Consider the following 134436-nt stretch of genomic DNA (forward strand, 5'->3'; position numbering starts at 1 on the left):
GAAAACCTAAATCTTTTTACAAAAGAGGGTTTGGCTGCATGTGGGGTCGTTGAATGCGACTTCCATGTAACCGGGGTGGGGAAGGGGTGGGGGATAGTGGGTCCTTCCCCTAAAACATGAAAAAGTGAAGACGTAAAATAAAATAATATTTTGAAATAGAGCCCCGACTAAACAATGTTTCCACGGACTCACCGACAGAGGTTGGGGCTTGCCCCACAAACCATATATAACTCGCAATGCACACTAATTCTTAGCTTTTATATTCAAAGACTTACCAGACACACAGCAACGGATTTGTTACTCCTATTAATTAACAGCAATGCTAATTACCAGCTCATTACAGTTCCTACTGAGAAAGAGCTTTTATGCATTGTAGGGTACTTCTATAAGACAAATATCACCTAAGAAAGAGCCTGAGCACGAAGAAAAAGAAAACGAAAAAAATATTTCAACCGTCTCCCTTAAATCGTGCATGTATCATGAGTTGACGGTGTTACATTACGTCAAACTAAATTTTTAGAAAACATAATCAGCTGCTTTAACTCAACAAATCCAATCAATTGCTCTATTTATTATGATAAAAGACCTTGATTGCAAACATTTGCTGCAGCGAGTCTGTATGCATGTAACAATTTTACGACTTCCTCTTTGCTTGTATAAATAATACAACGTAGCGGGGGATGTGGTATTTTCATGGTCAACTTAACACAAAGTTGTAAATGAGGCAATATATAGTGTTTAATGCAAGCAAACTATACCGACCGCAGTTACTAATAAGTCAAAAGTTCAATTTCAAATAGTGAAATAAAAGTTACGTTTACCGATACATTTCATGCATGCATGCATATGTGATGAATGCGAAAAATGACAAATTGTCATGGCAACGAAACTAAGAGAATGAAATGAAATTCAATGATTATATAGAATTTCACTTTGAGAAGAAGAAAAACAAATGGAAGACGTCACAAAGGGGGTACAAACCCAGTTATTCATCTTATTCATATAGGACAGGAATCTTTGTAAAGGACACCCCTCACCCCCACCCCCACCAACCCACCAACCCATCCCCCAAAACAGCTAAGTGAAAACTTTTGCTCCGTGTTTTTTTGGTTAACATCTATTCGGACTGCATATTGCTGATATTTCATAACCAAGAAATATAATAATATAACCATAATTTGTCAAACTATTGATTGATGCTCTGTAGTTCCGGAACTGAAGACATCCTGTTGTGTATGTATGTATATATTAGATCCTCCTGCAAGCAGCCAACTCGCGTTGTGTATTGAGCAATTATTGTTGTTTGTATACATAAGGTTAACATATTTCGTTCCATGTAGACTGTCACATCCTAGATGATGTTTCAAAACAATTATTGACTTTAACTGCATCAATTCTTGTGTTTGTAACATGTTAGGAGTAGAAAGAAAGCCTTGACCAATAATGATATAGCGTTTGCGGTGTTATCCGCATGCAAGTGCGGGAACGAAGATGTGTTTGCGCCACAACTATAAGGTGGCATGCATACTCCATGTAGATCCCGTTACTAATCAAACCAAATGGCCTCCGTCATGAAAAAGCGCCGAATAACACCATGCAGGAGAATATCTCAAGTTTTCGATACGTCATGAAATATTATAATTTTTGGTGGCTTCTAAATGAAAGTAAACAGATTGATATTCAGTACGTGTGGTGTGAAAATTATGGGAATTGAGGAAAATGTTAGGCGACTTTAGCCCTTCGAAGAGTAGCATAGCAAAGTTGTTTACTGGTGAGTAGATAAAGAGGCTTGTTTACAAGTAATTATGATCAAAGATAATTTTTATAAAAACCTATATATAATGCAAAACTATTTTAGTTTTTTTCAAGATATTCATTGTAAAATTATTGTAAGTCTAGAAGGCTCCTTTAACTTTAAGGCACGCATGCTTGTATGTCGATTAAAAGCCAGCCTTAAGTTATCAAGAAAAATACGTACTATTGACGAAGAATAAATGCCCAGTTACAAGCGTTTGTAATTTCACCCCCCCCCCCCTCTCTTGTTTCCTATCTATTAAAATATATCTTTGTTATTCTTACGCTTGATTACATATAGTGCTATAATTAGGCAATTTGTCAATGTACTCGTTTTTATACTATCCGGATATTGTGATTCTATATCATCTTCTATCTAATAGTTGTATTTTATTTGTGATTTGATGATGCACACATCCCAAATCAATACAAACATGCTTGTAACAAATGTTTACTATCGGTAATGCACAATACAATAACCCCGGATCCCATAATCAACAACGGGAACTGGGGTTCCCATGGACAATGAGAATACGCGGTCTTCGTTTGGGAACCTTTTCTGAATCATGGCGTTAAAAAAAAAAAAAACAAGGGTAGCTACGGATGCCTATACAAGTCGTAATTCTTCATTTATTTAAAAAAAAAACTTTATTTGCCGTTATCTTTGTCAAAATAATAAAACCTTCCTCATAACAGTGTTTTCTAGAGCCCTCCTTTACCGAATACCTGTATGAAGTAAATTCTTGGTGTGTTACGTTTGAGAATTCAGAATTTACAAGGTGTTGCAATGGTCGAGAAGTCGATTATTTTCCAACGCAGATATATCAATATTTGCGTATATGTTTAAGATATGTCATAGGAGATACACCTACACCTCTGCTTCCTTCCTCGCCCACCCCAGAGCCGTATATACGGCTCTGGCCCACCTCAGAGCCGTATATTATAAGGCTCTGGCCCACCCGAACCACCCACGCTGGCCCACCCCAACCACCCACGCCCTCCATTTAGGACGTCTACGAACCGGAGCAGGGAAAGTGTTATTTTCGTACTGAAGTTTGTTGTACCCAAGTAGAACCAATTTGGTAGTAGTTCTACCCACAGCCGGCCTATACATGATAAAGACAAAATAAATCAAAAACATGAACACGTACTGTACTATACCTATACTATGCAGGTCACATATGTACTAACATAAACCAGTCTTGATGTTTATGTGTGACATTATCGGTAATATACGACATGATTTGCGTAGGAAATTGTTACAAGTTATTATACTACAGAATACAAGGGCGCCGGGTATAAAGATCACACTGAATAAATGATCAAATGTATTTGCCTCACCAATCTGAAACTCTTGCATGCGGCTCTGGTGTATGGGTATATATTGAGTTATCAATATATTGTTTTACAATATTGTTGTATATTTATTAGCACAGTGTTACATATGAGTATGTGAATTGGGTGTTACTACTCGGCATTCACAGAGATCAGTGAATTATTGGTGTAATGGGTCACTGAAACAACACACCGTGCCATCAGGGGCGTCGATATATAGCCAAGCCGAGCTTTATATCACTGTGCTCCCTATTGAACTCTTCATTTCCCTAAAGTATGCATAGAAAATGAGAATATATTATTCCCGTCTCATATTTCTTCGCCCCCCCCCCTCCAAAAAATATTATACGGTTTCGATGCTTTTTCCGGACAGGTCCCACCACCCCACCCCCCCCCCCGACTAAATATCGTCAAAAGAAACACTCTATTTAATGACGTCAATTAATATCCTGCATTAGTTACACATTGTGCACAGCGACCGGAATTTGGTAGACTTATTGCAAACACGAACGTAAACTGCTGCTTCCCATAAATATGACGTCATCATGATAATCAACTAACCTTAACACATTGTTCAGTATATAAACATGAGTATATATACATAATGTAGTAAATTGCTATAAACATGAACAGATATGATCATGAATTATTCTCGTTAGTTCCTTAATTCTTCATATTTGACATGTCATAATTTTAGTAATATTTTCATTCCTCCACTAGGATATTTCTCCTCCCTTCTGCTTCCTCTACATTAGTTTACAGTTACAGCGATTGTACTATATAATGACCCGGGTCATCACATCACCTTGTCTGACATTTCCATCTTAAACCTTTCTTCAACAGACATGAAATATACACAGTTTACCTGTTATCAAAATAGAAACCAGCATCAAGATCATAGCAATGAGGAAATTGCACCGTTAAGCAACTACAGATGCGTCAGTTTGTTGATTTGTTATGTTTCTTTATACAGTCATTAATCACAGGGGTACCATGAATATGTAAAGAAGTTTTCACTGACTACATATGTTGTCATGTTAGAAGTTGGATGTTGGATTTTGAGAGCCTCGGGTTGGTCCCGAGGGCAATTATATTGACGGGTCCCCTTAAAGATGTCTTCCCCCCTTTCCTAAAATATTTGATGAAAACTGAGAATAGACCTTAATTAATTATCTATCCCGTTTTCGCCCCTCCCCCATTTGACACCGGTGAGTATAGATTCTTACCCTCATCATCCTCTTTTCAGGCCTGTGCAGAAACCATAGTTTTGGTTCAAAGGCGCACCATACTGTTAGTGAATGGTGGTTTCCATAACGAGTTTATAGTCTTTATGGAAAATCCCCTTATACGATGCCCAAACCCCCCAAATGAATATTAACTACGGATACCTTTACAAGTCATCTAATTTCACATAATTCATCCCGTTCTTCATATACAACAGAACACTATATGACGATTGCTGCATATCTTTACTAGATCCACATGCTTACACCATTATAATGTTTGCCTAAGCTAATGAAGTTACATTAGTGACATCAGAATAGATACAATGCCTAGTGGGACGAGAACTGTCCCAAAGAAATCTAACAACACTTGGCATGTACGTGAGACATACCGTAGCATTTGGGATATCCGTATGTCTGGGCCTTCACTTAGGGCACTTTAGGGTAGAGAAAGTGTTATCAAATGCAGTGATACGCTTCAATAAGAATCAGTTAACTGAAACTAACTGAACCAGTAAAATATGCTACTAAACGGTATCCGTAGATGACAACGCACCAGTGGTTTAAAGGGTCGAACAATGGCTTCTACGGATGTTTCTTGCCCCATATATATTCTTATAAACTTTGCTTATCGGTTTACAATGTGTGTACAATGTTTACACCATCCCATCAGAAATAACATTTAGAGGCCAATTAACCCACTCCAATCGCCCAATCCACTCCCCTCTCCCATTCCACTCCCCCTTCCAATCTACTCCCCTCTCCAACCCCAAAGTCTTCCAACCAACTCCTCTCACCCAATCCACTCCCCTCTCTCAACCCACTCCAATCTCCCAAAAAGCTTCCAGCCTCCACGGGATTCGAACCCGGGCCACCCGCTTTATATGCGGACACCCTAACGACTAGGCTTTGGACGCTGATTGTAAGTCCAGAGATTCGAAACCGGTAAGGAAGGTCGTAATTCCACTGTATTGTAGGCGATAGTCACCTGTATCGAACAATACTAGTTCTGTTTTGGTGACATATTTGCCCTACTCTAGAGATCAACATGATGCTAACTAACTCGAAATCATTTGTGATTCCTAAAGCCGGATCTCGAAAGAGACACTTTGAACAGACTTTATGTTAATGAAATGGAGGTAAACGACAAAGGCAAATATATATCTAAAATTGAAAACGTAATGAGTTGGAAAATCCAGAACAGTGAAAAAACTTCCAGCCTCCACCGGGATTCGAACCCGGGCCTCCCGCTTTATATGCGGACATCATAACCACTAGGCTATGAACGCTGATTGTATGTCCAGAGGTTCGAAACCGGTAAGGAAGGTCGTTATTCACCTGTATCGAACAATACTAGTTCTGTTTTGGTGACATATTGCCCTACTCTGGAGTATATATATATATATACATACATACATATATACATACATACATATATATATACACATATATACATCATACATATATATATATACACATATATATACATACATATATATATATATATACATATATATATATAGCCTACATATATATACACATACATACATATACATATATACATACACACACATATATATATATATACATACATACATACATATATATATATATATATACATATATATATATATATACATATATATACACATACATACATATACATATATACATACACACACATATATATATATATATACATACATACATATATACATACATACATACATATATATATATATATATATATATATATATATATATATATATATATATATATATATATATATGTATATATATGACAACCCCCTTACCAGTAAACTATTATGATTTTACATTACCTTGGTGATGTCATATACCTATAAAAGTAATAGACGTTTCGATATGACTCTATAGGTATTTTTTGATACATACCACAATTACACGACAGCGTTTGTTCTACTCACCTAATTTTATCAAATTACGTTACCTGACTTCTCAACAAGAGTAACAATATTGTCCTCTGATCAAACACAGGAAGTACAGATACAACCTGTTACACCATCAAACAAATGTAGGTCATATTGCCTGTAAAAGGAAATGGCACCACCGTTATGATATTATGGTAAAAAATGCAAACAATCGCAGCAAAGGTCTTGTGTACACAATTCACGTGCATTGGCAATCGTCTGTTTAGTTGAGAATTCAACGCGTGAGCGACCGGTCATGACAGAATAAATCATTTTTTTTTTAACCGTTGTTGTCATTAATGGCAATTTTTTACGGAAGCTTACATTTGGACAACCGGCGTGGACTTCATTTAGAGAATAACGTAACCGGAAAGTCGAACGGGCACATGTTTGTGTGATAAAGGGGGTGGTAGAGACTGGTATAGGTTGACTGTGATCAGAAAAGACCTGAACCGATCAAAATAAATTGTGGCTTAAAATTACCAGCAGGCAAGCAAATTTGCTAAAACTAAAAAGCCAGTAAAGTTGAAAATGATCTTTTCGAGAGAAAAAAAGAGGTAAATAGGGTCTACACTAAATTATTTGTTAAATCTCGTGCAGATATATAAAGTACCCAACTTGCTTTTTTTTATTTTTATATATATATTATCTCTGTTTGATCCCTGTTTAGAAATGAATTTAAAAAAGGGCGAGGCTAGGTGAAGTTGGGCATTCACCCTAGGCTATTGATATTCACCCTAGCCTATGATATTAATAACCTATACCATAGCCTGTTTTTTTCACAGATTCATTTTCATATGATGCTACCTGCAACACACACATACGCAAACTTGTTGTGTATTTTATTAGCTACAACCGATGGCATTTCCCTTTATTCTAACCCTTTGCCTGGACAACCGATGACTAATATTCTCTATTGTCGACAACTGGTGACAGGAATTTCTGTTGTCCCATGGCACCAGTTGTGAGGCCTAGACATGTACATGTGCACCCACACACAAACAACCACTACGTAATGGTGATATTCACAAACACCCTATACTGACAAGACGCAATTTACCAAATTGCCTGGAGATTTTAATCGTCTTTTGCAATCCGAATAGTGACGTATAACAAGCATATGAAGCGCTTCCACCGCTTACTGCGTAATTCTATTTATATATCATTTTCAACGTATTGATATTTATATATCGAGGATTCCCCTTGGCACTGTCTAACAAATTCGCGCAGAACATACTACGGATGCTTTTACAGATCATGACGAAGTGCAGGGTTGTATAAGTTTATGCATGTATCTAGTAGGATGGTTTTGCAATAGTTGGGTCAATGTTCCTGAAGAGTAAAGTTACTACTACATTCGGCAGGTTCATGCAAGGCGCACCTTAATCGTCTTATGCAATCCGAATAGTGACGTAATAATCATAATGAAGTTTCCACGATAGCCTACTGCATTGATAACTTATATAACGCAATTCTATTTCAATATCATTTTCAACGTATTTTATATTTATATATCAAGGATTCCCCTTTTCATTGTCGGACAAATTCACGCAGAACATACTACGGATGCTTTTACAGATCATGACGAAGTGTAGGGCTATGTAGGCTAATGAATGTATGGAGTAGGATGGTCTTGCCAGTTGGCTTAATGATGCAAGTTCATGTATGGCGCACAATTCTACCACCCTCCGCCCTCCCACCCGGGCCCCTCCACTTTTTGTGACCTCGCTATGGCGTATACCACCGTAAACATACACACTTTGCTATAATGGCATATAGGTGTTTCAATTAGTATGTAAAGTGTCCACCATCGTTTTGAGTTTGGCTCCAAATATATACCGTGGGAATTATTTACCCCTTTTCTGACCAATGAGCTTCCACTCTGATATGACGTATGTGCAGCCCCGTAGCCTGCCCCTCCCCACCTGGAGACTCTAGTATCCACGCCCCCCCCCCCCCCGTTTGTGCCAACACCATATGTACAAAAACTTCACAACTTACAGGACAAAAATATTGCCCCCTCCTTGAATTGTTGGTGACTCAAATTCAGAATTCCTGTCTAAAGAACCTGCACGGGTAGATTATGTGCCAAGTCCAAGTTTATAATTCGTTGGGTTACCAAGTACGCGTCCCGTTACTTTTCAAAGTCCTAATCCTTGGTGAAGTCCTCGATGGCCGAGTCAAAGTTTCCGCGTTGTTCTTGATTGTTGCCCAATAACATTGACAAAGAGCCATTAATTGTATCATAATTAAATTAAGGCGAAATCTGAGAAAACACTACTGAAAATTAAAAACGAAAAATATGTGTTGTTCATGTGCTTGCACAGTTTCTATTTTTGGTAGGTCCGCTAACCCCCTTAAGATCAATTATTTTACTTGCGACTTTCGGATGCCACAGGGCAAATTCCCCATGGGAAAAGTAAATGTATTTTGAAGTGATGAATGGGCAAACTTAAATTGACATCAACCTCCCCCCCCCCCCGCCCTCTCATCCTCCGTTGACTATGATAATTACTCTCACTATGCCGCTCAAGTTATCTTAAAGCTGCAATTTGCGTTTTGCTACAATTTGGTGGTACCAAAAAAAAAAAACAATCACTTACTCCAAAATCAAACGAAGGTAAACTTTCAATGTTTGCGAATGGAACAATATTAAAATTAGAGGGACGCAGAATGGTTGCTTTTTAACTAATTCATGAAGAGCGGTGAAATGGCTGTAATCGTACATACCTGTGGATATATCAGTGTGGATGAAGGTGGCAGTGGGGAGGCTGGGGGGGGGGGGTGAAGGGGTGGTAATATTTGGTGAATATAAAATGGCTTCGTCAGAGTGAGTTGCAATCAAACGCAAGATGAACTCGTACTCACATACGATTGTCTTCCAACTTCACATGCTTCTTTAAGAGTGTGTTTTGCTTAAAAATAAACATGAGACTTGAACAAGTATACTCTTAAGACTAGTTTGATTATTCAACCAACAAGTACCAAAAATGTGTACTTTCTGGGAGGAATTTGACGAATATTTCTCTTTGCGTGTTCTGTAAAATGAATCTATTAGAAGAGACTATTATTAAACTTTTATTTCGAGATTGCAAACCCCCAAAAAATTAATCATTTTCATCGTGGAATAATATATAATAATATGTTAGCTCAACTTATTTTTTTTTTTCATTCTCAGGGTTATTGCTATATCATTTGGTTACAATCTGTATTTTTTAACACGTGTACAATTTGTTAATTTTCCATTTTTTTGTGACGAATTTGCAAGAAAAAGTTATTTCTCTGAATATTTTATTAAAACTCAATTTATGTTAGAAAAATGACAAATGTCTTCTGACGGGAAAGTTCTTGTCCCGATAGCGTATGGATGATTAGAAACTGTATTAAACAATTACAACATTATTAATTCCACTGGTTCGAGCTAATCTTTATACTTTACTTCTTGTTTTTAAGGATTTAGGGATTTCTGATGTTTGTAAATGACCTATGTTGATCAAAGACAAAGAAATGAAATAAAATATGGATGAAAAATCAGAAATAATTAAGGTTTCTATCAAATATAGTATGGGATGGTATAATGGTACAAATAATGGAAAAGACACAATGAAACACAAACCGTTCAATATTGCAAGAATGTTTAAATAATTAAAATATTGTTGTGGTTTAGTCAAGTTTAATTTGAAATGAAATTATGATATTCCACATTATGACAATGCCAGACAGAGTATGGAGAATGTAGATAAATAGTTTTATCCCTGAAAAACTCATTAATTTCATTACAATTATTCTTATTACTTATTCTCATTACTTATTCACTGAGTTGTAAGAAAAAGTTCAGTAGAAGAGATACAGATTAGTTCACGTAATACAGAAATTGTTATGAACCTCAACCTGTGAGTTTATTTATATTATTTCATGAATCAAATGAGCTCACTAAATAATCGATATAATCCTTAAATTGTTTAAAACTTGATTTCAATTTTTTTTTGAAAAAACCAACGGTTACCTCTAAATCTCTTTGATAACCAGAAACCGCAAAAATAAATTGCTTTTCACTGCTTATACCAGTGGAGATATTTATATTCATGGAGATATAAAGCCAAACAATTTTTATCTTGTATGATTCCAATGATATCGCATGAATAACAAGAACAACCTACCCCCACCCCCCTCCCCGCCTCCAATCCCCAGCTGTTCCTTCCCTACCCTAAAATCAAACTCATAAACAAAAATTGAAGATATTAAAAAGGACATCAAACTTTTCAAAGTGAGGTTAAAAGTATATGGACACCTATGGAAAACATCATCATAATCACTCTAATAGGCATTAGAAATCTTGAAAATAGCTGCAACTCCCATCAAAATCCATCACAGATTGACCATTTTATAATTCTTCCCTTAACTCTAGTTTCATTTATGAATAAACATTAGCTAATTATAGACATTGATGATGTAAATGGAGTGACCGCTTAATTTTATGTTATGTTATCCCTTTGTTCTCACAACCTTGTTTCAAGGACACTGAACACAAGTTTGTGGCCTAAGGGGTTGTTATGAAATACTTTGTCTTCTTTGAAAAGAGGAACATCACATTATTCAAATGATATATGTCGGCTTGTAATTTTAGGGGTAAACTTATTCAGGGCAAAAAATAAGGAATTCTGACGAACGCTACACTCCACGTCATAGATTTGCACATATTTAATGCATTTCCGAGATTCATCAAAACGAAAAGAGTTCTCCAAAAAATTTCAACAGAGTTTGAATGAGAATATCACACACAGCAAATGTACTGAATATTGGGCAAATTGGCTAGGTGTCTGCATTACTAGTAACTGACCCATTGAGGTAATCAGAGGAAAGCCTTTCAGATGAAACGGAAATGGACAAGGCTTTGATCTTGTAATTGTTATTCAAGGCCACACTCCCTCTTAACATGCTATATTGTATGCATAAACTCGCTGCTATTTATTGAGAACCAAATCTCCTAGGCTGGTCGTTAAAGGGATACTCAAGTGGCTCAATTTGATTGCTTGAAACAAACTTGCTGGAAATGTTTGGTTTTTGCACCACCTGGAGGTCAATACTTCATCCTCATTAGGCAATTTTGTACATGGTAGAAACATGATTTTTTTTTCCAATTTGTTGAATTCTTTTTGCAAATGGCAACAGCAGAACGAATGTGGTTATCATGGCTGAAAATGCTTTTCATTTCCCCTTGTAATATTTAAAATAATTTATCCACAGAGGTAAATGTTTTCTACAAAAATATGCAATTGGAATGAAATGTTAAATACTGAGCACATAGACAGCTATTAGTAAATCTACCACCATGTCTAGGACAAATCAACTGGAAAATTGTAATAGGAAAGAAAGAAATGTGTATGTAAGAACACTTAGCGTAAATGATATTACATATCACCTGTCTTAACGTGATGTTTTGGCCTGTCAAAATTAGCTTACATCTACCATAATGACATTACATACCACCTACTGAGATCCACTTCCTGTCTTAAAGGGATGTATCAGCCAGACAAACTAGGTAATACATTCAATAAACCATAATTTCAAGTTTAAAGTGACATGATATGGAGATGGTTTACAAGATGAAGATGGTTTTCAAGTAAGTTTTTAAGCAGAATATTTTTGTCTTTCTGTCATAAAAGTGTTTTCATAGGCTGCCATCACTTGCTTGCACAAGCACCTGAGTTCATATGTGGTGACCACAGCCAAGACTGATTGGTATGATGTCTTTTCACATCTTGATTGGTACGATGTCTTACCACATCTTGATTGGTATGTCTTACCACATCTTGATTGGTATGATGTCTTACCACATCATGATTGGTATGTCTTACCACATCCTGATTGGTATGTCTTACCACATCTTGATTGGTACGATGTCTTACCACATCTTGATTGGTATGATGTCTTTCCACATCATGATTGGTATGTCTTACCACATCCTGATTGGTATGTCTTACCACATCTTGATTGGTACAATGTCTTACCACATCTTGATTGGTATGTCTTACCACATCCTGATTGGTATGTCTTACCACATCTTGATTGGTACAATGTCTTACCACATCTTGATTGGTATGATGTCTTACCACATCATGATTGGTATGATGTCTTACCACATCTTGATTGGTATGTCTTACCACATCTTGATTGGTATGATATCTTACCACATCTTGATTGGTATGTCTTACCACATCTTATCATAACACTGCTGGAATAGCTTTGAGGGCGTAGGTCATTGCATCCTCCCCCATCCAACTACCGTTGAATGTATCCTCCTCACAAATGGACATAAATATCCTCAGCAGCGTCTCCCCATTAACATCTCCGGAGCGGGTCTTCTTCGATAAACCCATCTCTGTAACGATATGAGAGCACCCAGGGGCCCACTTTCTACATGACAAAGAGAACAAAAAAATACATATAAACTAAATACTAAAGAAATAAAAACTGGTCTTGCAATACACAGTTAGAAATGACTATGATAGAGAGGAATGCGTGTGCAGGTATTTTGCTCAACACCTTGTAAAATTGCTGAAATTTCTGAAAATTTGCAAATATTTTCTAGCTTTACCCAGCAACTTTGAAAGGCACCTCAATAACACAACTGTTGAAACTTCTATTTTGAATAAACTGTAGAAATTTTGGAAAAACAGGGTGTTTGAGGGTGGTGAATATTAGCCAACAAAGTCAGTTGTGTGTGTCGGTGGGGCGGGGGGGAGGGTACCTTTTTTCCCTTCAGCCATTCCTTTTAATTAATTTAAATTCCGTTAATTCTTTTTCTCTCTAAATCTAATAAAGATCTTCTTTACACATTTTTTCAAACAAATTTGTAATTTATTCTCTCATTCAACTCTTTTTACATTTAAACAGAGGTTATCAAGACTAGTGATTACCAGAAACAAAAACTTCAAGTAATATTAAGGACATATCGAATATTTCAACCCTCCATCAAAACACTTTCCCTAACAGGCTGCTACTAATACTTTCAATAAATTCCACTCTCAGTAGGTTTTAAGAAATCTAAAACCGACAGTTTAAGAATAAGGAGATATATTTAGATGCAAAAACCTCCCATATTGGCAAATCAATTCCCTTTGCCTCAATCTCACTTCTGCGAATTCAAATTTCTTGGAATTAGCTAAATATGTCAACGGGTAAGTTATCAATGAAACTAAAACAAAAGCCTCTAGCCAGACAATAAAATCCTGGGAATTCCCTTTCACTTTCCCGTTACAGTTTAACAGCAGTTCAATTTCTGACATGTTTGGTCGCATATTTTTTTGGCATTGTTTATCCAGAGAAAGTTTGCCTGTGTTCATTTTGCTTTATACAGAAAAAAAGGCAAGGTTGTCTTAACGTTTTGTGAGATTTGACACCTCCAGATGACATGATATCGCTCTCTCAGGCTTTTTCTGGGTGAGGACAGGATTTCACATGAATTTGTCCCCATGGGGTATCAGGAGAGAAGTTATTAAGAAATGTAATAATATCAACTATCAATGGGACATCAAGAGTACATGGGGCCATATGCGTAGGAGGCAGGGGGCTGGGGGGGGGTCTGCTCCTACGCCAAATGCATGGGGCCCATCTAGTTTGCTGACTGCACATTTCATATCAATTATAACCTCTTTGTTGGCCTACTGCCGGCGAACATCTTTAACAAATGGGTCATCATTTCTTCCAAGTTCTAGTGTTTGTCACCAGGCCCCCACGAGGGTGGGGTGTGGGCCCTGGTGCTACCACAACTGGATTCAATCCTCCTAAGAAATGCTATTACTCTGACATTTTTATTTTCAAACTATTCTCAATCACATGCAAAGAGAAAATCATAAAATGTCTCTCATTTAAATTTTCAGTTTATTAGAGTAGTTCAAGGAAGATTGATCACTCAGGCTAATTGTGAAATGATTGTCATGGGAATTTACACTAGAAAAATATCAAAACCTCACCAAAAAGACTGCTTTACCATGATATATTATAAATTACATGTTCCTTTGTTGCATATCGATATTGTGTTCCAAACTGTAATCTTCAGACCAAAGCAGAGTCTCATTTAAAAGGAGCTATTCTATAGTTGTGAATATTCTTGACAAGTTCAAAACTTTTGCATATGGTGTAAACTTATGGTGGTATGCTTCATGAGCTCGGAAAATGAGCATTTTCATTTAAATTAGTTTACAGCAAATTTGATGATCGGTAGACATATCTCACTTGTGCTGACATATTCCAACTTTTATAGCTTTTGGGGTTACCATTATCATGGCGCCATACAGAAATATAGCTGGATAACTTTTGACCTTTGGCCTTCACTTGTTGCACATTAGATGATCATACAAAAGACTATTCTTTTGACAGAATCTGCAATGAGGGCTGCCGAGAATATAATGTATGGAGAATCTGAATATGTAAGGAATATAAACAAATATAAGGAGGAATATGAGAAATACCAAAAATATAAAGTGTGGAAAATCTCAGAAAGGAAAGGCTTTAACAAAGCAAATGTACCACTTACACAAAGAAATATGGCAAAGAATGAAACAGAAAAAGAGGCAGATGGAGAGAAAGAGGGGAGAGAGAGGGAGAGGAGAGAGAGTTAACCAGAGATACATAAAATATTGGAATCAAGACCATGCCTTCCTCACTTCAGTTCTGTACTTACTCAATTATCTCCGTTAATTTTGCGCTTCTCTTCGATAAAGACTGACGCATGAAGTAGACAAAGACAAAGGCCTGTTGTTGTGAGAGTTTGTGTCTCAAGAAGAGGTCTTGCTTGGGTGTCATCTGGGTCAAATAGAGATAAGCAGGATCCTGGAAGAGAGAATCATGTGTTTGTTTATTTCAGACTGCTAGATATGTAAAAAGATAAGTGCTTTTGTAAGTTACTTCGTGTTTATCAATTTGTATGTTAATTTTACACTTAATACAAAAAACACTTTAACATTGCTGTAAGTAAATTTGTGGAGTTTGCGGGCTATACGTAAATTGAGTTTGAGTTTATTTCCCCAATATGAATAGTACATTGCTTTACATTTCTTAACCCATGAAGGTGGAGGAGGACTGAAGAAGCGAACATTTCTTTTTAATAGTAGTCCAACTTGAATAAGGCAAGAAATAGCTAGAAAACAACAACAGCTTGCTATTATGCAGAATGCCATGAAACTCATGATTACAGAGTGACTTTTCCTACTTGATGCATTACAAAACATGTGATTCCTAGAGTAGTGGTAACTGTTGCAAAATATGTGATTACAAAAGTAGAGTTAGAGATAAAAACTATGTGTTTACAATAGTTACAAAATATGTGATTACTTGAAGTAAAGTTAGAGTTACATATTATCTGTTTACCATTATAGAGTCACTGCTGCAGAATGTGTGATTACTTCAGTAGAGTTATAATTTACAAAATAGGTTCTTACCGTAGAGTTAGAGCTCCTAACTGTTGATGGGGAGGAAAATGAACTTAACGGCTCCTGCAAGAAACAAAAAGAAAATCTGCTCATATTTTATGATTACTTCTCTGAGAGTCTGGCTTTATACCATCTGCAGTAACACATTTACTAGAAACTTATCTTCATTTATGACATGTGGGCATAAAGATTTAAGTGTCACTTAAATCGTTGGCAATATGTAAGTGAAATGTGAAGTTGAGCAAATTTAAATTGTTGTAGGTTTTTATATCCCGGGGAAACTGATATCAACTTGGGTGACTTTTGTTCTAGCAGAGAAACTTGTTAGCTTAGTTTAAGCACCGCCAAAGGATAAAAAGCCTTGTAGTGGCTTGTTTCAATCGCATAGTTGTGTTTACTCCTACTCGCCCTCATGAGTCCATATTCGTATGCTAGCATAGTTGTTTACTCGTAATCACGAGTCAGTACTTGTATGCTAGCATAGTTGTTTACTCATAATCACAAGTCAGTACTTGTATGCTTGCATAGTTGTTTACAAGTACTCATGAGTCAGTACTCGTATGCTAGCAGTTGTGCATACTCTTACTTATGAGTCAGTACTTGTATTCTAGCATAGTTGTGTTGACTGGTACTCATGAGTCCGTACTCATATTCTAGCATAGTTTTGTCACGAGTCAGTACTCGTATTCTAGCATAGTTGTGTTTACTGGTACTCATGAGTCAGTACTTGTATATGCTAGCATAGTTGTGTTGACTGGTACTCATGAGTCCGTACTCATATTCTAGCATAGTTTTGTCACGAGTCAGTACTCGTATTCTAGCATAGTTGTGTTTACTGGTACTCATGAGTCCGTGCTCATATTCTAGCATAATTTTGTTTACTCTTACTCATGAGTCAGTACTCCGATGATAGCATAGTTGTGTTTACTCGTACTCGCCCTCATGGGTTCGCACTCCTACTCTGGCAATCTACTAGTGTATAGATGAGGCACAGTATTTGCATTCAAATACAAGTACAATGTACTCGCAACTCATAACAAGTGCAACTCTATTTGTACTGGTACTCATGATGTTACCCTTGTACCACACCGCACGTCTGTACCACGCTGCACCATGCTTTCACAGTTGATATAAATGATTTCATTTCAGCATTAAATGAATTTGTCACTGACTTCTTTAGCCGAAAGGGTGTGGTTTTTATCAAGCTGGTTCATTTCTGTGTATGTAACACTGCTCAAGGAAACTCAAGGGATTTTGATTGGTAATATTACAATCAACAAAATTATTGCTTCTTCATAAAAAAAAATCTGACAACAACAACAAAAACAACAACACGAGACTGGGCACTTGCAGACTCACTTTCCCTCGATTAAACAAAATTTAAAAATATTAAAATTCAATATGGCAAGCTATCTTCAGCTGCTGTTATGAAGTTATGAATATATACGGATGGTTTATACCTTATGTAACAATTTGATGTCAAAACCCAGTTGATAAAATGCGGAAAGAGCTCTGTATTTAAAGTAAGATCCAGGTGGCTGTGTTAACGTCTGCAAAACAGAGAGAACCAAAATAGTCACATTTTTGGCAATAAATTTAACAAGTGCATGCCATTTTGTTTTCTCACAAAAGGCACCATTGTCAACATATATGTGTAGAATGTATGTGAAGTTTTAGAATGACTTTGAACTGGATCCATATATTCAAAAACAATCAAAGGAATATACTGACTACATAGTAACATTAACAATAATGAGTGGACATTTTGCAAACGTTAAGGGATACAAAGATTTCAAGTATTCTACTCTTACAAAAACTGATCAACGGATTAAGTTATTTTAAATCTCCAAACTTTTACTGGGGCATAAATTGCTATGGGCTGGGTCATTGAAATAAGAGGTGCACTTGATGCCTGGGACTAGTACCTACAGTAATGTGACCTAGCCTATCATTCCTGAGATCAAGAGGAAATTGGTGCCTTGGACATGTTCACCTGTTGGACCCAGCAGTTCAACGAGGCCAACTTGCCCATGTGTCTCAGATACCTTCAAAGGGCCTTTAATCTCTACTAGCATCTCCTAATGCATCACACATAACAAACAAGAGCATCAATGACGCAGTATCTCAATACTGGAAGTTCTAATTTCGAATCCTAGTTTCATATCTTTGCTCTGTCTCTACAATAATCAATATCAATATATATAATATTTTTGGTCATATAGTTTGACGTCAATGACAACAGTCAAATAAGAAGAGGCGAACAACTCGACCATATTCTTGATGCCCGCCTTGAGAAAGCTAGGCCTATCGACCTACTGTACGTTACTGTAGACTGTAGTGGTGACTACCATCAAAACTGTGTACACTTCCAAGTATCAAAACAACCCACGTTTTTCCATCTCAATAATTTTGACATGAAGATTTCGTGGATGTATGACTTGGAATAAATAGATTACAAGTAGATTACAAGTTTTTAATTGAAAGTGATGGGTGGCCTCCTCCCCTAATAGCCACCCCAGTTCCTCTCCATTTTAGTATTTTCTTTGAATTCTTTGTATATTTGATGTCAAACATCACAGGTTCAAAATAAAGCTAAACATACTTCTTATAACCTTATAGTTATACATCTTATATCCTTATAAATAAAACATAACCTTATCCAATTTTTATAGTCTTATAAAAGTTGTGATGCTATGGCCGGCTCCTCCTTTATACATACTCCAGTGAAAATTAAATGTGACAGATTATAATTTTTGTTTTTAATTCTTTTTTTTGGGGGGGGGGGGTTAAAGAAATATACCAAACAAGCTGTTAATTCATAATGATGCTTCATTCTAGAAATGCACAGTATACACTCTATTCCAAATGAACAGTTGTTGTATTATCCCATTAACATTAAATTAAATTTATGGAGTCACAGTTAATATATAAGTTGGAAACAACTTAAAATTAAAACACACTGTAAGGCAATCAAACAAACTTACTGTACCCTGGCCCAAAACTGCCTGAACACCACCAGTACAATGCTAATGTGGCTATTACTAAATGAAGGCCTAATATAGGATGCACTAGGCCTAGCCTAAACTTGTAGCCTTCAGGCTTCAGCAGCACAACAATGTGTATACGTAATTATACAAAAATACCTGATGGGCAATCAAACAAACTTATCATGACTCTTGCTCTGAAAAACTACCTGAACACCAGTACAATTCTTAAATTGATATTACAAAAACCATGGAGCTATAAACAGACAAAGTCCTAATATCAATTAAATGCAGTACAACAATGTGTATATGGAATTAGTGTGCAATACACTACCAGTACCAGCAGCGTATCTCACAACAGTACAGAAAATTGGTCGCGAGGGTGGCCATTTTCGTATATCTAACATGTAGCTGCCATGAGACATAGCCAATCTGCTACAAACCAGACTTGGAGGCGGGGCTTGAGTCATAGCCAATCTGCTACAAACCAGACTTGGAGGCGGGGCTTAATCATCAAAAACAAGGAAACAAACAAGTTTTGGAGCGTGTGCAAAAATGGCTTGTTTCAACTGTTTTTCAGGGTGATTTGGCCAAATTTGGACATAAATCGGTGAAAAAGTCATAGAATGAGATACAATTCTGGAATAAAAAATAGTAACTTTTGTTGGCCTATATGATATATGCTTGCTCTGGAAATTCCAGAGAAAAAGAACTTTGTATGAAGACGCTAAAAAATGTTTAAGAGAAGAGAGAGTCCCACTTACTGTTACAATATCTCTATACATGTAATGTATTGAGATAAAAATCTGAATTTGTAAATAATGTTTATGCACCATTCCAAACAACAGTGCCTGTTTCCAGATGCCTTCCTTTTTTGGTTTGGCCAAATTCCAAAAAATGAGAGATATCGTTTTTATTACCTCGTAACAATTCTCGCTGAGGAAAAAGTTGAACTGAGCTCTTCCATAGCTATAGATAGATAATCTCTCCAACATAAGACTGGCAAAGAGATAAGCCTGTGTCTTCTCCTTCCGATGAGGAAAACATCCAATTACCTTAATTGGAACATCTGCAACAGAAGTACAAAATAGTATCAAATATCACATATGACAATATTTCACTATCCTCTCTTGGTATTCAAAGAAAAACTCTACGGGAGAATTCGATTATCCTTTAAGTTGTTGATGATGGATCATGTGGATGATAAAACATCCTTATTTATTTTTGCTGAAGGCACAGGATTTAGTTCTTTATTGCAAAAACTTTTCATGTACAACTATAAACTTTACACTGTTTTAATGTGATTTTGTTAATTAATTACTCAAAGGAAAGTGGAGCTAATACCTCATGACTATCAAGACACAGTGTGAAATGAATGTTACAGACAACACGACATCGAAGGTCATCAGGTTTGTTTTAGTAATTTAGCAAGCTAAAATTTGTTTCAGTGTTTTCTTCAAAAGTACTCTGCCAAAGGTTCTGGCTCTTCAACTGATTCCCGGACATAGAGGATGATTCACTTCGACAAGCAAATGCCCAAGAGGGTGTCCCTTTAAAAATTGTTCGTTCAATTTTTAAAATTAGTGACCAAAATTTGACTTTCTAGCTTGTTTGAGACAATACTAAAGGACAATTACTGTTTGTACACAGACGGAATTTGCCAAGGGAGGGGCGAAGCCTGTAGGTAAACTATCTAAGCGTAGCGCCACCATGGGTTTGCATGAGGCGTATAAGAAAATTTTGAACTCTGGAAATGGCACTTCCCAGGATCATGGATTGGCGCGAAGTGTACAAGAAAATTTTGGCCGAAAATTCCTCCCAGATCGCTGGAAATAACACTTCCCAGGCCTTGTAAGTTGCATCTATGCATTTTCTTATTTAAACTACTGGCGATATCATATTAAAAAAAAAAAAAAAAAATGCTCAAGAGGGGGGCGGTTGCCCCCTTTGCCCCCCCCCTTGGCTACGCGCCTGTTTGTAAATGCTCTTAAGAAAAAAATAACACAGTCTCAGGAGTATTACCTGATTCCCAGCTGACAGGAGAAATATCCTGAAACAGTTCCTTGATTCTGATAACAGGCCGTGCATACGGTGTGTCGCCATGGTACTGCATTTTATAAAAGTCGGCGTGTAGTGCCTGCAGGAGTCGGCCGTCTGAATCGTTCTGCAGTTCCTTCAGTCGAGGTAGAAACTCGCTATTCCTTTCAATACTGATAAGCCTCTGAGCACCTGCATTCAACAGTTCTTTAGAGAGAATACCAGGACCTAAACGAAAAGAATAAGCGAAAAGAGGTATCTGTGACATATTCAACACAGGGAAACTTTTAAAATGTTTATTAAGTCGTTCCAAACAAATACAGTGAGGGCTAAGGATGAAATTTGAATATTTTCTGAACCCTGAACAACTGAAAGCAATACTACCAGTTTGTAAGTGACAATGAGTCATTGAACATACATGCATGTCAACATGTAAAGTTAGTCCTTAAAAGAAACAGTGGTAACAATGGTTGAGTGCACAAGAGGGTAAAAAAATAAAAAAAGAACTTGAAAGAGAGTTATTGAAGTGTAAATTTAGTTGTGGTTCTGACTACATCAAATAAAGATATTCCTTGGAAAGAGTGAATTGCAAAGTGTTGTACACCGTATGTGTGTTTCCAGCAGTGAATTGTCACGGCACCGATTAGCGATAGACGCACAGCTCCGAAATGACTCGTGGTGACTAATAGCTTGAGTTGGCTCGAGCAGAAAATTTTGATCTATCTTTCATCAATACGTCTTGGACTTGACTTGCTCACAGTTGACTGGATTTCAGACTCGACTCATGGTCGACTTGTTAAGACGATGTAACTCTATGAATTTATGACAGTCTGCCCCCGCCCCCCGCCCCCCTCCCCCCTCCCCAGTCTTGGCACAGAGGCGATTGTTTATATCACTGCTTATCCAATTCTTTTTGCAAAAGAAATGCTATCAGTTCACTTTCAATATTTGTCTTTGAATTAAAATTTTTAACGAAATTTTTTAACAATTGTTACTTTTTATTAAGTAATGAAACTATAAGGCACAACAACAACCTACTGGTAATATTTGATGACGATAATAATTGATCTTATATTGATAATAATTAATACAGTCCTGTGTGATAATACTATCTCTGAGTAAAACACTAGATAACTAGATTACATTTTTGTATTCCCTGATAATTTATTCATGCTATACATATTAAAAACATAAAACCAAATTTAAAATTTTTCTCCCAGAGTGCTTTTTCTTCTCTTAAATCCTCTTTGATACAGGTAGGCTACACATATATCCATGTTCTGAAGCACACAAACGATGTTAACATGATTTACCTGCATTACAATCTACCACCAATGCTTTCTCTTTCTCCAAGCTGCCATCGGGCCAAATTTTACTTCTGATCAATTTGGCAAGATCCGGGTTCCAAACATAGCATAATTTAGGGTTCTGATAGACTTTCTTCTTTTCGGGAGGTATTCTGGTGCTGTATGACTTATGGCACATGGTGGTAACACCTCCAAAAGGAATGGCCTTCTCTCTCTCGCGGTATCCTCCATGGCCCGTGGAACTACATCCTGTGATGGAAAACCCTCTTGTTGATCTGACCGAGGTAGTGTTCTGTGACTTTTTATAAATGGATCGCAAATAGCTATAGGTCACCGTCCGCTCACTGCAAAGTTTGCACCTCGCTGAGAGAAGGTGCACGAGTGGGCTCATTTCGTAATTCTTATTTATGTGCTCACTTCATATGAGATGGATTAGGAGAATGGCGAGACTGCCTGTGGTATCTGTAAAAACAAAGGAAATAATGAAAGGGATTTTAGAGGGTGATTTTAGGCAAAACTTTGGTTTTGATAAATTTGTAGATCAAGACAAAAGCACAACAATTTTGGGTGAGCTAGTAATGTTTCTATAAGCTATTGAGATTTTTCAAGATATTCACTGTTAAAATATACCTAGAACTTTGGAAAAATCCTTTTAAGGCTTCAGAGATGATGACATCTCTGCCGTCCTCGCAGGTGGATCACTAAATTCTATGGAGACAGGTGTTTCAGCTCTGCCGCTCCCGAAGTCTGGAACAATTTGCCAACAAACATCCGTAGAACACCTAATCTTATTCAGATTTGCAGATGTACCTTTTTAGCTGTTTTTAATTTCTTATTATACTTCTTAGCCTGGTTTAACTGTTTATGTTCCTTTCTACTTATTTTTTATTGTACAGTGGTTCCAGATTTCTGGGCGGCACTATATGTATTACCTATTATTATTATTATCTGCTCCTCGGTGGAGGCCTTAGTGTTAACGTTAATTCATAATCCATTGTTTTAAAACTTCACACTAACAACAAGAATATCCTTGGATGACATTTAATACTGTTTTTCATTGACAAAATTTGTAACCACCACTTGCAATCATGTCAGTCCAGGTTGTACTTCTATTACACTTTTAGTGTTTGAGAAATGACCCTATAAACAGCTGAAGTATCACCAAGTAAAGTGACTGGACTATAAAGTCTAATACACAGACCATTAGGTCAGTTCCTCAAATGCAACACAAAACACATTCGGAAAACCTAAAGAGTTTTATGGCCCCACATGACATGTACTTTACAATGTGTCAGAAAATTGTCAACCTTGGACAAATGGTGTTGAATGCCAGTCAAATGAGCTCTGTTGTTACATGAAGTTGAAAGATTGATTTGAGTTATTAGAAAATATAAAACAATGAATTAACATATACATTGATCATCTTCAATTTAGCTTTAAAGGAGTATTCCAGGGATTGAACATATTTCAAAGTGAATTATCTTGAAACCAGAATAACTATAGAACATTATCACCACCCAAATTTAAATATTTTACTTGGACTAGATTACACATCAAGACTGCAATCTTGCCTATACTCATCCTTTAAATAAAATGAAGAATATCCAAAAATAGTGACAAGAGTGTGTTAATCAAGCCATCAGAAAATTCACTCTGCATTACTATGAGCAAAAAGTTCTCTAACTTTCACAAATGACCATGAAATCCATTTTTCTAAAAAGATATAAATGTACCACAAAAACCAAGATACAGCAAAGACAGCTAAAAAGTATTATGGCCTCGTTGAACATACTGTATGAAGATTTAGGTTAGGCCTCTACAAACCAGAATATGACCACAATTCTTATTGTTTAGTATTATAGGTGTAAAATGATCATGTTGTTTTCACCTGACTTAACATTATTAAACAAAATTCCAGACCTTTTTAAGTCATCTCATGGAAGCCTATGAAGATTTAAGATGAAAAGGGACCAAAAAAATATTTAGGTGCTTCCTATACCCAGCAATTAATACTAATCATGTGGAACATTACTGGTGCTAGGAATAAGTGATATGTCAGGACATTGTACTTATCAGTCTGTTTTGAGGTGGTAGGCTTAGAAAAACTGACTTTCATCTACGAGTAAAACTCACAATATTGCCATGCACAGTCTCAGGATGGCAGTGTTTCATAATGTAGACAGTTTCTTCATACAGACACTGCCCCGGCCCTTCACCAACCATTAAGTAGGCCTAAGTTTTATGGTTATACTGATAGGGCAATTCATGTTTGTGCACCATGACTATGAACCACCCTGCCACTGGCAATTCTTCTTTTACCCACATTTGATTGTTTTAAGTCCCAACTTATTTTGTTCTTATATGCCCCAATCTTGTTTAATATTATTTTCATCAAGTTATTTTTTCTGATTTTTTTTTATTCCTTTTAATAATAATGTAGCATATATTTGTTGTAGCCTACTGTATGTTTGAAGAGTTTAATTAACTCCCATGTAAAGTGCTTGGAGATATTCTTTTATGTAAAGCGAATTATAAATATATATTATAATTATTATTGTTAATGTTAGGGCCAAGCCTAGGTCCCCCTTTATTCCTGTCTTATTCTATCCTACCATGTCTAATTTATACTAACTTAGTATTTACTGCCAGACCTAATACTGCCTGCAGCCTAGGCTATGTCTAGCCTGGTTACACTTACACTGTAGTCGGTAGCCTAGACCCAAGGTAACTTTTTATGCCTAACTTACGAGTCTTAACCTACCTTATCAACAGATGTCAACTGAATTGTATTCTTGCCAAATCTTTGAACCGTTCTTAGGCTTATTTGCTTAATTTATATGTTTGTGCATGATTAAGAAACATCACGCAGCATCCAACAGCGCTTGTGTTACATTTCTTGTGTGTTACATCACCGTGTTGGTCGGTATCTTGTGAGTAATTTTTTATCATGATATATATAAGGTACACTGAGACACTATATTGCGCCCTTTTATAAAACACATTTAAAATATGTACCCTAAATGAGTCCATGTGTGATTACCGACAGAAGTAGATTCGCGCAACAATCACTATTAAACTTCATGTGAAACACGATGGATGAATCAAGCATTCGAGAAATCACAAGTGAACAAACCTTGCTATCACAACCTGATGGTTCATCCAATTATTCTCAAGGTGTGTTATATTGAGCGTAATAAAATCTAGTCGTGTTTGTATCCCATTACAGTATCACGCGTACTGGTTACGCGACATGTAACAGTTAAGTCTCCTGTATACTACAGGTAACATGTACTGCGTCTGTAGCTTACATTCGCCATATTGTTTAGTTGTACAATTCTGGAGCTTGTCAACCCCTTACATATTTGCCACACAAAGATGGTTCAGATTTATTTCATATTTATTTTTCACTTTTGAATTAACATTTTGTGGAATACATGCTTAGAAACAACAGTGATAGCTTCTCGTCCTATGATAGCGAGACATCCACAATTCCTCTGTACTGTATTCTGTTCCCAAAATAACTACTGAAACACTGTGGGAACCAACCATTAACCCCCTGGCTGTTGGCATAATAGAGAATCCCTTACAATTTTGTCTTTCAGCACAGTGAGTCGTATGCGATTGTACTGTTGACAAAATGTTGCTTCGTGAGTGCATGTATCCCTGAGGAATAGGAGATTGTGTTGCATATGACATGGACATTCACCATCATAGGCAATGAGATCCCGGTTGGCCCCTTGGACAGTCATGCCACCAGATTCCCTTATCTTCCCGTCGCCTCCATGTTTTTTGGGTCTCCAAATTGACTCTGGGTCCCTGCCCCCCTCTCATATGGGAGTATGTCCCCCATTCCCCTAATGCCCTACAAAGAAAAAGTTAATGTCATCCTTCTTATGTATCAGATAAACATTCTGTCTGTTCTTTTCAATACAGAAATGGAATTCTGCCTTTATTTTGTCTCACTTTTGATGAGTAAGGTGTTTCTTTCTCATTTTATCACATTATTCATTTAGGTGATTCAACTGTCATGGTGGGAATCTATGGACCTGCAGATATTAAACAAAGCAAAGAGCAAATGGATAGAGCTACTGTAGAAGTGATATTTAAGCCTAAAATTGGTTTAGCAGGTTGGTAGTTATTTGTGTCAGTGTGTGTATGTGTGTGCATGGACATGTTTTTTCTTTTCTTTTATTATTCCAATTCTTATCAATTTCTTGAATACTTTGATTTTTTTTTTTAAATTTTGGGACTTTTGAGGCACCAGTATAAACTTAGTCACATTTAATTGTGAAGCATATCTTCATTTGTTTGCCAGTCTATTGTTCTGTTTTACAGTTGTCGTTTCTTTGTTTGTATGTCTTTGTCACATAAGATGTGTACCAGTCAGAAAGAAATAATATTTTCATGGAACGAAAAATACTTTCATTAAATGATGTGAAATAAAAATGCAAAAAAACTTCATATCTGCCCAATCCCCTTTTTTCCACACTCTCTTGTGATGAGAATATTTCAATTCCTTTTTGGCAGGTGTACGTGAAAAGGCGATGGAGACGATGATAAGCAACACTTGCCAGGCCATCGTTATTACTACCATGCACCCTCGTTCTTCCATCACTATTGTTGTTCAAGTTATTCAAGATGCTGGTTCTGTATCCTTTTACATTCCATTGCTTCATAATGTCAAACTGTGGACATTTATATCAACGAGAGGACAGAGAGACATTGAGATTATCCAATAGTTTTTGCTTTGAGATTGAAGATGTTTTTAGTGCATCTGTCGTTTCAAACATCTGGGTATTTGGTGACAGCTGGCTGAATGGCTCAAACAGTGGAGATTAACACAAATAAGTGGACAGCTTTGTCCATAGGCTCCTTGATGTTTTTGCTCATTATCCCATCACTTTGGATGCACAATTCAGTCGTTCTTATTCATGAACGTTATTAACATATCTACTGTAAACCTTTTAAAGACATGTTAGCAATGTTGTCAAATCTCTAGCTATACCAAACACACATCATGATGTCCCAGGGGAGGGGGGAGTAAGGGTGAAGGGGCAAGTGATGAGGGGGATAGGGTATGGTCTACCACTCTGTCAGTAATTATTTTACTTTCTTCAGAAAAGTTCGATTCTAACCCTTGATTGTCATGGCAATGGATACTTTTCTTGTACATTAAATCCTCACCACCACCCCACCCCCACCCCCTCTTCTCCCTCCCATTGATATTATGTACCAGCAATATTTACAATCAAGACATTGATTTACAATTCAGTCACAATTTGACAAATTACTGTAGAATGATATCCAATACTCAGAACATATCTACAAATGAAAATTGAAGGGAAGTTGATGATAGAGTTGTTATGAAATTAAAATAATGCACAAAATATTTGAATTTCTATCTTGATTTACTGTCTCTTAGTTGATATTTGCTTAACAGTCTCATATTTCAGTTGCTTTCGTGCTGTATCAATGCGGTGTGTATGGCTCTAATGGATGCAGGTATATCTATGAAATGCTTGGTAGCTGCTGTCTCTTGTGCCATCACTGATGAGGGCGCTGTCATCGTGGATCCCACTCTCAAAGTTACTGAAGTGAGTGTAGCAATGAATTTTCTCCTCTTATATATGTATTTGTATGTATTTTAGATCCTCCTGCAAGCAGGAACTTGCGAAGTCGCCTCATTGGCTTATCAAAACCGTAAGCTGACCGAAGTCAGTCTCTTACATCATATTTAACGTCCATGATTATGAATTGTCAATTGTCAATAGGTACAAAATTAATTTTCATAATTGTTAGAGACCATCAAAGAAATATACTATCAGTCCAGGTTGTGTTTTTATAGCATTTTTAATTTTTGAAAAGTGATCCGTTAAACATCTGAAGTTCTTCAAATAAAACGGCTGGAATACAGAGACTATCAGGTCAGTTACTCTGATGCAACACAAAAACTGAATAGGGTGGTGAACAGAAGACTTTTATTGCCTCGAATAACATGTTGACAATGCATTACAAACAAGTATGTCAACTCAAAGACAAATTTGTTGTTGAAAGTCACCAAAGGCTGAGTTGCTCATATGAAGTAAAACAAACATGTTTTTGGTGAGTTATTAGAATTGATAGAAAAATGGATTAACATTAACATTTAGGGCTACACCTAGGAAGTAGACATCATTTCCAATTCAGTTTTGTCTAGAGATGTACAATATTTTAAAGGTGAATAATTTAAAAACTGAGAAAAGTTATAGAAACAAACTTAGTGACCAAGTGCTTCATTTTCTTGAAGTATGATATATTAAAATTAAAATTCTGCCTAAAGTCACCTTTTAAAAGTTTTATAAAAGCTCTGAACAGGATTACAGGTTGTCGAGGGAAGTGATGAGAGAGGTGAAGTTTCTTAACTACCTTTCTTTCAGTTGAAGAACAGTTTATCAGCTGGTAAACCTTCTCATTTATCAGTGAAGTGAATTGGTGGTTTTACTCTTCTCAGGCTTTTATAAATCTTGTAGACCTTGCTGCTGGTCTGGGCTTCTGGAATGCAGAAAGAGGAATACACAAGAGGGGAGATTGATGTTGTTGTATTTTTTAAGGAGAGAACTCAGATGTGGGAATGGTGGGTGGGGGAGGGGAAGGGGGCATGAGCTAGTTGGGGAAAAGTGTTCCTTTGTTGCACCTCATTGGGTTCACCACTGCGTCACAAATAATCGGTTTTTGCTTTGTTTTTCTGTTATGTAGGATGCATCAGCTGTATTGCACTTTGCATTTGACAGCACAGAGAAACATTTGGTGCTTTCCAGCACACATGGATCATGTACAACAGACCAGGTTGGTAATACTGAATGTAATCCCCCCCCAAATAAAAAATAAAATTAGACAGTAATCTTTCAAATATAATCGTGGCAACATAGCACTCCTGTCACACAGATACATCATGAATAAAAGCATTGTTGATTTTTTTTTTTTGGCAACATAATATAATACAAAAATATAATATCTCAAGAATAGTGTGTTACGTTTTTAAAATCAAGCTTTAACACTTAAGGTGATGTTTTAAAACCAAGTGTTGCCCACAAGTAGCCTATCTTTCATATCACATTTCCGAGTTTCTGAGAGAAAGCTTTCCAATTGTGTAAACATTTCATAGGGATGAATTGCTGAGGATTGTGAACAAAGTATGGAATTTGATCGAGGTATTTTCAAAACAGATAACTCTTTGAGTCGAGAGGCAAAAAGAATAAAATAATCCATACTGTTCAAGTTACTCAAACTCTTTACTTTTCATTGATAGTCTTGTGGTTATTTATAGACATTTCAAATCTGATAGATTTGGAACTTTTGCTGATACCAACTATTGAACTCAGTGTTTTCATGATGCAAATTGTTTGTTAAAATGCTATTTTCTTTAATGAATAATTGGTTAGTACACAAAATAAAAAAAGGGGGGTGGAGGGGTGGGGTGAGGGTTGAACCTATTTGTGTGAGGACAACCCCCACCCCAACATTGCTAAATACCTTCATAAAATGTCACTAGCAAAGTTTTCAATTGCTGTTTTTGTGATGACACATGCTACTAGGAGTTTGTTTCCACCTGGTGGTGCGGAAAATTGGGACTACGAAAGCATTCAACTTTCATCATCAGAATATCGCTGTAAGCATTTGTTCTTTAATGTTTCATACATAACATGCATACAAAACTCTATTTCTATTTTCAGTTTTGTTTTCCTTTCTTGTTTTTTCTCTCTCAGTATATGTCATGCCTGAAAAGCTGCCAAGATGCTTGCGATAAACTGTTCGAGTTCTATCGAACATCTGCCGAGAGACGCTTTTCTAAGACGTGATTTACGATGTTCGTTCTTTCTCGAGGGGTGTAATTATTGTGAAACCGCGGCGTACATTTCGCGGTTAATCCATGCATGCGATGGAACTGATCTCGACTCCGGTGGTCATGTAACAGAGGGCGCTCTCCGTCATGTATTGTGAGGGCAGATGTCTAATGGCCTTTATCTGTAACGAGATTACTTTCAAGAGTCTGTTATTGTACAAGAAATGCTTGGAGAAGTTTTTGTATTTAACTAAGATGTGTCATTTACAAATGTTGCATTTCTGATACTCTATGTTGTCATGATGAATTTTGATTGACAGTACTGGGCAAAATATTAGATTTATATTAGGAGTACTAGCTCGGTGGTTAACGCCGGTGCCTTTCAATCATAAGGTCCCGAGTTCGAGTCACTCCAAGATTAATGTATATCGTCCAGTTACAGAGTTGTTGACAATTGACAATTCATAATCATGGACGTTAAATATGAATCTAAGAGACTGACTTCGGTCAGCTTGCGGCTTTGATAACCAATGATGACTTCTTCGCGGGTTCCTGCTCGCAGGAGGATCTAAAATACAAATACATATATATTTGTTCATGATACTGCACTAACAGACAAAAGCGCATGGGTTCATTCATATTTGTAGCAAAAATATGAGGAAATACAGTTATTGGGTTTTCGAATAATGATGTTTCATTGTTTTCTTTACAAGATTTTCAATCAATATCTTTACCATCATGCTGATGATGATGATCTGTGGAAGCATGCTAAAATGTCCCTATAGTGGGGGAGGGGGAGAGGGATGTGAGGGGGTGGGGGTAAGCTAAGGGATGTGTATAGTCACAAACCAAACTGTACTGTCCAGTTATAATGTCCCTTTAAGTCTTTAGTTACAGAATATACTATGATCCCCACATTATGGCATAGAAACGAGTACTGTGGATTTATCATTTTCATCATCCACTGTGTTTGTGACAAAGGAGAATTTACCCTCAAACAACATATCTAGAGTTAGGAAGAATCTGTTGAGATGATGAGTTAGCATGGTTAAAGATCTTTTCCTACCCAAAATATATCCCACGGTCTGCAGACTGGTACTGACATCCCTTTAGTGGGATATCCCTCCCTCGGTTATATCCCTTTATTCATTGTGCCTCTGACGTCAAAGACATAAGATGCGGGATTACCATAATAATGTCTCCCGGATCCACCCTATCCACATTAATTGCAGAAGAATAAAATTAGAGGAAACACACACCACATGTTATTCCATCAAACTGAGCAACAGTATGTGTACAGTACCACTCTGTAGAGAAGATTTTATTTGTTTGTCAATAGAATACCGATAAAAATTTACGACCTGTACACCATTTTGGGTTAGCATTTATTGGTACTCTGCAAACAGAATCTTGTTTCTAATTAGCGTTGTTAGGTTTATTACATGTTTTCGCATCCTATTTCTCAGTCAGCGGTTAATAGTCAAGTTAATAGAATTTCAGATAGCGAACATCTAAATATAGATTTACCAGTTACACTGGCGGATCCAGGGCCTTTGTTTGGGAGGGGCCAAAGTGGCGTTAGAGTGATATGGGGGAGGGGTCTAAGGGGAATGGGGGAGCGGTCTAAGGGGAGGGGTGGAAAATTTTCTATTGCTGAATGCCCTCAGATCAGAGGCGTAACGATGAGTCTGGGTCCAGGGAAGGAAGGGCCCCCCTGGCTGCTGCGGAGAATCAACCGATGTGCGCGGAGCGCACATTACGAGCGCGGAGCGCGAAGTCCCAAAGGCGTGGGTCCAGGGCCCGCCTTAGGGCCCTGGAAGCTCTGGGGCTCTACAAGCTCTCTGGTGCAATCTAAGCCGTATATGGAACATTTCGTGGTGATTATATCGACTGAGATTTGGGGGAAAATCTGCGTTCATATACACATTTTTGGTCCGCCTTGACTGTCATACTGGGAACATGAAAAAATGTGTTGCAAAGCTAGAATACATTAAGAGATTGAAAGGACAATAAGACCAAATGACCAATGTCCAATTAACATCAACATGTATATTTCCACCCGTGGCGTAACTCCTGTGGACAAATGGTATCCAAGTTCCCGAGAACTTGGAAAGGCTAGAGCTTGAATTTACTGAGCCTGGCCTTCTTGTCAGCAAACATATCGATTAGTCCATCTATATCAAGTGACCATGCCTCCTCGCTCTCGATGGAAAGGATAGCCAGCGAATCCAGCCGATCTTGAGAAATGGTTGAACGTAGGTAAGTCTTGATTAGCTTCAACTTGGAGAATGATCTTTCTGCGGTCGCCACTGTGACTGGAAGTGTAATAAATAGGACCACAGCCGATAACAGCTTTGAGTAGGTACTAAGGTCACACAGAAAAATATGTCCATTGTCCCGTTTATAGTTTCTTTTCCAACGAAAACGTGCCGTTTAAAAAGAAAAAAAAGAAAAAAAAAGGGTACCCCTCTTCTAGGTTCTGTACATCAGTGCAGCGGGGGCCCCCTTTGGTCGGGGGCCCCTGGGTTTGCCCCGTCCGAGCCCATAGGCGTTACGCCGCTGCCTCAGATGCAATTTGGTGCGACAAAAGTGTACAATGCTGATGTTAATTTACTTCTAAAAAAAATGTTTCCCAGGTGTAATTTTCTAAAATATTTATAAAACAAAGTTGGGATCATCTTTCTCAATTTTTTTTAATTTTTCATAGGTTATAAATTTCTTACAACCAGCCTGTAACTGCAAAATGGTGATAAACTGTAAATCCTCATGCTCATACATTTAATTTTAAACCAGAAAACGTAAAGGTTTAGACTAGTCTACCACTGCTATTCCTCTCGATTTTTTAATTTCCAATCATATGATTCAGCGGATGTTCGGAAACACTTTTTGGCTCACCTTTGGGGGGGGGGGGGCATGGCCCCCGTTGGCCCCCCCTTGGATCCGCCAGTGACCAGTTAGCGTGGTGTATTGAACAGACTGGGCGCTATGTAGAAAGGTAAGAGACACTATATGTTTTATTTTGGGCTACTTTGAATTGATCCGCCCATATATCAGTAATTTAACAACAATTTGAAACTTGTTGGCCAATTAAAAATCGGTAAAAGGCCGCATCACTCTCAGGGTGGGGAGGGGCAAATCTGCTACCTTATCATAACGCTCCCCCCCCCCCCCCAGCCGACTCCGGTAAAAAAAAAACAGCACACACGATTACTTATACGTCTAATAATAAGTCATGACTCATAAGTCGAAACCTTTAATTTAGAGAGGGGGAATGTAAACGAAAAGAGAGAGAGAGGCGGGCTAAAACTTTTTATTTCCCCTAAATATGCCCATGACTTGCATTTTATAAGGGTGAGTTTTTGAAATTACAAATGTTTACCCTCCCATCCCAGTAGAGACTGCTGGCACTCCACCACTTTCAGTGACACGTCATAGCTCTCTTATAGTCATAGTTAATTATAATTCATTCTATGGTTTGAACTTTAGTCCCGCTAAATTGTAATCGTTTACATATAAATACACCGTTAGTTTCAATTAATCTTTATTAGTACAAAGGTATAACGCAGCTGATGTTAGAAGAAAAGGCCTTAACCACCTCAACTTAAGGAAGTTAGCTATAAAAACTTGTCTTAATTCCTGATTTTATTTACAAGGTAAGTCTCTCAACGGTTGCTATTCTTGGTCGTAGGAATCACTAACAATAAATGAGGTTTTCAGCGTTAGAAACGTTCATACATATTGTTAAGTTATGATATTATTTCCACAACATGTTTTTCAAAGTATGTGTTTGAAGCAAGCAATTCAATTAACAGAATAGGTCTCGAGTCGCATTTCTCTGGTAACTTTATAATCGACTCGAGTCGGCAACCCCAGAATGGCATCACTTGACTCGAGTCAATGTTTTTTTGTCTTGTGAGCACTGTAGGTTCCTTTTAAGGAACAATAACATTATTCTTTACTTCTTACTTACACGTACTGACGAAAATTTCCTGACTTTACTCGGAATCGCCCTTTTGTCATATTCACATACGACCGGTACTAACGTCACAACACTTCAGAAAACCAGAGAAAGTAATAATATTAGAGAAGGTGGAAAAATTATTATGAATCTAACATTATGAAGTAAATTGTGATTTGACAATGAGGAAAAATGTTATATAAAACCAGAAATTAACGCGTTTCTATAATGATTCCAAAACACTATTATTTCAGAAGAAGTATATTCTCTCTTCAAAAAAGACATTTTTCTTTACGATATAAGCTAATAGGTATGTTTTTCGGCAATAGAAAGCATTTTCTATTTTGTGCCATTTCTGTAAATGCTTTGCAATTTGGTGTAGACAAATAATACGAATGATAGGCCTATTAATATAATATCGTCGAGCAAAAGTGATTAAACCTGTCCCGTAAGTTTGAGGAATATGTCAAAGATATAGGCCTACAGTTTCTGACACATTGTATAGGGCCAACGAAACGTTTATTAAGTTCGACTTAACTTGCTCTACTACGGATAACAAATTAGATACTGAATAACAAAAGTGACATAAAACAATAGTTCAATAAATTACTTCATTATTTAATAATAATTATTAGTTTCTTGTATAAATTATATACGTTTCGATTTAACATATCAAGAGGTGCAATGAATACCCCCCCAAAAAAACATTGTAAAATAGCTTCATTTGTTGTAGACCACTCCGAAAACCTATATTATTTTTTAGGGTCGTGTTTCTGTACAGCACTTGTGTAGTGTTTGAGAAATGAATGCTGAGGAGGTTCGTTAATGAAAGTGACTGGACTTTATAGTCTATCACACATAGGCTAACATTAGGTCAGTTCATCAGATGCAAATTAGAAGAAGACTGCAGAAATAGTTCAATGGGGGAAAACATGCGATTTCTAGTGTGACCTCAAATAATACGTTAACAATGTGTTACACAATATCTCGAGGTCAAATGGTTTTGCCATGTCGTGCAAGGATAACCCTGTTGCTTATATGAATTTAAAAGAACATGCTTTTTGACGAGTTTATTAGAACTTAAAACACAATGGATTAACATAATTGATCATGTAGTGCCATAGGCGTAGGAAGCGGGGGGGGGGGGGGGGGGCTGGGGGGGGCTGCAGCCCCCCAACCATATTTATTGATGAAAATTTGGGCAATATTCTGAGAATTTTTCGGGCACCTACTGGAAGAATAATAATTTGCAGTGTGTTTTTCGATTTTTTTGGTGAAAATTCGGGCAATATGCTGAGAATTTTTTCGGGCACCTACTGAAAGAATAATAAATTGCAGTGTGTTTTTCAATTTTTTTGGTGAAAATTTGGGCAATATGCTGAGAATTTTTTCGGGCACCTACTGAAAGAATAATAAATTGCAGTGTGTTTTTCAATTTTTTTGGTGAAAATTTGGGCAATATGCTGAGAATTTTTTGGGCACCTACCAGTGGCGGAGCGTCCATACAGTCAGAGGGGGCGAATGACCCCCTGACGGACTAAAATGGACTGCTGGCGCCCTTTTCAGCTTTTTTACCACTTTTTTACTTATTTTACTTATTCGCGATTATTGACTTTTTTATTGCGCTCTCAAATACCTATTGACATTTGTCACATTTTGTTGGTGCAATTTTCTGACAAAATTGGCGATGACACCTATTTATTCTTCGTTTATCTGATTAGCAAGGCCTGGAAAGGGTCATTTACGGCGATCTAGGGAGTATCTTTACTCAAAAAAAATTCTGTACGCTCCGCGCCAACCTGTGGTGGCGCTCCGCTTAGATAGTGTCGAATGGGCCCCTACAGACCATTCTCTCCTCCTGACCAATACCCCTAGCTCCGCCACTGGCACCTACTGAAAGAAGAAGAATTTGCAATGTATTTTTCAATGGTTAAACATATATTATTATTATTATCATTATTGTTGTAACGACTTCCCCAATAATTATAACCAATATGGAAGGGTAATAACACGGAAAATGATTGTACGTTATTGCATGTGATGTAATAACGGAAGAATACCTATATGATACGCACATTGACATGTGGAACGCGCGCGGAGCGCGCGAAAAATTTCGGTTATATTTTTCGGGCAAGTCGTTACAACCCCCCCCCCCCCCCCCAAATCAAATGAGGCTCCTACGTCTATGTGTAGTGCCTGAACCGAGAAGCCGACGTCATCATCATCAATTTATCTATAAAATAACTTACCAGAAATTCAGCATATTTTAAAGGTGAATATCTCATAGAAAAGTTACCGTCTCTCAAGTTGTTACTTTTTGTTTTCTTGGACTATAACACAGGAAGACAATGATTATATAGTTCTTTAGGTATATATTATAAGAATGAAATTATTATTTCTTTATCCAATATTTTTTCGTACCCCTAACTTCACCCTGGGCCCCGGGGCTGTAGCCGCCTGAACACACACCCCTTCCTCGTAAAGCCAGTCCATTCCATTCTCAAAGGCCGATGGGTGCATGTGGGTGTTAACATGTTAATTTGTAACTAGGTTGAAATACTAGTAGTATAAAATGGGGGAATGATAAAGCGTTACAGTTTGAACTTTATAAATAGGTCATATTAGTCATGGAAACACAAAATTATTGCCAACTCGTATAGTCATATTAAATACATATTAACTTGGAAGAATCAAATGAATATTAACTTGAAAGACGTCTACATTGAAATGTAAATATTATATATGTACATATTGCAAGATAACTTGCAAAACGAAATATCGTCCTCGTAAACAAGGTGTGGTACACGCATGCCATGCTGTGTGATAACGTCGCAGTGGTTCAATCATTCATTCGATGTGGTTCATATCACTAAGAAGGTTATTGCCCGCGCTTGATACATAACAAACAGGTCACATAGTTAAATGGAAAGCAAGGTGACTTTGCAAGATACCGTACTACAGTGACGTAATAATAGCATTTTTGTCACTATGATGTATACGAATCGGTTCCGAGTTGTAAAGATCACCGGGTCAATTATCAAATTAATACTAATATACATCATATCAATTCGTATTCGGTATTTTCCACCCCCCCCCCGCCCCTTATTTTCTGATCGGGCTAAGGTACGCTCAATGTTGGTATCGATTTATATTTCTTACTTAATTGTTTGGTCACAGGAAATGATCAAATAATGAAATTTAATCATTAAACATAAAAAATGTACACCATATTGTTCAAGACTTATGACATGCATATAGTTTATCTTTATCTCTCGCAGCCACGAATGGTTTTATTGCAGTTAGGACAGTGTGCATAACGATATCCTAGCAACAATAATATGTTTCATAATTTATACCTACAAAATGTACTAAAGCGATATATGAAAGCAAAATAAACAGTTTTTGCATTCGGATATTTTTTTTTAAAACACAAAGTAACATTGTCATCGATCAAAGTACAAAACACCCGGTTAAATATTGTCAGCAAATAATTGTTAATGAGCAATAAAAAAATTATTATTATTATTATCAATTATTATCATTATTATCATAATCGCTTTCAGTCTAAAACTGAAATAAAATGTTCACTATAGTCAAGCTGAGGATATAAACTACTGTACTTACATTAAGCTGCTGCGTTTTATTATAGGCCTATTATCAGTGGCGTCGCCAGGCATTTAGAAGCGGGGAAGGGGTTGGGGAAGGGTGGGGTACAGCAAAATAAGAGCAACATTTGGAGGGAACAGAATGTGTGTAATGCAAACTGGCGGGGGAGTCATGTCGACGTGTGATCAAGTGACCGCCATAGGGCCCATGGGGTGGTGGGTGGGGGGGGGGATCAAAGCCAGTTGAAGCATTGCGGTTTTCATCATTTCAAGAAGCGTATATCTTTGTGTATCTTTCAGGCTAATTGTTTTGGACATGGATAATTTGGGAGAGGGGGGGGGGGGGCAATTGTTTGTCTATTTGCTTGACGCTAATGACTCCCTAAGTGTGACGTCACATTTCTGAATGGAGCAATTGCAAATTTAAAACGTCAAATGACATCATCTTTCCAAACATTTATTCCCTGATGAACATTCGACATGGTTGCATTAAAAAGGGTTCACGGTATTCACGTTACAACTGAGTTGTCAAAGAGGAAGTAAATGCATATCGGAGACAAAGGTTACGCACGTGCTGTAATCAACATACCATCATGAAAACACACACACACGCACACCCACCCACACATGGTCTAGGTTCAGAGGCGGGGTCTTTGGTGGTAGAAGTAACACATTTTTACATTTTATTGATCTTTAAACTTCTTATCTAACTATAGCTGCAATATGTTATAAGTTCCTAAGAAATTACGTGCACCCATATGAGAACAATGTCCATTGTTCTAGAAAGGAGGATATGTTAGATTTGGTGGGTCCAAGAAAAAATAGGTGAGGGGAACGATGCAGATTATTTTAAGAGCCTGATTCTACTACTTTTGCAAGAAATGGGTGGGGGAGGGGAGGGGTAGGGTGAGGGGCTTTAAGTGACCCCATCCCGCCATATCAATCGTGGTTACGCCAGTAGCTCAGAAAATTTGTCGAAACTAACGACAATTCTACACTTTTCCCTGAGAAAAAACTGAATCTGGTTAGGACATTTCACTATACTTTCAATTTCATCTATGACAGAAAACACGCAACCGATTTGTTGTCACCATGGTGACTGCTTTTCTACCGGCGTTACTATCCATGCTGTTGCACATGTCAGTTGCGCAGGACCCTTATTTTGTGTACCCTGAGGTATTCAACGACACAGAAAGAGACGCTTTTTACTACGGTACGTTTCCCGAGGACTTTCAGTGGAGTACTGCCACGTCATCTTATCAAATCGAAGGAGCATGGGACGCAGATGGTAAAGGAGTCAACATTTGGGATACATTTTCTCATGAAACCGGTAACATAGTTAACGATGATAATGGCGACGTAGCATGTGATAGCTATAACAAGTAAGTATATCTTCTCCTAGTAAGAAAAAACAAAACAAATAAGTAAACTGGAAATCATTAAAAAAAAATTAAAGTTTGACTTTCAAGTCACTGTTTTCCATAACTATAATAATAACTTAAAGTTAAAATCAATCTTTATAGGATGAGGATTCCATTTAAAGTGAGTTGCATGTAATAACATAATGCATGGATTCATATACGCATGCAACCAACATTTCTATACTGGGGGAGGGGAAGGGGGGGGGTTACATCGCCAAGATGAGGTGTCTAAGGGGGGAGGGGAGTTCCTTCCTCCCTTTGAGAAATTTGGTTAAACGGAAAGGTGTTTAAATGCCAAATGTTATAGTTTGCCATGTTTGAGACAATGTTGAAGAATTTTCGACATGCAGTGTAGGTTGTGACCGCATGTACATATGCATGTTATATATTAATGTACTGTACACTAGGATTGTGCATGTGTGTGTGTAATATCCTGTCCGCCAGTTGGGACTGGGGTGGGTGGAATATCAAACAATCCTTTCTGTGAAGCTCTTTCGTAAGACTGGAGGTTAGTGGGTTATCCCGACGATGTCGAACATAAGTTTCTTTACACTTACAAGATTTTCAGCAAGTCGTTCAAAATGAAGACACTATGCAATATTTCCTGCTTCGATAAGATACTTACCTTTGCTCGGCTATCAGTTGTTGTCCGTATATGTGACTCAAAGATAAAGTCTCGATTATAATATCCGCCTTATAATAATAAACAGTTCTTAGTTCTAATAAACAGTTCTATAGATAATTAAACCGCGCATAGCTTTCAGATTAAATAACCTCTTCACATCTGTTCAAAGTTTATTTGACTATCGCGATCAGACATCGATACAAATTCCGCCTGGAATACGTTTTGTAACGCAATGATTAACTTTGTTATTTTGAGCTCAACGAATGCAGATAAGCAGGAAAAAATGAATTATTAGCTGAATGAGTCTTTTCTGTTGACAGTAACATGAATATCCACAGTATAAGTCATAGAACCAATATTGCGCTATCAGGTCAAAGTACAAAGAAACCGTGCACTGTACACACATAAGTAAAGGTCTCACGTCTCACCCCGTGAACCTTGATGTTGCTTATATAACGACTATAGTTACCTATATACATTTATATAATAACAGCACATGTAATATCGCTGTTGCAGTTTCGTTTGAACAGTTCATTTTGTTCTTCTTCTACTTCTCCCTATTATAATTATAATCACAAAGAAACAAAATATGTTTACAATAACAATCAAACACGCAGACAAACTATATATCGAATCGAATCCTTAAAGTGCGTTCACACTGTAATAGTCTCAATAAGGATATGACTTTTCTTTCCGGGTCCAAGCACTTTGAGCAGTCTGGGGCTTACGGTAGACTGACGTGATTTCAATCACTATTTTTACACCTGACGAAGGACCAGGGTGTCCGAAAATTTGTTGTATCTATTCTTAATATTATTTTATATTATATTATATATATATATATTATATATATATATATATATATATATATATATATATGTATGTATATATATATATATATATATATATATATATATATAATATAGCAATATTAATAAAGTGACAAAGTATATGTTACTTCCTTCTAGAGAATTAGCTATTCTTCAAAACAATCAATTCATAACCATATATATAACATTTACTTAACTAAGAAATGAAAATAACAAACCCTATATGCATAGCTTACTTTGCATGTGAAAATCCGGACAGAAATTGTTATCGTTATATGAAGTGGTAGGCCCGATGAAAGGCGACAAGAACCAGAGCCGTATATTTAGACCAAGTCGGAGCACCCCTTTTGAAGCCTTCATATTTCAATGGTACAGATGGATAATGTCAACAGATTCTTGTATGACAATAACAATACATCCTTTATCCCCCGTCCCCCCCCCCTCACCAGTCCCCCCGGGTCTCCCGTATGTAGCCTCCCGATCCACCTCTCGTTAGGGCCTGGTGACCTGCAATTATACCAGCTTTAGGTAATTACACTCGTGTTATCATGACGGGACATACCGTATCCCCTAAATAGTCAGTCAACTAAAATATGTTTACGCAATGTGAGGAACAGAAAACCAACAATTAACTTTGACATTATCCTCCACTAACAATGTTAAAATGTTAATATTATTTTCAGATATGAGACGGACGTGAGTCTGATCTCTAACATGGGTGTAAAGTATTACAGATTTTCACTCTCTTGGTCTCGTCTCTTACCGAATGGTACCATCGACAATCCGAGTGAAGCAGGGCTTCAATACTATAACAACCTCATCGATGCCCTTTTGGAGAATGGGATAACCCCTCAGGTCACCCTCTATCACTGGGACTTACCCCAGGACATCGAAGACATGGGTGGATTTCTGTTCGATGGTTTCCCAGAACTTTTCAACAACTATTCTAAATACTGCTTTGAACAATTTGGTGATCGGGTTCAGTTTTGGATCACTTTCAACGAACCGTGGGTCATCACTGTTCTTGGATATGGCGAGGGAAGATTTGCTCCTGGTATCAACGGCTTAGAGGATGAGAGGGTTTATATATCGGCACACAACCTCCTATTGGCGCATGCGCTCTCGTATCAAACGTATAATACAAGTTTCCGTGGAACACAGGTATTGTTACTGTATATGCCGGCAAAAATGTTCAGTTTGGCTTCGATTTCTTTGTGAATATTAACGATATATGTAATCTTAATCTTTACAGAGTTATTATTTTTTTGTTTTCTTCACTTTATTAAATTAACGTCTTGATAGATCAGAAATTTCCCCACCCCTCGAGGCGCATGTCTACTTTATATATCAAATAGTTCACTCAATCACGTTGAAGCTTCAACTAGAATATTATAGTTGCAGTGAACTTTACGCCATTCCCATCACTGAGACATTTAATTGCTTCATGAAATTCTTCTGTAAACCCCATCATACATAACCGGTATAACACGAACTAACCGATCCCTCAATCAACAATCGATTTTGGCACTATTGTATAGTAAACAATAATCACAATATCATTACAACGTACGTTTTCCCTAAACCATGTGTTCATTTGCAGAGATCGAGAGAATGAAAACTTCAAACCAAAACGAAAAGTGTCCCGTCCTCTGTTATTGTTTTGGTCGAGTTGAAAGCCTCTGTTATTGTTTTGGTCGAGTTGAAAGCTTGCGTCCAATTAATGCTTTCATCTCGCCCAAAACATTTACAAAGAATTGCGCCATCTTTGTCTTACCTTAATGTTTTCATTCGCTCGAGGCTCTGCGAATGGGCCCATGGTTTTTTTTGGGGGGGGGGGTGGGGGGGGGGGGGGTGGGGGAGTACACCATCGTGATTGTGTGTTTGTTTACTACAAAATACAATAATACTGGAAATAGATTGTTTTGACCGTCCAGATTGAATGCATATTGGGGCTTTAACATCGAGTACTTGGATAAATATTGGAAATTGTTTTTGCCAAAAGAATTAGAATCAGTAATAATTAACTTAAAGGTTTTAACATATATGCACCACAGTGTCGCAGTTGAGTACTTTATAAACGGTTGGCAGGGGCGGGGAGCGGTGGGGTGGGATTGGGAGTAGTGGGTTCAACGTCACGTAGGGAATACCGAATTTTCAGCAGGCTATTTATTTATCTCCAGAGCGACGGTTGAGTAGATCAAGACCATGACATATTAGAAACAAGGAAACCGCACATCTGGGATTTCTTGGGTTGGAGTCATGCATGGTGGGCCCAGGGCCCCCAAAGAGGAAAATATAACCCTGGAAATATGATACACCTACACTTTAAATGTTTTATATTTTCATTATTATTCTTATTATTTTTTGGCACGCAGGAAGGCGTCATTGGTATCACATTAAACTGCGATCACTTCGAACCCTATGACCCCAGCAATCAAACCAGTGTCGACGCGGCCGACAGGGGTTTCCAGTTTATGCTTGGATGGTTCGCTAGTCCAATCTTCAAGACGGGTGACTACCCTGAAGTTATGCGAGAAAAAGTGGACTTTAAAAGTGATGCCGTCGGACTGAATCAGTCCCGCCTTCCATCTTTTACCGAAGAGCAAAAGGCAATGCTGTCGAACAGCTACGATTTCTTTGGACTAAATCATTACACCACTGTTTATGTCGTTGATACCGGTATGGTGGACGTCTCGGAACCCGTCAGCTATTACAAAGACAGGGATATCATCACCTGGCAGGACGAAAGCTGGCCGACCTCTGGATCGGGATGGCTGCGTCCCGTACCTTGGGGGCTCCGTAACTTGCTGAATAAGATAAAAAATGAGTACGGAGACGACATCCCTATTTACATCACCGAGAATGGAATCTCCACCGATGATACCGATAATCTGGATGACACCACCAGGGTTCAATACTACCAAGGTTACATCAACGAGGTCCTTAAAGGTTAGATGGTATACTCTCTTTCTTACCCCCTCCCCCTCTACATGCCCCTCTCTCCATCTCTCTCTTCTTCTCTACTTATCTCTCTCTCATTCAATGCGTTAGTATCTTATCGATTAACCTCACCCAACCTCTTCAACTTGCTTCATACGTCATATGCAAGGGGGTTGGATATAACATTTCTTGGCAGGAACAGGGTAGGGGGAGTGGGGACGAGAGGGACGTTTTTCTCACTTTGAAAAGTCGATGACGGGGAGTGAGGGAATGGGCAGTTTCACCTCCCATACTCTTGTAACTATAGGTATGCGTTCCACGATAGACGTTTCATTCATTCGTTTCATTCAATCACAAGTACACAAATTATCATAAATTTTCAATAAAATAAACCTCATAAATACAACGTCAAATTTTCCACCGTTTGTCTCGAAATTTAGATGAAAAGTCGAAATGTTGACATTTTAAGTCAAACTTTTATCTGAAGCACCCAAATTTCAACAGTTCATGTGGACCTTTCGTTATTCTTAGTGGTCTATACTATACAGTACCCTTCATAACCCACCTCACTTTAGTCTGTACTTTCTTAATCCTAAAATTGACGAAAAGTTGATATTAAGCAAACCTCTGATAATATAGTGCAAGTCGCAATTTAGGGCAAAAGGAGAGAACTCTCGATATGAGAACTTGTAATTTCCAGGATACTATATGAAAGTTTGGAATTAGAATAGTCGAAACTTCGAGACAGTAATCGAAATTTTTGAATAGAAAAGCAGTAATTTGGAGATGAAATATCGAAACTTCGCTATTGAAACTAGAAATTATGAAATAGAATAGTCACCGAAGTTTTGAGATGAACTTACTCTCGAAATTTCGGTATAAGAAACGAAACATCAAATTTTCGACATTTTCAGGTGAAATAGTCGAAATGTTAAGAAAAAGTAAAAATTTCCGTAGGACTACTGCAGGTTGAAGTTTCGAGAAGGTTAAAGCTGTCGAAACTTGGAAGAAAACAGCGAAAATTTCATAATGAGATAGTAACAATATTTTTAGAAAATGTTGAATTGTTTTTATTTCTCATCTGGGTCAGGGCATGATTTACAATATTAATATAGTTCCGGGGGGGGGGGGGGGTGGGGATCCCCTAGATTGGTCACCGAGTTTCTGTCCCCTGTTTCTTTATAGCTTCCTAAGTCTCTGCTAATATGGCTATGACTGTGGATGGAAACAACCCTATATCGTTAACTTTGGTTTCTTGTGCACGGCCTTTACTTTGGTGTTTGACTTTTTCTTATAGAAATAAGTGAGCCTTATCCTGACAGTTTTGAAACTTCTATTTTTTTCAGCTGTTCGTCTCGACAACGTTAATGTGAAATGTTACACTGCTTGGTCACTCATGGATAACTTCGAATGGGCTTCTGGCTATTCTGAAAGATTCGGGCTACACTACGTCGATTTCAGCGATCCCGCCAGACCACGAACACAGAAAGATTCCGCTACGGAATATGCCAGGATTGTTGCCGACAATGGATTCCTGGAACCCAAAGTGTCCACCGAAAATCCGGAAACGACTCCGGATAGTGCCGATCGACCAGCGAGTGCAGCGATGTTACTAGTATTTTCCCTATGTAGCATTTTAGCTATCGGGTTCATGTAGGGGAAGAAGTTCTACATAGACAACCCTTAAAGTAAATTTAAAAAATAGAAATAAAGAAAAACAAAATTCGGCGACAATCTTGCCCTAATCGGGTAGGTGGACCCTTAAGGCCTTATGTGTTTGAGTACTATTTAAACGGTCCATACCGTGCATATTACTCAATCTATATAGCCTACCATGCATATTACTCAATCTGTATAGCCTAAGTATGACTAGAGTTTGATCTTGTCTGGCAGTTTGCTGCCACCAATTTCTTTATCTGACTCTCATGACGAACTGTCTTGATATCCACTTGATGGTGTAAGATACCAACAGTTCATTGGAGCAGCGAACAACACAATGAATGACCGTATAGGTCATGAGTCTTGGCTCCAGTGTATTAGCATGCTAGAATTAAATTTAAATTTGGAACTGAATACTCTTTCTCCGCATTTCATCCAGACTAGTGCTCTTGGTGTAAACGTGCAAGCGCAGTCAAAACAATGCTTTTGGTGTCCAGGAAGTAAACTGATTCTTAAATATCGGGTGACCATTAATTGACTTTCCAGCATATTTGACAACAATGGTGATGATGTTACACATTTTAGATATAGTCTGCAATGTTTTAGGCTTAAAAAAAAAGCAAATCAGGATGTTTTTGTTAACATCACGATTTTAATTGTTTCAACTCAAATATCCTTCCTCCGGATATTAATCACAATTAACCCTTTCATAAGTCACGCATTTGACTTTTATGATATCATAATCTTACTATGAGGTTTCTTCTTTTTTTTCCATCCGTTTTCATACGGTACTTTTCTTTTCGGTGTTTTCTTCACTTCTCCCATTTTAGATGTGCGCCTAAAATTGACATTTCCTATATATGTGTGTATATATATATATGTATATATGTATATGTAAATATTTATATATATATATATATATATATATATATATATATATATATATATATATATATATATAAATGAAAATCGTAATGAGTTGGAAAATCAAGAACAGTGGAAGAACTTCCAGCCTCCACCGGGATTCGAATATATATTCGATTATATATATATATATATAAGGTCAAACATGGAATGCAAAGCAAGAACGGTTTTACTTATGAAGATATTTAATCTGTCAAATTCCATGCAAAATACAACCCGAGTGATGAAGTAGCTTGCATAAGGCAGGCGCGTAGCCAAGAGGGGGGGGGGCGAAGGGGGCAGGCCGCCCCCCCCCTTGAGCATATTTTTAATTATTTTTAAATGTTTTTATGATATCGCTAATATTTTCAAAAGAGAAAATGTATATAGATGCAACTTACAAGGCCTGGGAAGTGCCATTTCCAGCGATCTGGGAGGCATTATCAGCCAAAATTTTCTTGTACGCTACGCGTCAATCATGGTGGCGCTACGCTTAGATAGTTTGCAATGCCGAATCTACAGTTTCGCCCCTCCCTTGGCAAATTCCTGGCTACGCGCCTGGCATAAGGATATCAGTGAAATTTAAGGGAGTTAAAACATCAGGAAATTTAAAGTTGCATGGTCAGATCAATCGCTGTTAAGTGAGCTTAACATGTAAACGGAAAAGTGTCATCATAAACCTCTAACCAACACTTCACTTAAATTTTTCGTTTTGTGTCTCTACATCAATATAACGCACTGACCGGGTGCAGGCAATGAAGTTCCAGAAGTATTTTTTTTTAATATTTGATTTCACAAATCACGCTTTACAGTGTAAAAAAAAACACACAAAAACAGATTGTCCTGCAAGATTGATGTTTGAAACTTACAAAAGAAAGCTTATTTTTAATTTTAACTAATCTACGAGTTTTTTTTGTTTTGTAAGCTGTTCAGTTCTGCAATTTCTGACAGTCGGAGACAAACATCCTTCGATTCCTTATTTTCTTTAACCCTGCTACTTAAAGCAAATCAGACATTGAGAGATATAAAACAAAGACCACACAAGAAACTATTTCGGACAAAATTGGATTGAAAGCCCTGCACCATTTATTTTTGAATATAGATTATATTCATAAAACAATTAAATTGATCATCAAAAATTGGTTACTGATTATATAATTTTCTTTTCTTGGATAAGAGCAACTTAAAATGTTTGCTTTAAGTAGGTATGCCACACACTATATGGAAAGTGACACACACACTGGCTAATATTCCAGTAGTATGGATGAAAATAACAGTCAAAAAGCGGTAAACCCTGTAAACCCAAAATTTATATCAAATAACAATGAAGTGAAAACACAAAAGTCGTATGGTTTCACCATCAGGTGTTGCCATATGGCACACATGGCTTCACCGTTACATTCTTTAGTCTTTCGATGATGTCATGCCAAGCCCCCTCCCCACCCCCCCACGAGCAGTAATGCATTTATAATGCCTGTGGTTGGCTGATCCATGTACATACACTACCGGACCTCTAATCAGTGGTATTAGTATAGTGCGCTCCCTAATCCTAATCCTGCCACACACCAGTCAACTGATCCCTTGATCTGATCCCCTGATCAGCCAACCAGCCAACTGATCCCCTATTATTCTACAGAGGGTCACCGTGGATGTGATAACATTTTCTCAATGAGATTCCAGTCTGCGTTCCACACCCATGATGATGTTGGCGCATCCCGATACGGCAACCCTTACCACAACAAAGCCCTGCATGGATTAGCACCAGAATACATGAGTAGCATAATCAGTCAGAAGACCACCACCCGCTCTCTCCGATCCTCAAATCAGCTACTGCTCCATGTACCTAAGTGGAAGCTCAAGTCATTTGGTCAAAGATTGATCTATAATGCCGCTCCTACTCTTTGGAACTCACTTCCACTGCACATCAAGTCGGCACCCAACGTTAACATTTTCAAAAAACAGACTCAAAACTTATCTATTTTTGACTGCCTTTCCTGAGCACTAGTGCCATGAGCATTGGTTTTCCTCTGGATATTGGCGCTATATAAATTTGCATTTATTATTATTACTATTTAGTGAGAAATGCACCAGAGGCATCCAGAAGAGACAGGTTAGGCCATGGCGACAAATATATGTCACCACCTGGTCTCCTCTTTAAAGTCTTTTCTTTCATCTTAATTCTATGATGAAAACATTCTTCATCACATGTTAACATGGGCCACTAATTGACCAGGACCCCTGACCTGTACCAGTCCAGACCTGCTACCCCCCCCCTCTTCCCCTCGCCCTTCATCAGGCATAGTGTCAACACATTGTGCAAATAAGACAAAATGTCTGTAGATTCAATCTATAGAAATGAGATGCTGGAATAGCTTTGGCATATCAACCATTTGTGAGAGCTGTGTATGATCCAGCAAGGACTATCATACATAACTCATACTGTGTACTTTACTGTGTACGGGTTACATATTAGAGAAAAGGTGAATCGTCAATTAAGAACCCAATTCAAATTTGTTGCTAGTCTAGGGCCCCAAAAGATAGAATTAAATATATTTGGCAAGTACTTTATAAGTAACACTTAACGGTATATTGGTTCACATAGTCAATGACAAAGGATATCTGAATACAACCACATATACATATATGCTAATAAATTGTAGTGAATATTCACGTCAAACATACTCATATGTAGATTAAGACGAGAGACTGTCGTCCCTCATCAAGAACTGGCTTTACAGATACTATATGAAATTTCTTCTCATTCACTCCATTGAAAATTTTAAACTAAATTTAATACATAGTGATCTTTACAGCAGTGGGCACTTCTCAAAGTCCCAAATCCTTTGAATCATACACAAATCAGTCTCACACAAATACGACAGACATTACTATAAATGAATCTTAAATATCGAACTACAAACCCAATATTTTGGTCGTTTTGTTCGATTTCTCTCCTGAAATTTGCTTATATTTGTGCGTAGTATAATTCATATGATTTTGTTTTATGATAAACATCAAACGAATTTAATCATAGAGCAAATATACAACGATGATCCATCCGTTTGCCAAAGTAAACAACCCTGGCACAGAAACTGACACCACTTAAAATTTGATCTGGGATTGACATGTGACCATGAACATGTTATATCTGCATGTGATGTATTTACAATATCCCAAACAGAACAGATGCTACATGTGATCGTAGCCGATGAAAGGGTAAATAGCTCACAAGATTCAAATGCTACTAGAATCCAGGCTTAATAGGAGGAGGGTCACCATGCTATATATTACACTGACTGTTGCTATGAGTAATATTTACAACTGTTATATAGCTTGGCAGACATTTTGTATCAATTACACTCTACATATTTACTGTAATCAGCCAGGTACATGCACTGCCTGAAGCCCTGAGGTAGACGTTGTGTTGTAATGTGCACTGGGACATGAAATTTAAAGAATATAGACGTACTGACATACAGAATAGTAGGTCAATATCTTGACGTTTGTACAGCTCACAAGAGTATAATTGATAGATTGTATAGTTTTCATAAACTACCTACATGAGTCATACTGGCTAGTTGGCCCTCAGAAAATAAAGGAATGTTACGTGATTGATTAAAGCAGAACTTTAACAAACTATATACATTAACTAATTTATAAACATTTCTCCAGTACGTGAATGAATGTAAATATCAGAAAGAGTAACAAACAGACTATTAACGGAATCAATTAAAGGCAGTCTACCTTCCTTTTGTTTTATTACATATTTTAATTGGCTACAGGGACAGTACCTTTACTGTGCATATTTCCTGACAAAAGCAGAAGATGATGGAAAGTTTGCTGACTCAATACAACCGTAATGTAGTTTTGGTCCCTTCCTCTGGCACCAATTACAAGATGGGTTAAAGGTCTGAGATTTGTAAACAAAAGCAGACTAAAGCCAATTGGTTGCTTGATTCCTCGCCGGTATAAGACGTCCACGTAATCCAAACAAGAAAACGAAAGAAGAAAAGAGAGATTAATTGTGAAACTTATACAGCCTAACCACCGGCCAAAAATAAACCAAATTGGTTACATGCAGATCTACAAAGGTTTTAATATTGCAAAGAACTAGGCCAACACCACTCCAAAAATAAACTCATAAAATAATAAAACAATCTAAACCAGAACAAAAAGAGGAGAAGGGAGAGAGGGCCAAGTGGAGGGCTGCTGGATGAGATGAAAGAACAATACCAATCAAATTTATGCCGATTGGGGAAAGATACAAAAAGACACGTACACTCAAGGGTAACAGGTTAGGACGGCTGTGTGGTATACATCTCTCAGTACAAAACATTAACTCTTATATACGTACAGTAAAACAGTATTATATATCACCAGGATAATTAAATTTGGTGAGGACAAATGTGAGAACAACCCGTGATACATTTGGTTGTTTTCTTTCCTGTTTATATATTAGTTTTGATACATTTCACAGCAGTGTGCAAATTACTCTTTGTATACTTCCTACTTGTACATCAAACATTTTTCAAGCTTTCAAAATCAATCGTTCTTAAAATTTGTCAAACTGTGAATTAGCCTAGAAAAGCAAAACAAGTTGAATTGTTTCGCGCGAAGCCGAGAATATGATAGCGAGAAAAATGGAGCAGTAGCCTCTGCCCTGTTTTACGTTACTACGGACTTGATTGTTCGAGTTACGTACTTTACAGCCCAGATACTCGCATGTCGACCTGTGTCTGTTATAAACCGAGATATAAATGCATAGGTTTAGCAACGATACCGGTATTATGGTCCGGTGTTTGATACACATTTAAACAGAATGATAGATAACTTGACTTGGCTTATCTATATGAATGTGACACCAGAGTCACAAAACTTGAGAACCATGTTAATACAATGTTTTGGAATATTTTGATGTAACACCCATGTGAGATATGTCATACCATCTACTTTACCATCAACTCCTGTCCCTAATTTGCTAATTGTCTACGATATCGCCCACTACATTGAAGGCTGCACAATTTGTTTACATATGACACCAAATATTCTAATATCCTGTTTAATGCTAACAGTTACTAATGAATGTAATAACACCACTAGTGAAAGAAAACAAAAGACTAAAAAAAAACCCAAAACACCCATAAAAAAAAAAACAGGTCAAATGACTATACACTATTAAACTGCAATTTTCACATTTTCATACAATTTTGGACTACAAGTCTTGGCTCATGTTATTGCAGTTTGCAAATATATACACATCACTTGCATAGTCACAAAAGTTTGAAATATGTGAAAATATTTTTTTTTTTTTTGGGGGGGGAGGCAGAAATGGGTGTTTCATGACATATCATACGACAGTTTCTTCTTTGTACTTCAGAAACATTTCAATGTTTAATTCATTCAAATTATGCCTTGACTTTATAATGACTTTGTCATCACCTTGGAAACAAATCATGCTTTATATAACAAGTCAAGACAGTAGAAAAGAAAAGAAATTGTCTCTTTAGTGTGCAGCAGCTTAGTGTATGGTTAACAGAGTCAATGAAATAGGTGGTGAAACTATATTAAGTGACTTGTTTTAGAACATTATTCAAGGAATGAACTAATTCTGATTTTTAGTTAGGTTAAATAGTTGAATGAAGTATATTTACTGAGACCTATACAGTTACACACCAAAATGGAAGAATCTGTTTCTTGTGGCACGGACAACCACTGCCGTATAAGATTCATGCAGGTATCATTATTTCATAAATTATGAAAACCATGAATGTTAACATTCTTAGCAGTTAGAATTAGATCCATACAAGACCCAATGTTATCCTTACATCGTGACTATAACCTTACATGGGTTATTTTCTATCACATTTTTTGTGGGTTCCAAACCAAACCAAAATACATTATATTCTCTGATCTTCACCAGACAACAACATTCTGGTTTCCAGACGTTTCCTTCCTGTACGTTTGAGGTACTCACATCACCGTTTAAAGCCCTAAGCACTCTTTCTTCCGATAGGTTGTAATTTAATGTTGAAACCAGCTCCTCTGTAAACCTCAAGACCAAACGGTTTCCATGACCACGGCGTCACCATTACAAGAGAATGGGTATAAAATCATCATCTTTGCAGCAGATGGAATTGACCACCAGTCTGGTGAGAGACGACATCCTCCTAGGTTCTACCCTTCACCCTGCTATCCACTAAACTGCCGACACCTAGCTGCTATCTGCATAGAGAGTTTCTAACTCCTCTGCAAATTTCTTTTCGAATGCCGGTCTCTTGTTCTTGAAGGTTGGTGTGAGTAGACCATTTTCTAATGAGAATTGCTCAGGGTGGACCAAAATATTCCTTGCCTGTGGGATGGAAATCAAAATAATGTTAAAAACAGAGAGAGTTTGCGTTGAACAACATCTGTGATGGCCGAATGAAATCACAGAGTGGTAAATGGATATTCAAATTATAATTATATAAATTATGTACTTATCATAAATTATAATATCTATAGATTCCAAATGCAGGCAGAGAAAGGAGGGTTGTTGGCTTTGACAACACTGGACACCATTGATAACCACATGATAAACTGGTGTATGTTAACTTTGTGTTATAAACATAATCCGACACGGTATTTTAACCATTCTGAGTTGTTCTAAAGATGTAGTGTCCCTGGAAGTTTGATGCAACAAAAACAGCTGTTTCAATCAAAGGAACTTGCTGCAGGTTATAGCATAAACAAGGGGGAGGGGGTTGCTGGGAGGGACAGGTGTAGGGAGAAGATGAATCTATTTATTTGAATGAAATATTAATACATACAAGATGAGAGAACAAGCAGAATGATTTCTCGGTAACCAGAATACCGATAAAGTAAATTGTTGAATCAGCAGCCGCAGCATTGATCATCTTACCTTTTCAAAGCCACTAAGTTGGCTCTCTTTAGCAACTTTGTTCATCTCCTCCATGACGTATTCCTTTACTTCCTGTTTTGAGATAGAAAAAGAAAGAAGAGCAGTTAGGAGATAGACCCTCTCTGTAAAGAATGCAGAAGGTTTAAGGATAGACGCTCTGTTATGTTGGCATACCTTGCTGTCCATTTTTCTTTACAATGCAACCAGGGCAGGAAGAAAGTAACAGAAACGAGCAGGAGGTGACAATGGAAATTTGTATATCAAAGTAATATTGTGATCATACATTGATGAGAACATGGAGGGCATGCTGTAGTGATGAAGGGGGGGGGGGGGTGAGGTGCAAGAGGGGTAAATTACCTGGCCCCATCTTTTATTGTGCAGGTCTTGGCAGGGTCTCATATAGGCTTTGAAAAGGTCACATATTGGTATAAAAAGAATATGCAATGCATGCATATGCAAAGGTATCATACAGGATTTGAGTTTCAGATCAGAATGTCAACTTGAGGCTTCCAATTATGTAATCAGCTTAATCAATTAACTAAAATATGTAATATTTCATTTTGTGTGTGTATGTATGTTCTTATAGAGTGAGATAAAAAAAAAATTCTTCTTACTGTCTAAATAATGTTTGTGGTTAGCTTTCATAGCATATTCAAAGTAGTACTACCATATAGCACATGTTCATAAGATAAACTACTGTGCCTTGGATATCACTTGTAAGGGTTTGATATACCGCAGTGAAATTGACCCCTACCAATACAATTAAAACACTGTGTATCCTGCTGTACATGACCTTTGACCTCAACCAACAGCAATTTTAAAGGTCTTTTATCCTCAATAACTGACATCTACAAAGCAATGAATGGGTTTTCTGCTACTAAAAAATCTCCTTTCTTCACATATTGTGTGTACAAACTTTCTCTTCTTGAACCTGGACAAGCAGAACACTTAGCTCTCTTAAATTGTACACAACTAACAAATTATAAATGAAAAAAAAACTTATTAATCAATACAAAATTCAACAGTTTAGATGTAAAAAATATGAGAGTTATCACCTTTAAATTGTACACAATTAACGAATATAAATCGTCTATTAATCGATACAAAAATCAACAGTTTAGATGTAACAAATATGACAGTTATTACCGTTAATTTACAGAGCTCAACAAAGTCTCCTTCCCAACCTTTAGAAGAGGCAGTTTTCTTGATTTGATCTTCATCGGGCACCACAACAGCCACACAGTTAGCCTACGAAGAGGAAGACACACAAAATGAAAGGAAACATGCTTGCATTTATTAAAGTATCACCAAGAAGGAAAAATTGTTTGCTTCAAAAGGGCAAATTTATGTTTGGATATGCAAAGGAGGAACATATTAATCTAATAAACATTTTGCTGAAAATTGCATGCACTTTATACTCGCTGTATTTGAAATATCTCCATTTTCAAGTGGTACCATTCTTGTTCAATATGTACAACAAGAGGTGGTATTCTTCACAATTTGAATTCAATTTATTCTATAAACCTCGACCAAATCAGAACATAACTACTCTGATAAGGGACTACGTCTAACCCCCCCATCTTACCTTGAGACTGTTTCCGTAAATAAATATCTGGGCTATTAGGGGGCTTGTCAGGTAGGCCAGCTCTATCTTCTCGGGGGCGAGGTATTCACCCTGGGCCAGCTTAAATATGTGCTTCTTCCTGTCAATAATCCTGAGAGTGCCATTCTAAGGATTAAGAGATTAAATATTATTATTATTTTCCAGAACATTCCAAAACTTACTGGTTTGGATATTTACGAGTGACGAGCTTACCTGTCTCCTCACACTGTGCGCCCTCTATGACCGGGCCCCCCCCGGTCACTCCTCCTTTCTCATGAGACCATTCCTAAAAAGTGGCCTCACGGTTACGAAGATAGGGGGTGGCTAGGACCCTCTAGCCAGCCCCAACAACTCCTGTCGAGAAAACTCCCTTAGGTGAGCCCCTAACAAAAAGTCACTGACGCCTTCCTAGCAGGGGGGAGTGTAACCCTCTCCGGTGCAGCGGAGCAGGGGGAACACTCTCCTGGACCCTGCAGGCGTAACTACCCCTTATCCTAACAAGGAGCCTAATTTGTAAGACCCGACACCTGTTAACCGCAAAAACAACTTAGGTGAGAGCGTATACGGAGTAGAACATGTAATATAAACGCATACGAAAAACATAAAGTTACACTCACCGATAGACCTGGCCGGAGACTCTCTAGTCGTAGTTGGCTCTGTCTATCTGGTGTGGTGCCTGGAGTCGTGAGTCAAGTCGAACGACCGCTCCCCCGTCCGGCTGTGTCCCACCTTCCTCGGGGGAGGGAGGCGGGAATGGAGACAGGTAAGCTCGTCACTCGTAAATATCCAAACCAGTAAGTTTTGGAATATTTACTTCGCTCCTCGCTTACCTGTCTCCTCACAACCTTAGCACCGAGTGGCACTGCCCGATGGTGGGAGGCCCGAGGGGTGGGACCTATTACCCGCCGGACCTCGCATCACCGCGCTACCAAATGCCGCCTCGGCGTGTAGTGTGTCAGTTAGATAGCAGGCGACGAACGTAGTTGGTGTTTTCCACGCTGCCGCCTTGAGGATGTCCTCTATCGGGATACCGGCAAAGAGGGCTGTGGAGGCTGAGATCCCTCTGATGTCGTGGGCTCTTGGCCGGGCAGCCCCCGTTGTGAACGGGCGTATTGTCTCCACTAGCCATCTGGACAGGGTATCCTTGGAGGCCGATGTGTAGGGTGGTCGTGGCAGGATAAAGAGGGAAGTTGTTTGTCTTAACTTCTCTGTCCTGCTTAAATACCACTTCAAAGCCCTGACTGGGCACCATCGTTTGTCCTCGGCCACTGATGACAGGGTTTTAATCTCCGGGATGAAGATGTCTCCCGGCAAGAAGGTCAGGGCCTGGTTCTTGGCAATGAAGGCCGGGTCTGGAACCATCCTCACCCCATGGCCCTCGAATCTGATGTGGTTCGGTTTGGTCGTTAGGGCATGTAGGCAGCTCCTCCTTCTTGCTGACGCTACCGCAATAAGAAAGAGTGTCTTCTTTGTGAGGGCAGCTAGGGAAGCGTTTGCCATTGGCTCGTATGGAGGCCCTGCCAGGGCATGCAGTACTGCTGAGAGCCCCCAGGAGGGGGCTAACCGTCTGACTCGTGGACGGCGATTAGCCATGCCTTTGATGAGCTGGGCAATGTCTAGGTTATTGCCCAGAGTGGAGCCGTCTGGAAAACCCTGGTGGATGGCAGCGATGGCCGACCTGTAATTTTTGATTGTAGAGACTTGTTTGCCTTCTCTGAAGAGTGAGAGTAGGAACTCGGCAGTCTGTGCTAAAGAGATCTTAGTAAGCAGTATCTGTCTAGGCCGGCACCACTGTTCGAACTTCCGCAGGCGGGAATCGTAAGTCTTTGCGGTCGTTCCCCTTCTAGCGTCGGCTGCCATCGCGGCAGCTGCCTCTGAAAAACCTCTCTGTCGTAGGGAAGACCGGACAGTTTCCAGGCAACTAACTGCAACCCCTTGATGTCCGGGTGGGAGAGTGTTCCCTGTCTCTGGGACAGTAGGTGGGGCTTGTCTGGTAGGCTCGCTGGGACGTCCATGAGGAGTTGGGGAATCTCTGCGAACCAGGGTCTGCGAGGCCAGAACGGGGCTATTAGAATAAACCTGCCCTTGGAGTTCCGGATCTTTCTGAGAACCTGCCCGACCATGCAAAGCGGTGGGAAGACGTAGGCCTCTAAGTGGTCCCATGGGAGGGACATCGCATCCGTGTGGTAGGCCTGGGGGTGGAACCGTCTGGAACAAAAGGTCTGGAGCTTGCTGTTTGTGTATGTTGCGAACAGGTCTATCATCGGCTTTCCGAAGATCGCGAAGATTCTGTTGCAAGTTTCTTGTTCCAGCGTCCATTCGTTGGGGTCTAAATGCCCCCTGGACAAGGCGTCTGCCATCACGTTGAGCTTGCCCGCAATGTGGGAAGCTCGTAGGATCGTGCCCGAATCCTCGGCTGCTGTTATCACCTCCCATGCTAGCCGGCAGAGCTTCTCCGAGTGGGTGCCCCCCTGCCGGTTGATGTAAGCCACCACTGTGGTGTTGTCCGTGAAGACCGTGGTTATTGTACCCTGTATGTGCTCGTTGAAGGTTTCCAGAGCTCTCTTGACTGCGATCATCTCCAGGATATTGATGTGGAATGATCTTTCTGTTGGGGACCACGTTCCCCAGGCTGTGCGGTTGCTCCAATGAGCCCCCCATCCGGTGAGTGAAGCGTCTGTCGTTACAGATGTCATTGGTAGCTCTATTGTGAAAGGTACCCCTTGACTCCAATTGTCTGGGTCGAGCCACCATCGGAGGTGTTGAGTGGTTTCCTCCGACCTGTGGATTGGTGTTGTCATGTCCGGATCTGTGGGGTCTGCGGACTTCAGGAGGTGAAGCTGTAGGGGTCGCATGTGTAACCTGCACAGTCGGACTACATCGACCAGACTGGCCATGAGTCCCAGGGCTCGGAGCCACATCATTTTGGGTGACTCTTGGTGTGACAAGATCTGTTGCGTGGTCGTCCTGACCGCAGTGATCCTTTCTTCCGAGGGTCGGGCTACCCCGGCGGAGAAGTCTAGTATCGCTCCAAGGAACTGGGTCGTCTGAGTTGGAGATAGTCGAGACTTCTTCTCGTTCACGATCCAGCCCAGCTCTCGGAGGGTATGGAGCATTTTGTGTACGTTGTCGGCGGCCTCTGACTGAGAGCTCCCTACCACCAACCAATCGTCGAGGTACACGTACAGGGTGACCCCTCTCCTTCTGAGGTAGGAGACTACCGCTCCCGCTATTCTCGTGAAGACTCTGGGGGCCGTGGACAGGCCGAACGGGAGCGCCCTGAACTGGTAATCCTGTTCTGCATACCGGAACGTTAGAAACCGTCGGTGATCCTTGTGCACTAGGATGTGTAGGTAAGCGTCCCGTAAGTCTACGGTCGCCGCCCACATGCCCTTTCTGAGTAGGGGTAATATTATATTTAGGGTTTCCATACGGAAGTGTTTTGGCCTGATAAATTTTGTGTTGAGGGGTTTTAGATTTAGGATGGGACGCCAGGTGTCGTCCCGTTTTTTGGTCAGAAAGAAAGAGGACCGGAAGAGTGGTCCCGTCCCTCCCGGTACCTCCACAATTGCCTGCTTGGCCAGCAGGGCCAGAATTTCCCCTTCTAGAATTAGGCGTTTGACGGGGTCTGTGGGTGTGGGTGTCTGTCTTCCTCCGCCCCCGAAGGGTGGGCTGGAGGAGAATTCTATTCGATATCCGTGTTCGACTGTTTCCAACACCCACTTGTCCCCGCCAATGAATTCCCATTGCTGGGTAAAGTTTGTCAGTCTCCCCCCACCTGCGGAATGGCCGCGGTGAGGTGGGCACCCCTAGGGCTGGGAGGCGAACGACGGTCGAGTGGAGGAGCGGTCGTTGTCCCGTCTGGGAGGCGCTGTGCCTCTGCCTCCTCTCGGTGTCCAGGAGCGGGTCGGGCGGTATGCCGTTCCCCTGCTTCTTCCTCTGAGAGCTCCTCTGCTCAGTGGTCTGGCGGGTGCTGCTCTCGCTCCCCTGGTTGGCTTGTTCTCCCTCGGTCGGAAGGGTCTCGGTCTTTGTGTAGCCGAGGGTCTAAACTCCGATTTAGCCAGGGTCTCTCTCCGGGCTACCTCTTCCTGTAGTTTTTTCTGGAAGTTGCCTCCGAAGAGGTCCTCACCGAGCACTGGCAGAGCTAGCATTCTGTTCCTTGCCTCGGTTGATGGCCAGCGGATGGCGGAGACGACGTTCTCCCTGCGGGCTTTTACGGAACGTGTAGCGACTCTTGCAAACTGGTCGTATGCGAGCCTTACGAGGGGTCCTAGCAGTAGGAGGAGCTGGCCCGCTTCATCCCTGGACACCTGGCTGTCGTCCTCAGGGAGTTGCTGGTGGTGCCGCATAAGGACCTCGGCCGACAGCATTAGGACTGAGGCGAACTTCATGCCTGAGCGGGCCGCTGTGTCCACCTCAACTAGAAGTTCTTCCAGCTTTCTCTGGTCAGGAGTCTTAAAGGTTTGGGAAGATGAGGCCCCATGCTCGGCCTTCAGCCTTTCTTTGGCCTCCTGGGGGATGGTTGGGCATTTGAATAGCGCCCTCCAGGCCTCGTCTGGTACCCTGACTGCCCTGTCTGCCCTGGCCCTGTCTGCCCTGGGAAGACAGTCCACCTGTTCTTATCGGCTATGGCCTCGAATCTATCATAACATGTTGCGTCAACGGGCATGGTGGTCTTTGGCTTCGATGACATCTCGCCGGTTGCCGTGAGTTTGGACACCCGGCCTGCCTTCTGTGGCTGGGTCTCAGGTTCCTCGAACCCCAGGTGCCGTCTGAAGATGTCGGCCGCCCGTGCCATTAACTCTTGGGGGAGCGCTCCTCCTGTTATGGGAGCCTCCTCTGGTTCGTAGCTTCGACTAAAGCTATCTTCCATAGGATCGTAGTCGAGGGGTTCTGTGGGATCCATAAGATCCCCCTCGTCCTCCAAGCCGGATAGATTTACCGACGCTCTGCAGTCCAGGGCGTCTGGATCCGAGACCGGATGTGGGGCCGTAGTAGGGCCGGAGCCTGTGGAGCCTGGTGCCTTGTCGGTCACCGTGGTTACTCTCTGCTCTATCAGGGGGCGTAGTAGGCCGGTAAGTTGAGCCAGCCATGCTGGCTCCTCCTCCTGTCGCCGTCTCGGGGACCGGCGCCTCCTCTTCGCTCTCCTGTAGCCGTCGTCAGACGACTCTGAAGACTCGTCGGAGGTCGGGGAGTGTCTTCTCCTCTCCTTCCGTCTCGGGGATCTTGAGTGCGTTCCGGATCTATCTCTTCTAGGTCTGCGGGAGGTCTCTCTCCCCCTGCTTTCCCGGGTCGGGATCTCAGTAGGGACCCGTCTTTCCGGCTCCCTCTCCGGCTCCCTGCTATGGGACCGGCTCCGTCTCACTGACCCTTCGATCGCACTCTCTTTCGGACCCGAGCTCTCTGTGGCCGGCGGCCCGCGCTCCGTGGGTCTATCTTGCTGCGGTCCACACTGAGGCGTAACCTCTAGCCCGGCCGAGCAGTGCCTCTTCTTGAGAGGTCTTTTCTTGGCAGGAGCCTTCCCTTTGCTCCTGCCCTTCCCTTTGGTCGTAACTACGCCGGACGTCGCCGGGACCGTTAGGGGTACTCTCTCTTTCTCTTTCTCTCTCTCCTCTCTCTCTCCTTCGGCCCTCTCCTGGCCACTCTCCTCCACCTCTCTCTCTACCTCACCCTCTTCCTCTCTCTCTCCCGTCCCTCCTATATCCTCTGCCCCGATGTCGTTCGGGATCAAGTCTAGCTTGCCCTGCAGCTTGGTTCGCAGACTCTTGAGCCACTGATCAATCTCCTGCCACTGGGTCGGCGAGAATTTTATACAGACCAGGCAGGGGTCCCGTCTGGTGCAGGATCTGCACTTGGGGCATAGGTCGTGCTCGTCCCAGGCTCTGCCTGGCCGAAACATCGAGCAGCTGACACACTTCAGCTGGTTACGAGACATGCTGTAAAACTCTCGAGTCAAGGAGGTAAATTTCTTAGAGCTTAAAAATGAAAGCCAATGAAGCTAACAAGAGAACGGGAGATAATCTGGGGGAGGAACATGCTAACAGAGAATAGGTGGAACGTAGCGTAACCTAGCAACGGTAAATACAAACGCTACGAAGTGGCCTAACAACAATCAATACAAGCTGAAAAGAACGTGAGAGAGCAATATATATAGAAGAGGAAAATAATAACGAGTAAACATGCTATGAACATGAAAATACACGAAAAACAACATGCTACGAACATGAAAAACCATGAAAACAACACGCCTATAGCGTGGGGGAGGAAAATGGCGGGAACCTAAGCAGTTCGCGGAACTGCTACCCCCGCACAAAAAACGCCCGAAGGCGGAAACGCACTGAGAAAACAGTCCCCGAAACCCTCCCTTTCAACAAAAAGGATACTTATCGGTCTGGAAAAGACTGCAAAACTCCACAGAATCCGAATGAAAGGAAATTCCAACGATCGTATAAAGAAATCCAAGACAAAATTCAAGGGAAACTTCCACAAGAATTTTGCGTGTAGACACTTTAATGGTAGAATGAAAAAGGAGGAGTGACCGGGGGGGCCCGGTCATAGAGGGCGCACAGTGTGAGGAGACAGGTAAGCGAGGAGCGAAGTAAATACAACATAATTATGCAAATAACATGGAATTATCCAACATCGATTCAAGCTGTTGGAAAAGCTGTTTTTGTCTCTTATTTTTAAAACCCAAATATTCTTCACAAAAAGTTTAGTTTTGATGACTGGTTGATCTGTGGAGTGAGGGCAGACACTTAGAAAGCCTTTAAGCAGATTGTATCACAATTTTGTAATAACTAATCATATAATTCACGAATCCAACCAACCAATTCATTAATCAATCCATTAATTTGTCACAACCATCAAGCTATTAGCTTAAACGGGGGATTAATTTTTGTTGTGTTCAAAGTTTCCATAATATTTTTAAAAGGATCTTAATTACTTCTCTCTCATTGAACACTATACTTCCTGCGTAGAAAACTGCTATATACACATCTTAACACTTGTCTAGCAACTTGACCATATCGTATAGCATTCTGCGATGCGATGCCCGATAAAATTACGTCCATTAAATCAATGAAGTCATCGTCATGTGGGCCTAGGTATTTAACTGTAAAATAACATCACATTGTTGATTACTACAGTAGATCCTGTAATAACATGAAGCATTAAAAAAAAAACCAGGTCCATTGTTCTCCATAAAGTTGTTGAAATAAGAATATCCTTATTAGTTGGGGAACAATACCCTAGCATTTAAATAAGATGGCTTCCTGATCAGGTTTATTGTAGTTCAGGGCTTTCTTGTACATGTGCCCCATTTTAATCTTTCCTTTTTTTTAAATCTGAACTTTCTGAAGTGAGCATCTGGCAGGATTTGCAAGGGCTGTCTGGAGGATCTTTTCATAGGCAGTGTGAAAAAACAAAAGAAGTTGTAATAAAATTAGTAGAGCAGAAAATCTTTCCTTGAAAGTGATTTGGGCATTGCAGCTACTCAAAAGTTCAACACAGAATACAAATTTGTCTGATAGTAACACTAACATAGTAATATTACATAGTAATAGTAACAGTCTTTCAACCATTCTCATTTACAAGACATATTGCTTGAATATAACTTCAAATCTGGTACCAGCATTTTTTTTATGTAGGTACCCTTCCAAAATATTATTCGTTTTTTATGCAAAGGGAGGGGGAACTCCTCAACTGAGACCCTAACCCCTGGCTAGACAACTTATCTTCTGTTCTTCACATAAAATATGGCAATTCCATTTCTGATTCAAATACAATGGTTTCTTTACTGTAAGGTTAGGAGCATTTATCCCCATTAAGTTAGAATGTTAGGCTATCTAATCACTTACAGGAAGCCATTCGCCAATATCTCCAGTATGCAGCCAACCATCCTCATCAATGGCCTCTTTGGTAAGGTCAGGTCTTTTGAGGTAACCTTTAGAGACAGATGGTCCCTTGCAACAAACCTGAAGGGATAAATTGCAAAACACCACTCTTTATCACTCACAAATCTAAGGAATTAATGTATAAAATATATTTATTTCGCTGTGTGACAGCATTGTGACATCATTGTGATGTGATATAATTGTTGTGCTTAAGATCAATGCATACAACTTTTAAGATGAGGGTGCGAAAACCAAAGGGAATTTGTATAAACGAATGATCTTTAACTAACAAATGAATGAATGAATGAACATCATTGGTTGAATTAAAGCACGCCCCTAAAATATACTATAATGTATGCTACAACCAATCAAAAGTGACAGTGATAACGTCAAAGTAATTCCACCTACAATCACTCTTCTGAAAACCATTGTCCATCCAGGCCTCAAAATTCAGGCTGCTTGCTGCCTTAAAACCATTGGATTCTGCCACTTTTCCAGTAAAAACTAAACACAAGCACTGACAATTTTCAGCCACTGGACATTGACGATTAACAAACAACTGTCAGTCAAGGAATCCACCTGATTTCCGAAACCTAAAATAATCCCTGTATTACTGCTTATTACCAGCAAATATTATTGGGCTGCTCCATTAAGCCTGTACAGTAACTAATGTGTGTTGTATTTCAGGAAATTGCCAAGTGAATTTGAATTTGCCAAATTTGAATTTTAGCCATAGGTTTGAAAAGCACTGGCATTTTTTTTTTAGCAGGAAGCAACAATGTGAAATTCTGGCCTGCCATTAGATACGAACCTCTCCTTTGCCATCTTTAGCCGAGTAATCTTTCTCTGTTACGTCAACAAGTTTGATCATGAAGTTGGCGGTGGGGGGTCCAACATGACCCACTGTGTTATCGCCAGCGATGGTACAGGTGATGGCTGCCGTGCTCTCTGTCTGACCGTAGGCTTCGATCACCTAACAACGGGAACAGAAATACTAGGTCAAGGTAGGAGGAACTTACAAGGACAAGAAACGTCTGGTCAAACATTCATTGGACTTCTTATTGCTTACACATTCCTGCACCTGTAAAATCTATGGGTCATGCTTTTTTAAAATTTATTTATTTATTTTTTATTGACAGCCATTATGACAATGACAATGGCAACAATTTATTTCCAGCAATTGTGTACAGTACATGAATGTTTAACAAAGTATAAACGAATATTTTGATATACAATACAATCTAGAGAGACAGGTACAAAGAAAAAAAAACATTCATCATGATAATTGATGTACAATATTTAAGCTATACAAATGCATGGAAAAGAAGCCCAATGCTTATAGAATGTTTTCCCCGTGTGAATTTAATCAATATATACATATACTGGAGAGAAATTGGTGAAAGGAAACAAAACTCCAAAACTAAAATTAAATAATATAAAAAACGAAGAAGAATAGAAAACTTTAGTACAGAGGTAATTTAATATTAATATTGCGAAGCAAGACTGGCATTGGTACATTACTTTCCTAATCAAGTTCTATTCAACTAGCTGAACACCATGCATGATATCTTGGCAAAGTGCTCCCTTAACTAGCAGACCTGTGCATCATTTAAATGCTAACGTAGAGAACTGAAAAGTGCACCAAATTGCTTGAATTCTCCTTTTCGTTGTGAAAGACCTCGTTAAAAGTCAACTTTAACGGCGACGAAGACTCACCCAACAGCCAAAGCAAACTCTTATAAAGGCCAAAACATCTTTGGACATCGGAGCACTGGAGACGAGCATCATTCTAACCTCACCGCCCAATCTAGCCTAAAAAAGAAAGTAATATATAATGGTTTGCAATTGTGTGTCTGACACTGTTACAACATTGTTTCCAGTAGATTTAAACATGAAACATAGAAAACTTGCCTACTATATGTTCTGATAACCAGATGGAGTCTTTGAAATTCTCGGAACAGATCAAGACATGATGACTATTGATCCCTCATATGATCACTATCACATTCTGAAAACATGCCATTTTATTCTGTAATCTCTGCAGATTGTAAAATGTAGCAGATATCAATAATATACAATCATTGAGATAAACCACAATTCTCAAGAGGCTAACAGATAGATTATGTTTTCAACTCTTTTTGCCATTTTTTTTTTTTTTGGGGGGGGGAGGGCTTTTAGGCAGGCCTAGCTGTAAAGACATCTTATAGGCTCATCCTTTAGAGTGAGGCAAATCTTTTGATTGCCAAAAATGTGATTTTAGAGTCCCTTTCAAATATCCCCTCTGGAATGCATTTTTCAAAGGGATTGCAACGTGCCTAGTCTGTGCACAACTGTCCCTCCTCCACCCCCCCCCCCCCCCCCACCCACTTCCTCTCTCTCAGTCTCACATCATTTTGGTAATATGTATCCTTGTTGCTTTAGATAATACTGCAATTCTACTGCAAACTTAATCAATAAAAGCATGAATTAGCATAAATCAGTTCCATTTCAAATCAAAATAAGTTCAACCAATGAAAGGCTTGAGCAAACCCACCTGCATCTTTTGAAACACCAACTTGTCCCAAAGAGTAGTTTTCTTGACAATTCCCTTATCCACATCACTCTTCTTTTTCTTGAAAGCATAATTAAAGATGGCTTTCTTTAAACCTTTCGCCTTCTCGACCTCTACTACAATCTGTGAATAACAATAAAAAAGTTCTATATTAGCAGAGAAAGTACACTGCATTCCTTAAATGTCATATTGTGAACAGGTCTGTTACAAAAACAACAACAAAAGTTACTGAATCACATATTGTACTTGAGAATTGTAATAGTTTCGTGGGTTTTATTGTATCCTATTAAAATATAAGGCTAAGAAAACCCAATCATTGTCTTTATCTTATTTGATGAAGATGATTGTGATAAACAACTCCCCAAAACTGCTATTTGAAGATCCTGTTCTGTTTGGGGGATATCACAGTATATATCTATACAACTACATCAAAGGCCTGTGATATTTATCAATATCTTGTGATGTCACAGTTCCATTACGGACTGGTGAAATCTCTATAGTGTCAATTTCAGACTTGGTCAAGCCTTCGGACTAGTAAATGACATGGCGAATTTTCCTGCCCAGGGACAATTAGCCGACACATCTCTAATGATATATATCTCCCCAGATTTACAGATGTAATTATGGTCTTTTCGAACTAAAAGCTATATAGTCACTAGTTATTGTGCAACAAGGAACAGCTGAAAATGAAGCGATGCCCATTTTGCATGCAAACAGCTATATCTTACAATAAACTTCACTTTCACACATGGTTTCCCTGCTCGTAGGATGTTATTCCAGCAATAGTGTATGTTGCCTTTCAAGCTTGTATTGATATTTAGTTTCAATATCAGTTTCATTTTTGATTTTCTCTTTTGAAACTGAAACTGAGAACTTGCTGAGGCATGCCTTCTCAAATCGTCTTCGAAAGAGAATTGATTTCAACAAGTTTCCCGGTCATATTAATTCAAGCCAATCTTTATTTACTTCTACTTGTTAGAGCTTAGAACAACGACCATGTATGTTGCTTAATAATAAACCTATGATGATTAGTTGTGGAAGCCAAAGTCACGACCGAGAAAGAGAAAGGTTTACGACCATTACCTTTGAAAACAAGAACGCAACTGTGCGTAGTGTAGTGATTCCTTGTCATATTTTTTAGGAATTTTATTATTGATTGTTGATGAAGATTGAAACAATATTGTGAAATTTGAAACATTCCAGTGTGGTATTTATATAACCAGGTGACTTAATATGCCCAAATTGTTTATTAAATATGATTTTTGTCAATCTGACAGTCCAGACAACAAATTGATACACCATAGTGTTTTTGTTGAGTCAAATGACAAACCTACTTATGGTATGTATTTTATTGTTAATTTTGACAGTATCTTTTTATATATCTGAAGAATACCAACCTGTACAAATTTATGGTATAATCTTAAACCTGAACAAATATGTGACAGTAACGTAACATAGTAAAATAATATACATGACATGACAGGTCTGATTAGAATGTAGGTAACCATTGACATTTTATGGTAACAAATATAGTAGATCAGATAATTGGTGCTTCCCCCACCATAGGTATATGGAGTTAGGTAAAAATTTGTCTCCTAATTACTCCCAGTGGTTGCAGAGATAGTGACATTTTAAGAAATTCACTTTAAGCTCTGCCCACTCATGAATATTAATGAGATCAGCACCAAAAACAACAGGGATCATGTACTCACTATGGGTAATCCACCTACCAAGTACTAGAATGATCCATTGTTGCATTATTCACTTATCGTGTTTACAAGCACTCAGCCTCACACACAGACAGACACACACACATACGCACACAGACATAAACACGAGCATGACTGCATAGATTCCAAGGAATCAATGATTCTGCAAGGAGAGAGAGAACTCACGACAAACAAAATTTACTAAGTCGAGAAGAGTTGTTCCAGAAGAAGGAATGAGCTTTCATTCACTGCACCCACCTTATCATAAATCCTGTTCAGTAATCTGGGCACCGTAACGAACAACGTCGGTTTCAACAGGGCTACATCATCCCCCACCTTCCTTATGTCTCCTCTGAAGAATCCAATCCTTGCACCGTTTACAATGATTATCGCCTTGGAAATGCAACGAAACAGAAAGATGTGTCAAAATTTCATGAGTATCATCTAGAACAATTTGCAGATAAACAAGAAAAAGAAACTAGCAAAATATTGACCATGATGAAAGAGTCAATAGTCTCATAGACTTATAGTAGAGTACAATATGAGTATCACACAAGTATGAGTACCATAAATATGAGTACAATGCTCTTAAAGGACGAGATCTCAATCTTGCACTGGTATATATACTATGTTTCAAACAGTGCAGAGACTACAAAGAGCAAATCCACAAGTTAAAGAAAGTTTGAAACTATTTGAGTACGGACAAATGTGCATGGTAAAGACTACCGATTCACTTCAAGTCTGGGCTTAGTTTGTACTGTTCCTCAATCCAGACGATGTAATACAAACAGTTTGTGAATAAAAGACAATGTAAAGTACCTGGCAACATCTCTCGAACATGTGAGCCAAAGGTAAGTAAGAGAGGTACCGATCGGATGGACCCATGGTCATTCCAACCTTTAAAAAAAAAAATTAATGAAATGATGTATGATGAGAAATCAATTTATTTGCAAATTTTTCAAAAAATTGACAGGGTAAAACTTGTCATGGGAATTATTCTCCTTACATAACTTGTGTTTCATAACTATGCTGATGCAGGACTTACACACTTTCTATCAGCTTTACTTAATTTTAACTCCCTAAAATTTACTTAACTTTTAATCAACTACAAAGCTGTTTCTTTCATATGAATGCTATGAAGCATTTGTATTAGCCAAAAAGGTCCAACACACTTTATTAATGTAAAGTCCAGACCAGAGCGGTCACAAATTTTGGTTTTAAGCATGCTATACAAAAATTATGCCTGGGACAACCTTATATTGGGCATTACTTAGTTTAGGAACATCTGAGGTGAAGTAAACATTTGAAGAACCTACTGTGCATGTGTAGCAAGTAACTACAGTGTTGTATGCTATCAAATGTTTGTGAATGGAGAGAAATTTATACGAACGAATGCGGCTACATTCTTTAATATCTGGATTCAAACAACAAGAATCAGTTGTTTCTTATTTGCATTTCTGAAACATTTACAATTTCAACATTGAACACTTACAGTAACAAATCTAGCTGGTAATAATTGTAACATCAATTCAACAACACAACATCATGACCAGTCCCAAGCAATCCCTCAAGTAACTTGGTTTTCAAAGCCCTAATTTTCTAGCTTTATGTGCCAGGATTGATACTGTATTACATCAGAATATATTATCAACACCTTCCTTCCCACCACCATGAACAACCATTGACTCCACAAACATGGCCAAAACTTGACCCCCACCCCCCCACCTCCTCCGCTCAAACTCCTTCTGCATTCAACATAAAATTTTGGTAAATGGTAGGATATATTTCAAATTGAAAGTGAGACCAGACCAGATGACTTTATTTTTATCTAAAACTCACTTTTTTCAATATTTAGGATCAAAACACACACTTTTCGCATAATTCATGCTAAATTTGTCCACAATTACCCTGTAAAGTTCAAAATAGTTTCTTTGCAATTAATTCTAATTGTCGACAAATTTCAGAATGGGGGCCCAAGCCCCCCCCCCCCAGGCCCCACTCCCCAGGCCAAGCTACCGCTGGATTTGTCCCTGCAAATGGCAATACAGTCACTCCTTGAAGACTAATGCATATTCATACCTTAACATTGAGGTATGTAGCTGTTATGTTGGCAATCATGTTTCCATGGGTGAGCATAACTCCTTTTGGATCACCTGAAGTAGAAAAAGGAAAACAGGAAAGATAAAGGAAAAATGAAACAGCTGGAATTAAACCCTCTCAAAATGAGTCTAACTTTAGAGGAAGCAACTTGTAAAACAGTAACACAGAAAGATGGCTTACAGTTCAAGCCTGAGCTTACAGGAATGAATCAAACAGTATGAAATGAGCAAAGGCAGTTTTTTTTTATTGGCTGTATTAATTGAATTAATTTTAATTTCCTGCTAGGAGTATTCAATTAGGGGTGACCAAGTGATTGTTACCACAACAATCTCCTAAGAGATTGAGGTACATATCTCTATGTCTGTAAATTAGCTACAAGACTTTTGGGTCACATATCACAGAATGTTCCTATGTACTCCATGCTGCAGAAAAACTCCAACCGGTGCAAGGAAACAGGATGAGAAAAATTTCCGGAATGCTGGAGTTTAGAACGATATGCAAAGGTTGTTACAAGAACCAAAGACAATTTTCAGAAGCCTTTTTGTTTCCTGTGTCTTCTCAAAATATTGAACAGTTATTTCAGAAGCCGCTTTTGGATAAATGAATAACATCCATTATCCAGGGTTTCACACGAACTGACTGTAAACCAATCACTTCCTTCTAGGAACTATTTAATTATAGGGTTCGGAGACGGTGGTTGAAACTGAAACAAGGCTAGGTCACACAATTGAGGAACCATCATCCTGCCCTTGAGCTACACCACCAGTCCTTTACACCGAGTTTGCTGCTCTAGGAATGGTTCTCTGCTGATGTCGATAACCCGGGAAATATATTTCTACGGATAGCTGATACTCACGATGCAGTCACAGACACAGATTGTAATATCATTTGATGGCCTTACTATTACACACTGACAAACGTGGCAATTAACATGAAAGCATTGAGAGGATTTATTGATCATGAATGTGACACTCAGCCACTATCTACTGCTGTAACCTTTGCAAAAATTTCTGGCTCAGAAAAATATGGGTTTCTTCCTGCCTTTGCTCACCATGGCAACAGCAGTATGAATATATAAAGGTTATATTAAAAGTTTGTTATTTAATATGTGTAATGGTTACTTTTATATGTAAGAAGGTTACTGTGTGTGTAATGTTATGTTATACACAGAAAGGCAGCCATTTTGCCGCATACATTACTGGTCACAGAAAGTCATATCAAGTTAATACAATAAAAACCTATGTACTGTTTTGGTAGAAATAGGCCTTATTTCCTAGGTAGTATGACACATGTCACATAGCATTTGAGAATAGAATTTTGTAAAATTCAACTGAGTCAAGAAGGGGACATCTCAATGTGTTTGTCGTGGTAATGTATTAAAAAAATTATACTGCAAATTTTGAGTGATAAAATAGGACAGATGTAAGAAAATCAAAATAGTCTTCATTTGAAAGAAAACTGCTAGATTTTTAAGAGAGATAATTTTTTACTTCCCAAGAATATGGATAAAGCAAAGTTGGACTATTCACGTCTTTTCTTTTTTTTTCTTTCTCCGAAAATGAATTGTGTATCTATATATAACACACAACATGTTTCCATGGAAACCTCACCTGTGGTGCCACTTGTGAAACATACACAGTACAAATCATCTTTACTCGGAGGCTGTCAAAGAGAGAAAATGCAAAAGAAAAAGTAAATTCCATGAAGAAAAAAAAAGAAGAAACTCGAGACATTAAATCTCAGATGTACCTTAATGTTACATGAACAAGCCATGTAAAGACATTAATCCACCTTCTGGACAGGATTAAAAACTTCCATTTACAATCCTAGTACTGGAACAGGTTTCTAAGTTACAAAACAGAACAAATCCAAAAAGGTAATGAGAACCACAGCCAAAGACTTTTATATGCAACTTACAATTATTATTATTTTTACCAAATTTATATAGCGCTCTTTACGATGACAACAAAATGACAAAACCCTTAAAATATGAATATGAAGAATAAAATTGACACAGCTTAAATATTAATATAAAATATATATATATATATATATATAAACGAAGGAATAATTTTACAAATAATATAGATTTACAGGTAGGGATGCACCTGATATCTGGCCTGGCCGGAAACTAAAAAACTTATCCATTGAGTATCTTTTCCCAACAAGTATGAACTTTTTACCAAAGGACGTAAGCAATGAATGTAAATCTAAATTTCCCTTCTAATACATTATTCTGAGCATATTTTCACAAGTTGTGATACAGAAAGAGAAGTTTTTAGACTGGATTCAAATAGATGGATCTGGTGTATCCCTTAACTTAGTTTTCTGTGTACATATCCGCAACTTAGTTTATGTGTACATATCCTCAACTTAGTTTATGTGTACATATCCTTAACTTAGTTTATGTGTACATATCCTTAACTTAGTTTATGTGTACATATCCTCAACTTAGTTTATGTGTACATATCCTTAACTTAGTTTATATGTACTGTACATATCCTTAACTTAGTTTATATGTACTGTACATATCCTTAACTTAGTTTATGTGTACATATCCTTAACTTAGTTTATGTGTACATATCCTCAACCTAGTTTATGTGTACATATCCTCAACTTAGTTTATATGTACTGTACATATCCTTAACTTAGTTTATATGTACTGTACATATCCTTAACTTAGTTTATGTGTACATATCCTTAACTTAGTTTATGTGTACATATCCTCAACCTAGTTTATGTGTACATATCCTTAACTTAGTTTATGTGTACATATCCTTAACTTAGTTTATGTGTACATATCCTCAACCTAGTTTATGTGTACATATCCTCAACTTAGTTTATATGTACTGTACATATCCTTAACTTAGTTTATATGTACTGTACATATCCTTAACTTAGTTTATGTGTACATATCCTTAACTTAGTTTATGTGTACATATCCTCAACTTAGTTTATGTGTACATATCCTCAACTTAGTTTATATGTACTGTACATATCCGCAACTTAGTTTATATGTACTGCACATATCCTTAACTTAGTTTATGTGTACATATCCTTAACTTAGTTTATGTGTACATATCCTTAACTTAGTTTATGTGTACATATCCTCAACTTAGTTTATGTGTACATATCCTCAACTTAGTTTATATGTACTGTACATATCCTCAACTTAGTTTATATGTACTGCACATATCCTTAACTTAGTTTATGTGTACATATCCTTAACTTAGTTTATGTGTACATATCCTAACTTAGTTTATGTGCACATATCCTCAAATTAGTTTATGTGTACATATCCTACACTTAGTTTATGTGTACATATCCTGCTCGCAAATAGGGTTTGTGGGTGTAAGTCTTGGTAGTTCTACTGTAGTATTGAAAAAACATCTGTCATAACATTAGTGGAACAACAAACACTGATTGTGTTTGATATGTAATTTGCATGATATGGGAGACAATGTTGCAAACACAACCCAGCTGTCACATTACAGTACATGTCGTGAGGGCGTTGTGGTCAAGTGGTTAAGGCAGTGGACTTGTGATCTAAGGATTACAGGTTCGAGCCCTGGCCAGATCATTGCGTTGTGTCCTTGGGCTAGGCACTTTATCTCCATTGCCTCTCTTCACCCAGGTGTATAAATGGGGACTTGCGAGGTAACTTGTAAATATAGTTGTGTGCGCCGGTTTGTGGCTGCACCCTATGGGAAGTTCCCCGGGGGACACGTAGTTGTCGTGCACTGTGGTGCCCCAGGAGCGATTGATTGAATTGTGCACACTTTGGTGTGTAGGTGTGACAAGTTACCAATGACCAGGGTTGTAAAGTCGTGTGAGAGGGCCTTGGCCCTGAACAAGACTGTAAACCTAAATAATAATAATAATTAAATGTCTATCATTTAATTCTTTCTTAGCGCTCTATAATATACCATTCACATGGCTTCCATTCTTCATACTTCAATCCTAATTAAAAGATTCTTTTCTACGTTTCACATGCTGCAAAATATATTTCCTTACCTGCAGCTCCTTTTGGTTTTCTTTTCCAAGTTTAACAATTTCTTGAAATGTGACCAACTCTACGCCCTTCTCCGCTGCTTCACTGATCTGCCCGTCGGAGGGCGGTTGCATCACCACCAAGAGCTTCAAGGATGGAGTCTCCTCTTTCAAACTCAGTATACTTGTGACTTTTTGCAGGGTATCGCATACGACTACACCTAACTCAGCTATAGAGTGGAAAGAGATGTGAAATAAAAAATGGAAGAGATATTCACAAAACTGTTTTTTTTTTTTTTTTTTTTTTTTTTTTTTTTTTTTGTGAACAATGCTAAAGTGTACATGTAGCTTGAAAATACTGGCAACATGATTAAAACCACTAAACACTTGAGTTTGAACTGACTGTTTGATGCATGTGTATTTATTACATTGGACCAATCTGCTGAGAACGATTTTTAAGTCTTTCATGAAACCAGAGAATGACATTTTTTGTCTCCTGCTGGGAAACAAATTAAATGGAACATACAGTACTGCTTAATTCATATACTAACATTAACTGTAATGCTTCAAAGACTTGGAACATGCTGGCTGAATTTCTTAGCATTTTGTGTATTTATAGCTATGTGAGGGCAATCGCACTCCCCACAGTTATGTCACTGCGGTACAGAATGAATTTTGGAACCATCATGGCTAGGGGGGGGTGTCTCTGTTTTAGCTCCAACAACTTACAATCCACTCCAAGCAATGGCATGTTTCCTTCTCATCTAAAAATGAGCACTTAGATGGCGAATACCATCATTGGTTATGACAAACTAGGAAAACTCAGCCCTGAAACTAATATGCAAAATAGATTCAGGTTTAAAAGAGAGCCAATGGGAGAACGGTTTGGGTTCGAGCTACATTGTTCATATCTGATTTCAAAGTAAGAAGCTAACTAAAATGATTTTACAAATCTTTCAATGCAAACAAAGGAAAACAATACAGATTTTTCCTCCTGATGGGGAATTTTGATGGCAACAGAAGATAATGCTGCAAATGCATCCAAATTGCTTTGAGGAGTTAAATATCTCTCTGTCTCTCTACTGAAGGTAAAGAGCCAGTAGACAGAGCACACCTTACCAGTGTTAATGATGAATTTGGATGAACCAACCCCAAGGGAGTCGTAGAGTGAGACACTGACCATGGAGAAAGTTGAACAGGCCAAATCTACATAGCACCACTATGTAAAGACAGAACGAGAAATTTATACGCACAGATATCATTTGAATTTTCATGTCATCTAAAGAACTAAGAACTAAATGTTAGCTAACTCTATTTTTTTTCAAATGATACAAACATTTTTTGTCTTATATTACCAGAATGATACGTGTGATAAAAAAAAATCACATATTTGATACCAAAACGTTTCAAAATATAGAACTTTTCAAGATATATAAAGCCCCATGTTCTCATTATGTGCGCATTCCTCTTTACCCGTGTGTGACACATTCTCGGCCATGTGTGACAAAGTTAAAAGCAGCACCTTTAAATTTGACCGACTCACCTGTTCCCCTTAGTTGAGCTGTATGTTTAACGAAAATCAGAATAAGTTCATAGAGACCAGACTGAATTTGGATCCCAACACTATGTACGCCATATACAGGGTTTATACATAAATACATAGAAATGTTATCGGTAGCTGTAACCATACGTAGGAGAGCATACATTGGTAATGTCTATAGAGTTAGTTCTACAAAATACCTTCAGAAAAGTGGGCTATCTTTTCTTTAGAATTTCTATAAACAATCTTTAGAATTTGTATAGACTTTCTTTAGGAATCTTATACGGTATATTTACTTACCACCATTTGCACTCTAGTTATTGCATCAATTTCATGTAAGAATGCTATGAACGTTTTTCTGCACATCCAAAAAGCTGCAATTTACAATTTTTTTCTTATAATAACCCTCAAGAAGTAACAAAGGAAAAATACCAACTTTGGCCCTGGATTTTAGATGCAAGGACGGTTAAACTAAGTATGATCTGCTTTCATGATGTATACATCCATTAATTCCCTCCAGATTGTCTATCATGTGACTTACCTCGGGTCTGTTCTGTGAATAGATACCAATATAGGTCTCCTGTCCAGGCTTGAAGCCCTTCTCAATGATTCCTGAACCGAAATTAAATGCCGTCTCTTTGGCCTGAAAAAGATGAGAACGTAAATGTTTGAATTGTTGTGTGTTAATTTGTGACATGCCCTCGATTCTAAGTTAGTTTGAATGCAGCACGGTTTCAAGGTATTGAAGACTCGCCCTAAACCACGTATCAGAAAAAGTTAACTTTCTGCTGCTTGCAAATGACGTTTTGTTCGTGTCGCTACAAAATGCAGACAGTACAGTAATGAAACGTGATACCTTGTTATCTTTAGCTGGACCTGAGATGTCCATCGCTGTATTGTTTGTACACTGTGCTATGGATATTGACCGCAGCTGTATGTACTGACTGTACACTAATGTCTAATTACCGATGGTAGCAAGCTGTGTGTGTGTATTTTCTGGGATCGATGGTGGAGCATTTCTGTTACACCTCATTCGAAACTACAGTAGGTCAGATTACCGGCATGAGACGTTTCTTTTTGCGCGAGTCTTCACACCCTTTAAGATGGATGTAACAGGGATGACCTTGCAATGAATTCCTATTTGTATCTACAGTATGCTGGTAAACCATTGTGACTACATTATTATCCAAAATAAGCAAATATGACTAATATCATCTTGATCCACTGTTATGTATAATCATAAAAACCGGATTAGTTAATATATGCAGGTCAAATTTTAATGGTTATATGCATTGGTTTACGCATTTCCTACAATGTACACATATTGGTCATTTTTTTGCTACATTTTTTCAGAAAATCAAATTTGCTGTTCGGGCAATGAAAAAGTAAGATCTGGTTGTTTCTAGGGAAAACCAGAAAAAAAACTTTATTTACTCTCCACTATTTTGAACATTAAGCTTTAATAATTTGAGGGCTCATACTATTCCAACATGACACCAGGACTGTAATAAAAAAAAAAAAATCAGGGTCTGAAAGGAGTCAGCCACAATAAACAAAAATATGAAAATATGGATAACTTGAACAATTTAAAAACAGCACCCTCTTATTCTTGTTTTGCAAACAACAGTACTGCACTAAAGGAAACAGTGATTAAGTTTTTCTTTTGAAATTGTTGCCTAAATAAAACCTGCTATATTGTATAAAGTCATAGGCAGACTGCTATACCAGTAACTACTGTAGTATAGAATTAGTCTAATTTGAGGAATAGCAGCCAAGCATGGTAAATGAAGACAGCAACCACCGTTATTAAACTTCTAATAAGCGAAACTACTGGTCAGTTGTACTTGTAGTGCGGAAAAGGTCAAGGACTCTTACGTTAGTTAATAGCTGGACAAATAATAGCTTTGCGGTTATTACCGGTATTATCTGCAGGATAACCAAAGTACTATTCACTGAATAAAGTCAGTGTGGTAGGAATTCTCATCAATAAAGCAACACCACCCTACCTCATTCCAGGTAAAACGATAAACTTCTATGACACGTACACGTTGAGAAATTTTCAGAGGAAAAAATCCTGTTATTATTTACCTACTGTAGGATCAACAATTTGGCAAGCAATTATTTGGCAAAAGAAAGTTGATTAACACTCTTGCAGGGTCAAATTTGTAAAGACTGTTTTGAAAAAAAGGGGGAATAAAATATCTTTATAGACTTCAGTTAATTTCCACAGTCCAGTCTGTGCATAAAACTACCAACTAAAAATGAAGGGTACTACAATTTCAGTACACTGCTAGGATCTATAACTGACAATGGTACACTAGCTAATTAACAAATACCTCAGTGTAAGAAACCCATTTGAAATCTGTTTCACCCTCAGGGATGACTCCATAACAGGGACCATTTTCTGCAGCAAAAAGAAAACAAAGGAAAAAGAAAAAGAGCTTCTTTAATTGTGTATATAATGTGTGGGGGTAGGTATGGGCAAGAGGGAAATGAGGAGGGGGAGGGTAGGGGAGAGGGAAAGGGAAAGGGGAGGATGAAGACAATACAACTCAGTAGCTACTTCTCTCCAGTTCTCTCCAGTATTCAAGGTGCAATGAACAAAATATTTAAATTACATTTTTGGCATTATAATCTTAAACTGTTACATTGTTGGAGATATTGCAACCCCTAGACCTGAACACTTTTCAGGTATATTTATAATTTAAAAAAATATATAAAAAAAATATAAAAAAGAGTGGTGGTACCTGTGCTAGTGTTCACTTGAATCTGAATAGCTCATATCATTAATATTATCACAAAGTGGTTGAACAACATGCACACATAGACTTGGAAGAATGCCAACTTAAGAAGTGCAGCAAAAATCATGGGCTTCAGCTTCGATCAATTGGATCCATACTTTGGACAGTACTCTTTTCACATACAGATTTGCCTATAACTTGTAGTGCCAGCATACTAAACAATCAGATGGAAATAAACAGACAAAAGCTAATATCAGCCCAGGAAACAATACCTGAACAACAGGTAACTTTAATTATCATCTGAGTTCAGTATCAAGGTCGTCTCATGGTGCCTTCCATTACCCTCAAGGACAAAGTAATTTCCCACCTGTCACTCACCCATGGCTGCTACAGTAGGTGACCTTCTAAAATATTGCATTCTAAGCATCAAAAGTCATATTTGTTTCCAGATTTATTGGTTGTTTCAAAATTCCAAAAGTTGACTATTGTGTAGAAGTAGTGTGCACCTCCTCTATAGCCATTCCCACTACTGTATACTGTAGATCTGCTTATAAAGTTCAATATTGTCATAATTTGTGGATTGAAACTATTAAAACTACTTTGCATATAAGAAATCAGGGGCGATCTTTGTTGTTTTTAAACTGTCAAGATTATTTACTAGTTACTGATTTCTTTCTGAGCAGTGATTAAGAACAACATATCAGACGACATGCACACACTGGAATTGGTCTGGTTTTCGGATGGGGGCAAAAGAGTGAGTAGGGGTAAGGTAAGGCCACAGCCTACATTACATCAGCTTTTTTCTCAAGCTTAATATTAAGGTTAGAGAAAATGTAGTAACTGCTGGAAATGTTGAAAGAAAAACCTGTTTAATCAGCGATTGAGGTACGTACTGTTCAAGAACAAGTTTCTGTGTTTTCTCCATTTTATATTAATCTACAAAACTAATAATTTGTTCACTATATACCAAAGCAAATATATAATTGAAGTAAAAAAAACCAAAAAAAAATTAAATACATGAGAGTGCTAAGTACTGTGTATCTGTGCAGAATACACAAATCATTGCTGAGGCCAAACAAGCTCTGTTCTGTATACTGTATGACAGTGAAAATAGCCAGACGAAAGTCAGAAAATGTTGAAAAAAAGCCCCTCCCCCTCCAAACTTAAAGATATAATAAATGAAAACAATGCACTGAAACTATTAATTGGGGGAAAGTGTACTCTTTATGTATTTTGTTGTTATTACTCTTTAACATAAAGAACCAGAATGCAAACTGCATTGAGGTTTCCATGACATTTCACTAGAAATCTCACCAGAAATAGCTCTTATAATATAAAAGTCCTGAACCACTATTTTGATGTACAATTTACACTATGGCATGATAAACACAGGTAAGTCTACTGTACCTGGCAATACACGCACCTCTACCAAAAACAATAGGGGTATTGTACTCAATGCGATACATCCACACACCAAGTATGAGAAGTATCCAGGATTCCTACCTTGAGATATCATGTTTAAAGGTTTTCAGAGTTGGACATCTGGTGGCCTGAAATGAACTTTGACCTACAACAACAACAACAGGATTCTTGCACTCAGTATGGCAAACCCATATACCATGTATGAGAAGTATCCATGATTTCTATCATGAGATTTCATGTTCAAAGGTTTTCAGAGTTTGACTGCTGGTGACCTCAGATAACCGTTTACCTCCACCAAAAGCAAAAGGGTTCTTCTACTTGATATGGGACATCTACATGCCAAGTATGAAAGTATCCATGATTCTTATCTTGAGATATCGTGAGTAACAACACATACAGTACATGTATACACACACAGCGCCATCATGACTGCATAGGTTTCTCTTGTCATCGAAACCAAAACCCTCTACATGCAAAATAGATATTTCCCTTTATATATTTAACACTTAATAATGATCGATGACTTGATCTAATAACTCTGAGTTTTGGTTTCTAAAGATTGACTCTTTAAAATGAAATATACCCGTGGAGTATCTATTCTCTAGAGTCTGTAACATACATCTTAAACCATCTGAATTTGGATATGTATGTAAATACCAAAGAACCAAAACAGTAAACATAGTCTACAGTATAAGTGCGAGGTGGTAGAGTGAGGAGAGATGTTGGATATGATTTAATCCGAGGAGAGAAAAAGAGGAAAGATCCATGTATTGTTCTGTGATCAGCAACACATCCCTACATTCTCTAAAATTTCATGCATTTTAATTCAACTTGGGCCTTTAGAATATTTACCAGACTGTTTCTCTCCACTCAACATCGCCTCATACATGGTTGAAACCCCTTCAAAATAGTCCCCTGCAAAATATTTGCCATTCTTATGATCAACAAACGTAGATACTCTGATTTGTTCTTCTCCCTAAAATGAAAAAAAGGAAAGGAAAAGAAAATAGCAAAGACGGTATTCTAGTACTACGTACAGTACACCACCCAATGGACTCCAGTCCTACATTAGCACAAGTCACTATTAATGACTTACAGTCTGTAACTCTTCATTAATGTGTATGGTCCAATGTTAAATGCATGCAATCTATATTTATATATAGATAGGTATTATGAATGTTTAATGGCTAGCGATCAAAGCAAACAAAACAAGTATTTAAAAGAAATTAATTATTTTATTTATTCGTAGATTACTACTGTACAAGAACATATTTTGCAATGTATACATATATTTATGGTTCGATGACACAGGTGCACAGGGGAATAATTTATCCGATACCAAATCGCAAAATGAAATATGTAAAAGTGGTCAATTTGCTATACAAACTCTACTGTATATAGCAGTTTGTACACAGAAAATCATAGTACTTTATACTGTAAGAGACACTATTCAGAGACTTCAACATTGCTACACAATATTGTGATGCTTATTAATTTACAGTACAGTATATATTCCCCGTGAAATTTGTGAACGCCAAAACAGATGTCTAATTCTCAGGGCAGTTCCGATACAGTGGCTCTCAAACAAATATAAATACCTGCAAAACAAATATATACCGATTCAGTACAGTCTTCAGTACAGGCTATAAGGCCATTATAACCTTACTATAAATGCTCTTTACTGTAGATACTGTACTGTGTATTGCCAAACTATATGTCCTAGCCTCTCTCTCTCTCTCTCTCTCTCTGCAGAATTCTGAAACTCTAGGCGGAGTTTAATGTCATCAAGTGCTCACTTTACTTTAATTCCCTTTTTGCACCTACTCTATCCTTTCAAAGACTTAGGTAGATGAGTGTGGGGTGTAGGGGGGGGGGGAGGAGAAGAGAGCAAGGGGGATGAAATAGCTTGTAGAGTCTGTTCTGATGTACATCCCATGGTGTTGTATTGACTTTCTTGCAATGCCAACAGCTGCTACCATGAAGATTAAACTACTCTTTTGTCTATGTACTTAACAGAGATAAAAGGGACACTGGAAGGAAGTTATGAGCTTCCAGAGGCATCATTAAATAGATTTGGGTTAGTTTACATCATACAGGACTATTACGGTACAGTGTAATCAAACCTGACGTGTACTGTTGACTACATGCACATACTGTATCTGTTAACAAGTACTCCAGTCTTACTGTACCTTGTATCTCAACATATTATTATCAGGTTTCAAAAGACTGAATTTTCTTTTCTTTTTTCTGTTTTTTTTACTTCCAGTTTTGTAATTGTTCAATAATTAATTTTATGTCACTACTGTCAAAACAAAGCCACTAAGTGGCAACGTTTAATGTTTACACCAAAACTTAAAACAGAAACAAAGCAAAGTGTCATGTGAATATTGAACTATTGAAATATCACAATCTCATATCCATATATAAGGACTGTATTATTTTTGTCTTCTTTTTATTTTCATTTTCATTTTGGAGACAAACAGTAGAAACCTTGTAATAATCTACCTACAAAAGTGTTGTATATACTGTAAGTAAACTTTCCACAAGCTCAACAAATTTTGCTTGTTTGATGTTTTCTGATGAAATGAATGATATTTACATTAATGTTATCATAATGGTGGTCATTCTTTATTAATATTCATGACCAACTTATTTTTAATGTTCATTTGCCAATTAACAAATTTGATTGAAATTTATACTAGAAGGAACCGAAACTGAAACAAGGACTTTTTTGCAAGAATGCAAAAAATTCTGACACCTTTGTCATGAATCACCATTTTCAAAATGATTACACAGTATGGCATTTAGGGAATGATTCATCCTTGTTTGTGAGACAAAACCAAAATTATCATTCACTTTGAAGTCAGTAAAGGTTTTAAGTATTGCTTTCCAACTGCTGTAGTACTTTGGTGTACTTTGGCAGGCTGTGGTGAAGGCACTGTACCAAGAGAGTGTATACTGTTCAACAGTGGAACAACAAAATATATTTCTCTTATCAACTGAAAATACAAAAAATAAATTAAAGAAGTATGCCCTGAAAGCATTAAACGCTCGATTACCTCAGATTCCCTACCTGTGTTTTTTCCCCATAATCGTCATTCTAAACCTATAACATTCCCAGCTAAAGATCTTCAGTTCTAACTGGTTCCTTAAAGGTAGTCAGTATAGACCCCAAATTATAGCATGCTATAATTGCTAGAACTTTGCAAAAAGTACTTTCCTGGATGGTGTTACTCTCCAAATTGTTCTCAGACATTTCTAAGGAACAGACAAGATGACCGAACGTCCCAGTGAGGAAAGTATCCTCCGAGGTTGTAATAAAAACAGTTGAAGAATTTTGACCAAAGGTTACCATATTTGAATATCTAGCATATTTGGGGCCGATACAGCATACCTTTAAAGGTACAGGTACAGTAGGTGTATTATGTACTTGAGGACCATGAGTAGTACTACTATGAAATATATTTCAATATAGTTTGAGATTGGGGATAATATTTGTACTGCTAATAGCTGAAAATCAATGTATAAAAACTACTTCGTAGGTGTATGGCTTGCCAATATACTCAATAACACTAGATATATAAACTATTGGGATTATGGAATACCAGGTTTAAACAGTGATGAACCAGGATAATAGAGATAACCTCTTCAGTGGATTATCCAGGTTTATCTATCCCCCCACCCCCCCCCCCCCAAAAAAAAGGATTATCATCTAAGTGATCAACCAAATTTATGAATTCCTGAGTTTTTGGTTTTGTCATTCATGTGTGCTAAAATACTTTCTAAATTCAGAGAACCCTAAAGAAATTGTTGAGACCTGTAACTATACCAGATGCAGCATTGTTATTATCATCATGTGTTTACATGATTGTCTGAAAAAGTGTTTTTATTGAAATTAATATTTTCTAAATCAATATTTCAATATAGCCAAGGTCTACACAACACCATAGCAGCTGCACTCTAGCCTCAATCCTGCCTTACCACGCATTCCATGCCGAAGTTGTCATGAAGCTGGGATATATACAATTTTGGACAAGAAATACACGTAGTACTGTACACACCATTACCACAGACCAACAGTATTTATATAAACTGTGGCACAATCAATGCTACCTGTGCTGTGAAAAATAACTGAGCTACTGTACTGTACTGTAGATGGGAAGTTGTATCAATTCCCTAATGAAAGTGCAAATCAGCCTGCCAGCTCTGCATGACAATTTAACTAAGTCTGTATCTGGAGGTAAATTTGTTAATTAAGCCTTCATCAAATCATGATATTTATTTAAATAAAAACTAAACTGAACTTCTGATTTAACTTCTAAGGGGCTGTGAAAGTGCTGCAGAACATGTACAGTATGGTATTTCAATACTTCTGACGTATTTAAGAGAAACAAATAATATTGCGCTCTTTCATCATGCTACCAAACAAATATTTCAATGTTTCTATTGAATGCCTAGTATTACCTACTGTATTTTTATTTCTTCTACCAGTAAAAGCTTGTATTACACTGACCACATCACTAGTGCCAATTTGACCTATCATTGCTTTAAATGATCAACTAACCATCTACTGCTGTGAGCTCTACCAGCAAATGTATATACTGTATGGAAACAACAGACTGTTAGACAACCTCTTGAGGAATTTGAGCTGTGACTGGAAGTACACTTCAAATTCTCCACTAATTAACAAGTTATGTCTAGGTGGGTATTAACAATATATATAAATCTATGAAAACAATTGTGGAGGGTTTTGATAACTGTACAAACATGTTGCAAGCTCGGTCCCAAAATGTGTTTATGGTACAAAATACCCACAATTCCACATTCTATGTTAATGGATACATGGTTAGACACTTTTTCGGTGTTACGTCAGGCTAAACAGTGAGCTGTTACTCAGACCAGGGCGCTGTGACAGGCCCCTGCTCAGACCATGGAGCTACAACCATGCACAGACCAACATTAAGTTTTATCTCTGGATTGATGGGTTTCTCTGAATTGAGACCTACTGTACTGTACATGCAATGTGCCTTTGCTTGTATTTATAACGTTCAACACACACACGTCTAGTCACTCTCAAGTCTGCGTGGCATTTTCACTTAGGGGCTGTAAAAGTGCTGCAGAACAAGCATGGTATTCCAATACTTCTAACATATTTAAAAAAAAAACAAATAATATTGCGCTCTTCCATCATGGTACCAAACTAATATTTCAATGTTTCTATTGAATGTTTCTACAAAAAGCTAAAACAACCTACTGTACAAGAGAGAACTTTAAAACTTGAATGTCAAGTTCTATTCCGCAGAACAGCTGTTTTTTTCATTACTTTAAATACTACCTGAACTCTCAAGTGAAAAACCAAAATGTAAAGGGATTTATCAACATAACAACATTAGATTCTTGACTACACCATAAAGTGCCTGCAGGTTGATAAATAACATCAGTGAATTTCATCACTCACCTACTGTAGCTCTGACTACAACTTTCTAGACAGTCTTACAATGTGATACCAAAATTAAAAGAGCTCTTCAAATTTCTTAATGATAAAAATATCAGCTTACTGTACCTCTAGGACCACAGACTGTTGATTCAAATCTACGTCTAAGTCGATGGGATTAGCCACAGCCATCTTGTCTCGCAAACTGATGATACGGTTCTGCTTCTGTGACTTCCTGCCTAAGGATACGCCTGGATGCTGGTCGATTAATACAGGTCTATCAAAGAAGAATACAGATCCCACAGATTCACAATATGCATAGGCTAGTCAATAGTTAGAATACCATTATTATTCAACTCAAGGTCTTTCTATTCAAGGAGATAATACTGTGGAACAAATACTAGTGTACTGTGAGTTAATTGTGTACGTACCACATTAAACTACACAACAATGAATGTGCTTAAAGCTATGTTGCAAAATTGTAAACAACCCTCGATGTCTGTATCAGTCTCTCACTGAATGATGATAGCTCTGGCTCACATTGAACAATAGCTTTATGAGTGTTGGAGTGTTTTGTGTTGGTGTGTTGGAGTGTTGCAAGTGTTGTGGGTTGGAGTGTTTTATGTTGGAGTGCTGTGTGTTGGAATGCTGTGTGTTGGAATGTTGCAAGTGTTGTGAGTTGGAGTGTTTTGTGTTGGAATGCTGTGTGTTGGAGTGTTGCAAGTGTTGTGAGGTGGAGTGTTTTGTATTGGAGTGTTTTGTGTTGGAGTGCTGTGTGTTGGAGTGTTGTGAGTTGGAGTGTTTTGTGTTGGAATGCTGTGTGTTGGAATGTTGCAAGTGTTGTGAGTTGGAGTGTTTTGTATTGGAGTGTTGTGTGTTGGAGTGTTGCATTGGTTTGTTTTCTGTTGTGTGTTGGAGTATTGCGTGTTGGAGTGTTGGAGTGCTGTAATTGGAGTGTTGTGTGTTGGAGTGTTTTGTATTGGAGTGTTGTGTGTTGGAGTGTTGCATTGGTTTGTTTTGTGTTGTGTGTTGGAGTATTGCGTGTTGGAGTGCTGTAATTGGAGTGTTGTGTGTTGGAGTGTTTTGTATTGGAGTGTTGTGTGTTGGAGTGTTGCATTGGTTTGTTTTGTGTTGTGTGTTGGAGTATTGCGTGTTGGAGTGTTGGAGTGCTGTAATTGGAGTGTTGTGTGTTGGAGTGTTTTGTATTGGAGTGTTGTGTGTTGGAGTGTTGCATTGGTTTGTTTTGTGTTGTGTGTTGGAGTATTGCGTTTTGGAGTGCTGTAATTGGAGTGTTGTGTGTTGGAGTGTTTTGTATTGGAGTGTTGTGTGTTGGAGTGTTGCATTGGTTTGTTTTGTGTTGTGTGTTGGAGTATTGCGTGTTGGAGTGTTGGAGTGCTGTAATTGGAGTGTTGTGTGTTGGAGTGTTTTGTATTGGAGTGTTGTGTGTTGGAGTGTTGCATTGGTTTGTTTTGTGTTGTGTGTTGGAGTATTGCGTGTTGGAGTGTTGGAGTGCTGTAATTGGAGTGTTGTGTGTTGCAGTGTTTTGTATTGGAGTGTTGTGTGTTGGAGTGTTGCATTGGTTTGTTTTGTGTTGTGTGTTGGAGTATTGCGTGTTGGAGTGCTGTAATTGGAGTGTTGTGTGTTGGAGTGTTTTGTATTGGAGTGTTGTGTGTTGGAGTGTTGCATTGGTTTGTTTTGTGTTGTGTGTTGGAGTGTTGTGTGTTGGAGTGTTGCATTGGTTTGTTTTGTGTTGTGTGTTGGAGTATTGCGTGTTGGAGTGCTGTAATTGGAGTGTTGTGTGTTGGAGTGTTTTGTATTGGAGTGTTGTGTGTTGGAGTGTTGCATTGGTTTGTTTTGTGTTGTGTGTTGGAGTATTGCGTGTTGGAGTGTTGGAGTGCTGTAATTGGAGTGTTGTGAGTTGGAGTGTTTTGTATTGGAGTGTTGTGTGTTGGAGTGTTGCATTGGTTTGTTTTGTGTTGTGTGTTGTGTGTTGGAGTATTGCGTGTTGGAGTGTTGGAGTGCTGTAATTGGAGTGTTGTGTGTTGGAGTGTTGTGTGTTGGATTGCATTCTCTCTCCATGCAACTCAAACTCAATACAAGAATAAGAAAGAGTACAACATGAATGTGTAAGAAACATTCTTAAACTTAAAAGCAGCTGACAACATTAATTGCTCCTGATCAATTTTATTTACTGAAGTTTGTGATGTCAAACACTTGAGGCATAGCTGTGGGTTTGCATGTACATTTTGCATAATTTCGTCAGTTTTGTACTCTTACAATTAAACCATGTTTATGATACATTTGAATTATTCGGTTAAAAAAGGTGCTGGAAATAAACAGCTGCACTATAATAAGTAAACAGACCAACACCTGGCTTGCAGCAATAAAGACTTCAGGTTATCACCTCAGATCCAAGATAACACCTCACTTGAGACCAAACAAACACCCCAGAAGTTCAATCAGTTTACCAAGTCAGTTTTAAGCAGTTTTTGCACTTACTTTACATTGCAAACTTTTGATACGCACTGAATACTGACAATAACAATAAATTAGCAAAGATAGTTCACCACTGGCTGGATTTAGTCCAGCACTCCAGCGGTACTTCAAGGGGGAGGTGGGAAACAAATGGTCAAATATTTGCAAAGTTGTCAATTTGCATGTCATCAGTACAAAATTCAATAAATGATCTGGGTGATGAAAAGTCAGATATCAAGCATAATCATGCATATTTTGCTAATTACTGGAATCGCTTGACCTAAGTTACAAAGAGTTTCCTTGATGTGACAACCACCTGGTGAGTTTACTGTCAAAGAAAGTTTAAGTTCATGCAATGATAAGTCTGAACATCAAAAAACACATTCCCTTTTAAGATGGAAAGTGTATTATTTCTCTGTGTGTAGAGTGTGTAGGTATGTGTGAGTAATACCTTCTACAGTATCTCATAGTTCATTCACTGTCAAAGCGAAACTTACGTTCGTCTCCTCAACGGAAAGGATACAGTATGTCTCCCGACCACAAGACAGATTATTAACTTGGAAAAAAACTGAGCAGTAATAACACTTATTAATCACTTATTATAAGTAATTAATAATTCAACTGACAATGAAAATACCACATAAATTTTACTATAAAGAAAGTAAAAACTAGATTGATCACAGAGTTGTAAAGACAACCTGTACTGTACATAGTTTCACTTGAACTGCTCAGTGATCTTATATCATCATATTTGCCAATTATTATAAATAATGATGGCATTCATAACTGCACACAATTTGTGAAAGACATTTTTTTTTTAAATTTTGTGTCCAAAATGTGTTATGCACATTTGTGAGTCACATCATATCATCATCATAATAACAAAGCCAAATAGTTCAAAACCTGCCTGTGTTTCCTTTTTCTTTCAGCTAATTTGAGCTGGTCTTTGTTATAGATTATCAAGTGGGATAAAACACTCACAGTTCATGTCAATATTCTGCCTACTTTTGCATCGCTTAAATATTCACTTCAGGATCATTCACTCAAGTAAATTAAAGCAGCTGGCTCTCACATATTGTTGTCTATATTTACTTAACGATAAATTATTAAACAGAGTAGTAACGATAAACACTGTGTGATAGCTGATATGCAACAAACACCCCTGGGTTATGTTGTTTGTACATGAAGCAACACCTGCCAGTGGGACAATCTACTGTAGGGACAAATGAAGCTTGAAGTGTAGAATGTACAGTAAAGTGTTTCTCCACATTGATGGACAATTTGGAGAATTGTAAAATGGACATACAGGTACAGTACACCACTGACTGCTCTCCAATCAAGTAATCTAGATTGGAAAACTATACACTGTTGTAGTCTTAGTTGGTGTTTTTATCTTTACAGTATAGAGAGCATTGACATTTACAAATGATGAAGTCAAACTATTACCCCTGTTCTTTGACATACAGTACTTTAATAACTACCCATCAGACATAATGTTACAAAAAGACAAATTTGGTTCACAACATGTGTGCAGTAAGAGTAGACAATGATTCCAACAAAACCTCCTGTTTGAGATCATATGTAACAAGTAATATGATTCATATTTCAAAATGACATAGTGATAGTGATGACATGTGGATGATTTATTAATAGACAATTATGATTCATATTTCCTTGTTCGATATGTACCAGTGATATTTTCACTCAAGCCATGTAGTAATATTTTTGCCTACATACACAATAGCACTTTATGTTACTACATGTACATTACATGACACTGCTCTCTGTTGTCTGATTAACATCCTGCTGTGACTTTTAGTGAGGAATATTTATTGCCTTCTGTGGCAACATTAGTTTAATCTAACAAAAGACATGTTTGTTTTAATAATCTCATTTATCATCCAAGAAACCAGGTGCAAAAGCAATATTATATCCTGTGAATATTCATTATATCATGTCACTGCATAAATGTAATAATTGTCTATCAGGGAAAATTAGTATTCAAAGTTTGTGTAGCAGTTGTGAAGACTTTGAATATTGACTTGTATAATTAATACTATGGTTCATGTGCAAAAAACCTGCTACAGATATTTATGGACTTATATAGCAATTAAGGACCCTTTTAACATAGCATTTTGCAATGTGATACTGGATGAATTATTCCATGTCCATTATTCTGTAAATTGTTTACCTTTTTCTATTTTCTTGTCTGTATCATGACAGAACTGGTTTGTTATTTACTCAAAGGAAATTATGGTTTTACTAACTTGATAATGGTTACTACTGTAAATCATGAAATTGTTTTAAGGCAACCCTCAAAGCATTTCTCCACAATGAGATGTGTAATTTAAGAACATTCTCAATGTGGGGACTTATTTAAAGAATCAAAAACTCCAGGAAGCTTCTTTTGGAGATATTATTTAACTTGTTGTAAATAACTTGGAGCTGATAAGGTTATTTTTAGGCATGACATTCAATAAGTTTTGCACCAGTTTACACAAGCATTGGTATTTTCATCCAGTATATGAACTGATAAAGCTTATCTACTTACAGATTTATATACTGAAGCAATATTGAATTTGATGAAAATAGTAATTAGTGATTACATTCCTCAAGAGAAAAGCAAGTGGATTACTTGTGGCCTGCATTTTGTTTGTACAGTCCTTGTGATAATACAAACCTAGTGCCTAGCATGTTGAAACTAAATCATTAGTTCTAGACTGGTAGCCTAGTCCTATACATGGCCATGGTAGTAGTAATTTAGTATGATTATAAATAATCCATCACACCAGGCATTAGTAGTTTATACATTTAAAAGTAGTCTTTAATCTTTATTTATTAGGCTCATTCTTCAAAGCATTTTGAAAACCTGCAAAAAAAGGTCTGCAAATTATCTATTTTAATGAAACATCGCATCTTAAGGTGACATTGTGGTGACAGGCGTCACTAAACTTTAGAGACTATTTATAGTTCTTGAGAAACATAGGCCAACGTACTTCGGTACGTGATGCCTGTGGTAATGAGAGGTTGAGAAGTTGTAACTCGTACTGAGACCTATACTATCACTATCAGTTTCACTAACGTTAGTCTATAGGCTACTTAGGTTAGTCTCACTACCACAGTACCAATTATTATATTTGCCTTGACCATGATACTATTGACAAACTTACAATTAACTAACACTTACTCCTACCTAAATCAAATTGCTTCCTCTGTATGACAGTCGAAAGAATAACTATCTAAAATAAAACATCAACCGTATCTCGTATTGCTGATTTCAGTCCGATATAGATATTGTCTGCATTAACACTCAACAGTAGTAAAGTTCGACATCCCAGTGAGAGTCGTTGAAGACAATGGGCACACGGGATTGACGGGATGCTGTGCATATGTGTCGGATAATCAATTTCGTCACGTGCCTGAATTTGAAACCATTGAGAATCGGAGAGGTCAAATCGAAATTATCAATGAAATGATCACGTGACCGAAAGTGTTTGTTTTGCGAAATGTCCACCGTCCGTATTATATGTTCCATAACAACTCCCTGGTCCGATGTCCGGTCAGGGATTGGTGGTATTATCTGCCTTGTACAAAAATGTTACTTTTTTAGGGCATCGTGCTGAGTGTAATTGATCTTATAAATGATCTACAAATCCAGCTATAAATAATTTTAGCCTATATGATAAAGACCTTTGTGGTGAACAATTTCCCCCGAATAGATGAGGAAACTATAGCTCCGCGTGGGAGAGATCCATTGCTATATCTTAAGTTGTCTGGGGGCTGTCATTTTGCAAATGTGTGATATCATAAAGCCAGGATCTGCAAGTTTTTACTTTCTGTTTCTCCATATTTTCAAGGTAGAATGCTATCACTTATGAAATTCAAACCATATGCCGTCATCATTCGTCATGTTAAGACTCAACATTTACAAAACATATCCATTATATATATGTTTTTTAACAAATAGAGGAAAAAATAATTCAAACTGAAAGCGAAAACACATGCGGCTTGATGATGTCATATGTGGACTTGTTCAAGTCATCAACATCGTTGCATTATGTGGGGCCAGTTTGGGAGATGACTGCTTGCTGGTTTCTATGTGTATGTTTCGTGTACGCGTCCATCTTGTACAGTGAAGGTGAAATGCAATGAGCGATGCGATTGGTCAAGGGAGGATTCCCCCTTCCAAATGTGGGTGAAACGCGCAAGCTGGTTGGCTTACAATCATGGTGAAAAAATTAATATTTTTCTCGGTTTTTTTTCAAATTACTATAAAATGCGCAACTTTTACGCTTGACGAGTTTGAGACAAGACTTCTATAATATTTCTACATAATATCTGAGCATATAAGGTGGTTGTCTGATGGTGGTCACAAGAAGTCGACTTTTGGGGCCTTGCATCCCGGCCTATTCGGCCAAGTTACAGTTTACGTTGGAACTGAAAGATTATAATACCCTACACGTTTAGAAGGAATCAGGTTGACATCTCCCCACCCCCCCCCCAAATAATAATAAAAGTGAAAAGTGAGTGAAATTCAAAGATCTATACCTTTTCACCTACTCAGGTTTCGGGATGATACATTCAGCTCAATTTCAGGCTAAATTGATAAGATCGCTCCTGGCGTGTAAAGGACAGAGTACCCATGGGAGAACTCAACAAGTTTGTCATCGACAAACCTGCATGCATTGCATTGAAAAGCTATTTGAGGCCATAAAACCTTGTTTTACCTATTGGGACCAAATAGTCTAGCCACTTTCCTTGACGAGCCTCGAATGTTTAAAGGGTCATTACTCAGTTATGCAAAGGAATCTGAAATGCAATCTAGACTGAAAAACGTGAATCTACAACACATCAAACTTAATTTTGTGCCTCAGGTCATTCATTAAGTGAATTGCCTTTATCAAGTTACAGCAATTGAAAGGCTGACTGAACTGACACACCAATATGATTTTGCTTTTGTTTATATATAGTAATGTCGTCCTTTTTTATCCATGAAACAGTATTATATTAATTCATTGTTACAGCAGGGATGGGTGACACATAGATGTTGGTGGAAGTGGCATGTGGGACAGTCGTATAAACGTATAAATGAAGTATTCTGATATTAACAATTTCTTGTAGAAGGAGCTAGAAACTACTACAGTGAAAGCAACCAAGAAATCAAATAAAACAGAAAATCACCAATAAATCGAATTTCTGTGTTATTTATTATCTCTATCAAGAAAACAAATAACATATACAGTAGTACTGAGTATAAAAAAATAATTTTGTTCAATATAATCTCATGAAGTTGACAAAACTTCAGCAAAGGCCTTAATATTATTATTCTTCTCAAGCTCACGTTACAATTAAATTACTTGAGAGTGAGTATTTGTTATTTCAATAATGGCATCCTTTCTTATAGTCTGAAAAATTTGCACTGGGTATCACTTTAACTTGTAAAGTTACTAGCAACAGGTTCTCATTCAATGGTGAAAGGAAAGCCCCACCAATATGAACATCAAGGATCAGGACCCTGACACTAGGGTGGGGTTAAATAGAAGGGAGGGGGGGACCTGCAAAACTTGTCACAACACTGATTGCATTTGCTACCAGAGTTGGAACCATAGATGGCAATTTCAACATCACTTTATATTAGTCAGACTCCTCCCCCCACCCCCCCCCATATTGGCAGCCTTCACCCCTCCACCCGAGACAGGGCACTCCTCAGCAGTGTTCAAAGACTGAAAGCATAGAAAAACTGAAAATTTGGAAAAAGTTAAACTACAATACAATACATTACAATACACAGCAATACAATAATAAATGACCAGTCGAGCTCATGACTCACATGGTAAAGGCATTTTAGTATCCAATAGCAAAACAGAAAAAAACAAAATCATATCAACTCAATAAACTGCTTTAATATTTCTATGATATCAGCAAACTCAAGTAAGATGATTGGTGCACAAACCCAAACTATCATTATCGGTCCATGTAATAGAGATAATTGTCATGAACGACTTCCCAAAAAACACAGCTTAGTAAAATCGTATGTAATCGGGATATATGACACAGATTTAAATTAATGCTCCTTCACACAAAAGGTAAAGACTTGATCAAGTCTAAGTAAAGAAAAACAAAGAAAGATGGAAAGCTTTCAGAAGTTAGTGGCACTGTGACATCACAGATGAAACATCTCCCAGACACACTTTTAAACGGAGATATCGAACAAACGAAGCAAGATTTTGATAAGCTGTTTTGGGGAGTTGTTCTTCACAAAGATCTTTGTCAGATATAGTTAAAGCTGAAGGTTTCAATACATTGCTTCTACTGGTTTAGCAATCTTCTATTGTTAATGTTATTATTTCAAAGGAAAATTGCACTTAAAATGAATTACTTCGAAATTTGGTAAGCTTGAGAACTAAAATGACAAATGGCCAAGTGTTACTGCAATCTTAAGATGCAGAAGTTGTTAATTAAATAGCTTCATTTTAAGGCAGTGAAAATGAATACCAAAAAAAAAAAAAATTGCATATCTATGCTGGCTACAAATTGAGCTCAAACTGTTAATTAAATTCATTTTATACATGAAGGACGAAGCTATTGAATGAAAAATTTTCAATTACTTATAAAAAAGGTTGTAATTGTTTCCAAAACGGCAAAAAATTGATTGGAAGCAACACTTTGAATAAGAAAAGAAAAGGATCACACCACACTTGTTCTGTGGTATTTGAACAAACATTCTACAAAATAGATGATGTCACAGTTCAATAATTTCATTAAAAATCACAAAAAGACATTTTTCAAATATATCAAAAGAATATAAGCTTAGTATGCAAGTTTTTTTTTTCTTTTTAATGCTAGCTTGAAAATGAAGAATAACAAAGCACAAAGCAAAAAAATTAGTAAATTAAACTTAAACTTAATATGCACATATGAGAGAATTTGTGAACTTGTTAGTTTGACATTAGCTTAAATAATCAATTCAACATGCAGACACTACTTTCCGTTGTTTCCCCCGCCCCCCTGACCCCCTTCTGCATCCTTTTTGGTCTTTTTTTTTTCATTAGTTAGCACCACAAAAAGACTGCATGCCTGAACGACATGTTAGATAACACATCTTATGATAATGATGAGTTGTATATACTGTATGTATCACAAATTTTGGCACATCCTCCAAAAACTTGCACAAATTGTTCCCATGTCATTGTAGTAACGCACTAGCAGAACATCTATTATATCAGAATAGGGCAGACTGTTGAAAATGTATTCCTTCACTATGAACCCTTTCAACAATTTTATTTGACAGAATTCATTCCTATTAATAGTTTAATTTACAATTTATTACCTCGTACGACATATCCCTTGTGAGTTGTGACCTTAGTGTTCTTTGGAAAACCGCAAGGCTGTTTGTTTCAGAATCCTTTGGCATTGCTTAAATGAAATTACTCTCTGTTTAGGCATTGTCTGTTGACTAAATGTTACACTATTTATATACACATTGGAAGCCTTGGTGAAAATTCAAGGAAAAACTTTGAATTTCAAACTTTATCCTGGAGGTCAACAAATTCGGAAACAACAAAACATTTAGATGGTTAAAAAAAATATATAGAAAAATAAATGCCATCCTTTATTTAGCAGTTGTGACAAAATTTGGAAATTTTTATATCAATTTGAAAACTAACCTAAAAATCAGTTGGCTTTGTGATTCCTTGCCAAATAATTGCTCAAAATGGTGTTGACGTTCACTCAAAGTTTGATGTCATATTAAATGCATTCATGCTGGCAGGTTAAGTTTTCCACATAAAAATCCTACCAGAGTACACCGTTCTGGACCATCACTCTGAAATATGTCCCCAAAAAACAATAAACAGAAAACCCTTTTTGTACCTATTGCTTTCTATTTCGATCACCTAAGATTCAGTACATACTTTCACGTACATATGGAAAAAATGGCCATATCAGGTTTGGGTAAGATGACAACAAACTTAGGCCCACTAGGTCATTTTAAATAATTCTAACTATTTGAACCTGCCATTACTTTTATCAACAGCAAAGTGCAATTTTTATCTATGGAAAGTATGTTCTTTGGCAGTTGATTGGCTGAAGGTCATGTGTAGTATCTGTTCTGTACAGACCCTAAAGTAGGTCAGTGGGGGGGGGGGGGTGGGGCACAGTGCTAAAATGTTACCAACTGTTGTACAGTCTAGGTAGATTAAATGCATTGGTAGAATAGAGACAGGTGAGAGAGGAGTGAAGTAAATACACAGTACACAGTTGATTATTCACCGACCTGATCATTTGTAGTATCCAATGCCCATTCAAAGGGTCTTCTGATATCTCACATTTGATGTAACACCATCATGGTCAGCCGAATATAGTCTCAAAATAAGAGAACTGGGGTTGAAAGTGGATCATGTTGTGTGTGGTTTTTGTGCCCAGACTTTACCTTGAGTGATTTTTCTCAACAGAGTAATGAATTCTACATTGCCTTCATGTAATTTATCTATCTGCAGTTTAGTTTGTTATGCTTTGTTACCTAGGAGAAGTCATCAGACAAAAAGTTGATTGTTATATTAAAATGAATTTGAGTCTTAATCTCTCTTAAACTGATCAGCCTCCGCTTTTGTAGTTCAAATATATAAAGAGTAAACTTGCACAGCTGATATAAAACATCTGTGTATAGTTTGCCATGAAGCTTCCAAATATAAATTTTATTGAGTAAAAAAAAACAAAAAACTTTCTTGGAATTGAGTTGGGTATTCTCTTCCTTGTAACCTGGCACAGAAGATGTTGCTTGACAATGAAGCCATGTTTGATTATTCTGTGTACTAGGCTAGTTAGAATGCAACATCATGAGTATGAGTACCAGTTAAGTTCCCCTTGGTGTAAGTATGAGTATCGGCAGTATTTCCCTTGATATGAGTATGAGTACAAGTAGAATTCTCCTTGGTATGGGTACGAGTACAAGTCCCTAACAGTGAGTACTAAATCTCACACTAATATCAACATTACCAAAAAAGCCCCAAATATGAGTCTGAGTACAAATTCATGAGGGTAAGTTTGAGTAAAGATAATTAGGCTATAATATGTGTTCCAGTGCATAGTAATTACAAGTCTGTAGTATACCATAGCAAATAGTTTCTGGAATGTGGCCTTAGATGCTCTATAACACACCATGTTAGAACACATTCACTGTACTTTCAATGCATACACATATTAATACCGTATATTTACAACTTTTCGTCATAATGAGATGACCTGCCATCTTTTCGTGAATCCAAGACACGTCTAGTCCAGAACTCTGATGCTGATGAGTTTCGATGCATCGATGTGGCTTACGGCCTACAAAGGAAGAAAAGAAGGGAGGTAACTAGAAGAGCTAAGGAACTTGCAAACATTATTCATCTAGAGCTACATTTAACAAGCAAGAATCAGTTAATGAATATTCTCTTGCATTACACAAACCTCGGGTTTTGAACTAGCAGCATGGAATCTTTTCCTCTCCAATGAAAATATTTCACACTGTGTATCACCCAAAAATCCATTTTGAGAATGATTTATTTACACATCAAGCTAAAGTTCACCAAATCATTTTCAACTTTGCCTTTCATGCTGTTGAAGTATTTTTCTTTTTCTTCTCGCTCGAGTGATAAATTTAACTGACTAACCAACAAAATTTATGAAATATCAACCTTTTTGAAATCTTCAAAGCCTATGACACCATCTTTGTCGTCATCGCCGTCCAATACTGCCCTGTCAGCTATCTGACTAAGCTTCTCTGCATCGACCGATGTCCCAACCATCATCTTCAAAAGTGACAGCATCTCATCCTGGGAAATAATTTCATCTCCATCCAGGTCATAGATGTTAAAGATAACTGTAATTGTAACAAAAAAGAAAAGAATAAAAAAACAAAATTTTGGTAATATTGATAATAATCAGAACTTTGTAACAACTAACAAGGTAATGTATGCGAACAATAATTGGTGCAATTTGCAACCAATTTTAAGTTCAGTTTTCTTCCACTTGTGTAAAAACACCCCCAAAACAAAAACCCAGGATGGACCCAATATCAATATACCTAATGAAAGAGAGCTGAAGATGCTAGATGCTCTTAAAGGTTATACAGACACCTAGGAACAACATTGTCCTAATCACTCTAATAGGCACTAGAAATCATGAAATGAGCTTCAACTCCTATCAAAATCCATCAAAGATTGACCATTTGACCAGTCTTTTGTAAATTCTAGTTTTACTTATGAATAAAAATTAGCTAATTATGCACAATGATGATGTAAAGAGAGTGACTCAGCCTAGACTGACTTATTTTCTGTTATGTTATTCCTTTGTTTTACGACCTTTGTTACAAGGACACGTAACACAAGTTTGTGGCCGAAGGCAATTTTCTGAAATATTTTGTCTTCTTTGAAAAGAGGCACATCACATTATTCAAATGATATATGTGGGTTTGTAATTAGGGATTAACTTATTAAGGCCTAAAGTAAGAAACGTTGATGAGTGCAACACTCCACATAATAGTTTGAACATATTTAATGAGTTTCCCCAGATTTATCAAAACTTCAAAGGTGTATATCTTGGAAATGGAGAGAGCTTTCCAAAGCATTTCAACAGATTTTGAATGAGAATATCATGCACAAAAGATGTACTGAATATGTGGAAGATTGGCTAGGTGTCCGAAGACCTTTAAGTGCAGGTCCACTTAACAGAATGAAAACAACAGACAAAGCTTACAAACAAGAAGAAAGAAAACAAAAGAAGAAACAAGTGAAAGAATACTTAACAAAGGCAAAGCAAAAAGAATAGCTAATGAATCTGATCACCAAGTGACAATTGTTCATGTAAAATATCTGCAGAAAGTTCTAATTTTGCATTCAAATTTTGCATAGCAGTTTTGAAGGCGGTTAGACTCTCCTTGTAATATACTAATGTACATGGTTCCTGTGTTAAAAAAAATTTACGAATATATCTTTGCACTCGTAAAGCAATTGACCAGATTAGCGATGTAATTACCTAATGAATTATTCAAAGAACTAATTAAAGTCTTACGGTAGTGTTCATACAAACTTTGCACCGACTGATAAATTTAATGATTGAAAGCTTCTGTGCCAAACTTGCCTTGGGGTATACTGCCTTAATTTGCTAACTAGTGAAAAAGTGGTGATGATTTCACTTTTAGTAGGAATAGCCATCAAAAGATTAGTAAGATTAGAAAGACAAATTTTTAAATGCATTTATAGGTCTTGCCACAATGGTTAAAAATATCTCAAGATTTCTAGGCACTTGACCACAATATAGAGAGAAGGAGTTTTTCAAGTTTTTAAAATTTGATCGAAGTGGAAATTGAAAAATATTAAATACAGTTTTGAAATGGGAAATTTGTCTTACATCTCAATTTTGAGTCTGCCGAATTCAGCGCTGATTCACTGGTATGTTTCCGTTGGGGCTTAAAGACTGCTGCAGCCTTCACAAATTGAGTGAAGTCCATTGATTCATCATCTGAACAGGAATCCTTGAAGAAAGCGTCGACGATTCTGGATCCCAGGGGGTTACTTTTGAGATCCGATAACCTGATCATATCACTCCGCCTGTAAAGAACATAAAACGACCACTTATTTGATGAGAAGGTAAAACCTGAATTATGTGAGAACAATAACATGAATATCATTCAAAACAATGTATACAATGCTTTGTAAATAATCAAAATTCTACAGAATACTTGATAGTACAAAACCAGACACACATATTTGGGGAGCAAAACAAATACAGTAATGGTAAGATTCTTATTTGAAAGTGATTTCATAATTTTTGTTTATAGGATTACTTTAGGCACAAAATTAATTTGAATCTATTGTAGACTGCTAAAAAACCCACTTCTATGATCAGTCCAGGTTGTATTTCAATGACACTTGTTAAGTTTTTGAGGAAATCACTTTTTCAACAGCCGAGTTTCATCAATTAAAGTGACTGGACAATAAAGTCTATACACAGACCCAGTGTTGTAGCCAGGAGAAAGTGAGTGCTGGCTAAGTTGAAGAGAGTGGCGGCTAATTTGTCTGACGATGGCGAGCGAAGCCAGCCCACGAGCAAAGCGAGCCCTTCTCTGCGTGAGGTCCAGGGGCCCTTGGTGGGTTCGAGGGGCAAAGCCCCCGAAGCTACAGGGTTTTAGTTGATTTCAATGGCTTTAGGTGGCTCTATTCTACCCCTATTTTTTCACCTGACAGTCTTTGTGAATAGCTAAAATTAGGTATGTAATTCAATACACTGAACGAAAAAACCCACGCCTAGTAAAGCCCTTACAAGTCACAATTACATATTAATTATCATTGTAATTTGTATTTTACGAGGAAAGGCTTAATAAATATGATTTTGCATTTCACAAATTCTGAATGTTAATTTGTATACCATTTTGTATGATTCAGTGCTGGATTTGTATCGCTTGCTCCACAACACCTGTGCAGTTGTTTGCAATAAAAAAATCTTGTTCTTGGCACCTTACTTTTTGAGTAATTTTCAGTGTATTTTGATTTCATTTAATACAAGATTCACTGATTTTTGTGACGGTCGGTAGGAAGCTTGAGTGGCTTTCGGTAGGATGCTGATTTACTCTGAATGCCGGTCGGCAAGCACTAGTGGCGGTTACGCCCGACCGGCGCCGACCGGCGCCGACCGGCGTGGCTACAACACTGCACAGACCATTGGGTAAGTTCCTCAAGTGCAACATGAAACTCAATGGTAAATAGCATACTTCTTTGTCCTCAAATGACATTAAAATTGTGTTGCGTATCATCCAATGGTGCTCTGTTCTTTTATGTCGAGTTAACAGGACACATTTTTTGGTTGAGCTATTCGAGTTGATCAAACCAATGGCTTAATTACTGAGGAGTTGATGTCATCATCAATTTAGCCCAAAAGGAGCATATTCCAGAGATTTGACATGTGATGTTAAAGGTGAATATATTGAAAACCAGACAGATTTTAGCAACTTAAGCATTTCAAATGTATCTCATGTCGTGTACGATAACATATCAAGACTAAAATTCTGCCTAAAGTTATCCTTTATAATGAGCTAAAGACTTGTTAATAATGTACTTACTTGATAAATTCTCCATCTTTTGACAGCTCCAAAAAACGGCCATACAAGTCCCTTAATTGAGAATGTGAAACTGGAATAGAAAGTAAAACAAATCTCTATAATTGCAGATTTGAACATTACCATTTACTATTTCCTCAGCAAGATCTCTATAAATAACATGTGACATCAGAAATGCAAAAAATTTGTTTACTCAGTTGATTATATATTTTAAAGAAAAAAGATAAACTTGAAAATTCTCTTCTAAAACACTTTAACTCCAGGTCTAACAGCCTTGTAGAAACAGCTCTGGGTCCAAATGATCTATCCTGTTGACTGGTCTCCAAACATCTCTGTGCTAGTTGTAAAAATATTTTTAAGAATGTCTCGTCTTCAAGAGTTTTGAAAGAAATTACATGCATAATTCCAGTTTATTCCATTTGCAAGACTTGGAAAGTTGGATACAATTTTAACTGCCGTTCAAAGCGTTAAACACAGTTTAGCAGACAAGATTGAAAAATGTACCTCAAAGAAGCTTTCTGATTGGCTGACAACCAGACCTGTGTAAAGTTGCCAACCAATTGCCAGCGACATTTTATGGCTAAAATGTGGTATTATGTGTTGGTTCGAATATGTCACATAATGCGTGAATTTGGGAATGTGCAGGTATTTTGCCCAGAAACGTGTCCATCAGATATTCTTTAATGGAATTTCTTAGTGATTTTCAGAGACTGCAGCTAGGAAGGACCAACAGTTCATTTAAGGCATGGCTGGATGTCCACATTGGATCCACCATGCGGCATAGCTGTCAAATACCCCGCGGCATAGCTGTTGAATACCCCGCGTTATTGAAACTTAACCAAAATAGGTGTCACGGGCTACGAGGTAAAAGCGGATAAGTGATAGATGGCGCTAACTTATTTACGGAAACATGTGTATACTTTGCTATAAAGAATGACTTCGTAGTCACTAAATTCTTCAAAATTTAGGGTTAGGGGTTAGGGTATCCGTAGCAAGTTGGATATTGCCCCAGATCTTAAGTTTTACTTTACTTTAAAAACATTTTTGTGTATACTTTATTATAAAGAATGAGGGATTAGGGTTAGGGTATCCGTAGCCCGTTGGATGTCGCCCCAGACCTTACGTTTTAATTTACTTTAAAAACATTTTTGTGTATACTTTACTATAAAGAATGACTTCGTAGCCCATTGGCTCGTAGCCACTAAATTCTTCAACCCCCATTCCACAACTTCTGACTTCGTAGCCCATTGGTTCGTCGCCACTAAATACTTCAACCCCCATTCCACCACTTCTGACTTTGTAGTCCGTTGGGTTTATTTAAAAACAAAGCTCGACCCAGTAGCCTGTTGGATGTCCCCCAGATCCCCATGTTCCCGTTGGATGTCACCCCACATCTTCAGGCTTTACTTTCCTTTACAGAATGACTGCGTAGCCTGTTGGTTCGTCGGCAACAGAAACAAAAAGGGACAACGTACTCCGTTGGATATCGCCTGTTTTACAAGTATATGCATTGTACATTCGAAAAAAATATACTTAAGTCCAATAATCTTAACAATACTACTGTATAATAGCGCCATCTACTCAAGCACACTATAAGACTGCGTTGGACGTTGTTCGTCTCCGTGAAAACCATAGCTCGGATCCAGCAGGGTATTCTGCAGCTACTCCCACCATGCTACTCTTGTTTCTTCTTGCCTTTGAGTCAAAGCAAGTTCTGGGAGTACAGTATAGGACTAGGAGTGGGAAGGACGATGTACCATCAGCAGAAAATACCTGAATTTACGCTTTGCTGATCTTTATAATGGAAACCTATCATGATTTCGCTTAAACCGTACTTCTAACAACCCACAATGCAGTAGTGTTGTATAGTAATTACGTAAAACATTTGGCCTACAGTAACTTGTACTTGTACAGTACTCACCCGGAAGGTTTAACGTTACTGAAATCAAACTGTTACAATGAATGAGACATTTCAGAGTACAGAGTTTTTATGTGCCAGAATTAAACTTACATTTCGTCTCTTCACAGAGGCTAGACAGTTCCTCATCATTTAACGGAATTGATGTCCTCGAACCCATTCTTTATCGTGGAGAGCTGTTAATGTTGTTGTGCCTCATTGAAGGTAGCAGCCACTAAGAGCAGACACTAACAGCAGCCACTAAGAAAAAAAGGACAGTAAGACATGACACACAGTACTACAACTGCGGTCGTGTGTGTTTGTTATAACCAGTGTTACCAGCGACAGTTGACGAAAAAACGCTAGATTGGCGAAAATAAAACCCCAAACGCGCTGTATATACTTAATGTGTAATGATCAGAAAATTTTTTTTTTTTTCCAAAATCGATTAACTTTAGTTATGGAGCCTACTAGGATGTCCGGTTAGCACCACATTGAAGTACAAAGGTTTCTCTTTCACGTGGTATACCTCTACTATCGGTAACAAAAATGATTTCTTGACCAAAAGTGACCTTGAAGTTTTAACCCCGATACAGAACCTTCTCTAAACGCGCTGTATATACGTAATATATAATGATCAGAAAAATGGTTAATTTTTATTTTTTTCAAAATCAATTAACTTTAGTTATGGAGCCTACTAGGATGTCCGGTTAGCACCACATTAAAGTGGAAAGGTTCTTCTTTCACGTGGTATGCCTCTACCATCGGTAACAAAAATGATTTCTTGACCAAAAGTGACCTTAAAGTTTTAACCCCGATACGGACACCTCTAAACGCGCCGTATATACGTTATGTGTAATGATCAGAAAAATGGTTAAGTTTTATTTTTTTTTCAAAATCGATTAACTTTAGTTATGGAGCCTACTAGGATGTCCGGTTAGCATCACATTAAAGTAGAAAGGTTTCTCTTTCACGTGGTATACCTCTACTGTCGGTAACAAAAATGATTTCTTGACCAAAAGTGACCTTGAAGTTTTAACCCCGATACGGACACCTCTAAACGCGCCGTATATACGTTATGTGTAATGATCAGAAAAATGGTTAAGTTTTATTTTTTTTCAAAATCGATTAACTTTAGTTATGGAGCCTACTAGGATGTCCGGTTAGCATCACATTAAAGTAGAAAGGTTTCTCTTTCACGTGGTATACCTCTACTATCGGTAACAAAAATGATTTCTTGACCAAAAGTGACCTTGAAGTTTTAACCCCGATACAGAACCTTCTCTAAACGCGCTGTATATACGTAATATATAATGATCAGAAAAATGGTTAATTTTTATTTTTTTCAAAATCGATTAACTTTAGTTATGGAGCCTACTAGGATGTCCGGTTAGCACCACATTAAAGTAGAAAGGTTTCTCTTTCACGTGGTATGCCTCTTCCATCGGTAACAAAAATGATTTCTTGACCAAAAGTGACCTTGAAGTTTTAACCCCGATACGGACACCTCTAAACGCGCTGTATATACGTTATGTGTAATGATCAGAAAAATGGTTAATTTTTATTTTTTTCAAAATCGATTAACTTTAGTTATGGAGCCTAGTGGCATGTCCGGTTAGCACCACATTAAAGTAGAAAGGTTCTTCTTTCACGTGGTATACCTCTACCATCGGTAACAAAAATGATTTCTTGACCAAAAGTGACCTTGAAGTTTTAACCCCGATACGGACACCTCTAAACGCGCCGTATATACGTTATGTGTAATGATCAGAAAAATGGTTAATTTTTATTTTTTTCAAAATCGATTAACTTTAGTTATGGAGCCTACTAGGATGTCCGGTTAGCACCACATTGAAGTAGAAAGGTTCTCCTTTCACTTGGTATACCTCTACTATCGGTAACAAAAATGATTTCTTGACCAAAAGGGACCTTGAAGTTTTAACCCCGATACAGAACCTTCTCTAAACGCGCTGTATATACGTAATGTATAATGATCAGAAAAATGGTTAATTTTTATTTTTTTCAAAATCGATTAACTTTAGTTATGGAGCCTACTAGGATGTCCGGTTAGCACCACATTAAAGTGGAAAGGTTCTTCTTTCACGTGGTATACCTCTACTATCGGTAACAAAAATGATTTCTTGACCAAAAGTGACCTTGAAGTTTTAACCCCGACACAGACCCTTCTCTAAACGCGCCGTATATACGTTATGTGTAATGATCAGAAAAATGGTTAATTTTTATTTTTTTCAAAATCGATTAACTTTAGTTATGGAGCCTACTAGGATGTCCGGTTAGCACCACATTAAAGTAGAAAGGTTCTTCTTTCACGTGGTATACCTCTTCCATCGGTAACAAAAATGATTTCTTGACCAAAAGTGACCTTGAAGTTTTAACCCCGATACGGACACCTCTAAACGCGCCGTATATACGTTATGTGTAATGATCAGAAAAATGGTTAATTTTTATTTTTTTCAAAATCGATTAACTTTAGTTATGGAGCCTAGTGGCATGTCCGGTTAGCACCACATTAAAGTAGAAAGGTTCTTCTTTCACGTGGTATGCCTTTTCCATCGGTAACAAAATTGATTTCTTGACCAAAAGTGACCTTGAAGTTTTAACCCCGATACGGACACCTCTAAACGCGCTGTATATACGTTATGTGTAATGATCAGAAAAATGGTTAATTTTTATTTTTTTCAAAATCGATTAACTTTAGTTATGGAGCCTACTAGGATGTCCGGTTAGCACCACATTAAAGTAGAAAGGTTCATCTTTCACGTGGTATACCTCTACTATCGGTAACAAAAATGATTTCTTGACCAAAAGTGACCTTGAAGTTTTAACCCCGATACGGACACCTCTAAACGCGCCGTATATACGTTATGTGTATTGATCAGAAAAATGGTTAATTTTTATTTTTTTCAAAATCGATTAACTTTAGTTATGGAGCCTACTAGGATGTCCGGTTAGCATCACATTAAAGTAGAAAGGTTTCTCTTTCACGTGGTATACCTCTACCATCGGTAACAAAAATGATTTCTTGACCAAAAGTGACCTTGAAGTTTTAACCCCGATACAGAACCTTCTTTAAACGCGCTGTATATACGTAATGTGTAATGATCAGAAAAATGGTTAATTTTTATTTTTTTCAAAATCGATTTACTTTAGTTATGGAGCCTACTAGGATGTCCGGTTAGCACCACATTAAAGTAGAAAGGTTCTTCTTTCACGTGGTATACCTCTACTATCGGTAACAAAAATGATTTCTTGACCAAAAGTGACCTTGAAGTTTTAACCCCGATACGGACACCTCTATACGCGCCGTACATACGTTATGTGTAATGATCAGAAAAATGGTTAATTTTTATTTTTTTCAAAATCGATTAACTTTAGTTATGGAGCCTACTAGGATGTCCGGTTAGCATCACATTAAAGTAGAAAGGTTTCTCTTTCACGTTGTATGCCTCTACTATCGGTAACAAAAATGATTTCTTGACCAAAAGTGACCTTGAAGTTTTAACCCCGACACAGACCCTTCTCTAAACGCGCCGTATATACGTTATGTGTAATGATCAGAAAAATGGTTAATTTTTATTTTTTTCAAAATCGATTAACTTTAGTTATGGAGCCTACTAGGATGTCCGATTAGCATCACATTAAAGTAGAAAGGTTTCTCTTTCACGTGGTATACCTCTACCATCGGTAACAAAAATGATTTCTTGACCAAAAGGGACCTTGAAGTTTTAACCCCGATACAGAACCTTCTTTAAACGCGCTGTATATACGTAATGTATAATGATCAGAAAAATGGTTAATTTTTATTTTTTTCAAAATCGTTTAACTTTAGTTATGGAGCCTACTGGCATGTCCGGTTAGCATCACATTAAAGTAGAATGGTTTCTCTTTCACGTGGTATACCTCTACTATCGGTAACAAAAATGATTTCTTGACCAAAAGTGACCTTGAAGTTTTAACCCCGATACAGAACCTTCTCTAAACGCGCTGTATATACGTAATGTATAATGATCAGAAAAATGGTTAATTTTTATTTTTTTCAAAATCGATTTACTTTAGTTATGGAGCCTACTAGGATGTCCGGTTAGCATCACATTAAAGTAGACAGGTTTCTCTTTCACGTGGTATACCTCTACTATCGGTAACAAAAATGATTTCTTGACCAAAAGTGACCTTGAAGTTTTAACCCCGATACGGACACCTCTAAACGCGCTGTATATACGTTATGTGTAATGATCAGAAAAATGGTTAATTTTTATTTTTTTCAAAATCGATTAACTTTAGTTATGGAGCCTACTAGGATGTCCGGTTAGCACCACATTAAAGTAGAAAGGTTTCTCTTTCACGTGGTATACCTCTACTATCGGTAACAAAAATGATTTCTTGACCAAAAGTGACCTTGAAGTTTTAACCCCGATACAGACCCTTCTCTAAACGCGCTGTATATACGTTATGTGTAATGATCCAAAAAATGATTAATTCCTGTGTGGGCAATTGGGCCTTTGAGGTTGCTGCATGGGCCCCGTTACAGTTAAAATATGAAGTCGTTGGTATGTTTGGATACCGCAATGTCCAATAGGGCTAACACCTCTAAAAGAATTATCCTGCTTTTTGTTAACATAATCAAATCACGTGTGGGCCATGGGCCCTTGAGGTTGTCTGGGCCATGGTAGAGGATAAATTTGTAGTCATAGGTTTTTCTTTTTTTAATACCCGACAACCTTATGGTCCAGCGCCAATACAAAGAAATCATCCTGCTCTCTTTTCATATGATTATATCATGTGTGGGCCACGGGCCCTTTCTGGCTGCTGTCTGGGTCCTGGTACATCATAAAGTTGTTGTAATTGGTATTTTTGAATACCCCAATTTCCAAAGGGTCCAATGCCACTTTAAGAATCACCCTGCTCTCATTTCACATAAATGAATCATATGTGGGCCACAGGCCTTTTTTGGTTGCTGCCTGCATGGGCCCATGTACATCATAAAGTTGCTGTAATTAGTATTTTGGGACACCCCAATGTCTAACTGGTGTACCGCAAAATGAATTATCCTTGTCTCTTTTCTCATGATTAAATACCATTTTGATGGGCCCTTCTGCAGGACCCGTCACAAGGTACAATTACTGTCATTGCTATGGTTCTAAAAGTATCTTACTTTGAGTTTTATCCAGCGCTTTTGCCTTGCGTCTTTCACATGATTAAATCAACATTTGAGCCCCCTATTTTAATTGAAGGCACATTTAGACTACATACACGCACATTGTGTGGCACGGCAGCAACACATAACCTTGAATCCTGGTCATAAACGGATATAAGCTGCCCATCAAACCCTCTGTCTCTTTTCAAATCTTCTGGGTTCCCGGTCCAGTTGAGTATCGAATCGATGCAGACTGGGTTGAAAGTAAACGCGGGCCAAGTGCAGTGCAATGCAATAAACTAGGCTCACATCACTGCAAGATGCGAGCCATCATAATGACGTCACAGGTCGATTTACTGCAAATTTATCCTCTACCATGGCCCAGACAACCTCAAGGGCCCATGGTCCACACGTGATTTGATCATGTGCAAAGACACAAGGATAATTCCTGTACTTGCATTGGACCCTTTATACATTGGAGAAACCAAAAAATACCATCTACGACTTTTATCTGTACCGGGCCCCAGGCAACAGCCATGAAGTGCCCATGGCCCACACATGATTTGATTATGTTAACAAAATCAGGATAAATCTTTTAGAGGTGTTGGCCCTATTGGACGGTATCTAAAAATACCAACGACTTCATTTTTAACTGTAACGGGGCCCATGCAGCAACCTCAAAGGCCCAATTGCCCACACAGGAATTAATCATTTTTTGGATCATTACACATAACGTATATATATGTTGAATTTGACATGTTGATAGACGTAATGACATATTGGTATTTTGTTTCGATATGTTCATATGGAATTGTAACATGTTGATATCGAATTTGACATATATATTAACTTGGACACTCCACTTTCTTTTTCGACATTTATGGAACGTTTGGCTCTCCGTACTCTTCGACTGTCTTTGTGTTATGTTTTCACTTAGTTTTGTATGAACTGATCATCTGATGACTGTATCGTCTCTGTATTCCAATCAAGTCTTGGTAATAAACAGAAAGTAATTCATCAATTCTTTTCATGTTGCGATCACTCAGCTGATTAGATTTAAGAACTTTCATTCTCGATTCAGCATGACCAATTGTTCGTGGTACCGAAACTTTACGAACGTTTCTGATAATACTAGTATTTATATCTATATTAGTATGTCGGTTCAAGTCACCGAGAAGTAACCCAGACCAAAAAGCAGATGACGGTAATAAAACAGTCTCCAATTCTTTCATAAGTACTGGAGAGTAAAATAGATTGGGATCATACATTTGTTCTTGTATTTGATATGCTACTGGATGTAACTAAAGGTGAATATAGGGTTTGTCATGTCTCATAGAGAGTCTGTGTAACTTATAAGACGTTTTATTGTTACAAATTATACTTTTACAAGGAGGTAATGAGAAGAGAGATTAATATCGTCAGTTATTCTTTAGAACCTCAAGATCATAGGAATGCAGGATGATTCGTACTAGTTAACAAAAGTATCCGATCGTGTGTTAAATGTACAATGTATTCCACACAGACTTCATGTTGGTTATATGTGGTCTTATGGTACGATGTGAAGATTTCCTTGTCATGCCGCAAAATGGTAAATGACTAACTTTTTTGAAAGAAAATACAGTACGACGAAAAGTTATCAATTTTATTTGATTACATAGTTTGTCTATATAGTCTGATATTTCGGTACAGGTGGAGCACAGAATTAGATTTGATACAAAGAGAAGCTATGGAGCACAAATATTCAGTTTGTTCCGACAAGAAGGACAAAATTGAATCATAAATAAATCTAATCAAGAAATCAGTTTTGTTATAGGGATCCGTATCGGAGTTAAAACTTTGAGGCCATTTTTGGTCAAGAAATCATTTTTGTTACCGATAGTAGAGGTATATCACGTGAAAGAAAAACCTTTCTACTTTAATGTGGTGCTAACCGGACATGCCAGTAGGCTCCATAACTACAGTTAATCGATTTTGAAAAAATAAAAATTAACCATTTTTCTGATCATTACACATTACGTATACACTGTAAAAACACTTGGGTCATTTTTTGACCCAAATTTGACCCAGCAACTTAGTGGAATCTCCACCAGCCCAGGTTTGGGTCAATTTGACCAAGGATCTGTGTCATTTGACATCTGACCTAAAACTGGGTTATTTTGACCCATACGCTACTTTGACCCATATGCTACTTTGACCCAGCTTTTGACCCAGTGGTTAGTGCAATCTCCACCAGCCCAGCAGATTGGGTCAAAAAAATTGACCACGTAAATGGGTCAAAGCTGAATTTACATTTGCAGTTGCAGGAAGTCTATAAAAGAAATGACATAAGACTTTGATTCCTAATGATAAATTAATTTATTCAAATCACAAAGTGGTGTTACAATAAAGCATGCAACTTCTTCTATTTCACATATAATTATCGATATTCATTTTGTTTTATTCCAACTAGAACATCATAGTAACAGTAAAAATCAGAGTAATGTGATACCCATAAAACTAAACAAACAATGAACACAAGAACATAGGCTAAGGCTAATGTACCAATTGAGAATCATTGGAACTAAGCAATGTTCCTTAAAATCCTGACATACTTAACTAAAACAACTGATCATTTATTCATGTGCACAAACTTTAGTTCACTGAGGAATATGTTCTGTACTACTTGAAAGACTTTAATTGTTGATCTCACAACTAGGTTTGCTGCAGTGTTTGTATATATTAAGTTAATCAAGACTGGAGCATGCACTCACTCTCTACTTCTATCCTTAGTCACTGTAGTAATTTGATTATTAGCTAGCATTTCTAATTGTTTTTAAAGAATATAAATAAACAACATTCCATACTTATTAATTGTATAAAATGTTAGGTATACAAAGAAGACATGTAGTACATAAATGGTGGCTGTAAGAAATAAAATATTTTGGAAAGCTCAATGTTTGGTGGGGGCTTTGTCATGGTCAAAAGTCAAAGACAATATCAAACATATTTTGCAGTGGGTTGGTGGGGCAAGACAAACCCTATGACCAGCTGCCAATTAATAAAATCTTGCAAGCATATCCCAAAGGTGATAATTTCCTCAGTAGTTCTTGTACCAAAACAGCATTAGATTTGAATGAGGAAAAGCTGTTTATAACATACAGTGCAAGACTTATAATCACTGAAAAGTCATCAATAAATGGAAACACTGTGAATAAATATTTTTGCACCACCAATATGTTACAATATGTATTAAATTTTCAGTTTCTCAGGCAAAAAATGTACATCAGTCATGCTTTTGGCTAGTTGTGCATTTATGATGTATGGTGGAACACTAGTTTTGCACCACTGTTTGTGAGGCAGTTCTGCTTCTTTAGTCTAACTAAACTTAACAATAGCAAATACCAAATGAAACTTAAACCTTGTTCAAGGTAATATAACATGCAAACATAAATAGCAAACAACTTTGTCACATTATGTAAATTAAAAACCTCATGTAATCATCCCATCATGTCAATGACCATGAACTAAGTGTTAACCTAATGTTGCACTGCCCAAGGTTTACAGGAGATATGTTCATATCCCTTATATGTGTTTTGAGAAAATTATACGATAAAAGGTTACAATGTATAAAAAAAACCCAAATAAATCATATTAAACACTACTTTTGACAAAGTTGTTTACATACCTTTTTTCTCTTACTGACTACTTAAAAAAGCATGTAGGCTTATTACTGAAGGGGATGTTGAAACCTTTCCTTTCCCTTCACTAACCTTAATGAGGAATTTGGGTATAAATTCCCAGGTTGTTTGACACTGGCAGGGGTAGGCTATGTCAAACAAGTACAATGATTTGAAAGAAATATCAAAAGCTGCAATCAAATCTGTTGTTTGCAGAGCAACCCCTTTGATGATCACAAATGACTGAGTCGGATACCTTCTATCACCAAATGCAAGGACGAATGGCTGCTTTCAGGTTCTATCTTGCTTAAGCTCATCTTCCATGAATTGAGGAAGATTGGTCCCAACCTTTGGAAGAAAGAAAATAAATTGCTGCTTTCAATGCACACTTAATTCTGTTGTCACTAATTTAAATAATTAGCAAATCTTTTCACTTGAATCATTACCATAGCAGATTAAGATTCTGTTGACCTCAAATGATCTTGGACCTCCATGAAAAAATAGAGGGATCATCTACTCACAACCTTTGGAAGAAAGAAAATAAATTGCTGCTTTCAATGCACACTTAATTCTGTTGTCACTAATTTAAATAATTAGCAAATCTTTTCACTTGAATCATTACCATAGCAGATTAAGATTCTGTTGACCTCAAATGATCTTGGACCTCCATGAAAAAATAGAGGGATCATCTACTCACAAAGGGCTACCTACATACTAAGTTTAAGGTTCAAGCAACTTAACTTGGCACCTGACTGTTATAAGTGAAAAATCATCATGACATTTTATGCGATTTAATTACATACCAGTAGGAATGACTGAGGATGTAGGAATATCAGTTACTTAGCCTACACAGTTAAAAGAAATTGACTCATATCCCTTACTGAGTATATTGTATGTAGACTGTTCAAGATAATGGTATTAGTACCTTTTGGATCTGTTTTATGTTGAACTTTACATGTGTAGGCTTCTTTACTTCTTTCAGTGTTGCTTCTTGTTTCTTAAAGGCATGGGATCGTTTTCGGGCAATCTTTCCTCAAGATAGTCTGTAGCATAGCCTGTAGCAGGATGTTTCCCATGGGCTTTTGGGTACCATGCTACCTATAGTCCACAGATAAAAAATAGGACATATATAGTTAACTTCAATTGTTCAATTACAGCGACTATAGTATTGGCAAAGACTGTTTGCTGGAGTATATCATATTTTACTGCAGTGGCATAACCAGTAGGGGAAAAGCCCCCAATTGGTCACCCCCATCCCCCCCCCCCCAAATTGACATACAAGTAAATTAGTAAGATAGAAATGATGAACCATTTTACATCTTGTCCACCCCTTAAATACAAGAATTTTATCCCTCCCCTTTCACCCCTTCCCCATATCTTGTCCCCCTCCCCTTGCACAGACTCCTTGCTACCCTTCAGCTCTCCCCAACCCCCACTAAAAAGTCTGATTATACTACTGTTTTACTACATTTAATAGCACACTGTTAACTCTCTGTTCAGCAAGATAGCTATTAACAAGTAACATTATACTGGTCTTAGCCTCTAACGTTATATTTAGTTAAACTTACGTAGTGAGGCTAGGCCTATGCTTTACCAAAGACCAAACGTTAGGTCTAACATTACAGCTATCTATGTATCACTATCAGTATCACTATCACTGTATCAGGGTATTTATGGGCTTGTCTGAACCACGGCGCTCGCAGCACTAATAACATGTTACTTGGGCCTTGGCGTATATTTACCTTTGAATATTGGTATTTACATTGGCAAACCCCAGTCATCAAGGATGGAACTAACAAACGTGTCCATTTTCAGAGCCCATCAAAGTTTTTGATTCAACTAAGACTGCCTTCTTGGTCCTGAATTTACGTATGGTTTGTAGATTTGTGTGACGGTGTTCAGCTGTTGTCTACGAAAGGCGTCATGCAAAAACGCTGATAGTGGTCACATGACATAACTTATCCAATTAGAAAAGTCTTTGAGAATGACCCAGTGCAAAAAGTCAAACTTTCATCGAGCTATTTCACAATTTCAAACAATCTTGCGTAATAACTCAACCAATACGACCCATTTCTGGGTACAGTATGGCTGACTCAGCAGATGGGTCACACAAAATGACCCAGGTGTTTTTACAGTGTATACAGCGCGTTTAGAGATGTCCGTATCGGGTTAAAACTTTAAGGCAATTTTTGGTCAAGAAATCATTTTTGTTACCGAAAGTAGATGTATACCACGTAAAAGAGGAACCATTCTACTTTAATGTGGCGCTAACCGGACATGCCAGTAGACTACATAACTAAAGTTAATCGATTTTGAAAAATAAAATAATTTTTTGGATCATTACACATTACGTATATACAGCGCGTTTAGAGATGTCCGTATCGGGGTTAAAACTTTAAGGCAATTTTTGATCAAGAAATCATTTTTGTTACCGATAGTAGAGGTATATCACGTGAAAGATGAACCTGTCTACTTTAATGTGGTGCTAACCGGACATGCCAGTAGGCTCCATAACTAAAGTTAAACGATTTTGAAAAAATAAAAATTAACCATTTTTCTGATCATTACACACTACGTATATACAGCGCGTTTAGAGATGTCCGTATCGGGGTTAAAACTTTAAGGCAATTTTTGGTCAAGAAATCATTTTTGTTACCGATAGTAGAGACATACCATGTGAAAGAGGAACCTTTCTACTTTAATGTGATGCTAACCGGACATGCCAGTAGGCTCCATAACTAAAGTTAATCGATTTTGAAGAAAAAATAAAAATTAACCATTTTTCTGATCATTACACACTACGTAGTGTTACGGGAAAACAACCTAATTTTCTCGTGTGTACGTATTTTCTATTTACCGTTATAAAATGTTTCTTACGTAACGTTTCAGCTAGGAGGTCTCTAGTTTGTGTAACTTGAGTATCAGTTTATTGCTGGCTGCGGAAGTTGGTTCTTGCTGCCGGGGCTTTATGTAAACAGTCCGGTGGACAAGGCCTCCTTTGTTCTTAGTATACGGTTAATTATTAGGGGTGCATAGACAGTGGGGCGGGGTTAGTTCATATTCGTATAGTATTGTAGAGACCGTTGACCGGCTGTCATTGGGCTATGGCGCTTGTCAATCACACTGGCTTTTTCATAATTGGTTAATTAAATCGTGTATAGGGTTCTACACAGTTACGGGGGTATTTATAATGTCGTGCAAGGAGCGATATTAGACATTAAGTTGCGATATATTTAGTGTAATTTGCTAGGCAGAATCTATGCCGAATTTGTATGTTGTTTTAGGGACTTAGATTATTTTTGGCTTGTGCAGAGGGTCAAGTTATGCACTCAGCAGTTGCGCTGCGTAACTGCTTGTGCCTGCATGCACTCTGCGGCTGCGCTGCGTAACTGCTTGTGCCTGCGCAAGGTCGTCGCTGCGTGGGGTTCGCGGGCTGACGAATATCATCGTTAGCTGCGCTGCGTTGTCCTTACGCTGCGTCGCCCTTGACGCAGTACCGATATTTAGCCTGCGTTGTGCCTGCGTTGTCTTGGACGCAGCGCTTATAGTTAGCTGCGCTGCTAGGCAGCTTACATATTAGGGCTAGTTCATGTATGACGCCCTGGTTATTGTGTTTAGGTTTTATTGTTCTACTTTCTGTATATATTATCTGTTTATCATGCTTTACGAAAGATGTACGGCAGGTACATTGTTTACCTAATTATACTTTTTAAACTCTTAATGCACTGTTAGTGTACTTCTTTTCAACGGTGTCCTCGAGTCTCTTTCTACAACCCCCTTCCTCAATTGCCAACTGGGTACTTCACCATACACACCGAAGCGGAAAGCGTTACATTGGTGGCAGCGATGGGATGACTAGGTGCCTTTCCGGTTGTATGGTGAGTAGACGACGATGTCTGGTACCAACCCTTTTGATGGCAGTTCAGTCTGCAGTGATCAGGTGGCGTGGACTCTCCCTGAGAGATCATCTGGTGTCGGGGATCTTATCCAGCTACTGGACGAGGGACAACGGAGATTCTCGGAGGGCGGTCACAGACAGGAGGGGCGCAGACTGGATGCTGCTGGGGGTACTGATGGCAGACCGGACCTTGCAGATCGAGGGGCGTCAGAGACGAGGACAAGTGAGGGATATGGTGTTTCCTCTAACTTGGAGGCGAGGAACACCTTTACTATGCAGACTGGGGATCCCCCGAGGGCTGAACATGAACTGAGGCTGGAGCCATCTGGACGTGGAGACTGGGACGAGAGACGGGACGGTGATCTCGGGTTCGGTGCTCCTGGGCACAGGCAGATGGATGACACTTACAACAGGCGGGTTTCTGGGAATCCATTTAAGGGCCCTGAGAGGGTCAGGGACACTGTTGGCTTTAATCCAGGTGTGGGCTTACAAACCCCAGTATGGGACTGGGCAGATGTACATGAAAGGAATGAAATGATGAACCGACCTTCGGGATGGCCGGAGGAGGGCGTGAAGGGGAGATCTCACAGGCAGGAGGGTCACTGGTGTAATACCAGGGGTAACAATAGTCCTAGCGGGACAGGAGGAGGGATGTTACGTAACGGGCAGGAGAGATGGGGGTTGTCATGCCACCCTGGTGAGGGAGTGCCTGGTAGACCTGGATACGTTGGGTATCCACCTGGTAGTATGATGGGTAACAAGGTTCCTCTAGAGACTAAATTTGCAGAGAAGCCCCCAGATAAAGTGGTGACCTATGCGCCACCATTTCCCGAATATAGGCCTCAAGTGAACAGAGTAACGGCCCCCACATACGACGGTTCAACCCCGTGGGAAGACTACGTGGTACAGTTTGAACTGATATCAGAACTGAATGGTTGGGCTGAGCAAACGAAGGCGCTACAATTAGCGGCAAGCCTACGAGGGCCGGCTCAGGCGGTGTTAAGTGACCTCGAGAGCGCAAAACGTCGTGTATTTCATTATGTTGTTGGGGCCCTTGAGCAGAGATTTGGTCAGGCGAACCAGACAGAGCTGTTCCGGACACTCCTAAGGAATAGGAGTAGGCAACCCGGTGAGACGGTATCTGAGCTTGCGCACGACACTCAGCGCCTCCTATCTAGAGCGTACCCTCACGCATCATCTGAGATGAAGGAAACTCTTGCAAGAGAATTCTTTATTGACGCTGTAGGCGATAGTGACTTCAGGTGGAAGATTTACCAGGCGCGCCCGAAAACCTTTAACGAGGCGGTTAGCATCGCTGTTGAGCTCGAGGCTTTTGCGTTGTCGGAACAGAAGAGAGGGAACATAAAGAGAGTGAGGGCGGTAGGCGAAAGAACGGGAAGTGTGAAAGAGGACGAAAGTCTCAAAGGGATGAGTGAAGTCTTAAGTAAGGCTGTGTCGAAGGGTTTCGCCGAGTTGACGGAAAACCTCACGAAATTACTGCGGAAAGACACAAGGAATAACTCATATGAGGGAAAAAGGAAGAATAAGACCATAACGTGTTGGAACTGTGGGGAAGTGGGCCACGTTAGCAGAGATTGCACGAACTCTAGAAAAGAAGAAGCATCGAAGGGAACTGAACTTCAGAAGGAAAACTGCTAGGAGTTGACCTTGCGGGGCGAAGGTCAACTTGTTTCCAAAATGAGCCCATAGAGTTAGCACTTTCGCGGAAGCGATTGTGGTCAGTTGGATCCAACAGTTTGTATGTAACTGGGAAGCTGGAAGGTGTTAGGGTGAATTTCCTGGTAGACACTGGTGCTGAAGTTACTGTAATACAGACGGGAGTGTTTAGGAGGCTGACCACGGGGAAAGCTTTGCGACTGGATGAAGTTCCTTTAGATTTGGCTGCTGCTGACGGTAGGCCGCTGACATTTCTTGGAAGAGGAAATCTCCTTCTGAAAGTGGGTGAACTTGAAGTGGAGCACGAAGTTTTGGTGGCGGATATCGATGCTGATGCGCTTCTGGGCTATGACTTTTTGAAGTTGTATAACTGCACAATTGACGCTGGAGCAGGAAAGTTAACAATAGGGAAGAGGCAACTGGAGCAACTGGGTACAGATGTGGATAAATCTGTTGGAACTCGGGTTGTTGTTGCTAACACTGTAGTTGTTCCTGCTAGCAGCGAGAAAGTTGTCATGGCGAGAACGTCTGCGCAGATGGAGATGTCGGCATGTGCAATTGTGGAGTGCAGCGAAAGCTTCTTGAGACGTCGACAGTTGATGGTGGCTAGGGCACTCGTGGACCCGTCTGAGGGAGTGATTCCTTTAAGACTGATGAATGTGACAGACCGACCAGTTACCCTTTATGAAGGAACTTCTGTCGGGCAATGCCAGCCCGTCGAACTAGTCGACAGTATCGCTTCTGAGCGGGCGAAATGCCGGACGGTGACTAAAGGGGAGAGGTCAGGTGCTAAAGGGATAATTGCGTTGGGGGAACACCTCGAAATTCTGGCCGAAAAGAGTTGCGTCGACCTTTCGAAGGAAGAGGCGGATAGGGTAAGGCAGCTTCTTGCGGATAACGCAAATGTTTTCGCTCGATCGAAAGAAGACCTTGGTCGTACAGACTTGGTTAAACACGAGATCGATACTGGTACTGCGAAACCCATCCGCCAGGCGCCTAGACGGCTAACTATTCATAAGAAGGCGGAAGCCGACAAAGAACTCGACAAAATGCTAAGACAAGGAGTCATCGAACCCTCAAATAGTGCCTGGTCCTCCCCGGTGGTGCTTGTGAAGAAGAAAGACGGTTCGCTTCGATATTGTATAGATTACAGGAAACTGAACAATGTGACAGAGAAGGACTCTTACCCCCTCCCCCGGATCGATGATTCCCTCGACACGCTGGCGGGTTCGAAGTGGTTCTCTACTCTGGACCTAGCAAGCGGGTATTGGCAGGTCGAAGTAGCCGAACAGGATCGTCCTAAGACGGCGTTTGTAACTAACAGGGGTTTGTTTCAATTCAAGGTTCTTCCTTTCGGTCTGTGCAATGCCCCCGCAACTTTCGAACGGTTAATGGAGAGAGTTCTAAGAGGACTTCAGTGGCAGACCTGTTTACTCTATCTTGACGATGTGATTGTCTACGGAACGTCGTTTGATCAGGCTTTGAGCAGACTTACTGAAGTTTTCCAACGGCTTCGGGAAGCTAAGTTGAAGCTGAACCCATCGAAGTGTTGCTTGTTTCAGCGAGAAGTCAGTTACCTAGGGCACATTGTCTCCAGTAAAGGTATTGCGCCGAATCCTGAGAAAATTACAGCTGTTGTCGACTGGCCGACACCTTGTTCTGTGACGGAAGTTCGTAGCTTTATCGGACTTTGCTCGTACTACCGACGGTTCATTCAGGGATTTTCCAGAGTGTGTGCGCCTTTGTTCCGATTGACAGAAAAGGAAACAAAGTTTGTCTGGTGCGATGAATGCGATCTGGCTTTCAAGAAGCTAAAACATGCTTTGACCACCAGTCCCATACTAGCCTACCCAGAAGAAAAAGGGACTTTCATTTTGGACACCGACGCCAGCAACCTAGCCTACGGATCAGTCCTCTCCCAGCGCAAGGAAGGAAACACACAAGATTGTGTAATAGCTTATTTTAGTAAGGCAATGTCGAAAGCAGAAAGGAATTACTGCGTCACAAGAAAGGAACTTTTGGCGATAGTGGCGTCGGTAAAACATTTTCACCATTATCTATATGGTGCGAAGTTTCTTATCCGTACTGATCATGGGGCTCTTCGTTGGCTGACAAACTTTAAAAACCCAGAAGGTCAACTTGCAAGATGGCTGGAAACCCTTTCCATATACCATTATGAAATTCAGCACCGCCCGGGTAGACTACATGGTAACGCTGACGCCATGTCCAGGAGGCCTTGTACTGATTGTCGGTTTTGCACCAACTCCGAGGCAAAGGAAGAAGTAGCAAAAACAGAGACGGGAAATATCTTTGCAATCACTAATGCGCCCGCAACACTCTCAGACTCAGATGCTACTGGTTCACAGTCGGAGGTGGTCAATCAGAACGAAGTGTCGCCCTGGTACCACAAACACACTCAAGCTGAATTAAGAGAGATGCAATTGAACGACAACGACATCGGACCGATCCTACTATGGAAGGACGTACAGGAGTCGAGGCCTGACTGGGCGCAGGTATCACCTGGCAGTCCTGCACTTAAAAACTATTGGGGCCAATGGGACAGGCTGAAACGTAAAGAGGGCGTGCTTTATCGGGAGCTTGAATCCGACTCTGGTAACTCTGTAATGCTGCAGCTGATTGTACCGAAGAAATTGCAGCAGGAAATATTGACGCAGGCGCACAACCACAGGCTTTCGGGTCACCTGATGGCGAAGAAAACGCTGGGCCGAATAAGAGATAAGTTCTACTGGAGTGGTTACCGGCGAAGTGTAGAGAACTGGTGTAGGGGTTGTGATCAGTGTGCATCGAGGAAGGGACCGAGCAAGAAATTTAACGCAGAACTTAAACAGTACAGATCAGGTCACACAATGCAACGATGTGCTATGGACATCATGGGACCGCTGCCGAAGTCGACTCGTGGAAACCGCTACGTTCTCGTGATTGCCGACTATTTTACTAAATGGACAGAGGCGTATCCGATGGCTGATATGGAGGCCGAAACGGTTGCCCGACTGTTAGTAGAACAGTTTATCTGTAGGTACGGAGTGCCTGATGAATTACACACCGACCAGGGCAGGCAATTCGAGTCGGAGCTATTTCAACACATGTGTCGGTTGCTCGACATCAACAAAACAAGAACGACACCATTCCATCCTCAATCTGATGGGATGGTTGAAAGGTTTAATCGAACGTTAGCAGAGATGTTATCGGCTGTTGTCGCCAAAGACCAACTTGATTGGGATTCTTGGATTCCCTACGTGCTAATGGCCTACCGTTCGGCAGAACATGAAAGCACTGGGTTCTCCCCGGCTGAACTGATGCTTGGGCGCAAACTGGGACTCCCACTCAGCACCACAGTCCCCCCACCACCGGACGACGTCGGAATCACTTCTACAGCCATTCCGAAATTTGTAACAGAACTAGAGGGAACTCTGTACGAAGTGCATGAACTTGCGAGAAAACGGTTGAAACTCTCTAGTGAGAAGCAGAAAAAGTTCCATGACAAGGCTGTACATACCCATACCTATAAAGCAGGAGATATAATTTGGCTCTTGAACACCAAGAGAAAGAAAGGTGTGTCTCCCAAATTACAGAAACGATGGGACGGTCCGGGACGGGTTATCAAGAAACTAACAGATGTTGTATATCGAGTGCAGATGGGACCTAAGAAGAAACCAACCGTTGTACACCATAACCGCCTAAAACCGTATGTAGGAGACGATCCACCATTGTGGTTACTCAAACCACTGAAAACTCAGTCTTTAACGCCCCTGGTTGTACCCACTATAGAGGAACTGCGAAAGCACTAAGACAAAGAAGAAACTATCACCTCTACCACCTCTTATCCAAAAGTTATCCCCCGGGAAAACATAAACAACAGAGGGAAGTCCTAACCACCGGACGATATCCCGCTGGGGAAGATACCCTCGTAGCGCCCAACCATCGAAGGCCGTTGTTTATAAACTTCACTCATACCAACACCTCCAGAGCTATCAACACCGCAATACCATTTGCTGACACTGTGTTAAATTGTTTTTATTTACGATGTCTTCCCTGTACGACGCTGAGTACAAGTGTAAGGTGTGTAAGAGGCGCTACCCCTCTCTTACCGAACTGAAGAGACACTATAGTGAGAAGCACGGGAATGTGAAGAAAATGTTTAAGTGTGACGTATGCGACTACTCGTCGGAGAGGAAAGCGGACGTAACTCGCCATGCGAGTAACCGCCATTCAACTACAAATGCATTGGCAGGGCCTTCCACTAGTGCCGGTGAAGCGACTTCTACCGTTCCCCACCTCAAATCCCCACCGAGGCCCCAGCGGAAAACTGACGGACCAGGGTGGCCGAAGTTGTCCGAACTACTTGGGACACCGCATTCTGAACATGGATTGCCACGAACGGACGAACCACAACAGAGGGATGTTCCCCCCACCCCACATGTGTCACCTGCGAAGCGGCCTTCGACAGTCGATGGTGAGGAAAACGCACTGCGTGTTATTAAACGAGTTAAAGAAGCAGCCGACCTGAACATCGCCGAAGAAAACCTCAGCCTGCGAAATAATAACTTGAGCGAGCGAATCTCCACTGTAGTCTTGCCGAACGGACAAATTTACGTAACGGTCGACAAATTTGAACACAAAGTTTAAAATGTAACTCACACTTTGAGAGGTGAAGCGGATAAAGCAACAAGACTACGCAAACACTTTCTCTGCCTGAAAATCGCGGTTTTATCTTACATTACTTTCGAAATTTCAGCGATACCAATACCACACAAACCACTTCTGCTCGTTTCTGTTTTAATTAGTAACCTGCACCCAGTTTGATTGTCTGTGGACCGCGGTAACTTATATTTTACGTGTTTTACTGTGGACGCTCTGCTACGGCATTTCCTTTTCACGAAGTTGAATGTTTCCTAGTTGTTCATGGACAGTTGGACACTCAAAGATTTATTGTTTTTATACTTTAACATGGACGATTTTATTACTTGTTTATGAATATTTTCCATTCATGTGTTCTGTTTGGATCGTATGCAGGTCAGTACTGTATTCCTGTTGCTAATTAGCTGATGTAGATTGTAACTTAACTTGAATTTTGTTTTATTTTGCCGTTAAATGCGAGGACGCATTTGGTTCTTTGGCGGGAAGGTGTAGTAAAATCAAAATTATCTTTCATCTTGCTGTATTTAAGCGTTGCATGGGTGACACTCAAATTGTTGTGTAGCTGTTGTTCTCTATCGTTGTTTATTTTTGTTGTCTGTCAGGTGTGGCGGAGTGGGTTAGCAGTAGTTTCTGAAAAAGATTGCGTCATAGTCAGACACTATTGCGAAATGTATATTACCGTGCGACATTTAAGTTTTTATCATTGATTTTTCTTCTATTGAGTTTGTTTTAATCAAACAAGTTTTACTATTTTTTTCAAATTCTTTGTTTATGTTTACTTTTATACTTTTCATTTTTATTCATGTACATGCTATTTTACTTTGTTTATGTTTGTTTACTTCGTTAAGTAACATTTGAATTTTAAGTTTGTTGTTGCATACGTAAACGTTCACTTTGCGTGTTATGCACTTGATAGGTATTCCGTTGTTTCTATTTACGACGTATTCCATTTTGATTTAGGTTACACATCTAGTTAATGTTTTAGATGGTAAGAAATGCGAGGACGCATTTGTATCTTGGGTGGGAAGAGTGTTACGGGAAAACAACCTAATTTTCTCGTGTGTACGTATTTTCTATTTACCGTTATAAAATGTTTCTTACGTAACGTTTCAGCTAGGAGGTCTCTAGTTTGTGTAACTTGAGTATCAGTTTATTGCTGGCTGCGGAAGTTGGTTCTTGCTGCCGGGGCTTTATGTAAACAGTCCGGTGGACAAGGCCTCCTTTGTTCTTAGTATACGGTTAATTATTAGGGGTGCATAGACAGTGGGGCGGGGTTAGTTCATATTCGTATAGTATTGTAGAGACCGTTGACCGGCTGTCATTGGGCTATGGCGCTTGTCAATCACACTGGCTTTTTCATAATTGGTTAATTAAATCGTGTATAGGGTTCTACACAGTTACGGGGGTATTTATAATGTCGTGCAAGGAGCGATATTAGACATTAAGTTGCGATATATTTAGTGTAATTTGCTAGGCAGAATCTATGCCGAATTTGTATGTTGTTTTAGGGACTTAGATTATTTTTGGCTTGTGCAGAGGGTCAAGTTATGCACTCAGCAGTTGCGCTGCGTAACTGCTTGTGCCTGCATGCACTCTGCGGCTGCGCTGCGTAACTGCTTGTGCCTGCGCAAGGTCGTCGCTGCGTGGGGTTCGCGGGCTGACGAATATCATCGTTAGCTGCGCTGCGTTGTCCTTACGCTGCGTCGCCCTTGACGCAGTACCGATATTTAGCCTGCGTTGTGCCTGCGTTGTCTTGGACGCAGCGCTTATAGTTAGCTGCGCTGCTAGGCAGCTTACATATTAGGGCTAGTTCATGTATGACGCCCTGGTTATTGTGTTTAGGTTTTATTGTTCTACTTTCTGTATATATTATCTGTTTATCATGCTTTACGAAAGATGTACGGCAGGTACATTGTTTACCTAATTATACTTTTTAAACTCTTAATGCACTGTTAGTGTACTTCTTTTCAACGGTGTCCTCGAGTCTCTTTCTACAACCCCCTTCCTCAATTGCCAACTGGGTACTTCACCATACACACCGAAGCGGAAAGCGTTACAGTATATACAGCGCGTTTAGAGATGTCCGTATCGGGTTAAAACTTTAAGGCAATTTTTGGTCAAGAAATCATTTTTGTTACCGAAAGTAGATGTATACCACGTAAAAGAGGAACCATTCTACTTTAGTGTGGCGCTAACCGGACATGCCAGTAGACTACATAACTAAAGTTAATCGATTTTGAAAAATAAAATAATTTTTTGGATCATTACACATTACGTATATACAGCGCGTTTAGAGATGTCCGTATCGGGGTTAAAACTTTAAGGCAATTTTTGGTCAAGAAATCATTTTTGTTACCGATAGTAGAGGTATATCACGTGAAAGATGAACCTGTCTACTTTAATGTGGTGCTAACCGGACATGCCAGTAGGCTCCATAACTAAAGTTAAACGATTTTGAAAAAATAAAAATTAACCATTTTTCTGATCATTACACACTACGTATATACAGCGCGTTTAGAGATGTCCGTATCGGGGTTAAAACTTTAAGGCAATTTTTGGTCAAGAAATCATTTTTGTTACCGATAGTATAGACATACCACGTGAAAGAGGAACCTTTCTACTTTAATGTGATGCTAACCGGACATGCCAGTAGGCTCCATAACTAAAGTTAATCGATTTTGAAGAAAAAATAAAAATTAACCATTTTTCTGATCATTACACACTACGTATATACAGCGCGTTTAGAGATGTCCGTATCGGGTTAAAACTTTAAGGCAATTTTTGGTCAAGAAATCATTTTTGTTACCGAAAGTAGATGTATACCACGTAAAAGAGGAACCATTCTACTTTAATGTGGCGCTAACCGGACATGCCAGTAGACTACATAACTAAAGTTAATCGATTTTGAAAAATAAAATAATTTTTTGGATCATTACACATTACGTATATACAGCGCGTTTAGAGATGTCCGTATCGGGTTAAAACTTTAAGGCAATTTTTGGTCAAGAAATCATTTTTGTTACCGAAAGTAGATGTATACCACGTAAAAGAGGAACCATTCTACTTTAGTGTGGCGCTAACCGGACATGCCAGTAGACTACATAACTAAAGTTAATCGATTTTGAAAAATAAAATAATTTTTTGGATCATTACACATTACGTATATACAGCGCGTTTAGAGATGTCCGTATCGGGGTTAAAACTTTAAGGCAATTTTTGGTCAAGAAATCATTTTTGTTACCGATAGTATAGACATACCACGTGAAAGAGGAACCTTTCTACTTTAATGTGATGCTAACCGGACATGCCAGTAGGCTCCATAACTAAAGTTAATCGATTTTGAAGAAAAAATAAAAATTAACCATTTTTCTGATCATTACACATTACGTATATACAGCGCGTTTAGAGATGTCCGTATCGGGGTTAAAACTTTAAGGCAATTTTTGGTCAAGAAATCATTTTTGTTACCGATGGTAGAGGTATATCACGTGAAAGATGAACCTGTCTACTTTAATGTGGTGCTAACCGGACATGCCAGTAGGCTCCATAACTAAAGTTAATTGATTTTGAAGAAAAAAAATAAAAATTAACCATTTTTCTGATCATTACACATTACGTATATACAGCGCGTTTAGAGATGTCCGTATCGGGGTTAAAACTTTAAGGCAATTTTTGGTCAAGAAATCATTTTTGTTACCGATAGTAGAGGCATACCACGTGAAAGAGGAACCTTTCTACTTTAATGTGATGCTAACCGGACATGCCAGTAGGCTCCATAACTAAAGTTAATCGATTTTGAAAAAATAAAAATTAACCATTTTTCTGATCATTACACATTACGTATATACAGCGCGTTTAGAGATGTCCGTATCGGGGTTAAAACTTTAAGGCCATTTTTGGTCAAGAAATCATTTATGTTACCGATAGTAGAGGTATATCACGTGAAAGATGAACCTGTCTACTTTAATGTGGTGCTAACCGGACATGCCAGTAGGCTCCATAACTAAAGTTAATCGATTTTGAAGAAAAAATAAAAATTAACCATTTTTCTGATCATTACACACTACGTATATACAGCGCGTTTAGAGATGTCCGTATCGGGGTTAAAACTTTAAGGCCATTTTTGGTCAAGAAATCATTTTTGTTACCGAAAGTAGATGTATACCACGTAAAAGAGGAACCATTCTACTTTAATGTGGCGCTAACCGGACATGCCAGTAGACTACATAACTAAAGTTAATCGATTTTGAAAAATAAAATAATTTTTTGGATCATTACACATTACGTATATACAGCGCGTTTAGAGATGTCCGTATCGGGGTTAAAACTTTAAGGCAATTTTTGATCAAGAAATCATTTTTGTTACCGATAGTAGAGGTATATCACGTGAAAGATGAACCTGTCTACTTTAATGTGGTGCTAACCGGACATGCCAGTAGGCTCCATAACTAAAGTTAAACGATTTTGAAAAAATAAAAATTAACCATTTTTCTGATCATTACACACTACGTATATACAGCGCGTTTAGAGATGTCCGTATCGGGGTTAAAACTTTAAGGCAATTTTTGGTCAAGAAATCATTTTTGTTACCGATAGTAGAGACATACCATGTGAAAGAGGAACCTTTCTACTTTAATGTGATGCTAACCGGACATGCCAGTAGGCTCCATAACTAAAGTTAATCGATTTTGAAGAAAAAATAAAAATTAACCATTTTTCTGATCATTACACACTACGTATATACAGCGCGTTTAGAGATGTCCGTATCGGGTTAAAACTTTAAGGCAATTTTTGGTCAAGAAATCATTTTTGTTACCGAAAGTAGATGTATACCACGTAAAAGAGGAACCATTCTACTTTAGTGTGGCGCTAACCGGACATGCCAGTAGACTACATAACTAAAGTTAATCGATTTTGAAAAATAAAATAATTTTTTGGATCATTACACATTACGTATATACAGCGCGTTTAGAGATGTCCGTATCGGGGTTAAAACTTTAAGGCAATTTTTGGTCAAGAAATCATTTTTGTTACCGATAGTAGAGGTATATCACGTGAAAGATGAACCTGTCTACTTTAATGTGGTGCTAACCGGACATGCCAGTAGGCTCCATAACTAAAGTTAAACGATTTTGAAAAAATAAAAATTAACCATTTTTCTGATCATTACACACTACGTATATACAGCGCGTTTAGAGATGTCCGTATCGGGGTTAAAACTTTAAGGCAATTTTTGGTCAAGAAATCATTTTTGTTACCGATAGTATAGACATACCACGTGATAGAAGAACCTTTCTACTTTAATGTGGTGCTAACCGGACATGCCACTAGGCTCCATAACTAAAGTTAATCGATTTTGAAAAAAATAAAAATTAACCATTTTTCTGATCATTACACATAACGTATATACGGCGCGTTTAGAGGTGTCCGTATCGGGGTTAAAACTTTAAGGCCATTTTTGGTCAAGAAATCATTTTTGTTACCGATAATAGACGTATACCACGTAAAAGATGAACCTGTCTACTTTAATGTGTTGCTAACCGGACATCCTAGTAGGCTCCATAACTAAAGTAAATCGATTTTGAAAAAAAATCATTTTTGGGATCATTACACATTCGATATACACCGCGTTTGGAGATGTCCGTATCGGGGTTAAAACTTTAAGGTCACTTTTGGTCAAGAAATCATTTTTGTTACCGATAGTAGACGTATACCACGTGCATGAAAGAGGAACCTTTCTACTTTAATGTGATGCTAACCGGACATGCCAGTAGGCTCCATAACTAAAGTTAATCGATTTTGAAGAAAAAATAAAAATTAACCATTTTTCTGATCATTACACACTACGTATATACAGCGCGTTTAGAGATGTCCGTATCGGGGTTAAAAATTTAAGGCAATTTTTGGTCAAGAAATCATTTTTGTTACCGATAGTAGAGGCATACCACGTAAAAGAGGAACCTTTCTACTTTAATGTGATGCTAACCGGACATGCCAGTAGGCTCCATAACTAAAGTTAATTGATTTTGAAGAAAAAAAATAATTTTTTGGATCATTACACATTACGTATATACAGCGCGTTTAGAGATGTCCGTATCGGGGTTAAAACTTTAAGGCAATTTTTGGTCAAGAAATCATTTTTGTTACCGATGGTAGAGGTATATCACGTGAAAGATGAACCTGTCTACTTTAATGTGGTGCTAACCGGACATGCCAGTAGGCTCCATAACTAAAGTTAATTGATTTTGAAGAAAAAAAATAAAAATTAACCATTTTTCTGATCATTACACATTACGTATATACAGCGCGTTTAGAGATGTCCGTATCGGGGTTAAAACTTTAAGGCAATTTTTGGTCAAGAAATCATTTTTGTTACCGATAGTAGAGGCATACCACGTGAAAGAGGAACCTTTCTACTTTAATGTGATGCTAACCGGACATGCCAGTAGGCTCCATAACTAAAGTTAATCGATTTTGAAAAAAAATAAAAATTAACCATTTTTCTGATCATTACACATTACGTATATACAGCGCGTTTAGAGATGTCCGTATCGGGGTTAAAATTTTAAGGCAAATTTTGGTCAAGAAATCATTTTTGTTACCGATAGTAGAGGTATACCACGTGAAATATGAACCTGTCTACTTTAATGTGGTGCTAACCGGACATGCCAGTAGGCTCCATAACTAAAGTTAATTGATTTTGAAGAAAAAAAAAAAAAATTAACCATTTTTCTGATCATTACACATTACGTATATACAGCGCGTTTAGAGATGTCCGTATCGGGGTTAAAACTTTAAGGCAATTTTTGGTCAAGAAATCATTTTTGTTACCGATGGTAGAGGCATATCACGTGAAAGATGAACCCTTCTACTTTAATGTGGCGCTAACCGGACATGCCAGTAGGCTCCATAACTAAAGTTAATCGATTTTGAAAAAATAAAAATTAACCATTTTTCTGATCATTACACATTACGTATATACAGCGCGTTTAGAGATGTCCGTATCGGGGTTAAAACTTTAAGGCCATTTTTGGTCAAGAAATCATTTTTGTTACCGATAATAGACGTATACCACGTAAAAGATGAACCTGTCTACTTTAATGTGTTGCTAACCGGACATCCTAGTAGGCTCCATAACTAAAGTAAATCGATTTTGAAAAAAAATCATTTTTGGGATCATTACACATTCGATATACACCGCGTTTGGAGATGTCCGTATCGGGGTTAAAACTTTAAGGTCACTTTTGGTCAAGAAATCATTTTTGTTACCGATAGTAGACGTATACCACGTGCATGAAAGAGGAACCTTTCTACTTTAATGTGGTGCTAACCGGACATGCCAGTAGGCTCCATAACTAAAGTTAATCGATTTTGAAAAAAATAAAAATTAACCATTTTTCTGATCATTACACATTACGTATATACAGCGCGTTTAGAGATGCCCGTATCGGGGTTAAAACTTTAAGGTCACTTTTGGTCAAGAAATCATTTTTGTTACCGATAGTAGACGTATACCACGTAAAAGATGAACCTGTCTACTTTAATGTGGTGCTAACCGGACATGCCAGTAGGCTCCATAACTAAAGTTAATCGATTTTGAAAAAAATAAAAATTAACCATTTTTCTGATCATTACACACTACGTATATACAGCGCGTTTAGAGATGTCTGAATCGGGGTTAAAATTTTAAGGCAATTTTTGGTCAAGAAAACATTTTTGTTACCGATAGTAGACGTATACCATGTGAAAGATGAACCTGTCTACTTTAATGTGGTGCTAACCGGACATGCCAGTAGGCTCCATAACTAAAGTTAATCGATTTTGAAGAAAAAAAATATTAACCATTTTTCTGATCATTACACACTACGTATATACAGCGCGTTTAGAGATGTCTGAATCGGGGTTAAAATTTTAAGGCAATTTTTGGTCAAGAAAACATTTTTGTTACCGATAGTAGACGTATACCATGTGAAAGATGAACCTGTCTACTTTAATGTGGTGCTAACCGGACATGCCAGTAGGCTCCATAACTAAAGTTAATCGATTTTGGAGAAAAAAAATCATTTTTCTGATCATTACACACTACGTATATACAGCGCGTTTAGAGATGTCCGTATCGGGGTTAAAACTTTAAGACCACTTTTGGTCAAGAAATCATTTTTGTTACCGATAGTAGACGTATACCACGTGAAAGAGGAACCTTTCTACTTTAATGTGGTGCTAACCGGACATCCTAGTAGGCTCCATAACTAAAGTAAATCGATTTTGAAAAAAAAAAAAAATTATCCATTTTTCTGATCATTACACATTACGTATATACAGCGCGTTTAGAGATGTCCGAATCGGGGTTAAAACTTTAAATTCACTTTTGGTCAAGAAATCATTTTTGTTACCGATAGTAGAGGTATACCGCGTAAAAGATGAACCTGTCTTATTTAATGTGTTGCTAACCGGACATCCTAATAGGCTCCATAACTAAAGTTAATCGATTTTGGAAAAAATCATTTTTGGGATCATTACACATTCGATATACACCGCGTTTGGAGATGTCCGTATCGGGGTTAAAACTTTAAGGTCACTTTTGGTCAAGAAATCATTTTTGTTACCGATAGTAGACGTATACCACGTGCATGAAAGAGGAACCTTTCTACTTTAATGTGGTGCTAACCGGACATGCCAGTAGGCTCCATAACTAAAGTTAATCGATTTTAGGAAAAAAAATAAAAATTATCCATTTTTCTGATCATTACACATTACGTATATACAGCGCGTTTAGAGATGTCCGAATCGGGGTTAAAACTTTAAGGTCACTTTTGGTCAAGAAATCATTTTTGTTACCGATAGTAGACGTATACCACGTAAAAGATGAACCTGTCTACTTTAATGTGGTGCTAACCGGACATGCCAGTAGGCTCCATAACTAAAGTTAATCGATTTTGAAAAAAATAAAAATTAACCATTTTTCTGATCATTACACACTACGTATATACAGCGCGTTTAGAGATGTCTGAATCGGGGTTAAAATTTTAAGGCAATTTTTGGTCAAGAAAACATTTTTGTTACCGATAGTAGACGTATACCATGTGAAAGATGAACCTGTCTACTTTAATGTGGTGCTAACCGGACATGCCAGTAGGCTCCATAACTAAAGTTAATCGATTTTGAAAAAAATAAAAATTAACCATTTTTCTGATCATTACAAACTACGTATATACAGCGCGTTTAGAGATGTCTGAATCGGGGTTAAAATTTTAAGGCAATTTTTGGTCAAGAAAACATTTTTGTTACCGATAGTAGACGTATACCATGTGAAAGATGAACCTGTCTACTTTAATGTGGTGCTAACCGGACATGCCAGTAGGCTCCATAACTAAAGTTAATCGATTTTGGAGAAAAAAAATCATTTTTCTGATCATTACACATTACGTATATACAGCGCGTTTAGAGATGTCCGTATCGGGGTTAAAACTTTAAGACCACTTTTGGTCAAGAAATCATTTTTGTTACCGATAGTAGAGGTATACCACGTGAAAGAGGAACCTTTCTACTTTAATGTGGTGCTAACCGGACATCCTAGTAGGCTCCATAACTAAAGTAAATCGATTTTGAAAAAAAAAAAAATTATCCATTTTTCTGATCATTACACATTACGTATATACAGCGCGTTTAGAGATGTCCGAATCGGGGTTAAAACTTTAAATTCACTTTTGGTCAAGAAATCATTTTTGTTACCGATAGTAGAGGTATACCGCGTAAAAGATGAACCTGTCTTATTTAATGTGTTGCTAACCGGACATCCTAATAGGCTCCATAACTAAAGTTAATCGATTTTGGAAAAAAAAAAATCATTTTTGGGATCATTACACATTCGATATACAGCGCGTTTAGAGATGTCGTATCGGGGTTAAAACTTTAAGGTCACTTTTGGTCAAGAAATCATTTTTGTTACCGATAGTAGAGGTATACCACGTGAAAGAGGAACCTTTCTACTTTAATGTGGTGCTAACCGGACATGCCAGTAGGCTCCATAACTAAAGTTAATCGATTTTGAAAAAAAAAAATTAACCATTTTTCTGATCATTACACATAACGTATATACAGCGCGTTTAGTGATGTCCGTATCGGGGTTAAAACTTTAAGGCCACTTTTGGTCAAGAAATCATTTTTGTTACCGATAGTAGAGGTATACCACGTGAAAGAGGAACCTGTCTACTTTGATATGGTGCTAACCGGACATCCTAGTAGGCTCCATAACTAAAGTTAATCGATTTTGAAAAAAATAAAAATTAACCATTTTTCTGATCATTACACATTACGTATATACAGCGCGTTTAGAGATGTCCGAATCGGGGTTAAAACTTTAAGGTCACTTTTGGTCAAGAAATCATTTTTGTTACCGATAGTAGACGTATACCACGTAAAAGATGAACCTGTCTACTTTAATGTGTTGCTAACCGGACATCCTAGTAGGCTCCATAACTAAAGTTAATCGATTTTGAAAAAAAATCATTTTTGGGATCATTACACATTCGATATACACCGCGTTAAGAGATGTCCGTATCGGGGTTAAAACTTTAAGGTCAATTTTGGTCAAGAAATCATTTTTGTTACCGATAGTAGACGTATACCACGTGCATGAAAGAGGAACCTTTCTACTTTAATGTGGTGCTAACCGGACATCCTAGTAGGCTCCATAACTAAAGTTAATCGATTTTGAAAAAAAATAAAAATTAACCATTTTTCTGATCATTACACACTACGTATATACAGCGCGTTTAGAGATGTCCGTATCGGGGTTAAAACTTTAAGACCACTTTTGGTCAAGAAATCATTTTTGTTACCGATAGTAGAGGTATACCACGTGAAAGAGGAACCTTTCTACTTTAATGTGGTGCTAACCGGACATCCTAGTAGGCTCCATAACTAAAGTTAATCGATTTTGGAAAAAAAATAAAAATTATCCATTTTTCTGATCATTACACATTACGTATATACAGCGCGTTTAGAGATGTCCGAATCGGGGTTAAAACTTTAAGGTCACTTTTGGTCAAGAAATCATTTTTGTTTCCGATAGTAGACGTATACCACGTAAAAGATGAACCTGTCTACTTTAATGTGGTGCTAACCGGACATGCCAGTAGGCTCCATAACTAAAGTTAATCGATTTTGAAAAAAATAAAAATTAACCATTTTTCTGATCATTACACACTACGTATATACAGCGCGTTTAGAGATGTCTGAATCGGGGTTAAAATTTTAAGGCAATTTTTGGTCAAGAAAACATTTTTGTTACCGATAGTAGACGTATACCATGTGAAAGATGAACCTGTCTACTTTAATGTGGTGCTAACCGGACATGCCAGTAGGCTCCATAACTAAAGTTAATCGATTTTGAAAAAAAATAAAAATTAACCATTTTTCTGATCATTACACACTACGTATATACAGCGCGTTTAGAGATGTCTGAATCGGGGTTAAAATTTTAAGGCAATTTTTGGTCAAGAAAACATTTTTGTTACCGATAGTAGACGTATACCATGTGAAAGATGAACCTGTCTACTTTAATGTGGTGCTAACCGGACATGCCAGTAGGCTCCATAACTAAAGTTAATCGATTTTGGAGAAAAAAAATCATTTTTTGGATCATTACACATTAGATATACAGCGCGTTTAGAGATGCCCGTATCGGGGTTAAAACTTTAAAGTCACTTTTGGTCAAGAAATCATTTTTGTTACCGATAGTAGAGGTATACCACGTGAAAGAGGAACCTTTCTACTTTAATGTGGTGCTAACCGGACATCCTAGTAGGTTCCATAACTAAAGTTAATCGATTTTGAAAAAAAATAAAAATTGACCATTTTTCTGATCATTACACACTACGTATATACAGCGCGTTTAGAGATGTCCGTATCGGGGTTAAAACTTTAAGACCACTTTTGGTCAAGAAATCATTTTTGTTACCGATAGTAGAGGTATACCGCGTAAAAGATGAACCTGTCTTATTTAATGTGTTGCTAACCGGACATCCTAATAGGCTCCATAACTAAAGTTAATCGATTTTGGAAAAAAAAATCATTTTTGGGATCATTACACATTCGATATACAGCGCGTTTAGAGATGTCCGTATCGGGGTTAAAACTTTAAGGTCACTTTTGGTCAAGAAATCATTTTTGTTACCGATAGTAGACGTATACCACGTGAAAGAGGAACCTTTCTACTTTAATGTGGTGCTAACCGGACATGCCAGTAGGCTCCATAACTAAAGTTAATCGATTTTGAAAAAAATAAAAATTAACCATTTTTCTGATCATTACACATAACGTATATACAGCGCGTTTAGAGATGCCCGTATCGGGGTTAAAACTTTAAAGTCACTTTTGGTCAAGAAATCATTTTTGTTACCGATAGTAGAGGTATACCACGTGAAAGATGAACCTGTCTACTTTAATGTGGTGCTAACCAGACATGCCAGTAGGCTCCATAACTATAATTAATTGATTTTGAAGAAGAAGAAAAATTATCAATATTTTAAAACGTTTACTCCACTTTTGGTAAAAAAAAATCGGCTTTGTTACCGATAGTAGGTATTACACGTGAAAGAAGAAATTGTTTTCTCTGATTTGATGCTAGCCGGACCTCCTAACTAGGTCGATAACTCAAATTAACCGATTTTGAAATAATAATACGTTTGGATCATAACACATTACCGCGCGTTACCAACTAATTTTCCTATTTGCATCCCACTCCTGTTAGGATCGAACGGTTTTTAGCCATCGAATTTCAATAAATCAAAGTGTTACTGGCTGTTTTTTCATACCACGTGTAAGAGGAATAACATAACATCGTCATTGTACCCCTCTTGACTGTTGCATATTCTCATAAATTAATTGTTTAGACATTTGAAAAAAAAGGGAAAAAATGGTATAAAAATTGCCGCAATTTACGCCTTCTCCACAAGATTTGGTAGGATCACAAGTTTCAGTTCAATATGGATGCAGAAATCGTCCACCATTAAATTCCAGAACTATATCAAATGAAAGAGCAACATCTTATCTCTCATATGGTGCAATTATTAGCATTTTACAGTATGCATAGCGTTAATTATTATCGCTTTAAAACAGGTACGAAAAAGTAGCAGTCTTGTTATTGTCCCCTAATTTAGGCTGCCCTTAATGGCTGCTGGGGATCCACTTTCCCGCCACAGCGTACCCAGCGCTCGTCACAGTGTACAAACATCAGTGGCCAACGGCGTGTAACGTTGATGTATGTACACTATTGGCTGCTGTTAGTGGCTGCTCTTAGTGGCTGCTACGTTCAAACAGGTTGTTGTTGTTGATCAATCTTTAAAAACTGAACCTTACCAAATTCATATATGAGAAATATTCGCCGCGTTTTAGCAATATGCTAGAACCTCTTGACTAAAGCTAGTGCTCAATGCTCCCAAACACAGAACTTTGTAAACTAAATTTCTGTGCTCCCGAATCGCCATGGATACGTTGGAATATGACAACCTACAGCAGCTACAAAGTGGAATAAATGCCACCTCGATAAGGCTTCTAAAGGGTGTGAAGACTCGCGCAAAAGGAAACATCTAATGCCGGTAATCTGACCTAGTTTCAAATGAGGTGTAACAGAAGTGTTAGACACCACCATCGATCCCAGAAAATACGCACACAGCTTGCTACCTTCGGTAATTAGACACTAGTGTACAGTCAGTACATACAGCTGCGGTCAATACCCACAGCACAGTGTATGAACGATACAGCGATGGACATCTCAGGTCTAGATAAAAGATAACAAGGTATCACGTTTCATTACTGTCTGCATTTTGTAGCGACAAGCAGAAAACTTCACTTGCAAGCAATGGAAAGTTAACTTTTTCAGATCGCGGCACGTGGTTTGGGGCAAGTCTTCAATGCCTTAAAGGTGTTACTCCTACCTGATTTTACTGACTGCTTGTCAATTCAAGTTCAAACCCATCAGTATAATCCCTAAATTACATCAATCTGTCCAATCCCGCCCCCCCCCCCCCGCCCCTATCTTGCTGTATTACGGATAATTTAGTCACTTTAATCTCTGTATCATATTTTCTCTTTCCATGGAAAAACAACGAAAGAAACAGTAAAATTCAACGTGTTTTGTCACGATAAAAAGTAGAAAGTTCACGAACAACGTAGTCGGCTCATTTTTTTTTTATAGCTTCCTATACCGCCACT

At 38.2% G+C, this 134436-nt stretch overlaps 6 protein-coding genes and 1 long non-coding RNA gene across 9 annotated transcripts; 2 read left to right on the top strand and 5 right to left on the bottom strand.

Moving 5' to 3' along the window:
- Nucleotides 1-9716: 9716 nt before the first annotated feature.
- On the bottom strand, nt 9717-24983 carry LOC139971652 (dimethyladenosine transferase 2, mitochondrial-like). Of its 2 annotated transcripts, XM_071978315.1 has the most exons (9): nt 24825-24983; nt 22070-22525; nt 20742-20984; nt 19640-19788; nt 17196-17285; nt 15745-15798; nt 14988-15136; nt 12508-12718; nt 9717-12459 (listed from the first exon to the last, which is right to left on the bottom strand). In XM_071978315.1, the coding sequence occupies exons 2-8, from the start codon at nt 22452-22454 to the stop codon at nt 12526-12528; spliced, it is 1263 nt and encodes a 420-aa protein (XP_071834416.1). In that variant the 5' UTR covers nt 22455-22525; nt 24825-24983; the 3' UTR covers nt 9717-12459; nt 12508-12525. The 2 variants fall into 2 exon arrangements, with proteins under 2 accessions (XP_071834416.1, XP_071834414.1); XM_071978313.1 differs by having other exon boundaries at nt 9717-12718.
- A 68-nt stretch (nt 24984-25051) lies between these two features.
- LOC139971653 (exosome complex component RRP46-like) lies at nt 25052-30563 on the top strand. The gene is made up of 6 exons (XM_071978316.1): nt 25052-25237; nt 26077-26190; nt 26591-26712; nt 27517-27657; nt 28799-28888; nt 29809-30563. The coding sequence occupies exons 1-6, from the start codon at nt 25156-25158 to the stop codon at nt 29899-29901; spliced, it is 642 nt and encodes a 213-aa protein (XP_071834417.1). The 5' UTR covers nt 25052-25155; the 3' UTR covers nt 29902-30563.
- Nucleotides 30564-33427: 2864 nt separating this feature from the next.
- LOC139971655 (cytosolic beta-glucosidase-like) lies at nt 33428-46721 on the top strand. Its single transcript, XM_071978319.1, has 5 exons — nt 33428-33538; nt 38514-38830; nt 41008-41485; nt 42700-43273; nt 44611-46721. The coding sequence occupies exons 2-5, from the start codon at nt 38541-38543 to the stop codon at nt 44919-44921; spliced, it is 1653 nt and encodes a 550-aa protein (XP_071834420.1). The 5' UTR covers nt 33428-33538; nt 38514-38540; the 3' UTR covers nt 44922-46721.
- Nucleotides 44803-89562, bottom strand: LOC139971654 (long-chain-fatty-acid--CoA ligase 5-like). 2 transcript variants are annotated; one of them, XM_071978318.1, is made up of 19 exons: nt 89369-89562; nt 83836-83983; nt 79125-79248; nt 76446-76513; nt 74651-74752; nt 73689-73788; nt 72594-72799; nt 70190-70241; nt 68559-68632; nt 67299-67376; nt 66738-66872; nt 64753-64893; nt 63936-64031; nt 63031-63192; nt 62184-62300; nt 54310-54453; nt 53871-53972; nt 52725-52796; nt 44803-52175 (listed from the first exon to the last, which is right to left on the bottom strand). In XM_071978318.1, the coding sequence occupies exons 2-19, from the start codon at nt 83896-83898 to the stop codon at nt 52038-52040; spliced, it is 1974 nt and encodes a 657-aa protein (XP_071834419.1). In that variant the 5' UTR covers nt 83899-83983; nt 89369-89562; the 3' UTR covers nt 44803-52037. The 2 variants fall into 2 exon arrangements, with proteins under 2 accessions (XP_071834419.1, XP_071834418.1); XM_071978317.1 differs by having other exon boundaries at nt 89375-89561.
- LOC139970409 (uncharacterized) lies at nt 58820-60817 on the bottom strand. The gene is made up of 2 exons (XM_071976057.1): nt 60711-60817; nt 58820-60263 (listed from the first exon to the last, which is right to left on the bottom strand). The coding sequence occupies exon 2, from the start codon at nt 60260-60262 to the stop codon at nt 58820-58822; it is 1443 nt and encodes a 480-aa protein (XP_071832158.1). The 5' UTR covers nt 60263; nt 60711-60817.
- Nucleotides 89563-91369: 1807 nt separating the features above from the next.
- Nucleotides 91370-101447, bottom strand: LOC139971656 (calcineurin B homologous protein 1-like). Its single transcript, XM_071978320.1, has 5 exons — nt 101289-101447; nt 99281-99350; nt 97573-97772; nt 95859-96043; nt 91370-95508 (listed from the first exon to the last, which is right to left on the bottom strand). The coding sequence occupies exons 1-5, from the start codon at nt 101353-101355 to the stop codon at nt 95455-95457; spliced, it is 576 nt and encodes a 191-aa protein (XP_071834421.1). The 5' UTR covers nt 101356-101447; the 3' UTR covers nt 91370-95454.
- A 6897-nt stretch (nt 101448-108344) lies between these two features.
- On the bottom strand, nt 108345-112120 carry LOC139971401 (uncharacterized). The gene is made up of 3 exons (XR_011794380.1): nt 111728-112120; nt 110911-111083; nt 108345-110333 (listed from the first exon to the last, which is right to left on the bottom strand). It is a non-coding gene; the product is annotated as an uncharacterized lncRNA (long non-coding RNA).
- Between the last annotated feature and the right edge of the window lie 22316 nt (nt 112121-134436).

This window comes from Apostichopus japonicus, chromosome 8 (genome assembly GCF_037975245.1).
Source record: "Apostichopus japonicus isolate 1M-3 chromosome 8, ASM3797524v1, whole genome shotgun sequence".
NCBI lineage: Eukaryota > Metazoa > Echinodermata > Holothuroidea > Aspidochirotida > Stichopodidae > Apostichopus > Apostichopus japonicus.

Bases quoted from the DNA above. Each gene is read 5' to 3' on its own strand.
- LOC139970409 (XM_071976057.1), bottom strand. From the start codon at position 60,262: ATGTCTCGTAACCAGCTGAAGTGTGTCAGCTGCTCGATGTTTCGGCCA.
- LOC139971656 (XM_071978320.1), bottom strand. From the start codon at position 101,355: ATGGGTTCGAGGACATCAATTCCGTTAAATGATGAGGAACTGTCTAGC. The intron at 96,044-97,572 runs GTAAGACAAATT...TTACAATTACAG, and splicing joins GGCAGACTCAAAATTGAGAT to TTATCTTTAACATCTATGAC. The intron at 95,509-95,858 runs GTTGATATTTCA...CTTCCTTTGTAG, and splicing joins GCTTTGAAGATTTCAAAAAG to GCCGTAAGCCACATCGATGC.
- LOC139971655 (XM_071978319.1), top strand. From the start codon at position 38,541: ATGGTGACTGCTTTTCTACCGGCGTTACTATCCATGCTGTTGCACATG. The intron at 38,831-41,007 runs GTAAGTATATCT...TATTATTTTCAG, and splicing joins GCATGTGATAGCTATAACAA to ATATGAGACGGACGTGAGTC. The intron at 41,486-42,699 runs GTATTGTTACTG...TTTGGCACGCAG, and splicing joins CAAGTTTCCGTGGAACACAG to GAAGGCGTCATTGGTATCAC.
- LOC139971652 (XM_071978315.1), bottom strand. From the start codon at position 22,454: ATGAGCCCACTCGTGCACCTTCTCTCAGCGAGGTGCAAACTTTGCAGT. The intron at 20,985-22,069 runs GTAAATCATGTT...CTTTTCGTTTAG, and splicing joins GGTGGTAGATTGTAATGCAG to GTCCTGGTATTCTCTCTAAA. The intron at 15,137-15,744 runs GTAAGAACCTAT...TCTCTCTTCCAG, and splicing joins TTAGGAGCTCTAACTCTACG to GATCCTGCTTATCTCTATTT.
- LOC139971653 (XM_071978316.1), top strand. From the start codon at position 25,156: ATGGATGAATCAAGCATTCGAGAAATCACAAGTGAACAAACCTTGCTA. The intron at 25,238-26,076 runs GTGTGTTATATT...TTATTCATTTAG, and splicing joins TTCATCCAATTATTCTCAAG to GTGATTCAACTGTCATGGTG. The intron at 26,191-26,590 runs GTTGGTAGTTAT...CCTTTTTGGCAG, and splicing joins GCCTAAAATTGGTTTAGCAG to GTGTACGTGAAAAGGCGATG.
- LOC139971654 (XM_071978318.1), bottom strand. From the start codon at position 83,898: ATGGCTGTGGCTAATCCCATCGACTTAGACGTAGATTTGAATCAACAG. The intron at 70,242-72,593 runs GTAAGGAAATAT...TCTCTTTGACAG, and splicing joins AAAACCAAAAGGAGCTGCAG to CCTCCGAGTAAAGATGATTT. The intron at 63,193-63,935 runs GTGAGTCTTCGT...TCCCGTTGTTAG, and splicing joins GAGTTTGCTTTGGCTGTTGG to GTGATCGAAGCCTACGGTCA.